This window comes from Nicotiana tomentosiformis, chromosome 2 (genome assembly GCF_000390325.3).
Source record: "Nicotiana tomentosiformis chromosome 2, ASM39032v3, whole genome shotgun sequence".
NCBI classification, from domain to species: Eukaryota; Viridiplantae; Streptophyta; class Magnoliopsida; order Solanales; family Solanaceae; genus Nicotiana; species Nicotiana tomentosiformis.
Genome location: NC_090813.1, coordinates 42,645,532 through 42,789,710, shown reverse-complemented (window position 1 = coordinate 42,789,710; position 144,179 = coordinate 42,645,532). Strand labels below are relative to the sequence as shown.

General features: G+C 38.1%; 2 protein-coding genes and 1 pseudogene across 2 annotated transcripts; 1 reads left to right on the top strand and 2 right to left on the bottom strand.

Moving 5' to 3' along the window:
- The first annotated feature begins 56,208 nt into the window (after positions 1–56,208).
- LOC138904685 (lipid phosphate phosphatase epsilon 2, chloroplastic-like) lies at positions 56,209–124,808 on the top strand (annotated as a pseudogene).
- Positions 124,809–127,292: 2,484 nt separating this feature from the next.
- On the bottom strand, positions 127,293–128,902 carry LOC104111494 (galactinol synthase 2). The gene is made up of 3 exons (XM_009621203.3): positions 128,412–128,902; positions 128,006–128,326; positions 127,293–127,886 (listed from the first exon to the last, which is right to left on the bottom strand). Exons 1-3 carry the CDS (start codon positions 128,742–128,744, stop codon positions 127,536–127,538), a joined length of 1,005 nt encoding a protein of 334 aa, XP_009619498.1. The 5' UTR covers positions 128,745–128,902; the 3' UTR covers positions 127,293–127,535.
- Positions 128,903–138,285: 9,383 nt separating this feature from the next.
- On the bottom strand, positions 138,286–141,823 carry LOC104111493 (mannan endo-1,4-beta-mannosidase 7). The gene is made up of 5 exons (XM_009621202.4): positions 141,261–141,823; positions 140,948–141,142; positions 140,743–140,865; positions 139,362–139,564; positions 138,286–139,030 (listed from the first exon to the last, which is right to left on the bottom strand). Exons 1-5 carry the CDS (start codon positions 141,585–141,587, stop codon positions 138,574–138,576), a joined length of 1,305 nt encoding a protein of 434 aa, XP_009619497.1. The 5' UTR covers positions 141,588–141,823; the 3' UTR covers positions 138,286–138,573.
- Positions 141,824–144,179: the final 2,356 nt, after the last annotated feature.

Sequence of the window (144,179 nt, the reverse complement as noted above, 5' to 3'; positions counted from 1 at the left end):
ATTCACGGATTCGTAATATAAATGAGTATGAAATCATGAAATATAATTAATATAGGATAAAGAACACTTACTCCAATATTTTTTCGTAAAAATCGCCCAAAAATCGCCTTACCCGAGCTCAAAAATGAAAAAGGGTTGAAAATAAGACGAATCCCATTTTCCAGAACTTAAGTTCTATTTCTGGGGCTTTTATCCTTCGCGAACGCGGTCAGTGCCTCGCGTTCGCGAAGCACAAATTCCTACTGCCCAATTTTACTCTTCGCGAATACGAGGGCTATTTCGCGAACGCGAAGCTTGCCTGACTTTGCCTTCACGAACGCGAGATGCCCTTCGCGAACGCGAAGGCAAATGTCCTGGCCAGTCCCTTTCCCTTCGCGAACGCGAGGCTTCAATCGCGAACGCGAAGCTTCGCACCTCAAGCCTTTGCGAACACGAAGCACAAAATGTGCCAGCCCCAATTTGCTCTTCGCGAACGCGAAGAAGGAAACGAGAAGCAGGTTTCTGCAGTTTCCTCAAGTCCAAAAATGATCCGTTAACCACCCGAAACCAACCCGAGCCCTCGGGGCTCCAAATCGAACATGCACCCAAGTCTTAAAACATCATACGAACTTGCTCGCGCGATCAAATCGCCAAAATAACATCAAGAACTACGAATCAGACACCAAATCAAAGGAAATTTCTAAGAAAACTTTAAAACTTATATTTTTACAACCTAACGCCCGAATCATGTCAAATCAACTCCGATTCTCATCAAATTTGGCAGAAAAGTCATAAATATTATAGTGGACCTACAACGGCTCCGGAACCAAAATACGGATACGAGGTCAATAAATTCAATATCAGTAATTTCTTAAAAATCATTAAGCTTTCAAGCTTTTAATTTTTCATCAAAATTCCAGTTCTCGAGCTAGGGACCTCGGAATTTGATTTCGGGCATACGCCCAAGTCCCAAATCACGATATGGACCTATCGGAATTATCAAAACACTGATCCGGGTCCGTTTGCTCAAAATATTGACTAAAGTCAACTCAGTTGAGTTTTTAAAGCTCTATTTCATATTTTAATTTATTTTTCACATGAGAACTTTCCGGAAAAATGTCCGGACTGCACACACAAATCGAGGAATAAAAAAATAGTAGTTTTCAAGGTCTTAGAACACAGAATTACTTATTAAATTTAAAGATGACATTTTGGGTCTTCGCATTCTTCACCTCTAAAACAAACGTTCGTCCTCGAACGAAGTTAGAAAAAGTACCTAAACTGGAGAAAAGGTATGGATATTTACTCCGCATGTACGACTGGGACTCCCAGGTAGATGCCTCTATCGGCTGACCTCTCCATTGCACCCGAACTGAAGGATAACTCTTAGACCTCAACTGTCGGACTTGCCGAGCTAGAATAGCCACTGGCTCCTCCGCGTAAGTCAAATCTTTGTCCAATTGGATTGAGCTGAAATCTAACACATGGGACGGATCATCATGATATTTTCGGAGTATAGACACATGGAACACCGGATGAACCGCTGATAAACTAGGTGGTAATGCAAGCCTGTAGGCTACTTCACCCACCCTTTCAAGAATTTCAAAGGGTCCGATATACCTTGGGCTCAACTTGCCCTTCTTTCCGAACCTCATTACACCTTTCATAGGTGAAACCCGGAGCAATATTATTTCTCCAACCATGAATGCTGATGTTTGGCATATTTCGATATGTGTTGATGTTACTTTGCCCATGCTTTAACCACTTTTTGATGTTATTTAATCTTTAAAACACCCAACATGGTGTAATTATTGGTTTGATGACTAATTAAGTTATGTGTGATGATTTAAGGTGTTCGGAGTGCAAAATATGAAGAAAAGGTGGTTTAGCTAGAGGAAGAAGGGTTGGATGCGTCGCATCCAACCTAGGGAAACATCATCATGCATGCAACCTTAGCAGTGAAGTTGGGCCATCGCGTCTGCCATCGCATGCAAGCTGAGAAATAGAGGACAAGGTGGATGCGTCGCATCCACCTTCGCAGGCAAAAAATTGAAATGGAGGACAAGGTGGATGCGTCGCATCCACCTTAGCATCAACCCCTGAAGCCGATTTGGACTAGGAATAGGAGAGCTTTGGCCCACGACTTTTGTACGCAATATATAAGCTAAAAACGCCTCTTTGAGGTTATCTAACATATTGGGAAGGGGGAAAAAGCCACGAAAAAGCTGTGGAGGCCGGAATTCATCGAGTTTCATCTTTCTCCCACCAAACTTAGTAATTTTTATGTTTCTTTATATGAATTGTTGTTTGGCTACCATGTCTATGTGGAGCTAAACTTCACGTTCTAGGGTTGTGGTTCTTTCATGACTATTGTTATTCGGATATTGATTTTGACTTCTTGATTTATCATGTTAGTTTATTTATTCAATCTTGCGCTTAATTATTTAATTGCTTGATCACCAATTGAATATTATCTACGAATCTAGAATTGAACTCGAAAGTGGGAATTCTATATTGCATATAGGATTGAGTAGGGCAAGTTCTTGAACTCGGGCATCGGGGAACGGATTCGTGGTTAGGATAGACATATACCTAATTGCCTTGCTTGGTTGATTTACAGGAATTATAAATGCGTTCTTGTTGATTCTAACTCCATAGACATATAGGCGTTAGGTTAGCTTGAATAGGCGAGTAAGAACTCGACAGATTCTTATGAGCAATATTAACCCTGTCAACCAATAAGCTAGATAAATTAGTCGGTCAATTCAATTGAAGAATACAATAGGATTGATAGATAGCCCATAACCCTAGATCGTTTTCATTACATTGATATCATAAAAGTCTGCTCTTTCTCTGTTCAAAGTTTATTATTTATATTATTCTTATTTAATTAGTTAGAATAAAATATTTTTAGATTTAATTCTTGTTTAGATAATTAAGATAGGCTAATTTAGTTAATAGTTAATCATAAGTCCTCGTGGGTTCGACATCCGACTTTGAGTCACTTTATTACTTGACGACCGCGTATACTTGCGTGAGTGTGTTTGGTCGCAACACGTTTTTGGCGCCGTTGCCGGGGACTTAGAAATTAGCTACGTGACTAAGTTAAGCTTTTATTAGATATTTGTTTTCAAGTTTTAATTTTCAGTTTGCTTGGTTTGTGTCAACGCAGGGTTTACTCTCGAATGCAGAGGAGTAGAAGTGCAAACAACCTCATTCCTCTTGATCCAGAAATCGAACGAACATTACATAGAGTGAGAAGGGAACACGAAGCTAGAACGAGAATAGAAAGAGATTTGGACATCGCAATCCAACCACAGCCAATAGATATGGCAGGCAATGAAGAGCGTCCGGTAATCGAAGCCGCAAGGCCCAATCTTGCGAATATGACTCAGGCTATTGTGAAGCCTGATATCACTGGGCATTTTGAACTCAAACAGTACATGGTACAGCTGATTCAGTCCACAGGACAATATGTGGGTCTATCTCATGAGGACCCGCAGAGGCATATTCAGAACTTCTTGGAAATCACGGACACTTACAATTATCCGAACGTCTCCAAGGACTATGTCAGGCTGACACTATTCCCTTTTTCACTGTTGGGGGAAGCTAAAGAATGGTTGCAAAAGGAGCCCGCGAACTCTATCCACACTTGGGATGATCTAGCAAGGAAATTCCTGATCAAGTTTTTCCCAACTAAGAAGACAAAGTCGTTGAGGAGCCAAATTCTTGGGTTCCAACAACGGGATGGCGAGACACTTCGTCAAGCTTGGGAAAGATACAAGAAACTACTCAGAGACTGCCCGCATCATTGTCAAACTGATGAGGTATTGGGTCACACTTTTGTTGATGGGTTAGATGAAGCATCAAAGATGAATCTTGACTCAGCTTGTGGGGGTAGTTGCATGGCAAGACCGTATAGTGAAATACAACTCCTGCTAAATAATTTCACTGCTAATGACCATAATTGGCAAGGAGAGGGGGATTCACGAAGGGTAATTAAACAGAAGGCCGCCGGTTTGATTGAGCTTGATGACTTTTCCGCCATGAGAGCCGATATAGCAAAATTGGCAAATCAGATGAATAGAATGACAACACAACAAATGCAACATGTACAGCAGATGTCTATTTGTTGCGAACTATGCGGAGACAGTCATATGATTGACATGTGCCCCACGAATCCTGAATCTATATACTATGTGGGACAACAAAACAGAGGTCCTATGAATCAACATGCGCAATATGGGAACACTTACAACCCAAACTGGAGGAATCATCCTAACTTCTCATGGGGCGGAAGTCAACAGAATCAGTATAGGCCTCAAGGGAATTTTACTCAACCTCAGAAGCCACCCCAACAAATGGAAGAAAGTACGAATGACTTGCTGAAAAAGTTGTTACTAGACAATCAACAGCTCAGGACCGATTTCAGAAATCTTGAGAGGCAAATGGGGCAGTTAGCAGCAAACCAAAATACTAGACCTACAGGCTCACTTCCCAGTGATACAGAGAAGAACCCTCAAATTAATGCAGTTACACTTAGAAACGGGAGGGAACTAGAGGAAGCGCCAAGGAAGATAAAAGAAAAACCTATACCTGGGGGGAGTTGACACCTAAGGCAACACAAGAGTCAAAGGAAGATGATGCAAGTTCAGAGCGAATGGAGGTTACAAGGCCACCACCACCTTTCCCCCAAAGATTGCAGAAAAGGAATGACGATCGCATGTTCAACAAATTTCTCTCCATGTTGAGTCAGGTTCAATTAAATATTCCATTAGTGGATGTACTTCGTGAAATTCCAAAGTACGCTAAGTACATAAAAGACATAGTGGCTCATAAGAGGAAATTGACTGAGTTCGAGACGGTTGCACTTACTGAGGAGTGCACATCAAGGGTCCAAAACAAGCTTCCCCAAAAGCTTAAGGACCCTGGCAGCTTCACTATTCCAGTACAAATCGGTAATATTAACGTGGGACGTGCTCTGTGTGATTTGGGTGCAAGCATAAATCTGATGCCGTTATCCTTGTTTAAGCAATTAGGTCTGGGAGCTCCGAGACCAACCACCGTGATGTTGCAATTAGCTGATAGGTCCATAGCCTACCCCGAAGGAGTGATTGAAGATGTGCTGCTGCAAATTGGAAAATTCATCTTCCCAGCTGACTTCATTATTCTAGACTTCGAGGCTGATGAACAAGTTCCAATCATATTGGGACGACCTCTCTTGGCTACTGGCGATGCAATAATTAAAGTGAGAGAAGGGAAAATGATTATGAGAGTGGACAACGAGGAGGCAGTCTTCAATTTCTACAAAGCAATCCAACTCCCCCGCCACTATGAGGAGCTCTCTATGATATCTGTGGTGGAGGTGGATGAGAAACTTCTTAACACGAGTGTATATCTAGGCGACTGTTTAGAAAAAGCAATCATGCTGTTTGATAGCTTGGATATGGATGATGAGGTTGAGGAGATGAAGGGAATCCTAGATACATCATGTGGTTACATGCAAGGAATAATCCTGAATAGGCCAAGTGGCCCCCCACCAAAGCCGTCAATTGAAAAAGCTCCAAATTTGGAACTTAAACCCCTACCCCCTCACCTTCAATATGCTTATTTGGGAAGTTCTGACACTTTACCTGTTATTATTTCTGCTCACTTGTCTAAATTACAGGAAGAAAAGCTATTAAGGGTGCTACGTGAGCACAAGCGAGCAATTGGGTGGACAATGTCTGACATTAAAGGCATTAGTCCAGCTTTCTGCATGCACAAAATCCTCATGGAGGACGGACACAAGCCGAGTGTAGAACACCAACGCCGACTAAATCCAATCATGAAAGAAGTGGTAAGGAAAGAAGTGATTAAGTGGCTTGATGCAGGTATTGTATTTCCAATCTCTGATAGTAAATGGGTAAGCCCCGTTCAATGTGTGCCGAAGAAAGGGGGGATAACCGTAGTAGTTAATGAAAATAATGACTTAATTCCTACAAGAACTGTAACTGGATGGAGAATTTGCATAGATTACAGAAAACTAAACAATGCCACCCGGAAAGACCACTTTCCCCTGCCTTTTATTGACCAAATGCTTGATAGATTAGCTGGCCAGGAATACTACTGTTTCCTGGACGGTTATTCGGGGTATAATCAGATTGCTATAGCCCCAGAAGACCAAGAGAAAACTACATTTACATGTCCTTATGGCACGTATGCGTTCAAGAGAATGCCCTTCGGTCTTTGTAATGCACCTGCGACTTTTCAAAGGTGTATGATGGCTATTTTCACTGACATGGTTGAAAGATATGTAGAAGTATTCATGGACGATTTTTCTGTGTTTGGATGTTCTTTTGATAGTTGTTTGATGAACCTTGATAAAGTGCTAGCTAGGTGTGAAGAGACGAACTTGGTGCTAAACTGGGAAAAGTGCCATTTCATGGTACGTGAAGGTATAGTTTTGGGGCACAAGGTTTCAAAAGATGGTCTACAGGTGGATAAAGCAAAGGTGGAGACGATCGAAAAATTGCCCCCGCCGACATCCATCAAAGGCATTCGCAGTTTCTTGGGTCATGCAGGTTTTTATCGTCGTTTCATTAAAGATTTTTCGAAAATTTCTTCCCCTTTGTGCAGGCTTCTAGAGAAAGACGTTACCTTCAAGTTTGATAATGCATGTCTGAAAGCATTTGAGGAGCTGAAGGGAAGATTGGTGACTGCACCAATTATCATTGGCCCCGATTGGGCACAACCATTTGAGTTGATGTGCGATGCAAGTGACATAGCAATCGGAGCGGTGTTGGGGCAAAGGAGGGATAAAATCTTTCACTCCATTTATTATGCAAGCAAAACTATGAATCCAGCTCAGATGAATTATACAGTGACTGAAAAGGAGTTGCTTGCAGTGGTGTGGGCGTTTGACAAGTTCAGATCCTATCTAGTGGGAACCAAAGTCATCGTCTACACAGATCATTCAGCTATCAGATACCTATTTGAAAAGAAAGACGCCAAGCCGAGGCTGATTCGTTGGGTCCTCCTCTTGCAAGAATTTGACTTAGAGATCCGAGATCGAAAAGGGACAGAAAATCAAGTGGCCGATCATTTGTCCAGATTAGAGAGCCGGAACCATGTAGCTGAAGGAGGGTCAATTAAAGAAACATTTCCGGATGAGCAAATATTGGCAATCACCTCAGGTGAAGCCCCATGGTATGCAGATTATGTGAATTTTATCGCAAGTGGGGTAACGCCACTAGAATGGACAGCTGACAATAGAAGAAGATTCCTACATGATGTAAGGTTCTACGTGTGGGATGAGCCATTCCTATATAGGCAGTGTGCAGATCAGTTGGTGAGAAGGTGTGTTCCTGAGGAAGAGATGAAGGCTATACTACATGACTGCCATGCGTCACCATATGGAGGTCATCACGGCGGGGATAGAACCGCCCAAAAAGTGCTACAATCAGGTTTTTATTGGCCAAAATTGTTTAAGGATGCACATGCCTTCGTTAAAAATTGTGATAGATGCCAAAGAACTGGAACTATCACGAGGAAGCACGAGATGCCCTTGCAAAATATACTGGCGGTAGAACTTTTTGATGTTTGGGGGATTGATTTTATGGGACCATTCCCATATTCTAACGGACACAGATACATCTTGGTGGCGGTCGACTATGTTTCTAAGTGGGTAGAGGCCATAGCTCTTCCTACTAACGACGCAAAAGTTGTGGTAGGCTTTGTAAAGAAGCACATCTTCACACGTTTTGGGACCCCAAGAGTGTTGATAAGCGACGGGGGAACTCACTTTTGTAACAAACTGCTGAATAATATTCTCGCAAAATACGGAGTCAAGCACAAAGTTTCCACTGCCTATCATCCCCAAACGAGTGGTCAAGTAGAAGTTTCCAACAGAGAGGTCAAGCAGATTTTGGAAAAGACAGTAAGTATGAATAGAAAGGACTGGGCCGGGAAGCTGGATGACGCATTATGGGCATATCGCACTGCGTACAAGACCCCAATAGGCACTTCTCCGTACAGGTTGGTTTATGGGAAGGCCTGCCATCTGCCCGTCGAGCTTGAACACAAAGCATATTGGGCGATTAAAAAGCTAAATATGGAGATGGACTTGGCCGGTGAAAAGAGATTGCTACAACTCAACGAGCTTGATGAGTTTCGATTGCATGCGTATGAAAATGCCAAATTGTATAAAGAGAAGACCAAAAGATGGCATGATAAGCATATCCAACATCGTGAGTTTGAACCAGGTCAACAAATTCTACTGTTTAATTCAAGGCTAAAGCTTTTTCCAGGAAAGCTTAAATCTCGATGGTCGGGTCCGTTTGAAGTGGTTAGTGTGAAACCTCATGGTGCGATAGAATTGTGTGATAAGGGGTCCAATACGACATTCTTGGTAAATGGCCAAAGAGTAAAATACTATTGGGGTGGTGACATTGCACGTCACAAGACCACAATGGATTTAGTGGAGGCATGAAGAACATGTTGCGTCGTGCCGCGACGTTAAATCAGGCGCTTCTTGGGAGGCCACCCAAGTTAGTTAGTTTATTTTTATTTTTAATTTAATTTTTTTTTCTCTCCTTTCTTTTCGTAGGACAGAGATTTTATTCAAGAAAACGAGGCGGATGCGTCGCGTCCCCCTCAAAAAAAAAAAAAAAAAAAAATAAATTTTTTTTTTTTGACGGGCCAATTGCTCAAGGCAGTGAAGTCTGCCTATCGCGCCCGTATCGCGTCCGAAAATTTTTGAAGGAAGACAAGGGGATGCGTCGCGTCAAAACTCGCATGCACAGGTAAGTAATATATATTTTAACACATCTTAAGATAACCTATTCGAACAAAAACGTTTCTTGCGACGCATCCACTAGTCTCGTTTTGGCGACGCCTACGAACGCAGAACAGAATTCTCTCATCGAAATTGTAACGCAATAAGATCAAACGCGACAGGTACGCATCATCCTCTTCGTTCTTCCGTTGGCTTCTCTCCAAATTCGTCTCTCCTCCCTCCTTCAATGGTAGCAACAAGTAGGTTTTGCAATTTCAAGATTTTTAGGGCTGTCGTTCTTGGTAGTTGTAATGGTTGAGAGATGATAAACTATAATTCCCTTCATCTCGTCCAACTTTGGGAGGGTAGTTGCACTGCTCAACTGATAGAATGAACTAGGCACACTTGTTGCATACTACATGTTCGACGAATTGTCCCTGAGAAAAATTTAGGCGTCGGTGAAGTCTGAGTAACCGAGCAACATTGGTGTATGCTTGAGAGTAAGTGTGGGGTCGAGTGAGGGGCTATGTGAAATTGAATTTTTGAAGAAAGTTATCACATACTTGCTGAAAGTCATGAGCTACAATTCCATGAAGAGTGAATGGCATGACTTTACGAATAAATTGAAGTCTGCAAGCTGTTGCAATTGCTTTCAAGCTGAACTTCGCTGTTTCATCTGCTAATTGTTGAATTCTTTGCATTGCAGGTACTTAGATTCGTAAAATGACAGCAGCGAGTAAACCATCCAAGCAACAAGACAAAGATGGTAACAAGCAACCGCCCAAAAAGCCTACCGGAAGGGCAGCGGGCGGTCCAAATCCACAGAAAAAGAGGAAGCGGACGGAGAAGGAAATGGAACTGCTGCCTAGGCAGTTAAGTGATGATTCAGAGCAAGAGGAGGAAACATTGGTCCGGAGGACAGTGAAGAAGGGTATTACACCAAGCAAAGGAATAGAGATACGAGAGCCTGTGACATACCAAAGAAAAGCTTCGAGAATGAGTGCTCCAACTGATAAAGGGAAGGAGAAGATTACTACAGAATCTGAATCCGATTCCGATTCGGACAATGACCACCTACAGATCAACATGAGTGATGAAGACGAAGGTGAACCCATAGACCGAGTTGATTGGGAGAAATACTTTGTTAATGAGAAGGCATTCCGAGCCTATAAGAAGATATTGGTTTCAAAGAAGTACATTCCGGAAAAGCCGATAAACATCGGACCACTTAAGACAAAGTACTCAGAGTTTCTCAAGTCAATTCGAGAGGTGCAAAAATGGGGACCCATTCTGAAAGGTCATGGCAAAGCCAACCTCACCATTGTTAGAGAGCTCTACGCCAATTGGCGTCACGCACGGGGAAACATTGTGCGAGTAAGAGGGGTAGATATTAATGTGTCAGCTGAAGCTCTGAATAACTTCTTAAGGGTGCCACACACACTCACTGACAGGTTTGACGCCATATGCAAAACACCAGATTATGCACACATTAAGTCTGTCCTATGCCCTACCAGGAAGGATGCAGAATGGAAGCATGGGAGTATGGAGTACCACTCTATAGCAAAGGAATTCATGAGTGCGTTAGCACGTGTGGCTCTAAATTTCATTTGTAACCGACTGCTGCCATGCCAACATAAAACTGATGTCCCTCGTTACCGCGCACTCGTATTATATGCTTTATTAGAGGGGATACCACTCAACTTCGGAGCCATCATGCATGATCAAATGCAGCGAACCAGGATGAATTACAAGTGGAGGCTGTTCTTTGCTAATACCCTAACGGCTTTTTTAACAGAGAGGGGAGTACTATGGGACAAGGAGAATGACGACATTGAGGCTAAAGCTCCAGGACCATATGATGTCACTCATGTTCTAGAGCCGAACAAGGGAAGGTCTTCTAAGCTCACCGTCCAACAATTATTTGAGCATATGCAAGCAGATATGCAAGAGAACAGGGCTGAGCTGATAGCGACTCGTGTCGAGTTGAGTGCCACCAGGGATGAGTTGAGACAGACTCGTGCGGATCTAAGCCGAGTTCAGACCGAGCAGGCCACGATGATGAAGGAGATATCATTACTCCTCAGAGCTCTGGTTCAATGTGCAGGTACAGACATCTCCCAGCTGATTGCATCATCCACTGCCGGACCATCCACTCCTGTTCCTCCCATAGTCACCGAGGCTCCACTCAACAGGCCTATTGAGGTCGCTGTAACACCTGATACAGAATCAGCACCAGTTGTTGATGATAGGAATGCTATGGATGCAGATGCTCCTCCACAGACTGCGGATGAGCCCTCCACCTTGACTTAAGGGAGTCCTTCTCACCCTACTTTACCTTGTTTGTGTGCGTTGAATAGCAGCAAATTCATCTATATGGAGTAACTATCAGTTTATCTATTAGTTTATATATAAAAAAAAAAATATATATATATATATATATATATATATATATATATATATATATATAGTATCTTTGTAGATAGTAATAATCCCCTGTGGTTTTTCTTTGTGCCTCGGTTCTTTTCCATGGGATGTAGTTTGAACCGGGTAATTTTGTTTTCTTTTTAGAGTAGAGTAGGAATGTAGGGAATAAAAGGAGGAAGAATGATGAACCTAGGTGACCTTGACTTGGTTGATACTGGCATATTTAAGCTTTTACATATGTAATATCTTCCCTTCTCACTCTGAAATTATTGATGATGCCTTGTTAAAACGGATAGCATGTTTTGTTGCAGCCTATTTCTCATTTTCTTGACTTGTGTTCACTTTGCGCTTAATGCTTAATATCTCGTTGCTCCGTGAATACTTGCATTGTTTGAGAGTCGGAATGTGACCGTCCTTAGCGAGTCATGTGCCATGTGTGGTGAGGTTTTTTGTGTAGTCCATGTAGTGTACTTGTGTCTAGAACTTGCCCGGTATGTGAGTTGAAGCGAAATTTTAGGTGATGCTCGGTTTGAAAAATGATTTTAGGCTTTCTTTGATCTTTTTGAGCTTATTGCTTATCACAAATAAAATCTATCCCTAGTTAAACCTTTTGAGCCTGTAGACCTTTTATTTGGTACCCACATTACAAGCCTATACCCTTTTTATTCTTAATTGACATTGTTTTGATCCTTTTACCTCTTAAAGCACTTTAAGTGTTAGATGAGCGCTAAAAGAAGTAAGAAGGGACTAAGTGTGGGGTGACTTTTGAGTGGAACCAATGAAAGAAAGAAGGGTGCACTTATTTTGTAAAATAATACACCACTAGCGGAAATTGAAAGAAAGAAAAATATAAATGAATAAATTGTTGTCTTGTTCTTGCTAGTGGGTATGAATTAAAGTAGTGCTTAAAGAAAGAGGAAATATTGTTGGGGTGATATTATTTGTGAAATTGAAGTGGTGTTGAAGAATTTGCGCTTAAGTTATTTGATGATGTGTTAAAGTGCTTAGGAGGGTGAATCACTATTCCTTAAATATATCCTACCCGTCCCTTAGCCCACATTACAACCATGAAAAAGTCCTAATTGATTTTAGATCGAGCGAGCTTACATTAGTAGAGATTTACATTAAGGGCAAGCCTATGGTACCAACTGCATGCATGCGACTTCTTTTGTGAGAGTGAGCGATTTTCTTTGTGAGCATGAGATTCGAATGTGTGGATTGATTCTACTCTCTTTGCTTTTGTTGTGAGGGCACATGGTTTCACGAGGGATAGGTAACGTTATTAGACTTCTCTATGATGTTGGGTGTTCAAGCCATGAGTGCATTGTGACCATTGAGTCGGTTTTTGAGGTTAGGATTGTTATGAGCATGTTGTCTTTGTTCGAATATGTTTAAAGAAGGGCCTAAGAAAAGGGAAGTGTGTTGATGCATAGTCTAGAGCCTAATTGTAGCAAATAACCATGGTCATAGGTGCAGTGTGCTTTGAATGATAAGAGTTTAATTTTGTTTCGTCTACTATAGGATGGTTTGTTCGAGGACGAACAAAGGTTTAAGTGTGGGGTAGTGATGTTTGGCATATTTCGATATGTGTTGATGTTACTTTGCCCATGCTTTAACCACTTTTTGATGTTATTTAATCTTTAAAACACCCAACATGGTGTAATTATTGGTTTGATGACTAATTAAGTTATGTGTGACGATTTAAGGTGTTCGGAGTGCAAAATATGAAGAAAAGGTGGTTTAGCTAGAGGAAGAAGGGTTGGATGCGTCGCATCCAACCTAGGAAAACATCATCATGCATGCAACCTTAGCAGTGAAGTTGGGCCATCGCGTCTGCCATCGCATGCAAGCTGAGAAATAGAGGACAAGGTGGATGCGTCGCATCCACCTTCGCAGGCAAAAAATTGAAATGGAGGACAAGGTGGATGCGTCGCATCCACCTTAGCATCAACCCCTGAAGCCGATTTGGACTAGGAATAGGAGAGCTTTGGCCCACGACTTTTGTACGCAATATATAAGCTAAAAACGCCTCTTTGAGGTTATCTAACATATTGGGAAGGGGGAAAAAGCCACGAAAAAGCTGTGGAGGCCGGAATTCATCGAGTTTCATCTTTCTCCCACCAAACTTAGTAATTTTTATGTTTCTTTATATGAATTGTTGTTTGGCTACCATGTCTATGTGGAGCTAAACTTCACGTTCTAGGGTTGTGGTTCTTTCATGACTATTGTTATTCGGATATTGATTTTGACTTCTTGATTTATCATATTAGTTTATTTATTCAATCTTGCGCTTAATTATTTAATTGCTTGATCACCAATTGAATATTATCTACGAATCTAGAATTGAACTCGAAAGTGGGAATTCTATATTGCATATAGGATTGAGTAGGGCAAGTTCTTGAACTCGGGCATCGGGGAACGGATTCGTGGTTAGGATAGACATATACCTAATTGCCTTGCTTGGTTGATTTACAGGAATTATAAATGCGTTCTTGTTGATTCTAACTCCATAGACATATAGGCGTTAGGTTAGCTTGAATAGGCGAGTAAGAACTCGACAGATTCTTATGAGCAATATTAACCCTGTCAACCAATAAGCTAGATAAATTAGTCGGTCAATTCAATTGAAGAATACAATAGGATTGATAGATAGCCCATAACCCTAGATCGTTTTCATTACATTGATATCATAAAAGTCTGCTCTTTCTCTGTTCAAAGTTTATTATTTATATTATTCTTATTTAATTAGTTAGAATAAAATATTTTTAGATTTAATTCTTGTTTAGATAATTAAGATAGGCTAATTTAGTTAATAGTTAATCATAAGTCCTCGTGGGTTCGACATCCGACTTTGAGTCACTTTATTACTTGACGACCGCGTATACTTGCGTGAGTGTGTTTGGTCGCAACAAGCTTAATGGTTAAGGAAACTTTTTTGCCTAGACTGAGCTGTGCGAAGTCGATCCTGAATAATCTTGACCTTATCCAAGGCATCCTGTACCAAATCGGTACCCAACAACCGAGCCTCTCCCGGTTCAAACCAACCAACTGGCGATCGACATCGCCTTCCATATAATGCCTCATATGGAGCCATCTGAATGCTCGACTGGTAGCTATTATTATAAGCAAACTCTGTAAGTGGCAAGAAATGATCCCAAGAACCTCCAAAGTCTATAACACAAGCGCGGAGCATATCTTCCAATATCTGAATAGTGCGCTCTGACTGTCCGTCTGTCTGTGGATGAAATGATGTGCTCAACTCCACCCGCATGCCTAACTCACACTGTACAGCCCTCCAAAAATGTGAGGTAAACTGCGTACCTCGATCTGAAATAATAGACACGGGCACACCGTGAAGGCGGACAATCTCACGAATTTTGAATTTCAGCTAACCTCTCTGAAGAATATGTAACTGCCACTGGAATGAAATGTGCTGACTTGGTCAACCTATCCACAATGACCCAAACTGCGTATTTTCTCAGAGTCCGTGGGAGCCCAACAACAAAATCCATAGTGATACCCTCCCACTTCCACTCAGAAATTTCTAACTTCTGAAGCAAACCACCAAGTCTCTGATGCTCGTACTTAACTTGCTGACAATTCAGGCACCGAGCTACATATGCAACTATATCCTTTTTCATTCTCCTCTACCAATAATGTTGCCGCAAATCTTGATATATTTTGGCGGTACCTAGATGAATAGAATACCTGGAACTGTGTGTTTCTTCAATAATTAATTCACGAAGCCCATCCACATTAGGCACATAAATATGACCCTGCATTTGCAGAACCCCATCTTCCCCTACAGCAACTTGTTTGGCATCACCGTGCTGCACCGTGTCCTTAAGGACAAGTAAGTGAGGATCATTATACTGCCTCTCTATAATGCGATCATATAAAGAAGATCGAGCGACTGTGCAAGCTAGAACCCGACTGGGTTCTGAAACATCTAACCTCACGAATTGATTAGCCAAAGTCTGAACATCTGCAGCTTATGGCCTCTCACCAACTGGAATATACGCAAGACTACCCATACTCACAGCCTTTCTACTCAAAGCATCGGCCACCACATTGGCCTTTCCGAGGTGAAACAAAATGGTGATATCATAGTCTTTCGACAACTCCAACCATCTTCTCTGCCTCAAATTAATATCTTTTTCTTTGAACAGATACTGAAGGCTGCGATGATCAGTAAATACCTCACACGAGACACCGTAGAGGTAATGCCTCCAAATCTTCAGCGCATGAACAATGGCTTCCAATTCTAAGTCATGAACATGATAATTCTTCTCGTGAACTTTCAACTGCCGCGACGCATATGCAATTACCTTGCCATCTTGCATTAATACTGCACCAAGCCCAATGTGAGATACATCACAATATACCGTATACGATCCTGAACCTGTGGGTAATACCAACACTAGCGCCGTAGTCAAAGCGGTCTTGAGCTTCTGAAAGCTCAACTCACACTCGTCTGACTATCTGAATGGGACACCCTTCTAGGTTAGTCTTGTCAGTGTGCTTGCTATAGATGAAAACCCTTCCATGAACCGACGATAATAACCTACTAAATCCAGGAAACTCCGGATCTCTGTAACTAAAGTAGGTCTAGGGTAATTCTGAATAGCCTCAATCTTTTTAGGATTCACTTTTATGCCTTCTGCCGATGCCACATGCCCCAAAAAGGCAACTGAGTCTAACCAAAACTCACATTTTGAAAACTTGGCATGTAACTGATTATTCTTCAAAGTGTGAAGCACACTTTGAAGATGCTGCTCATGCTCCTCTCGACTGCTGGAGAAAATTAAGATATAATCAATGAATACAACCACAAAAGAGTACAAATAAGGCTTGAACACCCGATTCATCAAATCCATAAATGCCGCTGGGGCATTTGTGAACCCAAATGACATCACTAGGAATTCGTAATGCCCATACCGAGTTCGAAAAGCTATTTTAGGGACATCAGATGCCCTAATCTTCAACTGATGGTAACCAAACCTCAAATCGATCTTCGAAAATACCTTGGCACCCTGAAGCTGATCAAATAAATCATCAATTCTTGGCAGCGGATATTTGTTTTTGATAGTGGCTTTGTTCAACTGCCGATAATCTATACACACCCACATAGAGCAATCTTTCTTTTTTACAAATAATACTAGTGCACACCAGGGCGAGACACTGGGTCTAATGAATCCCGATCAAGCAAGTCTTGTAACTGCTCTTTCAATTCTTTCAACTCTGGCGGGGCCATACGGTATGGTGGAATAGAAATAGGCTGATTGCCCGGAGCCAAATCGATACAGAAGTCAATATCTCTGTCGGGTGGTATCCCCGGCAAATCTGCAGGAAATACTTCTGGAAATTCACGCATAACTGGTACTGAGTCCATAGAAGGAGCATCCGCACTGGGATCGCGAATATAAGCCAAATAGGCTAGACACCCTTTTTCTACCATACGCCGAGCTATCATATAAGAAATAACCCTGCTGGCAAAATGACTAGGAGTTCCTTTCCACTCTAACCGAGGTAACCCCGGCATAGCTAGGGTCACTGTCTTGGCATGACAATCCAATATAGCATGATAAAGGGACAGTTAATCCGTATCCAAGATGACATCAAAATCTACCATATCAAGAAGTAGAAGATCCACACTAGTCTCAAGATTACCAATAGTAACCACACACGAATGATATATATGATCTACTACCACAGAGTCTCCCACCGGTTAGATTTACACACAGAAGTACGCAGAGAATCACAAGGCACAACCAAATATGAAGCAAAATAGGAGAAAACATAGGAATAAGTAGATCTTGGATCAAATAGAACTGAATCATCTCTATGGAAAACTGGAATAATACCTGTGATCACAACATCAAATGACTCAGCCTCAGGCCTAGCTAGAAAAGCATAAAATCGGGGTTGGGCCCCACCACTCTGAACTGCGTCTCTGGGACGGCCTCTAACTGGCTGGCCTCCACCTCTAATGGTCTGACCTCCACCTCTAATGGCCTGACCTCCACCTCTAATAGCCTGACCTCCACCTCTAGCTGCTCGACCCCTACCTCCAGCTGGCTGAGCAGGCGGTTAAGCAACCGGTGCCGGTATGATGGCACGAGAATCTTGTCGAGATTTGTTACTCGCTAATCTAGGGCAATACCTCCTGATGTGACCAATGTTCCCATACTCATAACACCCATCCTGATGCCATGGCTGCTGAAGCTAAAGCTGACCCAAATGGGCCGGATAACTGCTGTAGTAACTCTGGAGTGGTGGTGCACTGATAGGAGCTGAATGTGCACTGAGTACTGGCTGCCCAGAGTAAGGCATAAACGGACCGTGACTCCCTGAAGCACCGGGAGATGCATGAAGTGCTGAATGAAATGGTCTGGGAGGATGACCCCTACCAAAATTACCTCTGCCTCCAGACAAGGCACCACTGAAACCACCGAACTGACGAGGCCTCTTATCGGACCTTTGCCCTCTCTTCTGTGTAAGAACCATCTCGATCCTCCTTGCAACATTAGCAGCCGCGTGAAAAGAAATCTCACTTCTGGTCTCCTTGGCCATCTGAAGTCTGATAGGGTGAGTAAATCCCTCAAAAAACCTCCTCACTCTCTCTCCCTCTGTAGGTAGTAAAAGGATAGCATGACGGGACAAATCCATAAAACGGGACTCATACTGAGTAACAGTCATACTGCCCTGCTGTAGACGCTCAAATTGCTTGCGAAATTCCTCTCTCAGTGTGATAGGGAGGAACTTTTCTAGAAATAGCTGAGAGAACTGCTCCCATGTAAGTGCAGGCGATCTGACTGGTCGGTTCAATGTATAATCTCTCCACTATCTCTTGGCGGAATGCGTCATCTGAAATACAGCAAAATCAACCCCATTGGTCTCAACTATACCCATGTTCCGTAGCACCTCATGACAGCATTCAAGATAATCCTGTGGGTCCTCAGAAGGTGTACCACTGAAGTGAACTGGAAAGAGCTTGGTAAACTTATCCAGTCTCAATAAGGCCTCAAAAGACATGGCGGGCCTACCACTGATCTGTGCCGCAATAACTGGATGAACTACCCCAACTGGCAGGCTGTTAGAGCCTAATTCTGGGGAGCCATCTGCTCTGGAGCGGGAGTAGTGGGAGTTTGTGTTCCTCCCCCAGCCTATGAGACGGTTGGTGCCACTGGAAATGTGCCATTCTGGGCCACGCCCTCCATAAGACTTACCAAACGGACTAGAGCATCCTGAAGTACTGGAGTGGCTGTGAATCCTTCCCGGGCCTGAACTGGTCCAACTGGTACATTTTGAACTGAAACCTCCTCCTGAAGGTCCACCTGAGGTTCTTCAATAGGTGCAGCTGCTCGAGCTCTGGACTGAGTTCTACCTCGGCCTCTAGCACGACCTCGACCTCTACCCCTGGTCATAGTTGCCACCGGGGGTGCTGGTCCCTTTCCATCGGTAGAGGTATTATGTGTTCTCACCATCTGCGAGAGAATAAGAGTAGAATGGTTCAATCATTGATGATAGAATAAAATCGCACGACAGAATAAGAAAGAAGTGATATTGTTCCTAAACTTCATAGCCTCTGAGAGATAAGTACAGACGTCTCCGTACTGATCCTTCAGACTCTACTAAGCTTGCTCGTGACTCGTGAGACCTATGTAACCTAGTGCTCTGATACCAACTGTCACGACCCGAAATTCCCACCTTCGGACCATGATGGCGCCTAACATTTCACTTGCTAGGCAAGCCAACATTAGAATAATAGTAACTAATTTTTAAACAATCTTTACATTATTAATAATCGAGGAACCAAAAGCGGAAGCAAAGTTTGAAATATAGTGAAATAATCCATAAAAATAACGGTGTCTAAATACCCTCCCAGAATTGGTGTCACAAGTGCACGAGCTTCTAGAATAAATATAAATAAAGGTCAAAACTATGGATGCCATGCAGTTATACCTCAAGTCTCCTCCGGTAGCTGGAATCCGAGCAAGTCTATGGTACGCCGCTGGGACCAACTCCAAAAACTGCACAAGAAGTGCAGAGTGTAGTATCAGTACAACCAACCCCATGTACTGGTAAGTGTTGAGCCTAACCTCGACGAAGTAGTAACGAGGCTAAGGCGGTTCACTTACATTAACTTGTACGCAATATTAGTAACAACAACAATAATAAAAATAAATTAGGTAACTCATTTATAATAATTGAAGCCAACCCAGCAATCGTAACCAATTATCATTTCCATCAATTTTGTTGCAGCGTGCAACCCACTCTCACAATATATTCACATTCAATTCTGTTGCGGCGTGCAACCCGATCTCCCAATATATATATATATATATATATATATATATATATATATATATATGTCGACTTTTAAATAAGTTTGTTGCGGCGTGCAACCCGATCCTCCAATATGGACTTTTAATAAGTCTGTTGCGGCGTGCAACCCGATCCTCCAAAATAGACTTTTCATAAGTCTGTTGCGGCATGCAACCTGATCCTCCAATATGGACTTTTCATAAGTTTGTTGCGGCGTGCAACCCGATCCTCCAATATGGACTTTCATAAGTCTGTTGCGGCGTGCAACCCGATCCTCCAATATATTCATAATTATTATTTCTGTTGCGGCGTGCAACCCGCTCCTCCAACATATTCATTTACCAATTCTTATAGAAGAAATTTTTTCAATAAATGCAACAATTAATATAAAATTATAAGACAACAAGCATACAATAATTATAACTTAATTATGAAACAAACAATGACAAATAGCAGATTATTATGGAATTCAGGAAAAAAATAGGCAGTTTAATATTTAATATGCTAAATGTCAAATAACAATTAAAATACATAATTCAAATAGCATGTAACAATTAATGCAGGAATTCAAAAATTAATATTTGACAAAGAATAGGAGAGAAATAGTTATTTTAATAATTAATTTATGATTTAAAATAATTTATGATTTTTCAAGTAAGCATGCTAACAATTAATTTGACGACGTATAGACACTCGTCACCTCACCTATACGTCGTTCACATGCAATTCACATAACAATTAAATTAAGGGTTCTATTCCCTCAAGTCAAGGTTAATCACAACACTTACCTCGCTTTGTAAATTATCAACCAATTACTCAACCACATCTTTTTCTTTTAAATTTGACTCTGAAAGCTTCAAATCTATTCACAAACAATTCGATATATTCAATACTAATCATAAGAATTAATTCCATATGAATTTACAAATTTTCCGGATAAAAATCCGAAATACATTAAAATATTTGACAGTGAGACCCACGTCTCAAATCCCGAAAACACTTACGAAATCCGAACATCCATTCCGAGACGAGTCCAACCATATAAAAATTATCCAATTCTGATGTCAAATGGACCTTTAAATTTTAAATTTTTATTTTTGGAAGATTTTATAAAAATCTGATTTTTCTTCCATAAATTCACGGATTCGTGATATAAATGAGTATGAAATCATGAAATATAATCAATATAGGATAAAGAATACTTACCCCAATATTTTTTCGTGAAAATCGCCCAAAACTCATCTTACCCGAGCTCAAAAATGGAAAAGGGTTGAAAATGGGACGAATTCCATTTTTCAGAACTTAAGTTCTATTTCTGGGGCTTTTATCCTTCGCGAACGCGGTCAGTGCCTCGCGTTCGCGAAGCACAAATTCCTACTGCCCAATTTTACTCTTCGCAAATGCGAGGGCTACTTCACGAACGCGAGGGCTACTTCGCGAACGCGAAGCTTGCCTGGCTTTGCCTTCGCGAACGCGAGATGCCCCTCAATGTCCTGGCCAGCCCCTTTCCCTTCGCGAACGCGAGACTTCGATCGCGAACGCGAAGCTTCGCACCTCAAGCCTTCGCGAACGCGTTTTCTCTGTAGCGAACGCGAAGCACAAAATGTGCCAGCCCCAATTTGCTCTTCGCGAACGCGAAGAAGGAAACCAGAAACAGGTTTCTGCAGTTTCCTCAAGTCCAAAAATGATCCGTTAACCACCCGAAACCAACCCGAGCCCTCGGGGATCCAAACCGAACATGCACCCAAGTTCTAAAATATCATACGAACTTGCTCGCGCGATCAAATTACCAAAATAACACCAAGAACTACGAATAAGACACCAAATCAAAGGAAATTTCCAAAAAAAACTTTAAAACTTATATTTTTACAACCCGACGCCCGAATCACGTCAAATCAACTCCGATTCTCACCAAATTTGGCACAAAAGTCATAAATATTATAGTGGACCTACACCGGGCTCCGAAACCAAAATACGGACCCGAGGTCAATAAATCCAAATCAGTAATTTCTTAAAAATTATTAAGCTTTCAAGCTTTAAATTTTTCATCAAAATTCCATATCTCGAGTTAGGGACCTCGAAATTTAATTTCGGGCATATGCCCAAGTCCCAAATCACGATACGGACCTATCGAAATTATCAAAATACTGATCCGAGTCTATTTACTCAAAATAATGACTAAAGTCAACTCAGCTGAGTTTTTTTAAAGCTCTATTTCACATTTTAATTTATTTTTCACATGAGAACTTTCCGGAAAAATATTCAGACTGTGCACGCAAGTCGAGAAATAAAAAATAGTAGTTTTTGAGGTCTTAGAACACATAATTACTTATTAAATTTAAAGATGACATTTTGGGTCATCACAGTGACGAGCAACTTCGTTCGCTAATTCGCTGAATTTTACGAACTCTAATTATTTGAATTTGTCGAAGCAGTTCTCTGCTAATTCATTCAAAATAGAGGTTTACGAATTGTTAGAGAAGTCGACATCTTCGGGCTTATTAGGTTTATACGAACTGTTTAAGTCGACGTCTTAGGGCTTTTTCCTTTTTTTTGGGGGAGGGGGGTTAACGGGGGTGGGGGGAGGGGGAGATTTGGCGGAATCTGGGTTGGGAAAAGAGTGAAAAAAGTTAGCACCACTTTTTCATTAATTAATAATTATTTAATAACCGTCTGTGTTATACTTTAACGGTCGAATATTATTCCCTCGTTAATATTGAGCTAAAAATTAGTTTTAACGACTGAAAAAAAATTTGGTTGCTATAAATACACTTATAATGACCAGTTTTATGTCCCTTCGTTAAGAAATGGTCGTTAAAAATTAAATTTCTTGTAGTGAAATTAGATTTTTAAAAAACTTAAATATGTGAGTTTAAATTTCGAATTTGATTTTGTGAGAAATTTGGAGTGGGTGTTATTTAGACTTGTTAGAAATAGTATAAGGAGATTGTATATAAAATTTGAAGTTATTTAATGGAGATCTGAACTGGTTTTGAATAAGAATTACAACTGAAAATCGTGGAAGAAGTTCGTCTACAGACGCTTGTATAAAGGTGTATAATAGTGTATAAGATATGTTCATACACTCATATACACTATTATACAAGATTATACATAATTATACAAAAAACTGACTTCGTCTTCTTCCTGGCGTATTTTCTGAAATTTAACTCAAATCTTGCTCAAATCTACTCCAAATCACTTCAAATTTATATTTTGAACTCCTTTTGAAATTTTCAATCAATTGGAACAACATCCAACCCAAACAACTAACAAACTCAAAAAATTCTATTTTCGAAAGCAAAGCTTTGAATGGCCTTCAATGGTGGACTTCTACTCTTGAATTTTCTTACATTGCAATCAGGTGACACAGGGGAAGAAGCAGAAAATACACGGGCCCTTGAAGCATATGTAGAAGATGTGAGAATAAGAGAGAGTGAAAGCAATGATTGTGAGAACACATATTTAACTCCATAGCTTTTAGAAGCAATGGTTGTAAGAACACAGATTTTAAATTTGCTAGTGTTTTCAAAATATGTACAGTATAGGCTAGGTCGAATAAAACTTAAAAACATGGGCCATTTTTTATTATGATATGAAGTCACGTGTATTTTCCTATAATTCTTTCTTATTTCAAAGGATGACTAGTTTTATAAAGGACTAAGAAAATATTCCCTTCGTCCCAATCTGTTCAAGAGTCAAACAAAAAAATCTTTAATCGCGATTTATTCGTCTGCCTTTTAAATATTTTAAACTGTTAATTATTGTAATTTATAATAATTTTTATGTAGTTTCTCAATATATAAATTATTTTTCAACAAACATAAAATTGTTTAACATAGAAAAATTTAACTCTCAAAATCAAATTGTGTCAAATAAATTGCGGAGAGAGTGAAACGATAAGAATGAATAGCTTACTAAGACACATACGTTAGTACTCCGAGTGGAGCACCCAAGAAATGATCATTTCCCAAAGCACGTGATAGGCACATGATTTAGTAGCCGTTATAATTATTCCAATATCATGGGACCTAAAATGAAATTTGTGAACAAATAAGCGACCAAGAAAGTAATTTGTAAGTAGAGAAACGGAAAATAAAAGGTCAAAAAGAAGCCTGGAATGTGAAATATATTGTAAAAAAACAATGGGCAATCATGAGCATGGGAATAATAAGGGAGGAAAATATCGAAGAGCAAAACCTTTGTTAGGATAGGAAGTTAGGAACGCAGTGAAACGCAAAGGCTCGCCTATATACAACATGAAACAGAAGGATTTTTTGGTCAAGTAGTAGGAAAATGTTTAAGTAGTAATTGACTCCTAGCACACACTAAAGAGATAGGAGTAATACTTATATCTATGTTGGATATAACCTCTTAATCGCATAAAATATAAATCTATAGCCTCTGAATTTTAATATCTTTATCTTGACATATTATTAACCGCTATACTAGGGGTTGAGGGCAACTTAGCTTGTTTGGTGAGCTTCCTGATGTAATTATTTATTTATTTATTTTGAAGAAAGAAAACCACTATACTAAGTTAGCGTTTGGATATAAATTTGAAATTTGAAAAAATGAATTTTTTCAAAATAGAGACAAATTATAGTTTTAGGAAGTTGAAATTGTGTTTGGATATGCATTTTACTAGAAAAGAAGTTAGAAATTTTGCGAGTAGAAAACTCGAAAAACTTTTCCATACCACTTTTTGAACTTGAAAAATTCATCTTTTTTTTTAAAATAGATTTGGCCCAAATATGAAATGTAGAGAGAGTTGGTCTCGAGCCTGCACATCTCAAACCCAATTGACGTATAATTTGGAATGAGCAAAATTCATTAATAGTCATTCGGGCCAAATTCTTAACATCCGGTAGCCCAAAATTACAATATTCATTTTATAACCCAAAAGTAATTTTAGTGGCTAGCCCAAAAGTACGTAACTAAGAGGCTCAAATATGCAAAGACAGATCGCGGAAAGAGAGGCGACCACGCCATGGCTGCAAGTAAAAACCTTTGAATCGTCGGCCATCCGGTGCTTTACCAGGCCAAGATACAGGTCGGATAATCTCTATGCCCGATCCTTTTAGCCCAGATTCCGGATAAAATATCATCACTGCCTCAATTGCTATGTACCAAAAAAGAGGAACTAAAATCACAGAAATAGATACAAAGAAAGAGAAATCTAGTTGTTGTTTTTGATTGATGCTAAAGAAATGACTGTATAGTAGTACGTATTTTCAGAAATTCAAGGGCTGTTGATTTTGTTTAAAAGTGAAAAAGGAAAAATCATTGGCTAAACAGAGAGGGGCAATCACCCTTTGAATAAAAATCTCAAGCTCTCTGTTATTGCCTTATTTTTTTCTGGGCTAATTTTCTTTGCTGGGGAAATTCTTTGGCTTTCACCAAATAAATTTCCACACATATGTCATTAGTTGATTTTGATGGGAATCATAATTTTTAGCCCACCATTAGTATATATTTACATGGATATTTATGTATTTCTTTCGATGAAAATAGATTTGAATATTGGTATATTACAAAATATATATAAAATAAATTATCACTATATAAAAATTATATAAAATAGGCTGTCACTAAACAATTTATATACAATAGACTGTCACTATAGAAAATTTATATAAAAATAGACTATCATTATACAAAAAATATACTAAAATAGACTGTCACTATACAAAAATATACTAAATAGATTGTCACTATACAAAAATATATTAAATAGACTGTCACTATACAAAATATATAGTACAAAATAGACTATTAATATACAAAATATATACTAAATAGACTGTCACTATCCAAAAAATATACAGAATAGACTGTCACTATATAAAATAGACTGTCACTATACAATAAATATACAAAATATACTGTCACTATATAAAATATATATAAAATAAATATTTCTGGCTATTAGATATAATATGTTTGGACCGGAAGGCCGTTTTGTGTCAATGGACAAAAATATGAGTTATTAAAATTTTGAAGGGTGATAGAGGGTAATTTTCTCATTTGGAATAGAGCCTATCAACCTGAGTTGTATGTAAAGCCTTAAAAGTCTATAGCCCAAACTTAGCTCAAAATCGAAGGCAACGAGCAAAAATATTGAGGTAAAATTATATATAGCCATACATATTATAGCTCAAACTAATTATAACAGCTAGTAACTGAAATTATAAAACTCAGTGCTTCAAACAGAAACCAGCAGGCCATATCATTGACCCAACACCTTGTAGAAAAAAAAAAAATACCAGCGATGTTCTTCCCAGCTAACAACCACACCACATGAGAATTCCAAATAATTTAAACTTTCCAGAATCACCAAAGGGTACGAACCAAAAATATCATCGATGATTTAAAGTTAAAATAAAATAAAAAACATTTCACAAAATCAAAACACTTGAATTTGAAACTTATCTTTTATTTGATATATATTCTTTTTGAAAGTTTTATTTAAAAAATAATAGAACAAAAAGGATAAAACAGTATAAGCACATGCCACAAAAAAATAAGAAGAAATAGAAAAATACGAATAATAAGAAGAAAAAACAAAAGGCAATATATATACAGTTTTAATACATTATACTAACAGACTATACACCATGATATATAAATACAATTGGGATACACTCAATATTTTGGATACACAAACACACTCGAGATAAACTCATTATACACTAAGGATACACTGGGATACAATGTATATTCACCCTTTATACATGGTATAACATTATATATACAACTTTTATACAGGACTATAATATAATTATCGTGTATATACAACTTTCTATACATGAATATACGCTGCCAAACTTAGAATACAATGTATATATAACTGTATATATAATTTTTATGCATTCTATAACTGCGTATATACAATATTTATACAAAATTACAAATATAAATACCGTCTAGCCACCGCTATGAAACCCAAACCCACCCACTAATAAAGAAGAGGAATGCTACTAATACTAGTTTTTTCTTCTTCTTCTTAGCTCCTTTTATTCATTCAAATGCATTTTTTCCAAACTTATACTTGATTAACACTATAGATAGTCAATTTTCTTATTTTATTCAAACGTCATTCATGGAATGGCATCTATCTGTGTTATGCAGGAAATGGGTTTCGACCAAAAATTCTTAAAAATTTGAAATCCTCTTTTCAAAATCCAAATCGTAGACATTTATTTCTTGCATTACTGACAGTCAAGGAAATATTAAAGTAACAATTCAAAAGTTAGCTTGATAGCACGACGATATGTTATAAAATTTAGTACTTAAAATAAATTTTAATATCTGAAAATTATAACATCTTCGATAAATAATGTTATTGAAGCTTGCGAAAAATTGGAATGAAAGGAATCAGAGGAAATAATTAGAATTGTCCCTTAAATGTAAGGATTAAACCACTGTCGTCCCTCAGTTATATATTCCACTTAACAGAAAGCTTGTTAGAAGGCTTAATGGCGACTTATTCAGACGTGAAAATTGCAAGAGCACTTCATTATTGAAATGATCGTGACTTTCCAATTTTGCATCGTCTGTAAACATATGGTACACTTGGTATATGTTTTTTTCTTTTTCACTTATTCGGACCTGAGTTTGGTGAATTTGCAGTATTGAGTTGGAAAAGGCAGGGGCGGATGTAGAGCACCTGTACCTTCATCTGAATCCAATACTTTCGGCATAGAGTAGAAATTTATGAGTCAAAATCCACTAAAATTGTAATAAATAGTAGATATGAACACATAACTTTTAAAAAATAATAGGTTCAATATGTAGAGATATAAATTGTAGTTGAGACATTTTGTACATTGTGTTATTTAATATGTACTCTTCTAGATACATCTATTAGTTGGCTAGTTAGGATAACTTTGTAAATATTAGACACAATTTGTACACTATAGACATAAGAAAAGAAATATAGATTACAGTTTCTCTCTCCACGATCTTCTGTCTCTCACTCTATAGTTCCTCTCTTCTTCTCACTAGACCTTGCTTCCATTTTTATGGCAGATCTAGGTTAGTTTTGACATGGTATCAGAGCGGGTCGAGTACGATTTGTAATCTAAATCTTTTAGTTACTCTCAATTAGGGGTGGACATATTTCGGACAGAACCGAAGAAACTAGGGGTGGGCATATTTTTGTCAGAATCGAAGAAACTGACCGAGCCAAAAAAAAATTTTATTTCGATTTCGGTTATTCGATATTTTCGGTCAGTTTTAGTTTAAAATTTTAAAATTTCAGTTTTTCGGTTCGGTTATCGGTTATTAACTTATTTATTTCGGTTAACCGAAAAATCGAATTATTAGCGGATGGATTCTTTAAGTTATATATAGGCTAAGCCCATAAATAATAATATATGCCCAATTTTGAAGTCCATTAAAGACCCAACCCAAATAAATAACCCAATCGGCTATTCCTAATTTCCCATTCCTTAAGACTTTTAACTCCAACAAAACTTACTATTTTATTCTAAGTTGCCGCTAGGGTTCTTCAAGCTTCAATTGTATCTTTCTATCGCCATTGATACGCTTGTGCAAGTAGTGCTCCATCAATTTTCGTTATTGTCGGATTTCTTGTTGCTGTCCATGTAAGCTTATTTTTTGTAATTTCTCTCATTCTTGAACAATAGTATGGGCAAATCAAATTTATAAAAATAACAAACCAGATTTATGATTTATCACATTCAAGCAACACCGAAAATTTGAAAAAACAACAACAAATTCATCAGTCCAATTATCACATAGAAGGAGCCCAATATGATAATATTCCAACCGAAAAGCAATTTGAAATAAACCAAACTGAAATTAGAAAACCGAACTGAACCGAACTTATTTTAGTTCGGTTTCGGTTACTAATTTTACAAAATCGAAAACCAAATAACCAAACCGAATTTCTTCAAACCGAACTGAACCAACCGAATGCCCACCCCTACTCTCAATATCTCCAAATCAAGTTCTCTCTTCTTCGATTTTCATCCTAACCCTAATTTCTGACTAATAACGAATTCTACTACAATGACGAGTGATTCTCCCCAAATTGGAGTCGGAACTTCACATGCAAGCGCTCAATTGCTCGATTGCAATGACCCACTGTTTATTCATCCCTCAGACACTCCAGGGATTGCATTGGTTCCTCAATTGTTGGTCAGAATAGAAAACTACTCGTAATGGAGTCGCTTTATGAAAATGTCACTTTTGGTGAAGAACAAAATAGGTTTCATTGACGGAACCTGTACTAGGGAGAAGTATGGAACATATTCGTTCAGGTTGCACCAGTGGGATCAACGTAATGCCAATTGTACAGTCGTGGATCATGAGTTCAACGGCGCATGAGCTTAGGAAAGGAATTGTTTACTCCTCGAATGCACCAAAGGTTTGGGAAGCATTTAGAGAAAGGTTTGACAAAGTAAACGCGACTAAGGTGTATCACATGAACAGAAAGATTAGCAGTTTGACTCAAGGAATATCGAGTGTCTCAATCTATTACCCAAAGTTAAATGATCTATGGGCTGAGTTTGAGTCGATTATACCATTTCCTGGGTGCGATTGTGTAAAATCTAGAGGATTTGTTGAGTTTTTACGCTAATAAAAATTGATGAAGTTTCTAATGGGAATGACACATATGCTCCACAAAGAGGCCAAATCCTGATTATGAATCCTACGCCTATAATTGATCAAGCTTATTCGATGTTAATCCAGGAAGAAAGCCAGAGACTGAATAGCAACTTAGGAGTGCAAAGTGGAATTCTAGGGAGTGCACCTATGGATGGAGAATCCAGTGCTATGATATCTATCAACACCTCCAATGCAAGGCCTAGGAGGAATAGAAACCTGCAGTATGGCAATTTCCACATGAAGGGACACAAAAAAAAAATTGCTACAAGCTGATTGGTTATCCAACAGGGCCCAAATTTATCGACAACAATAGGAAAAGAGGAGGTTACAATGGTGCTCCAGCAGTGGCACATAATGCAAATGTAAAGGCACAAAAGGAAATGTATACTACTGGGATAACAAGCACTGGACATACAAGAGGTCTAGCATCTGCACCTATTTTTACTCATTAGCAATATCAACAGATACTTATGTTACCGGACAAGAATAAAAGATCATCTCCAATGGAGATGACAAATATGGCAGAGCAACTACAAATGAGACAGCTAACATGGCAGGTAAATCTGTTACTAACTATGATTGTTGGATAATTGATTCTGGAGCCTCAAATTATATGGCTTCGTACTTGCATCTATTTTCTCACTCACACCTATACCTTCTAATTCTAATTCTAATTCTGTGCACTTACCTAATGGGGATAGTACTAAGATTACTCATTTAGGGTCTTGTTCTCTGCCCAATTCACAAGTCTTACACGATATAATATATGTTCCATAGTTTAAATACAACATATTGTCTGTCTCCAAATACACTAAGAATTTAAAGTGTTTAGTAGCTTTTTATCCCGATTTATGCCTGTTTCAGGACCTCTTCAGTGACAAGGTGAAGGGGACTGGTAATGAAAAGAATGGGCTGTACATTCTCAATCCTTGCACACTTGTTGCGGCTCCTGCCTCCAAGTGTTTGTCCTCTTCTCTCCAGAATAACTCAAATGTTTTGTGGCATCAAAGATTTGGTCATATACCTCAAACTATTCTACTGAAAATTCATGCAATTAGAAATCACTTGTCAAAGTCCAATAACTGTAGTTGTTCAATTTGTCCTTAAGTTAAACAAACTAGGTTACCATTTCCTATTAGTACTTCTAAGTCTACTTCTGCATTTGAATTGGTGCATATGGATGTTTGGGGTCCATATAGAGTCTGTACTCATTATGGCTTCAGATACTTTCTTACACTTGTTGATGATTACTCTAGAATGACTTGGACCTTCTTATTAAGAGTCAAAAGTGATATGTTTGTTGTTCTAAATGATTTCCTTCAACTTATTGAAAGCCAATTTTCTTCCAGTGTTAAGACCTTTCGATCAGACAATGATTATGAATTCTTTAATACACTTTGTTCAACTCTTTTTAAATCCAAAGTAATTATACATCAAAGTAGTTGTGTCCACACCCTTCAACCGAATGAGGTAGTGGAAAGGAAATATAGATACCTTTTTGACATTAGTAGAGTCTTGAGATTTCAAGCCCACATTCCTTTAAAATACTGGGGTGAGTGTATTCTTGCAGCCACCTACATCATTAATAGATTACCTAGTAGTGTTTTGAATGGAAAGGCTCCTTATGAGTTGTTCCATGGTCATCCTCCTAGACTACATCATATGAGAAATTTAGGATATTTGTGTTATACCACAAGACCCCACTATAGTGATAAGTTCTCCGCTAAGTCTTGTCCTGCTATCTTCATGGGTTATTCCTTAAATCAAAAGGGCTACAGACTCTATGACATTGAGTCTGGGAAATTCTTTGTCAAGAGGGATGTTGTGTTCAAAGAACACATTTTTCCTTTCAAATTCCCCATATCTCATATAACGACCCGATCGGTCGTTTTGAATTTCGTATGGTCGGAATTGAATTTTGAAAAATTCGGGATTGATTTGGAAAGAAAATTCTAATTTCGAAAGTTTTAAGTTGAAGAATTGACTAAGGTTTGACTTTTGAGTAAATGACCTCGGAATCGGAATTTGAAAGTTCCAACGGGTTCGTATGATGATTTTGATCTTAGGAGCGTGTCCAGATGTTGATTTGGAGGTCCGTAGACTATTTTGGCATCAATTGGCAGAAGTTAAAAATTTGGATGATTTTTGGGAAGTTTGACCGGGGCTGTACTTTTTGATATCGGGGTCGTATTTTGATTCCGGAAGTGGGAATAGGTCCAGAATGTCAATTATGACCTGTGTGCAAAATTTGAGGTCAATCGGACTTGATTTGATAGGTTTCGGCGTCGAATGCTCAATTTTGAAGTTCTAAAGTTAATTAAGCTTGAATTGGGGTGCGATTCATGGTTTTAGCGTTGTTTGATGTGATTTGAAGGATCGACTAAGTTCGTAATATATTTTGGAATGTGTTGGTATATTTAGTTAAGGTCCTGAGGGCCTCGGGTGGATTTTGGATGGTTAAAGGATTCATTTTGGACTTAGGAGATGCTGAAGATGGGCAGCAGCTGCTGTAACTGCTTCTGCGGAAGTTTGGTCGCAGAAGTGAGTTGAGGTCCGCAGAAGCGGCTTGGGCAGCCTGAAGGTTTGGTCGCAGAAGTGGAGGCGGGCAGCACACCTGCGAGTGCGCAGAAGCGAGGGCAGGGCCGCAAATATGGAAATTTTGCAGATGCGCTAGAGTGTGTCGAACCTGTGATTGCACATGAGCGGAAGAATATCCATAAGTGCGATGGTCCGCTGGCAGTGGTCTTCCATAGAAGTGAGGAAGCTTCCGCAGAAGCGGAACCACAGAAGGGGTCAAATGACCGCATATGCAAAAAGTCGTCTGGGCAGTGGGGTTTTTATAAAAATGGGAGTTTGGCCCATTTTTATTTCATTTTGTCCATGAGAGCCGATTTCGGAGCACTTTTGGAGTGCCATCTTCATCAACTATAATGGGGTAAGTGATTTCTTCACATTGGGAGTTAAATACATGATTTTATATGGATTCAAGCATGAAAATTGGTAGAAATTGTGAGATTTTGAAAGAAACCTAAAAAATTGGTATTTTTGGATTTTTACCACGAAATTGGACATGGAATTTGGAATAAATCATATATTTGAGTTCGTGGTGTTATGGGTAAAGTTATCTTCGATGGCACCATTCCAGTATTCAAGGGTAGCTAGGATGATCATCTGTCGCTTATTGAGTTCGCATATAATAATAGCTACCATTCCAGTATTCAGATGGCACCATACGAAGCTCTTTACGGACGGAAGTGTAGGTCGCCTATAGGGTGGTTTGATATTGGGAAAATTACGTTAGTAGGACCAGAATTGGTACAATAGGCAATCGAGAAAATTAATCTTATACAGGAAAGGCTATTAGCAGCTCAAAGCCGTTAGAAGTCTTATGTGGATAATCGACGGCGAGACTTGGAGTTTCAGATTGATGACTGGGTATTCCTAAAGGTATCACCGATGAAAGGTGTCATGAGGTTCGGCAAGAAAGGAAAACTTAGCCCTCGGTACATTGGACCATATAGAGTCACACGCAAGGTAGGCCAGGTAGCATATGAGTTGGACTTGCCTTCGGACTTGGAATATGTACATCCGGTCTTTCATGTATCTATGCTCCATAAATGTATCAGAGATCCTTCCAGAATCATGTCAGTTGATGACGTTCAGGTCACAGAGCAGCTATCATATGAAGAAACTCCCATTGCTGTATTAGACAAACATGTTCGGAGATTGAGAACCAAAGACATAGCTTCGGTAAAATTACTTTGGAGAAACAACAATGTGGAAGAAATGACTTGGGAGGCCGAGGAAGACATGAAGTCTAGATATCCCTACTTATTTCCTCCTCCAGAGAAGGGTCCGACTGAGACATCACAACCTTAAGGTACGTGTATAGATTCTTGTGTTAGTTATTGTCATTGGTCGTGTAAGGCCATTGCCGTTATTGATGATTGCGGTCCCATGTGGCGTTGAATTATTGAGTTCTACAGGAAGCATTGTTAGTAATATTGTTACGAAGGAGACTCTGCCAAAGTTATATAGATCCCGGGAAGTTGAACATTCGAGGACGAATATTTCTAAGGGGGGAAGGATGTTACATCTCGCGTTTTCGTATGTTAAAGTTCCGCCTTCAATTAATCGACATAGACTCGGAGATGAGATTTTCTTGAGGTTAACGTATTTATGCTATTTATAACAAGCGATAAGTAAGTGCCATGAAGGATAAAGGATATATGAATTAAAGAAAATGAGTTTCGTTGAAGGTTGTCGATTTGGGATAAAATATGATCCGAGCTATAATACCCGATATTTACGGACTAGTACCATACAAGGTACCATATGACAGCGATAGTATGATGTATTAGGTATATTAAAAAAAAGTAAAATTTTTAAGTAATTTGAGACAATTCTTAATTATGCGGGTAATTGATAAATTATCGGATAGCGGGATATTACCTAATTAATTAATAAATTAGTGGATAAAGATTTAAAATTCCCACCCCACCCCCACGTGGCAGCAAGCCACTTCCTAAGAATATGACTCTTATTCATTTGTAATTAGGTGGCAAGATAACGTGTTAGTAACAAGACACCTCCTTTCTAATATTTTCTTAGTTAGCTCCGTTAGTAACCAAAACACATCATTCTAACAAGACACCTCACTTCTAATATTTTCTTAGTTAGTAACGTTAATAACCAAAATACATCATTTTAACAAGACACTTCCCTTTTGCAAAGTTAGCAACAAAATTTCGTACAAAATTCCTACAATCAGAATGTTATCAATTCCTACAAGTTTTCAAAACTTCTTGCAACCAAACAATTCAAACAGGAATTATTAGCACCATAGTAACGTGAAATTTTACGATTCTAAAGAAGTACGATGCAACCGGTTCCAAGAATATCATACGGATTTTCCCTACTCCAGGTATGTTAAGGCTATCCCTTCTTTCTTTTTGGCATGATCCAAATTATACAGAAGAAACGAGCAAATGCACAATTTTCATAAACGACTCTATTCATAGAAATACTAGGGGTCTCTGTGTTCTTGATTCCCCATGTGACATATTATTATATCTTCTGTTCATGGGTCTCAGAATAATACGCAGTTGATAAAGTTTATCCGAAAGGAATATTGAGATTATTAACATATTTTCATGCATTTCATTCATTTATACATGTACATTGACCCATGACCAGATGGCGTTATATATATATATATATATATATATATATATATATATATGTATATGGGATATGAAAAAACGGTTACGGCGTTATATACGCACCACCACCTGATCAGTTGGTATATGTTGATGATGTTGCCCACAATGGCCGAGACGATATAATGGAATGCCTTTAGAGGCTTGATGATGTTATGTACACCTATACCTATGCATGACACGACATTTATACGCACGTGCATGACACTATAAATGTTGCAGAATTTACAAAGTTATTCAGACTTACAGGTGAATTTCTTTATTCCATGTTTCATCTATGTCTTTTATGTACTGATTGTCATGCCTTACATACTCAGTACATTATTCGTACTGATGCCCTATTTCTCGGGGCCTACGTTTCATGCCCGCAGGTGCAGGTAGGCAAGATGACGGTCCCCCTTCTTAGGATCCTTGATCAGCGAGAGTTGGCGTGCTCCGCTTGATCTGGAGCTGCTTTTGATTTTGGTACGATATGCTTGTATACATATATGGGTATGACGTGGCTCAGTCCCGTCTTTGTACAGTTGTATTTCTATTAGAGGTCTGTAGACAGTTATGTATAGTTGTATAGTATGTGGCCTTGTCGGCTTCTAATTTTGGATATATAGTTGTCTATAGCAGCCTTGTCGGCTCGCCCTACGTATTCCGCATGTATATATATATATATATATATATATATATATATATATATATATATCTTTTGGACAGGTTTTCCTCACGCATGTTATTCTCGTAATCCAGCAGATGTTATTCATGCTTATATCTTAGTCACATGCTTAAGGGTGTTCGACAGGTAGGACTAGGGCACTCGTCGTGGCCCATCGGTTTGGGTTGTGACACAAAGGTCCGATATACCTAGGGCTCAACTTGCCCTTCTTTTCGAATCTCATTACACCCTTCATTGGTGAAACCTAGAGCAACACTCTCTCCCTGACCATGAATGCAACATTACGAACTCTACGGTCGGCATAACTCTTTTGCCTGGACTGAGCTGTGCGAAGTCTATCCTGAATAATCTTGACCTTATCCAAGGCATCCTATACCAAATTTGTATCAAATAACCGAGCCTCCCCCGACTCAAACCATCCAACCGGCGATCGACACCGTCTACCATATAATGCCTCATAGGGAGCCATCTGAATACTTGACTGGTAGTTGTTGTTGTAGGAGAACTCTGCAAGGGGAAAGAGCTGATCCCACGATCCTCCGAAGTCTATAACACATGCGTGTAGCATATCCTCCAATATCTGAATAGTGCGCTCGGACTGTCCGTCCGTCTAAGGATGAAACACTGTGTTCGACTCAACTCGCGTGCCCAACTCACGCTGTACCGCCCTCCAGAAGTGCGAGGTGAATTGCGTACCTCGATCAGAAATGATAGACACGGGCACACCGTGAAGACGGATGATCTCGCGGATATAAATCTCTGCCGACCGCTTCGAAGAATAGGTAACAACCACATGAATGAAATGCGCTGACTTAGTCAGCCTGTCCACAATGACCCAAATGGCATTGAACTTCCTTTGAGTCCACGGGAGTCCAACAACGAAATCCATAGTGATACGCTCCCACTTCCACTCAGGAATCTCTATCTGCTGAAGTAAACCACCGGGTCTCTGATGCTCATACTTTCCTTGCTGACAATTTAGACACTAAGCTACATAAGCAACTATTTCCTTCTTCATCCTCTTCCACCAATAATGTTGCCGCAAGTCCTGATACATCTTGTTGGCGCCCGGGTGAATAGAATACCGGGAACTGTGGGCCTCCTCAAGAATCAACTCACGAAGTCCATCCATATTAGGCACACAAACACGACCATGCATCCTCAAGACTCCTTCAACTCCAACAGTAACCTGTTCAGCACTACCGTGCCGCATTGTGTCCCTAAGGACCAACAAATGAGGGTTGTCATACTGCCAATCTCTGATACGCTCAAACAAGGAAGACCGAGCGACTGTACAAGCTAGAACACAGTTGGGCTCTGAAATATCTAATCTCACAAACTGGTTGGCCAATGTCTGAACATCTGATTCAAGAAGTCTCTCACCCACTGGAATGAACGCAAGGCTGCCCATACTCGCTACCTTTCTACTCAAGGCATCAGCCACCACATTGGCCTTCCCGGGGTGGTACAAAATAGTGATATCATAGTCTTTCAATAGCTCGAATCACCTCCTTTGCCTCAAATTGATATCCTTTTGTTTAAACAAATACTGAAGGCTCCGATGATCCGTGAAGACCTCATACGACACGCCGTAAAGATAGTGCCTCCAAATCTTCAACGCATGAACAGTGGCTGCCAACTCTAAGTCATGGACAAGGTAATTCTTCTCATGAACCTTCAACTGTCGTGATGCATATGCTATCCCCCTACCCTCCTGCATCAATACTGCACCGAGCCCAACACGGTACGCATCACAATATACTGTATAAGATCCTGAACCTGTGGTCAACACCAACACCGGTACTGTAGTCAAAGTTGTCTTGAGCTTCTGAAAGCTCGCCTCACACTCGTTTTACCATCTAAACGGGGAACTCTTCTGGGTCAACCTGGTCAACGGGGCTGCTATAGATGAAAACTCCACCACAAATCGACGGTAATAGCCCGCCAAACCCAAGAAACTCCCGATCTCCGTAGTTGAAGTTGGTCTAGGCCAGTTCTGAACTGCCTCAATCTACTTAGGATCTACCTGAATTCCCTATGCTGATACAACGTGCCCCAAGAAAGCGCCTGAACCCAACCAAAACTCGCACTTTGAGAATTGAGCATACAACTGGCTGGCTCTCAGAGTCTGAAGTATAATCCTGAGATGCTGCTCATGCTCCTCTCGACTGCGGGAGTAGATCAAGATATCATCAATAAAAACGATCACAAAGGAGTCCAGATAAGGCTTAAACACTCGGTTCACCAAATCCATGAATGCTGCTGGGGCATTTGTCAACCCAAAGGACATCACCTCATAATCCCCGTACCGAGTCCGAAAAGCTGTCTTAGGGACATCGGATGCCCTAATCCTCAATTGATGGTAGCCAGATCTAAAATCAATCTTCGAAAACACCTTGGAACCCTGAAGCTGATCAAATAAATCATCAATCCTTGGCAATGGATACTTGTTCTTGACGGTGACTTTGTTCAACTGCCGATAATCTATACACATCCTCATCGATCCATCTTTCTTCTTCACAAACAACACAGGTATACCCCAGGGCGAGACACTAGGTCTAATGAAGCCCTTATCAAGCAAATCTTGAATTGTTCCTTCAATTCTTTCAACTCTGGCGGGTCCATACGGTATGGCGGAATAGAAATGGGCTGGGTGCCCGGGGCCAAGTCAATACAGAAATTGATATCCCTGTCGGGTGGCATCCCCGATAGGTCTACAGGAAAAACCTCTGGAAACTCACAAACAACCGACACTGAATCTATGGAAGGAACCTCCGCACTGGAATCGTGGACATAAGCCAAATACGCTAGACACCCCTTTTCGACCATACGCCGAGCCTTCATTTAAGAGATAACCTTGCTGGTAGAATGGCCAGGAGTCCCTTTCCACTCTAATCGAGGCAACCCCGGCAAGGCTAAGGTTACCATCTTGGCGTGACAATCCAATATAGCATGATAAGATGACAGCCAATCCATACCCAAAATGACATCAAAATCGACCATATCGAGAAGTAGAAGATCTACACGAGTCTCACGACCATGGCACGAGAACCCTGATGCTATGGCGGGACGCCCAATAATCTCGGATAGGTCTTCCTGATATACCCATAACCACCACACTCGAAACATCCATCCTGGTACTGTGACTGTGGAAACTGAGACTGACCCGAACGGGCCGGATGACCATGGTAATAACTCTGAATAGGAGGTGCAGTGATAGGAACTAGTGGTGCACTGTAGGCTGGCTGCCCAGAATGAGGCACATAAGGACCACGACTCCCTGAAGCATTGTGGGACGCCTGAAGTGCTGAATGAAATGGCATGGGAGGATGACCCCTACCAAAAGTACCCCTGCCTCCAGATGAGGCACCGCTAAACCCACTGGAATGACGAGGTCTCTTGTTAGACCCCTGACCTCCCTGTGCAAGAACCATCTCGACTCGCCTTGCGACATTGGCAGCCGCCTGAAAAGAAATATGACTCCCAGTCCCCTTAGCCATTTGCAATCTGATGGGCTGAGTAAGTCTGTCAATAAACCTCCTCACCCTCTCTCTCTCTCGGTAGGAAGCAGAAGAAGAGCATGACGGGTTAAATCTACAAAACGGGTCTTATACTGGGTAACAGTCATACTGCCCTGCTGGAGCCGCTCGAACTGACGACGGTGCTCCTCTCTCAATGTGATAGGGAGAAACTTCTCTAGAAAGAGCTGAGAGAACTGGTCGCAAGTAAGAGCAGGCGACCCAGTTGGTCTGGTCAACAAATAATCCCTCTACCATTTCTTGGCGGAACCAGTCATCTGGAATGCAGTAAAGTTGACCCCATTGGTCTCCACTATACCCATGTTCCGTAGCACCTCATGATAGCTGTCAAGATACTTCTGGGGATCCTCTGAAGGAGAACAACTAAAGTGAACTGGGAAGACCTTGGTAAACCTGTCCAATCTCCACAAAGCCTCAGAAGACATAGCTGACCCATCACCGGTCAATGCCGCAACAACCGGCTGAACTACTCCGACTGGATGAGCGGCTGGAGTCTGATACTAGGGAGCCATCTGCTCCGGAGTGTGAGTAGTAGGAGTCTGTGCTCCTCCTCCAGCCTGAGAGACGGCTGGTGCCATGGGAAATGCACCAGTCTGGGCCACACTCTCCATAAGGCCCACCAAACGGAGCAAAGCATCTCAAAGCACTGGGGTGGCAATGAACCCCTCCGGAACCTGAGCTGGTCCGACAGGCACAACCTGGGTTGGAACCTCCTCATCAAACTCTACCTGAGGCTCCACCGCTGGTGCTGCTGCTCGAGCTCTGGGCTGAGCTCTGCCCCTACCTTGGCCTCTGGCACGACCTTGGCCTCGACCTCTGCCCCTCGTAGGAGCTGCCACTAGGGGCTCTGGCTGCTGCTCAGCTGAAGATGCGGTACGCCTTGCCATATGTGAGAGAACAGAATAGAAGGGTCCAATTAGCAATGATAGAATAAAATTGCACGACAAATAAGAATAGAAGTGAAACTGTTCCTAACTCTATAGCCTCTGGAAGATAAGTACAGACGTCTCCGTACCAATCCTCCAGACTCTACTAAGCTTGCTCGTGACTCGTGAGACCTATGTAACCTAGTGCTCTAATACCAACTTGTCACGACCCGAAGTTCCTACCGTCGGGACCGTGATGGCGCCTAACATTTCACTTGCTAGGCAAGCCAACATTAGAATAATTTATCCTTTTTATCAATTTAAACTTAATTAATGAAGAAGAACCGATTTAACTACAATAATCCAAATATAAATGCGGAAGCTAAAACCGTGAAAACATCTACTACAAATCCCTGAACCCGGTGTCACAAGTGCACGAGCTTCTAGAGTAATACATACAAGGGTCTGAAATAAAAACAAAGTTGTCTGAATGAAAATACATAGCTAAATAAAAATAGAGACGGGGACTTCAGGAGATGTGGGCGCTGAGCAGCAGTACCTCAAGTCTCCACAGGATGTCCAATCTGAGCTCTCTAGTAGCCGCCACTGGGACCGTCTCCAAAATCTGCACAGTGTGCAGAGTGTAGTATCAGTACAACCGACCCCATGTACAGGTAAGTGCCGATCCTAACCTTGACGAAGTAGTGACGAGGCTAAGGGGGGTCACCTACACTACAACCTGAACGCAATATATAATGATAGAAAAATGGGAATACTGAATCGAATTAAACAGCTAACTGAAATAATAACCACAGACTCAAGAATAAACCAGTGTCGTCCAGAATCACCAATCTTTAATAATTCAGATACAAATACCAAAGAGAAAACCAACACAGCTCACGAAATGGAAACATATAGGTTGTTGCGGCGCGCAACCCGATCCCACCAGACAACACAAATTCCTCCCTTATTTCACCGTAACGATATCACCAACAATGAATAATATATATATGTTGTGTCGCACAACCCGATCCCACCATATGTCAATATCAGTATCATAATTCACCCTTATTTCACCATGTCAATCCACCCTTATTCCACCTATTACGGCGTGCAACCCGATCCCACCATATAGTACAAATTCACCCTTATTCCTCCTCAACATATTACCTTTATTTCACCTGTTGCAGCGTGCAACCCGATCCCACCATATCAATATCAAATACTTAATAAGCACAGTACAACTCACAATTCAAATCATAGAAAAACCCTTTACAATTCTATGACACCAAACTGAACAAATAGGAAACCTTGTACAATATGATAATCCGAATGAGTAGTACTACATAACGAGACCAATCCAGAATTTACAACTACAAGGTACAGATAAACCAACTTGAGCAAATAGTAGGAGAGTATGAAACTATGGAAAGAACTTATATCATGAACAGGAGGAAACAATGACTACAAGTAGCAATTAGTCATGGAAACACAATTAGAGCAAGTAACAGTTAAGACAGGGAAAGAGATAATATGAGAAAAATGGGAAAACAGAAAATTTGGCGGCGCATAAGTACTCGTCACCTCACATATATGCCGCTCACATGAAATTCACATAGCAATTAGTCCGAGGGTTCCTAATTTCCTCAAGTCAAGGTTAGACACAACACTTACCTCGCTCCAAAGGCTACTCAATGCTTAATCACAACTTTTCCTTTCAAACAAGCCTCCGAACCAACAATATCTAGAAAATTACCAACCAAATGATTCAAAATAAGCCTTAGGAATCACTCACGATTGCAAAAGATTCAATTTAAGTAATTATTGAAAAAGTCAACAAAAGTCAACTCCCGAGCCCGCTTGATCCAAACCCAAAATTCAGACCAAATCCCGATTACCCATTCACCCTCGAGACCGGTTATGTAATTTATTTTGGAATCCGAACTCAATTTGAGGTCTAAATCTCTAATTTACCAAATCCCTAGTTTCTACCCAAAAATCCCCAATTCCACCATGGAAACCCTAGATTTTAGGTTGAAATCTTATAGAAAGTAGTGAAAGATTGAAAGAAAATAGGTTAGAATCACTTACCAGCGATTTGGGGAAGAAGAAGTCTTGGAAAAATTGCCTCTAATGTTTTAGGTTTTGAAAATTTGAGAAATGAACCAAAAATCCCGTCTAAGTCATAGTTGTTTAGCTGCAGATGTCGCATTTGCGACCAATTGCGAAGCCCCCAAATGCGAATATTTCATCATAAATGCGAGAAACATCACACCTCTGCATTCTTCGCAAATGCGAAGAATAGTTCGCAAATGCGAACTCAGGCTTGATCCCAAATGCGACCCAGTGATCGGAAATGCGAAGAATGGCTATGCCTGCTGCCTTCGCAAATGCGGACTGCCAGGATCGCAAATGCGATCAAAACTTCGCAATTGCGAAGGTCTTCTCCCCAGCCCACTGCTCGCAAATGCGATGGTCTCTTCGCAAATGCGAGGCTCGCATTTGCGAGCAAGACCTCGCAAATGCGAAGTCTGCAGATCAGTTGCAGCAGTTGTTATGTTTTCTAAGTTCAAAACACTCTGTAGCCTATCCGAAACTCACCCGAGCCCTCGGGGCTCCAAAATAAATATGCACACAAGTCCTTAAACATCATACGAACTTGCTCGCGTGATCAAATCGCCAAAATAACACCTAGAACTACGAGTTGAACACCAAATCAAATGAAATTTTCAAGAAAACTTTAAAACTTCTATTTTCACAACTGAACGTCCGAATCACGTCAAACTAACTTCGTTTCTCACCAAATTTCACAGACAAGTCATAAATATAATAATGGACTTGTACCGGGATCTGAAACCAAAATACGGGCCTGGTATCAATAAATCCAAATATCAGTTAATTTTTAAAAACCATTAAACTTTCAGATTTTTAATTTTCAACAAAAATTCATAACTCGAGCTTTGGACCTCCGAATTCGATTCCGGGCAAATGCCCAGGTCCCATATTTTGATACGGACCCACCGGGACCGTCAAAATATGAATCCGGATCCATTTACTCAAAATGTTGACCGAAGTTAAGTTAAATAAATTTTTAAGGTAAAAATTCTTATTTTTCTCTGTTTTTAACATATAAGCCTTCCGGAAGAACACCCGGACTGTGCACGTAAATCGAGAAAGGCTAAAATGAGATTTTTGAGACCTCAAAACACAGAATTAGGTTCTAAAATATAAGATGACCTATCGGGTCATCACAAGCTGTTTTGTGACAACAAAGCTGCATTACAAATTGCAGCAAATCCTTTGTATCATGAGAGAACAAAACACATAAAAATAGATTGCCACTTCATAAGAGACAAGATACAAGAGTGGTTGATTGAGACTTCTCACATATCAAGCTAGCAACAACCAACAGACATTTTTACAAAGCCACTTGGGCATCAACTGTTGGGATATATACTATTAACCATGAGTTTGATTTAGATATAGTATTTATTATGAAATAATTACTTATTCAGTTTTAATAAAGTTTTAAATAGATCATATATTAGTCTGTGTCCTTTGCTTATATAGTAGATGATTTAGTGTATAGAGTTTAACTTATACACGGAAGATTAAATCATCGGTTCTTATAAGTATAAAGATTGAGTTCATAATCTAATGATGGAGTTGGACAAACCATCATGGATGATTGTAGCACAAGATTGAATATAATTTATCTTGATTAGAGGAATGGTTTAATTCCAACTTCTTATGCTAGTACATTTTATATGTATTGAACGGACGAAGTAGAGATAAGTATTTTATACTGACTTAATAAAATAAACTCTCTAGCCATTAAATGTACTTATACTCTTAATCTTAATATAATTATTATTATCTGTGTATATTATTATTGTTTTGATTTATTAAAAAGCGAGATTCTTTTGTGGGTCAATATGCCTGGTAAATTGGATAATAATAATGTACATTGACGAAGTAATAGTTAGTTGATGGAATCTATGTCTCGATTTTGAGATTAATGATACACCTTTATGAAAGCTTAAAAGATTTCATGTGTAAACCCGACCGGTAGATTTTGTATCTGACATATGAAATAAGTTAAGCGGAAGTCTAAAGAAAATAATCAATAAATTAAATTGCCAGTAATTTAATTTAATTGATTAGTATCTGAATCTTAACATGAGGAATTAAATAAGATTTAATGGATGAACTTCGAAATTGAATAAGAAGTGCAATTATGAATTTTGAGTAGAATAATTCGTAACTAATTCTGGTGGATATTAATTTTAAAAATTAGAAATCAATTTCATAATTGGAAGCCTTGTTAATTAAATTTTGTGGTCCCTGCTGTGCCTAAATAATAGGAAATAAAGGAATCATTTTTCTGGTGGAAAGGAAAACATAACAGGTTTTGGAAAAGGGTTTTAACCCTTATAACTTGTGCTATAAATACATAGGGGTTTTCACCTAGAGGGATAGAACAAGGTGGCCGAAATTTTCAGCTTATTTTCCTAGAAAATTTCGCCCACACAAAATTACTATTTTTCGGATATTATTTGGGTAACACAGTAAAAGACCGTAGAACATTCGGAGATCGTGATCGTGCGGGTGGTGGAGATTTAATTGAGTTGTTGTGGAATTGGAGGCTCACGTGATAGAGGAACCTTGTTTACACTTCAAGAAGTTACCCGTGAAATCCCGTTTATACTATTTGTCTAGATTACATGTGATTTTGATACTGGGATTACTTTCGTTGCTTATAATAATCCATCAATTGGTATCAGAGCCCACTCACATCTAATTAGATAACTAGATTTTTCATGAAACAAGAATATCATGTTTATGTGCATTTTTTGAATTACATGTATATGTTGTTTTCTGAAAAACTACACTGTTGTTTTGTGAATTAACTGTGCAAAATTATGGATTATTTTTGTAATCATGAGATATCTATTTTTTATTTATATTTGATTGGGATGGTTTGGATTTTTTTGGGTAAACCCTAGAAAAATGCAAAACTCGATTTTAACCGAATTGTCGGTGTTTTCGGAGGTCAACGAACTTGACGGACTCCGAGACATATGGTGGATCCATCGGAAACGACGTAGTGAGTAAAACTCACTGCAAAGCAGTGAATCATGTTGTCATTCGGCGTTTTGAGGTCGTTTGGATTGTGTTTTGGACGTTTTTCTATTTTCTGGAAATTATTTCTTAATAATTTTAATTTATTTTTAATTCAATGGTGGTGGGGGTGACTCCACATGGTCTTCATGATTAAATACTACTGATATAATGGGTTTACATGTTGTCTATTAGTAAATAGACATGTAGTAGTATTGAATTCAATAATAGAGGTGCATGATTTTATTAATTAGGTCTTACAAAGTATACTTGATATTGTATGATGATATAATCTAAGAAAGTGAAATCATCTATTTGATATCCTGGATGACTAATGATTAGTGCGTTTGGCATATTTGTACATAAAAAATTTCTCAAATTTTGGTTTATGTTTTCATGCCCTACGTGATTACTAGTCTTGGATTTTCGATAAAAAATTTTGTTCTCTGGTTGGAGGTTGTAATTAAGTGAAATATGACTTATTTTTGTATGCGTTTTATACTATTAATATGGCTTTTAAGTTGTGGTCCATATTCTTCAGTTAAATAATATTTATGAGCTACATGTCACCCGTAAATTGAGAATTTTGTGAGTAAGAAATAGTTGCCACTAAGTGCTTTGTTTATTTGAACTCATGAAAAATTCTTAATAAATTTATACATGTGTAATTATGTCGATTCATGGATTGAGCATGATGATTAATAAGTTGGATCCACAAAAATGGTCTATTTATTTGAGTCATTGAATATGTTTAATGGAACATGTGAAAGTTGTCCTTGATAAATCTACACTAATGGTGGAGGTTTTAACTAGACAAAGAGTTTTATCATTGGGTACTAGTAATACCAACTCCATCCATGAGAAGAGATATTGGGTTAATATCTTGGGTTCTTGTGTGTTTAATAAAAGGATAATTTATTGCAAAAGGAGGTATTATTTATCCTAAAAATGGGAAGAACATAATATATGCCTTGAGCTCATAGTATAAATATAAGGAGAATGGAAATTAATATCATATTTATTTTAATTCATGAAACTACTTAAAACAATTATTCTCTGAGTTTGGTTACAAGCTGGTGGTCATGAATTTGACGAACTCCGATTGACCTGAAACTTGGTAGGTTCATCGGAAATGATCTAGTGAGTAGCAATCACTGTTATGCAGTGAATCATGATGTGTTTAGGCATTTTGAGGTCGTTTAGATGAGTTTTCAAGCAGTTTATTAAATTGAATTTGTTATAAATATGAAAAATTATTCTTTATATATCGGCTATATTTGTGTTAAATCTGGAACATGATGACACATGATGATTTAAATTGATATGATATATAGCAAAAATGCAAGTCACGTGGATTTAATCCGAAATACGCCAAAAATAATTTATTTGAATTGGTCTAGTTTTTTGGCGATCGTGAATTTTACGATCTCCGAATGACCTAAAATTTGGTAGGATCATCAGGAACGATCAGTTAAGAAGAACTCATTGCTATGCAGTGATCACATCGTATTTTGACGATTCGGGATCGTTTAGATGAGTTGTTTTGGAGATTTAGCGGATTAAAATATGATTTACATACGAAACGTCATTCTTTATATCATTTTATTTATGTCTAATCTGGAATATGATAACACATGTTGATTTGACATGAATTGGTATATGATAAGAATGTAGGTCATATTATAAATTCTTAAAAATTGCTTAAAATGGCAATTTCTCAAATTTGGTCGCAGTTTTGGAGATTGTGATTTTAACAGTATACTCTCCATCTGAGTTGGGTTTGTTTTAAATTATTTAAGTGAATAATTTGGCATTACATATGTATGTTGCATGAGTAGTTCTTTTCCCATCGAAATTTGCTATTCAAGATGCATGAATACATATATGTATAGTGTGTTTAAATTTTTTGTATTAAATGGTTATATACAATTGACTGAAAATAATAGTATACTCTCCATCTGAGTTGGTTCTATTTATTTTTGGATTGTACTATTGTTGCATTATATAATATACTTTGCATGAATATGTAACGACCCGGTCGGTCATTTTGAGTATTACAGCCCCATTCCCCCCATTTACTGCTTATCTTGTGTTCAATAATAATTATGTGACTCGTCGGAGAGGGTTCACAATGAATTGGAACACTTAATTCCAAGATTTAAAGCTTAAGTTGAAATAGTTGATGTAACGACCTGGCCGATTGTTTTGAGAATTTAAGTCACGTTCGGCGGCGTAAGATCCTGAGCAGCTCCGTATTATGAGTATTGACTTGCGTGCGTGGTCAAATTCAGTTACCGGATGATTCGGAGTCAAATCGGAAGAAGGATTCAAGCTTTGGAAGCGTAAGCGGTAAGAGTTGATCGGAATTTGACTTTTGAGTAAACGGCTCCGAAATGGATTTTGGATGATTTCAACAGCTTCGTATGGTAATTTTGGCCTTAGGCGTGCGTCCGAATTTGGATTTGGAGGTCCATAGGGGGGATTTGGAGCATTTCGGCGAAAGTTGGAAAAGTTAAAGTCTTGAAGGTTGAGAGGTTTGACCAATAATTGACTTTGGCGATATCGGGGTCGGAATGCGATTCCGAGTGTTGGAACAGCTCCTTTATGTTATTTGGGACTTGCCTGCAAAATTTGATGTCATTCCGGGTTGGTTTGATTGGTTTCGTCACGAGTTTTCGAAGTTGGAAGTTTTGGAAGTTCATAAGTTCGATTCGTGGTGCGATTTGTATTTTTGGCATTGTTTGATGTTATTTGAGGCCCCAAGCGAGTCCGTGTTAGGTTATAGAACTTGTTTATGGGTTTAGACAAGGTCCCGAGGGCCTCGGGTGTGTTCCGGGTGGGCTACGGGTCCTTTTCCCCTATTTTTGAACTGTTGTTCCTATTTTCTGGTGTCCTTCTTCGCGATCGCGAAGCGCCTTTAGCGTTCGCGAAGTGTTATTGCTGACCACCTCGAGATCCTTCTTCACGTTCAACCTCTCGCATTCGCAAAGGTTTGCTTTTCCCCTTCATCGTGTTCGCGATTAGCCACCCACATTCGCGAAGCTCTTCCTAGCAGCCTCATATTTCTTCTTCACGTCCGCGTTCACGTACGCGTTCCGTCCCTTGTTCTTCGCGTTTGCACTCCTACCCTCGCGTTCGCGAAGGGTTTTTCTGGACAGCCTTCATTTCCTTCTTCGCGAACGCGAGCCTTTCTCCGCGTTCGTGATGCTTTCAGACTTGGGCAGAATATAAGTTTTTCAAATCGAGGGTTAGGCCATGTTTCATCATATTTTGACTTGTAGAGCTCGGTTTTGAGCGATTCTTTGTGGGTTTTTTAAGAAAATCAATTGGATAAGTGTTCTTCACCTAGAATTTATTATATTCTATGATTTTATCTTTATTTTTATAATAAAATTTGTATTTTGAGTTGAGGAAAATGGTGGTTTTTGAAGAAAGTTTTCAAAATAAAAAATTATGATTTGAGGGACGAATTGGTATCGGAATTTGATAATTTTAGTATGGTTGAACTCGTATCGGAATGACTGTTTGGGTTTTGTGAAATTTATCGGGTTTCGAGATGCGGGCCCGGGGGTCGACTTTTGGGTTGATTTTTAGATTTTGATAAAGGTTGAGTCTTTATGATCCGGAATAGTCTTTTATGAGTTTTATTTGTGATTTGAAGTTATTTTGATTAGATTTGAGCCGTCCGGAGGCCATTTCACCGAGAAGTTCATTCTTGAGTATCGGTCTATTTTCTTTGAGGTAAGTATCTTGCCTAACCTTGTGTGGGAAACTTCCCCTTAGGATTTGAGTCTTCTATGTTGATTGTAGTCCGTGCACGCGAGGTGACGAGGACGTGCTCAGACTTATTTGTTGAAGTTGGCCTTTTAGGGCTCCTAGGTCCTTGTATTCATTGAATATGCAGTTGTACTTATTATGATTACGTTCCTTAATTACTAGTTTCACCTTTACCTGCTTAATTAGAATCAATTTCTTCATGATCCACTCTTACTGTTTACTTGATTCATATGTGCCGTAATTGAAATTGTTATCTCTTCCATTACCATGTTATATTTTCCCTAACTGCGTATCTTTATTTGAAGTTGTAGTTGTCCCTTTTTGTAAATGTTCACCCTTAGTTGAGGTTATGGTAATTTTCTCGCTGCCCACTTTTATTTGAATTGGTTGTATCTCTTCCGTAATTGTTCAAACTTAAAAGAAGCTTAGATATCATATGCCTTAGTGGACTTGCCCTTATTTGGAATTATTTGACTCATGTTAGTTTCTTGTTGTTGAACCGTATATTGTGGGATCAATGTTACATATTATTTTCTTCCATGGTGAGTTGTTCTTATTACGCCTAGTATTCTTTATTATGGCTATTCTATGCGAACTAGTTTTACCGTTTCTTGCGATCGAAGGTTCTTGAGTTGATTTACTTGTCGTACCTTGTTTTATTGTCATTGTTGTTGTTGTACTTGTTGTTGTGATGCACGAGGTTTCTGCCGTGCGATTGTTGTTGTGATGCACGAGGTTTATGCCGTGCGGTTATTATTGTGATGCACGAGGTTTCTGTCGTGTGGTGTTATCGGGTTGCACGAGGTTTCTGCCATGCTATTGTTACTATTGATAATTGCACATGCGGCGTGACAAGGAGGGATATATATATATGGGTTATGCATGTGGCGAGACAAGGTGGGAACATTATTATGCACGTGTGGCGAGACAAGGCATGCATTTATTTTACTATTGCACACGTGGCGAGACAAAGTGGGCTGTGTCAGGGATTGATCTGTGATGACTTGTGATGGCCTGGTGGCATTCTTGATGTTGATATTTGTGTAGTGGTACACTTACCTGTGTGAGTTTTATCTTGTGGAAAGTTGTGAGAAAACATTCTACGTGTTGTCCATTTCCTTTCCTATACTTATTAGTTGGCATGAACCATGTTAGGACACTTGCACAAGCATACACGTAGTTGAGCGCTCTTATCGGTTAAGAGGTTTTCTTGATATTGCTGAGTATAGATGCACACCCTTGTTACTTGCCTTCTATGTGAGAATGGCTCTATTTGGCACGTGAGTCGTCAGTGCGGTTATGAAGTGTAATGAGGGCACAAGATGCCCAATATTAGGGTTCAGGTATTGGGACCCGTGAGTTGTGAATAGTATGAGGTTCAGTACCTCGTGGAGTTTATTGACTAAAACATGGTGTGAAAGTGGTTATTTTCATCTAGCTTCTACCTGCCCTTCTTTTAATTGTGTTCATCAGATTTAGGCTGTGTTTCCGTTCGTTCTTCTATGTCATTACTATGGTGTTCCGCTGATAGTTGTTGTTTTCCTTTCTTACTGAAATTACCATATTATTTGCCATTTCGCGTCAGGTTATTTAGTCCAGTAGGTGTCTTGACTGTTCCTCACCACTACTCCACTGAGATTAGTCTTGATACTTGTTGGGTACCACCGTGGTGTACTCATACTATACTTTTGCACATTTTTGTGCAGATCTAGGTATTGCGGAGTCAGTCGATCGTTAGCTAGCTGTTCAGATCTTGCGGTGGAGACTCAAGGTAAACCTGCTGCTGCATTCGCAGGCTTCGAAGTCACCTTCTACTTTTTTTTGTATTTACACTAATTACTCCTATTTCGGAAAAAGATGTATTTAGAGGTTTTCTAGCAAACTCTGTAGAGTTTATGACTTGTACCACCGGTTTTGGGATTGTAATACTTGTATAGAGAATTCTAAATTTGGAATTGCTAATCTTTATTTATTTTATTATTATTTCCCGAAGTTGTTAGGCTTACCTAGTCCCTAAGTCTAGGTGCCATCACGACACCCAACAGAAGGAAATTTGGGTCGTGACAGTTGACCGGATATTAACTTATGTGTAAATGACCCAGGAATAGAGTTTTGATGATTTCAATAGCTCCGTATGGTGATTTCGGACTTAGGAGTGTGTTTGGATATTTATTTTAAAGTCCGTAGTTGAATCTGGCTTGAAATGGCGAAATTAGAAAATTTAAGTTTGGAAGTTTGACCGGAGAGTTGACTTTTTGATATCGGGGTCGGAATCCAATTCTGAAATTTTTTATAGATACGCTATGTCATTTATGACTTGTGTGTAAAATTTGAGGTCAATCGATCTTGATTAGATAGATCTCAACATCTAATATAGAAGTTGAAAGTTCTTAGTTTCATTAAGCTTGAATTGGGTATGATACGTGGTTTTAGTGTTGTTTGATGTTATTTGAGGCATCGACTAGCGATTTCTGAGGCGCAGAAGCGGAGGCAGTGAAGGCCTTGTCAAACCGCAGAAGCGGTTGGTTTCTCGCACCTGCAAAACCGCAGAAGCGGCTAAGTGAGTCGCAGGTGCGGAACCCCTGGGCGATTATCATAAAGAACTCACGGGAAAACTTGAGGTAAGTCACTTGTGATCATTGCTAGTCAATAATATTGGATTATCCTTGAGTATTTCAACTAGATTACGTGTTTTTGAGGTGAAATTAGAGGATTTGGGCCTAGGGATTTGAAAATGAGATTTGGGGATTTGAAGGTCGAGTTGTTGTCGGAATTTGGTAAATTTGGTACAGTTGGACTCGTGGTTGAATGGGCGTTTATATTTTATAACTTTTGTTAGGTTCCGATACGTGAACCCCACTGGCGATTTTTGAGTGTAATTTCAGATTTTGTGAAAAAATTAGTATTTTGATATGGAGTTGATTCCTATAATTTGTGTTGACTGAATCGAATTAATTGTGACTAAATTCGAGCCGTTCTGATGTTGATACACGCAGAATAGAATTTCTGGAGCATTATATAGCTTGCTCGATATTAGACTCGACTTGTTCGAGATAAGTAACTCTTCTAATCTTGGAGCTGAAAGTATGAACCCTGATTATACGTGTTATGTATTTGGTGTTGAGGTGACACACATGCTAGGTGATGGGTGTATGGACGTGCACTGTGTGAACTGTGACTCCGTTATTTCTGTGGTACTATGTAGTTACTTGAACTTATCTGTAATCATAAAATCTTTACGTACTAAAGTTATCGAGTTGTGATTCATGTTAGAAACCATGTCTAGACTATATACGTATCCTGTTGGGACCCACTGTGGTCATTATTGTTGTTGAGTTATTTGCTTATATTGAAATTTCATACTCAGTCATGTTCATTCATTGCATATCATATCTCGGTCTCTGATGTTATTTATTGATACATCATATCATCATTTTGGGATAGTTTCATAACATTGTGAGCTCGAGAGACTGGAGATATTGATGACTGAGTGAGGCCGAGGGCCTGATTTTTGAGAAATTGATACTATAGCATGTGAGTTGTCCGTGCAGTACGTGAGTTGTTCGTGCGGATTCAGATATTGATATTATAGCACGTGAGTTGTCTGTGCTGATCCAGATATTGATACTATAGCATGTGAGTTGTCCGTGCGGATCCATATATTGATACTATAGCACGTGAGTTGTTCGTGCAGCACATGAGTTGTCCGTGTGAATTATAGCGCTTTGGCTGAAGGAGCCCCTCCGGAGTCTGCACACACCCCCAGTGAGCGCAGGTACCTATTGAGTGCGAGTGCCTAGTGATTGGGAGGACCGAGTGGATTGATACTTTGAGAGTATGTATATGGTTGTTCACTATGTTACATTGCATTAACATGCACACTTAACATACAATCACAAAGATGCATTTTCCTCATGTTATACGATATTGCATCATTCATGACATCACATTCACATTGACATGTAGGCATAGAGATGTACTTTTTCTCATGCCATTTGATAATGAAACACTTACTTGTTGAACAACTTTGGAAGGAAAAATCACGATTTTGCAAACTTACTCATATTTAGGTGCTTTCGGTAAAGGATTTGAGTTTTCACTGATATACTTGAAAAGCATGCCTATTTCCTTTTTGAATTGTGGACGAGCTGAACATTATATGTTTTAGTTATTTCTTGTACCACTTTTTATTATATTGTTATGAGCCGTTGTTGGAAATTGTTGTTGGGCTTTGACTTGTGTACCCGTTCGTCACTACTTTTAACCTAAGGTTAGGTTTGTTACTTATTAGGTACATAGGGTCGGTTGTACTCATACTACACTTCTACACCTTGCGTGCAGATGTTGGATGTTGATGATGCAAATCCATTTTGAGGCTCAACTTGAGTTGCCATTTCTCTGTTATTTTGTATTTTCCTCAAAATAAATTTGTATTGTTCTTTAATTTTTATTGTCAAATGTTGGAATTTACTTCTAATATTTTTTAAATTTTTTTAATGAGAATGTAAGAAGATTTTGTAGAAGTGAAAAATAATTAACTCATGGAAAGAAAACTACTACATGAAAGAGAGAAGGAATGTTAGATAATGTGTAGCTATAATTATGGGATTGTAAAAGATATTATTTAGGAATGAATAAAGAAGGAAATAAATACTTTTGCAGGATTTGAAGACGTACCTGAGTTTCGGTTGTAACTGCCTCTTGTTCATGGTAGCCTTAGATTTATAAAATTATGTTTATGTACATTTATAATAGAGGATGTATTTATTTCATACCAGCTTTGTAAATTATAATTTTAGAAGCTCATGATTTGTACTACCAGTCCTTGAGAATTCTTGAATAAAAGAAGTTTTATTATCCTTTCTTTTCTTAATAAATCTCATCTAAATTAGATAGTTGTTAATTGGCTTACTTGACGGGTTGGGTTAGGTGCCATCATGACCAGGTGTATTTTGGGTCGTGATAAGGTGGTATAAGAGCTCTAGGTTAATAGGTTCTACAAGTCATGAGCAAGTGTCTAGTAGAGTCTTGCGGATCGGTATGATGACGTCCATACTTATCTTCGAGAGGCTACAGGGCATTCAGGATAATTTCCCATCTTTCTTTCCTTATCGTGTAGAATTGATTCAGTTTGAAAAATAAATCTTTGAATTTCTTCCACGCATTCGTGTGCGTATGTGAGCGTTATGTATCAGTTGTGTGTCGCCGGCTTGTGATTCTATGAACGAGCTTCGAGATGTGTATTTTGTATTTTGGTGATGGGCCAGTATGGAGGACTTGAGTCCAGGTTTAAACCGCACCTTAGGCTCGGTAGCTTCAGTTGTGTGAACTTGTACGTTTGGACTCATATGTCCGGTAATGTCCCTATGAATGGAATTTGTGGCTCGATGAGCGGTTGAATGGCTATATGATAAGTATAATGTAACTGCAGGATGTGTTAAGATGGTTTGAATGTGACGAGAAGTGTTTCCTTGGAATGTAAAGAGGGCTATTGGGTGCTTGATTTTCGTTTTGATGTGACGTACGGTCCGAGTTGTGAGTGTGTTGAAGGATATTTTATACAGTTTAATTGTGGATCGAATTAGATTTTCATGTCGTATTGATGAGTTCAAACTCAGAAAGATTAAGTGACTGCATAGTAATGGTGGCTGCGAAAGGGTATATCAAGATGCCAATTTGTGGCTAAACAGGTTGGTTATCTCCTGCGGAGTGATGTATGTATGTGTGTTCCTTATAGTGTTGAGTGGAGAGTTTCTTATCTACCAGCGGGGTATGTGTTGAGATTTGAATTTGAATCTAGTTGAGAAAGTTGACTTGACTGTCAAGAGAATAAATGCGAGTTTAGCGGATGATTGAGGTATCATATGGTTGGTGTTGCATGGGCTTAAGAATAATTTTCATTGAACTGACTGCGGTATTAAGGCAGCAATAGAGTATGGGTATTGTGGGTTATGGAACGTTTTATTTTATCGCTTTGAGCCAAGCAAGGGAGCCTACTGCGGACGGCGTAATTTCATAGTTATATATTAAATTTTAGTTCTGGTTTGGGACATACTTGTGGATCAGTTATGACTGCAAAGTTTGAAATCGATGATGACTCGAGCAAGGAAATTTCCTGAATACGGGTAGCATTGCACTTTATGAAAATATGAAAATCATGGAATGATTAAGTTGTTATTTGAAGGATGTAGCGCGCACGGAGTATGAATTTGATTTGTAGTGCTAAGGCAGAGTTATTTCTTTCGATGTTGTTATGCTAATGGGGCATGTGTCTTTCGGCCCATTTGGGTGGTGCAATTTAGATCTGAACAAAGTGGGTGACTCTCGAGAAGGTGCTAATGTATTCAAAAATGTATAAGTGGCAATTAAATTTTTCGGATTCGTATATTGCTAGAATCGATTATTTACATTGGATGGTGTCGGGACTTGCGGTAATTCTGTATGACTATGGATTCTACATTTCAGTATAAGAAAGGGAAGAGGAATAATTTTAAATTCACATAAGGTCTTTCAGAGTGGATGTCTCGGTTGTGGTATTTATGGGGTGCTTAAGAAGAATATAACGGCTTATGGGCCTTAGGGCAGTGTGGTTTTATGTTAGGGTGTCTTATAATGAGATTTGGGTAAGGATCATAGTATTCTGACAAGGAGAAGTGTCAACTTGAGGGTAATTCAGAAGAAACTCAAAAAAAATAGGACAACTGGGTAGTAGGCTAGACCAGTATGGTAATGGTATGCTCGGTTCTTTTGGGCGATTAATATGTGGTGAGGCTCTACAAATGTTTTGGTGGCAATATTCTTGGGTTTGGTGACCTGCGTGGCTTGGTCGAGTTAGAGAAATTCAGTTCTGATAGCTTGGTTATGTGCAAATAGATTTCAAAGTGTTTTTGATGGTTTCTACCATGGTTTGAACCGGATATTTTCTACCGGTGTAGGGAACGTGTTGTGTATTGTGATTTCCTCCTAGAAGGAAGAAGGATGAAGGATTCTAACTGACCGGGTATGTAATTTGTTGGTGACTCAGAGTGTTAATGAGGTTCTTGTGTTTTCATATAATGGCCTAATAGAGGCGGCGCGTGGAGTGAGACTGAGATTTGCATGTGCAAGTATACGGTTTAGTTTTGAAGGGATGGTCATGAATTCTTAGACAACATGGGCGGTTCCAAATGACTAGATGAATACTCTTACTACTTGGTATTGCATGAGAAGGGTGCGTATTTCAGAAGGCGCATTGTGTTTTGACTTACGGATGTTTTATTAGTATTGTGGTACTCACTTGGTTGATAAACTGTTGGTATTCAAATTTTTGCTATGTGGCACAGAAAAGATTTGGAAGAATTCCTCATGGGTTAATTGTGCATGAAAGATATGTTAGTCATTCGAGTGTTGGAGTTGGGACCAGTTACGGTGATTCATGTGTCCTGTGAATTTGGAGACTGGGAGTTCTTAGAAGCATATTGTTTCAGGGTTGCGACCTATTTGAGGTGAGTATTTTATTTAAACTCAGTTGAGGCACTAGTTGCGTTAATTATTTGTGACAGCTACGCGCTATGAGTGTGCATATATGTGAGGTTTGAGCCCATGTACGGGCACCTGGGCAATTATGCGTACAGTTGATGTTAATGTAAGCTCTAGGAGAGCTAGTTACCGTTATTAGATTCGTGTGTCTTGGTTATACTATATATGATGAGCTCATGGCATTGAGTTTATGGTGGTGCTTGTTGAACTTGCAATACAGTTCTCTTCTTTGAGACATTTTCCAGTTTTGGGTACACGAATTACACAGTTGTGGCTTGAGTTATATTGGTGAGTTAGGCAGTGAGATGCCTTACTTGTCTTGCGCTAAATAAGACCGCCACTAAAGTCAAAATAATATAGTACAACAGTGAAAGTGAATTTTAAACTTCGTTGCTCGCTTCTTACACCTCGTTCTTCAAATTATATATCTCTGCTCAACATGAAGATAAGAGTCTTGTCTCCTTAATTAAAAACCAGAGAAACATAGAAGCGCAGCTACCAAAATGTCTGCTCCTACGAACCTTGTATGTCGACCTTTACAAGTTTCCCAACGTCAATTTCCCAGACTCAATAGATTTTCCAATTTCAAATTGGATTTCTCATCACTCAATAGCCTGGTTAGTCAACCTTTGACATGCTCATGTTTATGTAACGACCCAACCGGTCGTTTTGTCTTCTAGAACCCCGTTAGCCTAAATAAGACTCCTCTTATATGATTTTACTGTTTTATGACTTGCGAGGATGGTTAGTTCAGGAATTTGAAGGGTTTGGGTTGAAAACGGAACACTTGGTTCCTTAGTTTGGCTTTAAAAGGGTAAGTTTGACTTCATTCAATATTTTGAGTAAACGACTCAGGAATTGAGATTTGACGGTTCCAATAGGTTTGTATGATGATTTTGGACTTTGGCGTATGCTCGAATCGAGTTTTGGACAACCCGGGAGCGTTTTGGCGCTTAATAGTGAAAGTTAGCTATTTGAAGGTTTAAAGTTCTTCAAATTTGATTTGGACTAGGTTTTGGAGTAATCGATGCCCCTTTGGAATTTCGAGTCTAGGAATAGTTCTGTATGGTGATTTAATATTTGCATGCAAAATTTGGTGTCATTCCGAGTAGTTTAAGTACGTTTAGGAGCGTTCGGAGTAAGTTTGAAGAACTTGAAAATTCTTAAGTTGAATCAATTTGGTTTGGGGTATGATTCTTAGTTTTGATGTTGTTTAAAGCATTCCGAGGGATCGAGCGAATCCATTTCATGATTTCAAACTTGTTTGTATGTTCGGGCGGGGCCCGGGGGCCTCGGGTGTTAATCGGACGAGGCTCGGACCAAGTTTGGATTTAGGAGCAATGGCTGAAGCTTCCAGCTTCTGGTGTAACCGCACCTGCGCATGGACAGCCGCAAGTGCGAGCTCGCAGAAGCGATCCACAAGTCGCAGAAGCAGCCCAGAGGGGGGCTGCTAGTGACCGTAGAAGCGGGAAAGTGGACCGCACCTGCAAATGTGCAGGTGCGAAGAAGGCATCGCAGGAGCGGACGAAAGTTGCAGGTGCGACGCACACACCGCAGAAGTGATCTCGCAGAAGCGAGCCGCTGGTCACAGAAGCAAAGGAGCCGGCTAAGGGGAAGGACCGCATCTGCGAGGCCCTTTCCGCAGATGCAGTTGTCGAGCCATAGAAGCGAAAAATTGCCGGGTTGAATGTCTTAAAACGTGGCTCAGCTATTTTTGAGCACATTTTCTCCTTTCTTGGACGATTTTGGAGCTTCTTAAGAGAAGTATTCACCTAGCAACTTGGAGGTAAGTTAATTCTACTTATTGTGAGTTAAATACATAGATTAGGGGTAGATTATAACATCTAAACTGTGAAAATCAAGGGTTTAGATGAAAAATCTAGGTTTTGATAAAAATGAGATTTTAACCACGAAAATTGTTATGGAATGGGATGAAAATTGTATAATTGAGTTCTTAAGGTTATGGGTGACGATTTTCTCTGAAAATTTCTGAAATCCGGACACGTTGACTCGGGGTAAATTTTAGAAATTTTTTCGATTTGGGTTGGGTAATAAATCTAATAACTTAATTTCGAATTGTAGAGTAAGTATTGATTAAATTATATAACATTTGGTTAGTTTCGGATTTTTCGGCACCAATTGAGGCTTTAACGCAAAACTGTGACCGGAAAGTGAGTTTCGGGACGAGGTAAGTCTTTTGTCTAACCTTGTAAGAGAGAATTTACCCCATAGGTGATTTAAATTAAATGATGCTACAATTTGTGGGAGGCTACGTACGTACGTACGAGGTGATGAGAGTCAGTGCGTAGATACTAATTATGCTTATGTCCGGGTAGGTTTAGAACCCAATGCATGAACTAGTTGAAATTTTTGCACCATACTTGTTAATTTAAAATGCCTAAATTATATTGGAATTTGTTAGAAAAATTGTGAAAGATCGCTAATGAAATACGTATTGTTTTAGTATAAATCCTTAATAATGTTTAAGTCAAATACTTATAAAGTATCCTTCTCTTCTTGTGGAGCGGGCCGAATGCCTCGGCAGTAGATAGATGCATCTATGGTTCGTGACGCTCGACCCTCGGCAGTGTACACATTATTCCGGATCGAGCAGTACGAGCTCAGCATAAATCATGCTTAATAATAATACTTGGTGTCTGGATATTTTGTTGTGGCTCGTAAGATTACAGCCTTTAAAAAGGAATAACTTATTTGGAAATTATATAATTGTGAAAGAATTATTTGCTCCTGCTTGTTGAGAAGATTTGAATTTATTTATACATCTAATAATTATATTAAGATTTTGTCTGAATAATTATTGATCCATAGTGAGTGTCGAAGTCGACCTCTCGTCACTACTTCTTCGAGATTAGACTTGATACTTATTGGGTACACGTTGTTTACGTACTCATGCTACACTTGATGCACTTTTTATGCAAGTTCTGAGACAGGTGCATCAGGAGGTCCTACCAGTGTGCATCCCCGAAATCTCGAGGCCTAGTGGTGAGTTGTTTTTCCTGAGCCGTTCCGCAGTACCTAGTGTCTCTCTTTGTATTCGTATTCTATCTATTTCACGTTCAGACGGTATTTAGAATTTTTGTATAATCTACTAGATGCTCATACACTTGTGACATCACGTCTTGGCACACACATTAGTAGAATTGTGGTATTGAATTATTACTTTGGTTTTATTCTTTTATTTTCTTGAATCTTGCAAATAAGGAAAGTTTAATTGCTCGAAAACTCATTAAAAGAGAAATAATATGTCTAATTCACTAGTTGGCTTGCCTAGCGGTGATGTTGGGCGTCATCACGACCTATAGATGAAATTAGGTCGTGACAGTTTATGTATCATTCGTTTGACATTTTATAAAGATTTCGCCAATTTCTGTCCAATTTTCCATAAAAGAGAGAGGATGTCTGAATTTTCTATGTGCAACTGTGTGCTAGAATGGTTGTCATATATATATATATATATATATATATATATATATATATATATATATGTATAAATATATGTATAAATAAGATAAAACCAAAAGAAGCACAGAGGAATTGTTGGAGCGGAAAGCTGATTTGCTAGAGGAATAACTTGCTAATCTATTGGCTGTACGGGAATAATTACGGTGAAAAATTTATATATTATGTAAAACTTGATTTAATAGCTAACACCAAGCTCCACGTTTACTTTACAGATTGTTTGTTGTAATTTTTCATTTTTATGTCCTTGTTTAGTTGGAACTGATAAAGTCTTGCATTGGCAGAAATCCTGTTATTCATTTTCACTGCATGTCCCTGGTTCTCAAAAGAGAGCTAGTTATACTGATTTCTAAAGTCCATCATACAATTTAATTTAATTAATCCACACATTGTTCTGAAGATACATAATGAAATGTTTGAATTTCCATCTGCGAGTGCTCCGGTTAAACTCATTTTTTCATGTTATCTTCCTCTCTGTTTCGGTTTAAACAAAAAATATTAGCTTCCACAAGTATTGTAATTTTGTTGTATAACTATTTATCAAAATTGAAAAGTTTGAATAGTGCTATTTCTATTCAACACCCTTCTTCTTTTCTTTTTTTTTTTTTCAATCTGATTAGTTGAGGAAATACTCCCTCACAATATCATGTTGGTCCAGCAGACCTAAATGTTTTGCGACTTGCGTTGTACATTATTTGATCAAATTTCTTAGCAAAGTGGCTGTCTAGCTATATATGTCCAGCTCTTAAATTGTTGCTTTGAATTCTTGGTGTTGTTATGATTTCTTATGATTAGTAGTCCTAAAGTACAGAGTAGGGATGGCAAACAGGGTTGTGCGGGCGTGGGGCGGTGCGGTTTTAAACTTACGCGGGGCGGGATGGGTTTAAGCTTCCGCAGTGTGGGGCAGGTTCAAGAATGTTTTAAAAATTGCGGGGCGGTTGTGGGGCAGTTGCCGCGGGGCATTGCGGGTTAAGACTTTCTCATGATTATAAGAATATCGATGCCAGCTCAGTTTTAAAAAGATATATTTAATACAGATTAATATAATTAACTCTATAATTAAACTACTATTTTTATGGAGTACTAGTATCCATACACGCGCGCGATGCGCGGATCGTATCAAAGAATATAAATTGTGATCAGATTTATTTGAACATATTGAATTGTATTGTTTTAATAAATTTCCACGATCATTTATCAATAATCAATAAAAAAATTGTGTTATTTACTTCATCTTATTTTAAAAATTAAAGTATAACATCACCATTATTTCTATCTCCTGCTTTGTGCATTTTTCCTATTTATTTTATGGACGATTATTGTTTTCAGTTAGTTACCTATAATTTAAATAATATCATATTTTAAATCTAATTGAGACTTTGAATTCTATAATAATGAGATAACAATCCTAGTTCTTTTGACAAAACCCTCGGTGAAATACGAAATTGAATTGATCCATGCTTAATGTTAAAATTTTTGGTAACCAACTCTATGAAGAAATCATAAAGTGAAAGCTAATCAGTTGTGGCAAAAAGAATAATTAAACCAATTCATACACCATCACATTTGTTTTCCTCCGTAAGTTTATTAAGTAGATAAACTTTTTGAATTTGATGTATTTGATGAGCCATATGAAATGACACATAAATTAATTCAAAAACATATAGTCATTACATGTTACCTTTCTGCACATGACAACTTGAAAATTACACAATGTACCTCTAATGTGAAGAACTTGAACACGTCTTTCTGACATAAATTGCATAATTTTAAACTCTAGGTCCTTGAAAGACCCATCTTTCACAAATCTTTACAAAAGTTAAACTTTCATATATTAAATAATAGAAATTAGGATTAACATATTCTAAAAGAAACTAAACGAAAGACATCTAGGAAAAGATGAGAGTCTTGTTGAAGATCTGATCTCCATTCATACTCATAAAGGCTTTGTTTTTGCAGAGTCCGTTGGAGTTTCCTGAACCAAAAAATTATGAATGGATAGTATCTTTAACAAAGTAAAAGCCTAGACGATACACAAAGAAAGAAGAAAATATAAAAAATCATATCGAAACCACTCTAATTTTGTCATCTTTGCAAATTTCACGACACATCACTTCCATCATGAATTGCTAAAACTACTAACCCATAAGGACAAAACCTACAAAAAATATTTTCATTTTGTTCTTAAATTTGTTGGCTCGGGAAAGCAGTCATCTACTAGAACTCTTATTTCAAATTTAGAACTTCTATTAACAAGACGAACTTCAAAATTTTAAGACAGAAGAATTTCTCATTTCATGTTGAACGAATTCAACTGTAATCAAAATCTGTTTCTTTATCTATTTTCACCGCAAAATCTTCTCATCCATCTCTTTACCCCATCTCCTTAATTAATATATCCCGACAAAAACTTTGAAAAAGAATGAACTATTATTGGCGTTGAATTTTTAAACAAATCAAAGAAAAAAGAAAGAGAGTTTACCTTTGCATAAAAGCCACTAAAGTCAAAATAATATAGTCACTGTAACCACTCTGCATGTATACAATATAGTTCTGTACATTTCAAAGTATTTAAGATAAAACCCAATTAAAAAAGATTGTGTACGTTCTTCACGTGAGAAGGGCAGCCGAGATAACTTACTTGGTCGTAAGCATATCGCCAAGCAAGTGTTCAATCGGATTAAAAAAATACATATTGTATGAACTTTTATTCTATTATGGTTAATGCCGCCACTAAATTTGTTCAACTAATAGCAGAAAAATATAAAAGGAGAATGAAACCTTCTTGATGACCTTTGCATTTTCTGCATTTCAAAAGCTTCTTTTGCAAGCTAATGCATTATAAAGCCACCGACCCGGAATTCCCCACCAACGGGACCGTGATGGCGCCTAATATTTCACTTGCTAGGCAAGCCAACGTTAGAGAATTATTAAACCAATTCCTCATCTGCATTCAGTAATTAACAATAATTAACTAAGATAAAATATAATAAGTGCGGAATATCATAAAAACTGTATTAATTACTACCACCCTGATCTGGAGTCACAATTCACGAGCATTCTAGAATTTACTACAAGTAATAGTCTAAAAGAAATACAACTGTCTGAATGAAAGAAAACAGTATGACATAAAAGATAGACGGGGACTTCAAGGTCTGTGAACGCCGACAGATCTACCTTGAGTCTCCGGACAGCGGACCAGTAGCAAATCTCGATCAACCTGAGCCAGTATCAAAATCTGCACAGAAAGTGCAGAGTGCGGCATCAGTACAACCGACCCCATGTACTGGTAAATGTCGAGTTTAACCTCGACGAAGTAGTGACGAGGCTTAAAGCAAGGCACTTACGAATCAACCTGTACAATTTAACAGTGTATATGCAAATAACAGAAATGAATAACTAAATAGAAAATGTCGGGAGGAGAACATACTGAGGGAACTACAAGATAAAGAACTACAATAGAGTGATCACCGGAGCAGTCAATATACCATGAATCAACATGAATAGTGAATACAGTAAGGAAAAATGCACGGTATCAACCTTCGTGCTTTTACTCTCAATCTCACCATAAAATAAATAGAAACGGCACGGCATCACCCTTCGTGCATTAACTCTCATATCATGGCACGGCATCACCCTTCGTGCATTAACACTCACAATATGGCACGGCATCACCCTTCGTGCATTATCACTCTCCCTTACCATAATGCAATACATAAATATCAACAGGGAGGTAGAATAACATATACAAATCTTACCTCAATATTTGGTTCCATAACATCAATCTCAACTTTGAAATAAAAACTTAATTATCACCAGAAAATCCGTAAACATGACAAGAACGATAAATTGAACAACACTAGTGTAACACATCGCAATTAGGCATAGGAATGAGACAATATAAGAAAAACTGAGAAACATGGAAAAACAGGTAAATTTGGCGGCGAATAAGTACTCGTCACCTCACATATATGCCGCTCACATGAATTTTACTTAGCAAGTAATCTAAGGTTCCTAATTCCCTCAAGTCAGGGTTAGACACAACACTTACCTCGCTCCGAAGGCCACTTAATTCTCAATCACAGCTTTTTCTTTCGAATTTACCTCCAAACCACTCGTATCCATTCAAAAATGACTCAATAATATCAAATATTGCTAAAGGAATCAATTATATTGCATAAATTAAATTTTCCAAATTTTCCTTCAAAAAGTCAAAAAAATGACCCCGGTCCCCCTTGGTCAAAACCCGAGGTTCGGACCAAAATTCTTTTACCCATTCATCCCCGAGCCCGAATATATAATTAGTTTTGGAATCACACCTCAAATTGAGGTCTAAATCTCCAAATTCCCGAAATTCCTAGTTTCTACCCTAACCCCTAATTCTACCATGAAAACTCTAGATTTTAGGTTGAAATTTTAAGAAATGTAATGGGTAATTGAAATAAAATGGTTTAGAATCAATTACCAACAATTTGGGGAAGAAATGACTCTTGAAAAATCGCCTTTCACCGTTTGATTTTTGAGAAAAATGAGTTTTTGGCTAAAATCCTGTTTTTGGTTTCTATTAAGTGCTAGGCGACAAGTGTTCATCACGTTCGCGAGAGCACTGTCGCGTTCGCGAAGAGTAATGGCTGCCAAGCCTTCGTGTTCACGAGAACCAGCTCGCGTTCGCGATGATTACTTCCCCTGACCTTCGCGTTCGCGAGACATGGCTCGCTTTTGCGATGAAGCAACGACCCCCCCCCTCCCAGGTCCCCACATGCTTCGCATTCGCGTTGAGCCAGTCGCGTTCGCGAAGGGTAAGTCCCCCATCACTTCACGTTCGTGAGCAGGCCTTCGTGTTCGCGAAGAAGAAAACTTTAGCTACCCAGTTTACTCTTCGCGTTCGCGAGAGTACCTTCGCGAACGCGAAGAAGGACATGCCAGAACACAGAGTCTGCAGAAAAACTAGGTTTCCAAAGTCCAAAACATCTCGTGGCCTATCCGAAACTCACCCGAGCCCTCGGGGCTCCAAACCAAACATGCACACAATTCTAAAAACATCATACAGACCTACTCGCGCGATCAAATCGCCAAAATAACACCTACAACTACGAATTTAGCACCAAATCAAATGAAATTCTCAAGAACACTTTAAAAAAAAAAAATTCTCAACTGGACGTCTGAATCACGTCAAATCAACTCCGTTTCTCACCAAATTTCACAGACAGGTCTTAAATATCATAACAAACCTGTACCGGGCTCCGGAACCAAAATACGGACCGATACTAACAATGCCAAATATCAATCAATTCTTAAAAAGAATTAATTTCTAAACTTTTAATTTTCATCAAAAATTCATAACTTGAGCTAAGGACCTTCGAATTCGATTCTGGGCATACGCCTAGGTCCCATAATTCGATACGGATCCATCGGGACCTTCAAAATACAGATCCGGGCCCGTTTACCAAAAATGTTGACCGAAGTCAACTAAAATCAACTTTTAAAGAAAAAATTCTTATTTTTATTAGTTTTAAACATAAAAGCTTTCCGGAAACCTACCCGAACTGTGCACGCAAATCGAGGAGGGTAAAATGAGATTTTTAATGCTTAAGAGCGCAGATTCGAGTTCTAAAACATAAGATGACCTTTTGGGTCATCACAATCTCCACCTCTAAAATAATCGTTCGTCCTCGAACGGACATAGAATAGTACCTGGGCTGGTGAACAAGTGTGGATATCTACTCCGTATATCGGACTCGGACTCCCAAGTAGCTGCCTCAATAGGCTGACCTCCCCACTGCACTCGAATTGAAGGGTAACTCTTTCATCTCAACTGGTGAACTTGCCGGGCTAGAATTGCCACCAGTTCCTCCTCGTAAGTCAAATCCTTGTCCAACTGGACAGAGCTGAAATCTAACACATGGGACGGATCGTCGTGATACTTTCGAAGCATGGACACATGGAATACCGGATAAACAACTGCTAAACTAGGTGGTAACGCAAGCCTATAAGCCACCTCTCCCACTCTCTCTAGAATCTCAAAAGGTCCGATATATCTAGGGCTCAACTTGCCCTTCTTTCCGAACCTCATTACACCCTTCATGGGTGATACCCAAAGTAACACTCTTTCTCCGACCATAAATGCAATATCACGAACTCTTCGGTCAGCATAACTCTTCTGCCTGGACTGAGCTGTGCGAAGTCGATCCTGAATAATCTTAACCTTGTCCAAGGTATCCTGTACTAAATCTGTGCCCAACAACCAAGCCTCTCCCGGCTCCAACCACCCAACTAGCGACCGACATCGCCTACCATATAATGCCTCATAGGGAGCCATCTAGATGCTCGACTGGTAGCTATTATTGTTGGCGAACTCTGCTAGGGGCAAGAATTGATCCCACGATCCTCCAAAGTCTATAACACAAGCATGGATCATATCCTCCAAGATCTGAATAGTACGCTCGGACTGCCCGTCCGTCTGAGGATGGAATATTGTGCTCAACTCAACCCACGTACCCAACTCACGCTAAACTGCCCTCCAAAAGTGTGAGGTAAACTGCGTACCTCGATCAGAAATGATAGACATAGGCACAACGTGAAGACGGATGATCTCACGAATATAAATCTCTGCTAACCCCTCCGAGGAATAGGTAACTGCCATAGGAATGAAGTGCGCTGACTTAGTCAGCCTGTCCACAATAACCCAAACTGCATCAAACTTCCTCTGAGTCCGTGGGAGTCCAACAACAAAATCCATAGTGATACGCTCTCACTTCCACTCAGGAATATCTAACCTCTGAAGTAAACCACCAGGTCTCTGATGCTCACACTTTACCTACTAGCAATTTAGGCACCGAGCTACATAGGCAACTATGTCCTTCTTCATTCGCCTCCACTAATAATATTGTCTCAAATATTGATACATCTTGGTGACGTCCGGATGAATAGAATACCGGGAACTGTGGGACTCCTCAAGGATCAACTCACGAAGTCCATCCACATTAGGCACACAAATATGACCCTGCATTCTCAAAACTAGGTCATCTCCAACAGTAACCTGTTTGGCACCATTGTGCCGCACTGTGTCTCTAAGGAAAAGTAATGAGGATCGTCATCTTGCCGATCTCTGATGCATTCAAACAAAGAAGACCGAGTAACTGTACAAGCTAGAACATGGCTGGGCTCAGAAACATCTAACCTCATAAGCTGGTTAGCCAAGGCCTGAACATCCAATGCAAGCGATCTCTCACCAACTGGAATATATGCAAGGCTACCCATGCTGACTAACTTTCTACTCAAAGTATCGGCCACCACATTGGCCTTCCCATGATGATACAATATGGTGATATCATAGTCTTTCAATAGCTCCATCTACCTTCTCTCCCTCAAATTTAGTTCCTTCTGCTTTCACAAATACTGCAAGCTCCGATGATCAGTGAATACCTCACATGGCACGCCGTAAAGATAGTGCCTCCAAATCTTCAGTGCGTGAACAATGGCTGCCAGCTCTAGATCATGAATAGGGTAATCTTCTCGTGAACCTTCAGCTGCCGTAAAGCATATGCAATAACCTTGCCACCCTGCATCAATACCGCACCCAGACCAATACGAGATGCATCACAATATACTGTATAAGATCCTGAACCTGTGGGTAACACCAATATCAGTGCTGTGGTCAAAGCAGTCTTGAGCTTCTGAAAGTTCGCTTCACACTCGTCTGACCACCTGAACGGGGCACCCTTTTGGGTCAATCTGGTCAACGGGGCTGCTATGGATGAAAACTCCTCCACAAATCGACGGTAATAGCCAGCCAAACCCAGGAAACTATGGGTCTCTGTAGCTGATGTGGGTCTAGGCTAGTTCTAAATTGCCTCAATCTTCTTAGGATCGACCTGAATACCCTCTGCTGACACAACGTGACCCAAGAAAGTAACTGAACTCAACCAAAACTCGTATTTTGAGAACTTAGCATATAACTGGCTATCTTTCAGAGTCTGAAGAACGATCCGAAGGTGCTGCTTATGCTCCTCTCGACTATGGGAGTAGATCAAGATATCATCAATAAACACAACCACGAAGAAATCAAAGTAGGGTTTGAACACCCGGTTCATCAAATCCATGAATGATGTTGGGGCATTTGTCAGCCCAAATGACATCACTAGCAACTCATAATGCCCATACCGAGTCCGAAAAGCTGTCTTAGGAACATCGGATGCCCTAATCCTCAATTGATGGTAGCCAGATCTCAAATCAATATTCGAAAACACCTTGGCACCCTGAAGTTGATCAAATAAATCATTAATCCTCGGCAATGGATATTTGTTCTTGATGGTGACTTTGTTCAACTACCGATAATCTATACACATCCTCATCGATCCATCTTTCTTATTCACAAACAACACAGGTGCACCCCAGGGCGAGACACTAGGTCTAATGAAGCCCTTATCAAGAAAATCTTGCAACTGCTCCTTCAATTCTTTCAACTCTGGCGGGGCCATACGAAATGGTGGAATGGAAATAGGCTGAGTGCCCGGAGCCAAATCAATGTAGAAATTAATATCCCTGTCGGGTGGCATCCCCGGCAGGTCTGCAGGAAACACCTCTAGAAACTCACGAACAACTGGCACCGAATCTATAGAAGGAACCTCCGCACTAGAATCGCGGGCATAAGCAAAATAAGTTAGACACCCTTTCTCGACCATATGCCGAGCCTTCACATAAGAGATAACCCTGTTAAAAGAATGGCCAAGATTCCCTCTCCACTCTAATCGAGGCAACTTCTGCAAGGCTAAGGTCACCGTCTTGGCGTGACAATCTAACATAGCATGATAAGGTGACAGCTAATCCATACCCAGTATGACATCAAAATCAACCAAAGTAGAAGATCTACACGAGTCTCAAGACTCCCAATGGTGACCACACACGAACGATAAACACGATCTACAAAAATAGCATCTCCCACTGGTGTGGACACATACACAGGAGCACTCAAAGAATCAAGGGGCACAACCAAATAGGAAGAAAAATAGGATGACACATAGGAGTAAGTAGATCCCGGATCAAATAGAACTGAAGCATCTCTACAGCAAACTGAAACAGTACATGTGATAACAGCGTCAGATGACTCAGCCTCAGGCCTGGATGGGAAAGCATAACACCAGGGCTAGGCCCCACCACCCTGAACTACGTCCCTAGGATGGCCTCTAGCTGGTTGGTCTCCACCTTTAACGGCCTGACCTCCACCTCTAACAGTCTGGCCTCTACCTCTGGCTGTCTGACCCCTGCCTCTGGCTGGCTGAGCAGGTGGTGCAGCAACTGGTGCCGGAACTATGGCACGGGAACTTTGCTACTGTGAGCTTCCCATTGCCCAAGGGCAAAATCTAGCAATGTGCCTCGGATCACCACAAGTATAACATAACCTCGGCTGTTGTGACTGCTGAACCTGAAACTGACCTTGTCAACCCGAATAACCATATTGATAACTCTGGAGTGGAGGTGCACTAATAGGAGCTGGTGGTGCACCGTAGGCTAACTGGTCGAAATAATGCATCTGAGGGCCACAACCACCTAAGGCACCGTGGGATGCCTAGAGCACTGAATGAAACGGCCTGGGAGGATGGCCTCTACCAAAAGTACTCCGGCCTCTAGATGAGGCACCGCTGAACTCACAGGAATGACGAGGCCTCTTGTTAGACCCCTGACCTCCCTGAGTAAGAACCATTTCGACTTGTCTGGCAACATTAGCAGCCGCCTGAAAAGAAATCTCACTCCCAGTCTCCTTAGCCATCTGCAATCTGATAGGCTGAGCAAGTCCATCAATAAACCTCCTCACCCTCTCTCTCTCTCGGTAGGAAGTAGAAGAATAACATGACGGGCCAAATCCACAAAACGGGTCTCGTACTAAGTAACAGTCATACTGCCCTGTTGAAGATGCTCAAACTGATGGCGACGCTCCTCTCTCAATGTGATAGGCAGAAACTTCTCTATGAAGAGATGAGAGAACTGGTCCCAAGTAAGTGCAGGCGACCCAGCTGGTCTGGTGAATAAGTAATCTCTCCACCATTTCTTGGCGGAACTAGTCATCTGAAATGCAGCAAAATCAACCCTATTGGTCTCCACTATACCCATGTTTCGTAGAACCTCATGACAGCTATCAAGATACTCCTGGGGATCCTCTGAAGGAGCATTACTGAAGTGAACAGGAAAGAGCTCGGTAAACCTGTCCAACCTCCATAAAGCCTCAGAAGACATAGCTGGCCCATCTCCGACCTGTGCCGCAATAACTGGCTGAGCTGCTGGAGCCTGATACTGGGGAGCTATCTGCTCCGGAGCGGGAGTGGTGGGAGTCCGGGCTCCTCCTCCAGCCTGAGAGACTGCTGGTGCCATGGGAAATGCGCCAGTCTGGGCCACACTCTCCATAAGGCCCACCAAACGGATCAAAGCATCCTGAAGTACTGGAGTAGCAATGAACCCCTCTGGAACCTGAGCTGGTCCGGCAGGAACAGTCTGGGTTGGAACCTCCTCGTCAAGCTCTATCTGAGGCTCCACTGCTGGGGCTGCTGCTCTGGCCATAGGCTGAGCCCTGCCCCTGCCTCGACCTCGACCTCTGCCCAGCGTAAGAACTGTCACTGGAGGCTCTGGCTGCTGCTCAGCTGAGGAAGCGGTACGTGTTCTCGCCATCTGCGAGAGAATAAGAGTAAAAGAGTTCAATCAGTATTGAGAAAGCAAAATCGCACGATAGAGAAGAAAAGAAGTGAAACTTGTTCCTAACTTCATAGCCTCTGGAAGATAAGCACAGACGTCTCCGTACCGATCCTCCAGACTCTACTAAGCTTGCTCGTGAATCGTGAGACCTAGGCAACCTAGTGCTCTGATACCAACTGTCACGACCCGGAATTCCCTACCGACGGGACCGTGATGGCGCCTAACATTTCACTTGCTAGGCAAGCCAATGTTAGAGAATTATTAAATCAATTCCTTATTTCCATTCAGTTATTAACAATAATTAACTAAGATAAAATATAATAAGTGCGAAAAATCATAAAAACTGTATTAATTACTACCACCTGGATCTGGAGTCACAATTCACGAGCATTCTAGAATTTACTATAAGTAATAGTCTGAAAAAAATACAACTGTCTGAATGAAAGAAAACAGTAGGACATAAAAGATAGGCGGGGACTTCAAGGTCTGTGCACGCCGACAGATCTACCTTGAGTCTCCGGATAGCGGACCAGTAGCAAATCTCGATCAACCTGAGCCGATATCAAAATCTGCACAGAAAGTGTAGAATGCTGCATCAGTACAACCGACCTCATGTACTAGTAAATGTCGAGCCTAAATTCGATGAAGTAGTGACGAGGCTAAGGTAAGGCACCTGCAAATCAACCTGTACAATTTAACAGTGTATATGCAAATAACAGAAATGAAGAACTAAACAGAAATGTCGGGAGGGGAACATACTGAGGGGAATACAAGATAAAAAACTACAACAGAGTGGTCACCGGAGCAGTCAATATACCATGAATCAACAGGAATAGTAAATACAGTAAGGGAAAATGCACGGCATCACCCTTCGTGCTTTTACTCTCAATCTCACCATAAAATAAATAGAAACGGCACGGCATCACCCTTCGTGCATTAACTCTCATATCATGGCACGGCATCACACTTCATGCATTAACACTCACAATATGGTACGGCATCGCCCTTCGTGCATTAACACTCACAATATGGTACGGCATCACCCTTCGTGCATTAACACTCACAATATGGCACAACATTACCTTTCGTGCATTAACACTCACAATATGGCACGACATCACTTTTCGTGCATTATCACTCTCCCTTACTATAATGCAATGCATAGATATCAACAGGGAGATAGAATAACAAGTACAAATCTTACCTCAACATTTGGTTCCATAACATCAATCTCAACTTTGAAATAAAAACTCAATTATCACCAGAAAATCCGTAAACATGATAAGAACGATAAATTGAACAACACTAGTATAACACATCGCAATTAGACATAGGAATGAGACAATATAAGAAAAACTGAGAAACATGGAAAAACAGGTAAATTTAGCGGCGCATAAGTACTCGTCACCTCACATATACGCCGCTAACATGAATTTTACTTAGCAAGTAATCTAAGGTTCCTAATTCCCTCAAGTCAGGGTTAGGCACAACACTTACCTTGCTCCGAAGGCCACTTAATTCTCAATCACAGCTTTTTCTTTAGAATTTACTTCCAAACCACTCGTATCTATTCAAAAATGACTCAATAATATCAAATATTGCTAAAGGAATCAATTATATTGCATAAATTAAATTTTCCAAATTTTCCTCCAAAAAGTCAAAAAATTGACCCCGGGCCCCCTTGGTCAAAACCCGAGGTTCGGACCAAAATTCTTTTACCCATTCATCCCCGAGCCCGAATATATAATTGGTTTTGGAATCCGACCTCAAATTGAGGTCTAAATTTCCGAATTCCCTAGTTTCTACCCTAACTCCTAATTCTACCATGAAAACTCTAGATTTTAGGTTGAAATTTCAAGAAATGTAATGGTTAATTGAAAGAAAATGGTTTAGAATCACTTACCAACAATTTGGGGAAGAAATAACTCTTGTAAAATTGCCTCTCACCGTTTGGTTTTTGAGAAAAATGAGTTTTTGGCTAAACTTCCGTTTTTGGATTCTGTTAAGTGCTGGGCGACAGTGTTCATCGCGTTCGCGAAGGGTAATGGCTGCCAAGCCTTCGCGTTCGCGATACCCAGCTTGTGTTCGCGATGAAGCAACGACCAACCCCCCCTCCCCCCCCCAGGTCCCCACATACTTCGCGTTCGCGAAGGATAAGTCCCCCATCACTTCGCGTTCGCAACCAGGCCTTCGCGTTCGCGAAGAAGAAAACTTCAGCTGCCCAGTTTACTCTACGCGTTCGCGAGAGTACCTTCGCGAACGCAAAGAAGGACATGCCAGAACACAGACTCTACAGAAAAACTAGATTTCCAAAGTCCAAAACATCCCGTGGCTTATCCGAAATTCACCCGAGCCTTCGGGGCTCCAAACCAAACATGCACACAAGTCTAAAAATATCATACGGACCTGCTTGTGCGATCAAATCGCCAAAATAATACCTAAAACTACGAATTTAGCACCAAATCAAATGAAATTCTCAAGAACACTTTAAAATTTCTATTTTCTCAACTGGACGTCCGAATCACGTCAAATCAACTCCGTTTCTCACCAAATTTCACAGACAAGTCTTAAATATCATAACGAACCTGTACCGGGCTCCGAAACTAAAATATGGACCCGATACTAAAAATGCCAAATATCAATCAATTCTTAAAAACAAATAATTTTCAAACTTTTAATTTTCATCAAAAATTCATAACTTGAGCTAGAGACCTCCGAATTTGATTCTGGGCATACGTCCAGGTCCCATAATTTGATACGGACCCACCGAGATCGTCAAAATACGGATCCGGGCCCGTTTACCAAAAATATTGACCGAAGTCAACTAAAATTAACTTTTAAGCCAAAAATTCTTATTTTCATTAGTTTTCAACATAAAAGCTTTCCGAAAACCTGCCCGAACTGCGCACGTAAATCAAGGAGGGTAAAAATGAGATTTTTTAAGGCTTAAGAGTGCAAATTCGAGTTCTAAAATATAAGATGACCTTTTGGGTCATCACACCACCGCTATCCATCATCTTACTATAAATAAAAATAACTCCAATCACACAAATTAAAAACTGATCATACTAATTAAAAAGCTAACTATAACAACACTCAAATCTAATATTGTTTTAGGAAGGTAACAATATATTACTATTTACCAATAACTTAAACATCATAATACTAAAACAATAACAACAATAGCAAGGCCAATGTAATCCTACAAATGGAGTCTGAAGAAAGTAAGATGTACGCAAATCTTACCCCTACCTCTGTAGGATAGAGAAATTATTTCTGATAGATTATTTTGTCTGACACTAATGCACCTAAATAACCCGAAAAAATACATTGAATTTATGCACGTTTCCTTGTATGTTTCCTTCAATAAAACACAATCCCTTTTGCTATAACAAAGAGATTCCTCCATATATGTATATTTTAAATAGTATCAAGAAGAAAAATAAAGTCCTAATGGAAATACTTCTATATTTGAAATTGTTTGTATGTAAATAGCATACGTACCTCACCTAATAATCTAAAAGGAACAATCTATATAGGTTACCAACTTACCACGGATATCTTTTAGTTGTAAGTTTATTTTTCCTGCAGCCAAAAATTAAATATCATGGTGCTAAGCATACTGGACAATATTTTCAAATTAAATTATAAAATTATACCTGATGCTAGAAGAATAAAAAAGATTAATTGAGAGATTCTTTTAGAGATGAACATCTAACCTTATGTAGCTAAAAATCCTTGATAAATGGTCTTATCTAGCAACATAAGAAAGAAGCCTATAATTTTCTTCAACTACAGAAAATTGTGGTGTTTGTTGATCTTTGGTACGTAAGATCATCTGCAAAAATAAAGTTTGTATGATTCAAATGTCATAAATTAAAAATACAAAATCTGTAGACTGCAAAAACAAAGTCCATATGTTCCAATAGACTGCAACTTATTTCACCCTGAATCTACTTAAACACCGAAGCATTAACAAAGGAACTGGGCAAAAGTATCCAGAAGCTGAAGTGTCGTCTTCCCAAACAACCGACAAAATTACACGAGTTTTAAAACTTCTAATTCAATACATAAAATAAACAACTCAATACATATAAGTAAAAATTACTTACGTGTAAAGGTAAAAAGCATGTTTTCGCATTTTCAGGCATCTTTCTTTTCTTTTAGATAGTTGAGGAACGAAGATAATTAGATAAATACAATAGCGGTTAACTTTGAGTTTAGGTTGGATAATATATTGGATAATCCTAAAACGTGAATAGAAGTTGTAATTGTCTTTAATTTAAAAAGTATAACTAAAATTTATTTATAAATTTAAAAAGTTAATGTAAAAAATCTGTAATATCTTTTAGAATGATAGTTAGTTAATGTATTAAGGAATTTTAGGTATTAAAAAAAAAGAGGGGAAGCAGATCACATTTCGGGGGATGGGAGTTCATGGGATGTGCTCCTTAATTTTAGGTTCTTATGCAGCCACGGGAAGTTTTATATTTCTAATGGTAGCTTCCTAATTATTAATTAGTTATTTGAATTGAGCACATAACTTCCCCTACTTCAAATAATAAATATTTTAATATTTTAATTTAAAATTTAAAACTAATAACTAATTATTAACTAATTAACTGTTTTTTCCTAAAAACTAACACATGACATTCTCCTACGCTACCACTTGTCATCATCCTAGGCTAGACTTCCTTCCTTTTAATAATACTAGTAGTCGTACCCGCGCGATGCGCGGTTAATATTAATTAAATTAAATTATAATCGGACTTGTTTGAACATATTAGATCGTATTGCTTTAATAAATTTTAATTTCATCTTATTTATCAATATGATATATATTTTATTAATGTTGAAATATTTTTTATTTTAAATTTTATTCTATTATTTTCAATAATATTATCTGAATTTTAATGAATAAAATCTCTATTAAATTAAAGGGACTTATATAGTCAATTATTTATTTTTTGTTATGTATTTTTCTTTATTATATTATCCAATATTTAATATAATTGTATTGTTAAAAGAAATTTTTATTAGCATATTACTTTGTTTAATATTTTTGTCTACTACTTCTTTTTGTAATATAATAGAAGATATATATTTTATTACTCTTGAAATACTTTTTTTATTTTAATTTTATTCCAATGTTCTCAATAATATTGTCTGAATTTTAATGAATAAAAGCTCTATTAAATTAAAGAGACTTGTATAGTCATTGAATAACTTTTTTGTTCTATATTTTTTTTTATTATACTTATCCAATATTTAGTATTTTTACATTGGTAATAGAAATTTTTATTAGCATATTACTTTATTTAATATTTTTATCTACTATACTTTCTTTTTGTAATATAATAGAAGATAAATATTTTAGTACTCTTTAAATATTTTTTATTTTAAATTTTATCCTAGTGTTCTAAATAATATTATCTGAACTATAACGAATAAACTCTCTATTAAATTAAAGAGACTTATATAGTCATCGAATAACTTTCTTGTTTTGTATTTTTCTTTATATTATTCTACATATTTAGTATTATTTCATTGTTAATAGAAACTTTTATTAGCATATTACTTTATTTAATTTTTTGAATGCTACTTTTTGTCACGACCCGAAATTTCCACTTTCGGACCGTGATGGCGCCTAACATTTCACTTGCTAGGCAAGCCAACGTTAGAATAATATAAACTAATTTTTAAATAATTTTTAAATTATTAATAATTCAAGAACAAATACGGAAGCAAGTTTGAAATATAATGAATAATCCATAAAAATAACGGTGTCTAAATACCATCCCATAATTGGTGTCACAAGTGCACGAGCTTCTAGAATAAATACAAATAAGGTCTGAATAAAATAAAGCTGTCTGGAAATAATCACACAGGTAAAGTAAAATAGATGGGGACTCCAGAACTGCGGACGCCATGCAGCTATACCTCAAGTCTCCTCTGGTAGCTGAAATTCGAGCAAGTCTACGGTACGTCGCTGGAACCAACTCCAAAATCTGCACAAGAACTGCAGAGTGTAGTATCAGTACAACCGGCCTCATGTACTGGTAAGTGCTGAGCCTAACCTCGACGAAGTAGTGACGAGGCTAAGGCGGGTCACTTACATTACCTGTACGCAATATTAGTAATAGCAGCAATAATAGAAATAAATCAGGTAACTCATTTATAATAATTGAAGCCAACACAGCAGTCATAACCAATTATCACTTCCATCAATTCTGTTGCAGCGTGCAACCCGCTCTCACAATATATTCACATTCAATTCTGTTGCAGCGTGCAACCCGCTCTCACAATATATATTCATTTTTAATCAAGTCTGTTGCGGCGTGCAACCCGATCCTCCAATATATATATATATATATATATATATATATATATATATATATATATATATATATATATATATATATATATATATATATATATATATATGTCAAATTTTAAATAAATTTATTGCGACGTGCAACCCGATCCTCCAATATGGACTTTTAATAAGTCTGTTGCGGCGTGCAACCCGATCATCCAATATAGACTTTTAATAAGTCTGTTGCGGCGTGCAACCCGATCCTCCAATATATTCATTATAATCAATCCTGTTGCGGCGTGCAACCCGCTCCTCCAACATATTCATTTATCAATTCTTATAGAAGAAATTTTTTCAATAAATGTAACAATTAATATAAAATTATAAGATAACAAGCATACAATAATTATGGTTTAATTATGAAGCAAACAATGATAAATAGCAAATTATTATGGAAATCAGGGAGCAAATAGGCAGTTTAATATTTAATATACTAAATGTCAAATAACAATTAAGGCACATAGTTCAAATAGCATGTAACAATTAATGCAGGAATTCAAGAATTAATATTTGACAAAGAATAAGAGAGAAACAATTATTATAATAATTAATTTATGATTACAAACAATTTATGATTTTTCAAGTAAGCAGGCAAACAATTACTTTGACGACGTATAGACACTCGTCACCTCGCTTATACGTCATTCATATGCAATTCACATAACAAATAATTTAAGTGTTCTATTCCCTCAAGTCAAGGTTAACCACGACACTTACCTCCTTTGCAAATTTCAATCAATTATTCAACCACAACTTTTTCTTTTAAATTTGCCTCTGAAAGTTTCAAATCTATTCACAAACAATTCAATATATTCAATACTAATCATAGGAATTAATTCCATATGAATTTACAAATTTTCCGAATAAAAATCTAAAATTCATTAAAATATTCGGCAGTGGGACCCACGTCTCAAATCCTGAAAAACTAACAAAATCCGAACACCTGTTTCGATACGAGTTCAACCATACCAAATTTGTCCAATTCCGATATCAAATGGACCTTCAAATCTTAATTTTTCATTTTTGGAAAGTTTTACAAAAATTTTAATTTCTTCCATCTAAATCCAAGATAAATGATGAATATAGACATGGATTTGTGAAATACAATCACTATATAATAAAGAACACTTACCCAGTTCAAAGTCGTAAAAATTCCCCTTGAAATCGCCCAAATCCGAGACTTAAAACTCAAAAATGAGTAAAAATGGCTAAGACCCGATACTATGTATTCTGCCTAGCATTTTCGCATTTACGGGCTATATTTTCGCACCTGCAGTCTCGCATTTGCGAGACAAAGCTTGCATTTGCGAAGTAGGGCTGCCAGGCGAGATTCCGCACCTGCGGACAAAATGTCGCACCTGCGACGTCCGCTTCTGCGCAAAAGGGCCGTACCTGCGAAGACCGCATCTGCGATGGAAGTCTCGCTTCTGGGAGCTCGCACCTGCGGTCAAAATTACACCAGAACTCAAAATTTCAGATTTTGCTTAAGTCCAATTCTTGTTCCGATTTCGATCTGTTTCACTCTCGGGGTACTCGGGACCTCGCTCGAATATACCAACAAGTCCTGTAACATAAGACGAACTGACTCGAGGTCTAAAATCACGTCAAACAACACTGAAATTATAATTCACCCCCCCCCCCTCCCGATTCGAACTTTGAGTTTTAAACTTTCAATTTCCAAATCTCGTGCCAAAATATATTAAATAAATCCGGAATGACTTCAACTTTGGCACACAAGTCATAAATGATATAACAGAGCTGTTCAAATTTCCAGAATCGGATTCCGGCTCCGATATCAAAAAGTCAACCCCGTGGCAAACTTGGCATATTTAGCCTTTAAATTGCTAGTTCCGTTAAATGGTCATAACTTGAGCTAGGGACCTCCAAATTAAATTTCGGGCATACGCCCAAGTCCCAAATCACGATACGGAGTTACCATAAAAGACAAAACATCGATCTCGGTCCGTTTGCTAAAAATATTGACTAAGGTCAACTCACTTGAATTTTAAAGCTCTATTTCTCATTTTAATCCATTTTTCACATAAAAACTTTCCGAAAAATTGTACGGACTGTGCAAGTAAGTCGATGAATGATAAATGGTACTTTTTGAGGTCTTAGAATACAAAATTATTTATTAAATTTAAAGATGATATTTTGGGTCATCACATTCTCCACCTCTAAAACAAACGTTCGTCCTCGAACGAAGTTAGAAAAAGTACCTGAGCTGGAGAAAAGGTGTGGATATTTACTCCGCATATCTGACTCGGACTCCCAGGTAGATGCCTCTACCGGCTGACCTCTCCATTGCAGCCGAACTGAAGGATAACTCTTTGACCTCAACTGTCGGACCTGCCGGGCTAGAATAGCCACCGGCTCCTCCTCGTAAGTCAAATCTTTGTCCAATTGGACTGAGTTGAAATCTAACACATGGGATGGATCACCATGATATTTTTGGAGCATAGACACATGGAACATCGGATGAACCGCTGATAAACTAGGTGGTAATACAAGCCTGTAGGCTACTTCACCCACCCTTTCAAGAATTTCAAAGGGTCTGATAAACCTAGGGCTCAACTTGCCCTTCTTTTCGAACCTCATTACACCTTTCATAAGTGAAACCCGGAGCAATATTCGTTCTTCAACCATGAATCCAATATCACGAACTTTACGGTCGGCATAACTCTTTTTCCTAGACTGAGTTGTGCGAAGTCGATCCTGAATAATCTTGACCTTATCCAAGGTATCCTGTACCAAATCGGTACCCAACAACTGAGCCTCTCCCGGTTCAAACCAACCAATTGGCGATCGGCATTGCCTTCCGTATAATGCCTCATATGGAGCCATCTGAATGCTCGACTGGTAGCTATTATTATAAGCAAACTCCACAAGTGTCAAGAAATGATCCTTAGAACCTCCAAAGTCTATAACACAAGTGCGGAGCATATCTTCCAATATCTGAATAGTGCGCTCTGACTATCCGTCTGTCTGTGGATGAAATGATGTACTCAACTCCACCCGCATGCCTAACTCACGTTGTACAGCCCTCCAAAAATGTGAGGTAAACTGCGTACCTCGATCTGAAATAATAGACACGGGCACACCGTGAAGGCGGACAATCTCACGAATGTAAATTTCAGCTAACCTCTCTGAAGAATAGGCAACTGCCACTGGAATGAAATGTGCTGACTTGGTCAACCTGTCCACAATGACCCAATCTTCGTCAAATGTTCTCTGAGTCAGTGGGAGCCCAACAACAAAATCCATAGTGATACGCTCCCAATTCCACTCAGGAATTTCTAATTTCTGAAGCAAACCACCAAGTCTCTAATGCTCGTACTTAACTTGCTGACAATTCAGACACCGAGCTACATGTGCAACTATATCCTTTTTCATTCTCCTCCACCAATATTGTTGCCGCAAATCTTGATACATTTTAGCGGTACCTAGATGAGTAGCATACCTGGAACTGTGTGCTTCTTCAAGAATTAATTCACGAAGCCCATCCACATTAGGCACACAAATACGACCCTGCATTCGCTGAACCACATCTTCCCACATAGCAACCTGTTTGGCATCACCGTGCCGCACCGTGTCCTTAAGGACAAGTAAGTGAGGATCATCATACTGCCTCTCTCTGATGCGCTCATATAAAGAAGACCGAGCGACTGTACAAGCTAGAACCCGACTGGGTTCTGAAACATCTAACCTCACGAACTGATTAGCCAAAGTCTGAACATCTGCAGCTAATAGCCTCTCACATACCGGAATATACGCAAGACTGCTCATACTCACAGCCTTTCTACTCAAAGCATCGGCCACCACATTGGCCTTTCCGGGATAATACAAAATGGTGATATCATAGTCTTTTAACAACTCCAACCATCTTCTCTGCCTCAAATTAAGATCTTTTTGTTTGAAAAGATACTGAAGGCTATGATGATCAGTAAATACCTCACACGAGACACCGTAGAGGTAATGCCTCCAAATCTTCAGCGCATGAACAATGGCTGCCAATTCTAGGTCATGAACAGGATAATTCTTCTCTTGAACTTTTAACTGACATGACGCATATGCAATTACCTTGCCATCTTGCATTAATACTGCACCAAGCCCAATGTGAGATGCGTCACAATATACCGTATACAAACCTGTACCTGTGGGTAATACCAATACTGGCGCCGTAGTCAAAGCGGTCTTGAGCTTCTGAAAGCTCGACTCACACTCGTCTGACCATCTGAATGGAACACCCTTCTGGGTTAGCCTGGTCAATGTGCTTGATATAGATGAAAACCCTTCCACTAACCGACGATAATAACCTGCCAAACCCAGGAAACTCCGGATCTCTGTAACCAAAATAGGTCTAGGCTAATTCTGAACAGCCTCAATCTTCTTAGGATCTAACTTTATGCCTTCTGCCGATACAACATGTCCCAAAAGGGCAACTGAGTCTAACCAAAACTCACATTTTGAAAATTTGGCATATAACTGATTATTCTTCAAGGTGTGAAGCACACTTCGAAGATGCTGCTCATGCTCCTCTCGACTGTTGGAGTAAATCAAGATATCATCAATGAATACAACCACAAAAGAATCAAAATAAGGCTTGAACACCCGATTCATCAAATCCATAAATGTTGCTGGAGCATTTGTCAACCCAAATGACATCACTAGGAACTCGTAATGCCCATACCGAGTCCGAAAAGCTGTCTTAGGGACATCAGATGCCCTAATCTTCAACTGATGGTAACCAGATCTCAAATCAATCTTCGAAAATACCTTGTCACCCTGCAACTGATCAAATAAGTCATCAATGCTTGGCAGCGGATATTTGTTTTTGATAGTGGCCTTGTTCAACTGCCGATAGTCTATACATATCCGCATCGAGCAATTTTTGCACCCCAGGGCGAGACACTGGGTCTAATGAATCCCGGATCAAGCAAGGCTTATAACTGCTCTTTCAATTCCTTCAGCTCTGGCGGGGCCATACGGTATGGTGGAATAGAAATGGGCTGAGTGGCCGGAGCCAAATCAATACAGAAGTCAATATCTCTGTCGGGTGGCATCCCCGACAGATCTGCAGGAAATACTTTCGAAAATTCACGAACAACTGGTACTGAGTTCATAGAAGGGACATCCGCACTGGGATCACGAATATAAGCCAAATAGGCTAGACACCCTTTCTCTACCATATGCCGAGCTTTCATATAAGAAATAACCATGCTGGAAGAATGGTCGAGAGTTCCTTTCCACTCTAACCGAGGTAACCCCGGCATAGCTAGGGTCACTGTCTTGGCATGACAGTCCAATATAGCATGATAAGGAGACAGCCAATCCATACCCAACATGACATCGAAATCTATCATATCAAGAAGTAGAAGATCCACACTAGTTTCAAGATTACCAATAGTAACGACACACGAACAGTAGACATGATCTACTACAACAGAGTATCCCACCGGTGTCGATACACACACAGAATCACTCAAAGAATCACAAGGCACAACCAAATATGAAGCAAAATAGGAGGACACATAGGAATAAGTAGATCCTGGATCAAATAGAACCGAAGCATCTCTATGGAAAACTGGAATAATACCTGTGATCACAGCATCAGATGACTCGGCCTCAGGCCTAGCTGGAAAGGTATAAAATCGGGGCTGGGCCCCACCACTCTGAACTGCATCTCTGGGACGGCCTCTAACTGGCTGGCCTTCACCTCTAACGGTCTGACCTCCACCTCTAATGGCCGGACCTCCATCTCTAACTGCCTGACCCCTACCTCTAGCTGGCTGGGCATGCGGTGAAGCAACTGGTGCCGGTATGATGGCACGAGAATCTTGCCGAGATCTGTTACTCGCCAATCTAGGGCAATACCTCCTGATGTGACCAATGTTTTCACACTCATAACACATATCCTGATGCCGTGGCTGCTGAAGCTGAAGCTGACCCAGATGGGCCGGATAACCACTGTAGTAACTCTGGAGTGGTGGTGCACTGATAGGAGCTGAATGTGCACTGAATACTGGCTGCCCAAAGTAAGGCATAATAGGACCGTGACTCCTTGAAGCACCGGGAGCTACATGAAATGCTGAATGAAACGGTCTGGGAGGATGAACCCTACCAAAATTACCCTTGCCTCCAGACGAGGCACCACTGTAACCACCGAACTGACGATGCCTCTTATCGGACCTCTGCCCTCTTTCCTGTGCAAGAACCATCTCGATCCTCCATGCGACATTAGCAGCCGCCTGAAAAGAAATCTCACTTCCGGTCTCCTTGGCCATCTAAAGTCTGATAGGGTGAGTGAGTCCCATAATGAACCTCCTCACTCTCTCTCCCTCCATAGGTAGTAAAAGGAGAGCATGGCAGGCCAAATCTACAAAACGGGACTCATACTAAGTAACAGTCATACTGCCCTATTGTAGACGCTCGAATTGCTTGCGAAATTCCTCTCTCAGTGTGATAGGGAGGAACTTCTCCAGAAATAGCTGAGAGAAATGCTCCCAGGTAAGTGCAGGCGATCCGACTGGTCGGGTCAATATGTAATCTCTCCACCACCTCTTGGCGGAACCCGTTATCTAGAATACAGCAAAATTAACTCCATTGATCTCAACTATACCCATGATTCGCAGCACCTCATGGCTGCATTCAAGATAATCCTATGGGTCCTCAGAAGGTGTACCACTGAATTGAACTGGAAAGAGCTTAGTGAACTTATCCAATTTCAATAAGGCCTAAAAAGACATGGCAGGCTTATCACCGGTATGTGCCGCAACAACTGGCTGAACTACCCCAACTGGCGGGGCTGCTGGAGCCTGATTCTGGGGAGCCATCTGCTCCGGAGCGGGAGTAGTGGGAGTTTGTGCTCCTCCCCCAGCCTGTGAGATGGCTGGTGCCACTGGAAATGTACCATTCTGGGCCACACCCTCCATAAGACTCACCAATCGGACTAGAGCGTCCTAAAGCACTGGAGTAGCTATGAATCCTTCCGGGACCTGAACTGGTCCAACTGGTACATTCTGAACTAGGACCTCCTCCTAAAGGTCTATCTGAGGTTCTTCAACAGGTGCAACTGCTCGAGCTCTGTACTGAGCTCTACCTCGGCTTCTAGCACGACCTCGGCCTCGACCTCTACCCTTGGCCATAGTTGCCACTGGGGGTTTTGGTCCCTGTCCATCGATAGAGGTATTACGCTTTCTCACCATCTGCGAGAGAATAAGAGTAGAATGGTTCAATCATCGATGATAGAATAAAATCGCATGACAGAATAAGAAAGAAGTGATATTGTTCCTAAACTTCATAGCCTCTGAAAGATAAGTACAGACGTCTCCGTACCGATCGTTCAGACTCTACTAAGCTTGCTAGTGACTCATGAGACCTATGTAACCTAGTGCTCTGATACCATTTGTCACGACCTGAAATTCCCACTTTCGGACCGTGATGGCGCCTAACATTTCACTTGCTAGGCAAGCCAACATTAGAATAATATTAACTAATTTTTAAACAATTTTTAAATTATTAATAATCCAAGAACAAATGCGGAATCAAGTTTAAAATATAGTGAATAATTCATAAAAATAACGGTGTCTAAATACCATCCCAGAATTGGTGTCACAAGTGTACGAGCTTCTAGAATAAATACAAATAAGGTCTGAATAAAATAAAGTTGTCTGAAAATAATCACACAGCTAAAGTAAAATAGACGGGGACTCCAGAACTGCGGACGCCATGCAGCTATACCTCAAGTCTCCTCTGGTAGCTGAAATTCGAGCAAGTCTACGGTACGCCGCTGGAACCAACTCCAAAATCTGCACAAGAACTGCAGAGTGTAGTATCAGTACAACCGACCCCATGTACTGGTAAGTGTTGAGCCTAACCTCGACGAAGTAGTGACGAGGCTAAGGCGGGTCACTTACATTACATGTACGCAATATTAGTAATAGCAACAATAATAGAAATAAATCAGGTAACTCATTTATAATAATTGAAACCAACACATCATTCATAACCAATTATCACTTCCATCAATTCTGTTGCAGCGTGCAACCCGCTCTCACAATATATTCACATTCAATTTTGTTGCAGCGTGCAATCCGCTCTCACAATATATATTCATTTTTAATCAAGTCTGTTGCGGCGTACAACCCGATCCCCCAATATATATATATATATATATATATATATATATATATATATATATATGTATGTCGACTTTTAAATAAGTCAGTTGCGGCGTGCAACCCGATCCTCCAATATGGACTTTTAATAATTCTGTTGCGGCGTGCAACCCGATCCTCCAATATAGACTTTTAATAAGTCTGTTGCGGCGTGCAACCCAATCCTCTAATATATTCATTATAATCAATCATGTTGCGGCATGCAACCCGCTCCTCCAACATATTCATTTACCAATTCTTATAGAAGAAATTTTTCCAATAAATATAAAATTATAAGACAACAAGCATACAATAATTATGGTTTAATTATGAAGCAAACAATGACAAATAGCAAATCATTATGTAAATCAGGGAGCAAATAGGCAGTTTAATATTTAATATGCTAAATGTCAAATAACAATTAAGGCACATAATTCAAATAGCATGTAACAATTAATGCAGGAATTCAAGAATTAATATTTGACAAAGAATTAGAGAGAAATAATTATTATAATAATTAATTTATGATTACAAACAATTTATGATTTTTCAAGTAAGCAGGCAAATAATTAATTTGACGACGTATAGACACTCGTCACCTCGCCTATACGTCATTCACATGCAATTTACATAACAAATAATTTAAGTGTTCTATTCCCTCAAGTCAAGGTTAACCACGACACTTACCTCGCTTTGTAAATTCCAATCAATTATTCAACCACAGCTTTTCCTTTTAAATTTGCCTCTGAAAGTTTCAAATCTATTCACAAACAATTCAATATATTCAATACTAATCATAGGAATTAATTCCATATGAATATACAAATTTTTCGGATAAAAATCCGAAATTCATTAAAATATTCGGCAGTGGGACCCACGTCTCAAATTCCGAAAAAACTCGCAAAATCCGAACACCCATTCCGATACGAGTTCAACCATACCAAATTTGTCCAATTCCGATATCAAATGGACCTTCAAATCTTAATCTTTCTTTTTTGGAAAGTTTTACAAAAATTCCAATTTCTTCCATCTAAATCCGAGATAAATGATGAATATAGACATGGATTTGTAAAATACAATCACTATATGATAAAGAATACTTACCCAGTTCAAAGTCGTGAAAATCCCCCTTGAAATCGCCCAAATCCGAGACTTAAAACTCAAAAATGAATAAAAATGGCTAAGACCCGATTTTATGTATTCTGCCCAGCATTTTCGCATTTGAGGGCTATATTTTCACACCTGCGGTTTTGCATTTGCGAAGTAGGGCTGCCAGGCGAGGTTCCGCACCTGCGACGTCCGCTTCTGCGCAAAAGGGCCGCACATGCGAAGACCGTATCTGCGATGGAAGTTTCGCTTCTGCGAGCTCGCACCTGCGATTACACCAGAACTCAAAATTTTAGATTTTGCTTAAGTCCAATTCTTGTTCCGATTTCGATCCGTTTCACTCTCAGGGTACTCGGGACCCCGCTCGAATATGCCAACAAGTCCCGTAACATAAGACGAACTGACTCGAGGTCTAAAATCACATCAAACAACACCGAAATTATAATTCACCCCCCGATTCGATCTTTGAGTTTTAAACTTTTAATTTACAAATCTCGTGCCAAAATATATTAAATGAATCCGGAATGATTTCAAATTGGGCACACAAGTCATAAATGACATAACGGAGCTGTTCAAATTTCCAGAATCAGATTCCGGTTCCGATATCAAAAAGTCAACCCCGTGGTCAAACTTGAAATATTTAGCCTTTAAATTGCTAGTTCCGTTAAATGGTCATAACTTGAGTTAGGGACCTCCAAATTAAATTCCGGACATACACCCAAGTCCGAAATCACGATACGGAGTTACCGAAAAAGAAAAAATACTGATCCGTGTCCGTTTGCTAAAAACGTTGACTAAGGTCAACTCACTTGAATTTTAAAGCTCTATTTCCCATTTTAATCCATTTTTCACATAAAAACTTTCCGAAATATTGTACGGACTGTGCACGCAAGTCGATGAATGATAAATGGTATTTTTTGAGATCTTAGAACACAAAATTACTTATTAAATTTAAAGAAGCCATTTTGGGTCATCACACTATTTTTTGTAATATAATAGAAGATATATATTTTATTACTCTTGAAATACTGTTTTTATTTTAATTTTATTCCAATGTTCTCAATAATATTGTTTGAATTTTAATGAATAAAAGCTCTATTAAATTAAAGAGACTTGTATAGTCATTGAATAACTTTTTTGTTCTATATTTTGTTTTATTATACTTATCCAATATTTAGTATTTTTACATTGGTAATAGAAATTTTTATTAGTATATTACTTTATTTAATATTTTTATCTACTATACTTTCTTTTTGTAATATAATAGAAGATATATATTTTAGTACTCTTTAAATATTTTTTATTTTAAATTTTATCCTATTGTTCTAAATAATATTATCTGAACTTTAATGAATAAAATCTCTATTAAATTAAAGAGACTTATATAGTCATCGAATAACTTTTTTGTTTTGTATTTTTCTTTATTATATTATCCATATTTAGTATTATTTCATTGTTAATAGAAACTTTTATTAGCATATTACTTTATTTAAATTTTTGTATGTTACTTTCTTTAAATAATATAATAGAAGATATATATATTTATATTTTATATTTTATTCTATTATTATCAATAATATTTTCTGAATAAATAAACTTTGTAGTTTTAAAAAGAAAAACAAAAATTATTAAGGAAAACAAAGAAATTTTGAATTGGCATTAATTTTTGTAATTTTAGCTTTTTATTTTAAAATAATTTAAAAACTCCAACTTGAAACTACCCTCCAATTTGAATGGACAGTTATTTTTATTAATTTTTGTTTTTTATTATAAAATATTTTATTTTATTATTTTATAAATTTTTAAATACAAAAATAATAATCAATAACTAATTATTAACTACTTGTGCCATGTGCCTTTTTTCTAGGCTACCACTTGGCTTAAGGAGAGGATGACCCAAAGGGTCATCTTGTGAATTAAGACTCTATTCCGGGCCCGTTAGCCTTAAAAACCATATTTTTACTTACCTCAATTTGCGTGCACAGTCCGGGCATAAATCCGAAAAGCCTTTATGTGGAAATTTATGAAGTAATAATTTTTGGAATTTAAAATAGATTTTTAGTTGACTTTGGTCAACGTTTTGAGTAAACGAACTCGGATCCGTCTTACGACGTTCACGGAAGGTCCCTAAGCTCGAGAAATGAATTTTTGATGAAAATTGTAAGACTGAAATTCTATGGATTTAAAGAAATTGATTAATGTTTGATCTCGTTGGTAGCGGGCCCTTATTTTGATTTCGGAGCTCGGTACAAATTTAATATAATATATAACTCATATCTGTGAAATTTGGTAGAAATCAGAGTTGATTTGACGTGATTCGGACGTCCGGTTGAGAAGATAGTAGTTTTGAAATGTTCTTGAGGAATTCATGAGTTTTGGTGCTAAATCCATAGTTTTAGGTGTTATTTTTATGATTTGATCTCACGAGCAAATTCGTATGATATTTTTAGACTTGCGTGCATGTTTGGTTTGGAGCCCCGAGGGCTCGGGTGAGTTTCGGATAAGCCACAGGATGTTTTGAACTTAGAAAATTTTGCTGGTATAACTGAACCTGTTGCAGGCCTCTGATCTCGCAATTGCGAGATCAGGCATCGCAAATGCGAACCAAGCAGATATGGCAATTGCGAGGTTTTTATCGCAATTGCGAAGAAAGCCTAGGCCAGCAATTCTCGCAATGCGAGTTTATCTTCGCAATTGTGAAGGGCCAATTGTCGCAAATGCGACATAATCTTCGCATTTGCGAAGGCAGAGGAAATGTGAAGGTTCTCGCAATTGCGATGAACCCTTCGCAATTGCGAAGCTCAGGTCGCAAATGCGACATCTGCAGCTGATAACTTTGGACTTAGACGGGATTTTTCATTCATTCTTCAATTTTTCGAACCCTAAACCTAAAGAGGCGATTTTTGGGTGATTTTCACGGGAAAACATTGGGGTAAGTGTTCCTTATCCTATATTGATTATATTTCATGATTTCATACTCATTTATATCATGAATCCGTGAATTTATGGAAGAAAAATCAGATTTTTATAAATTCTTCCAAAAATAAAAATTTAAGATTTGTAGGTCCATTTGATATCGGAATTGGATAATTTTTATATGGTTGGACTCGTTACGGAATGGGTGTTCGAATTTCGTAAGTTTTTCCGAGATTTGAGACGTGGGTCCCACTGCCGAATATTTTAATAAATTTCGGATTTTATCCGAAAAATTAGTAAATTCATATGGAATTAATTCTTATGATTCGTATTGAGTATATTGAATTGTTTGTGAATAGATTTGAAGTTTTTGGAGACAAATTTAAAAGAAAAAGTTGTGGTTGAGTAATTGATTGGAATTTGCAAAGAGAGGTAAGTGTCGTGGTTAACCTTGACTTGAGGGAATAGAACCCTTAAATTAATTGTTATGTGAATTGCATGTGAACGACGTATAGGCGAGGTGACGAGTATCTATACGTCATCAAACTAATTGTTTGCCTGATTACTTGAAAAATCATAAATTGTTTTAAATCATGAATTAATTATTATAATAATTGTTTCTCTCCTATTCTTTGTCAAATATTAATTCTTGAATTCTTGCATTAATTGTTACATGCTATTTGAATTATATGCTTTAATTGTTATTTGATATTTAGCATATTAAATATTCCCTCCGTTTCAATTTATGTGAACCCATTTGACTGGGCACGGAGTTTAAGAAAAGAGAGAAGACTTTTGAACTTGTGGTGTAAAATAAAGCACATATATTTTGTGTAGTTATAAATCATTACATAAAGGTAAATTGTTTCCAAATAAGGAAAGAGGTCATTCTTTTTCGCACGGACTAAAAAGAAAATAGGTTCACATAAATTTAAACGGAGGGAGTATTAAACTGCATATTTTCTCTCTGATTTTCATAATAATTTGCTATTTGCCTTGTTTGTTTCATAATTAAATCATAATTATTGTATGATTGTTGTGTTATAATTTTATATTAATTATTACATTTATTGGAGAAATTTCTTCTATAAGAATTTATTATAATGAATATATTGGAGGATCGGGTTGCACGCAGCAACAGAATTAATTATAATAAATATATTAGAGGATCGGGTTGCACACTGCAACAGACTTATTAAAAAGTCCATATTGGAGGATCGGGTTGCACGCCGCAACATATTTATTAAAAGTCCATATTGGAGGATCGGGTTGTACTCCGCAACAGACTTATTTAAAAGTCGACATATATATATATATATTGGGAAATCGGGTTGCACGCCGCAACAGACTTGATATATATATATATATATATATATATATATATATATATATATATATATATATATATATATATATATATATATATATATATATATATATATATATTTGGGGGATCGGGTTGCACACCGCAACAGACTTGATTAAAATGAATATATTGGAGGAGCGGGTTGCACGCCGCAATAGAACTGAATGTGTATATATTGTGAGAGCGGGTTGCACGCTGCAACAGAATTGAATGTGAATATATTGTGAGAGCGGGTTGCACGCTGCAACAGAATTGATGGAAATGATAATTGGTTATGACTGCTGAGTTGGCTTCAATTATTATAAACGAGTTACCTGATTTATTTCTATTATTGTTGTTGTTACTAATATTGCGTACAGGTAATGTAAGTGACCCGTCTTAGCCTCGTCACTACTTCATCGAGGTTAGGCTCAGCACTTACCAGTACATGGGGTCGGTTATACTGATACTACACTCTGCACTTCTTGTGCAGATTTTGGAGTTGGTCTCAGCGACGTACCATAGACTTGCTCGGATTTCAGCTACTCAGAGGAGACTTGAGGTATAATTGCATGGCGTTCGTAGTTCTGAAGTCCCCGTCTACTTTACTTTAGCTGTGTGTTTGTTTCCAGATAGCTTTATTTTATTCAGACCTTTATTTGTATTTATTCTAGAAGCTCGTGCACTTGTGACACCAATTCTGGGATGGTATTTAGACACCGTCGTTTTTATGGATTAATCACTATATTTCAGACCTTACTTTCGCGTTTATTTCTTTGTTATTAATAAATCTAATGATTGTTTAAAAATTGATTAATATCATTCTAACGTTGGCTTGCCTAGCAAGTGAAATGTTAGGCGCCATCACGATTCGAAAGTGGAAATTTCGGGTCGTGACAATTTTTTTCTCTCCTTTTGATAATATATAGATATAGACATAGATTATGCTAAAAAATATTTTCTAACAATATAATTAGTAGTAGACCATGATCCAACAGCACAACAGGAACGGCCAAGAAAAAGAGATAAGAAACTCTAGGCCATTGGCCATTTTTTCTTTTTTAAAAAAATGAAAAAGGAAAATTTTTGCTTAGCGGGGCGGGACGGGTTGATAAAAGAAAATTTTGCTATACGGAACGGGGCGGGTTGAAGTCTTTGCGGGTTAAGGCTAAACCCGCCCCGCCCCGCCCCATTGCCATCTCTAAGTCTAGAGAGTAAGTGGCTGATGGCTGCAGTTTTCGGTATTATCTTCCTTTGGAGGCATGATATGGAAGCACTATGGGCTACTTCAGGTGGAATTATCAATACTTGTCTCTCAATTGTACTGAAGAGGATACTTAACCATGAACGCCCTGTTTCAACATTAAGATCAGACCCTGGAATGCCTTCTTCACATGCCCAGTAGATCTTTTACACGCTCACATTCTGTATACTCTTAAGTAAGCTTCTCAAAGTAATTGATCAAATACAAAAATTTACTTGGTTTTAGATGATTCTACATGATCCATAAATACTAATTGTCTACATACGATGTGACTTAAACGATATTAATTTAATTTAAGAAAACAAAATAGCCCTATCATCTCTTCAGATAAACTATAAAACTAACATTAAGGATGATGTTTGTTATATTGTTATCAGGGGCGGAAGGGGTTCATCGGACCCCATTCGCTGAAAAATTACACTGTATATATAAAGCAAAATCTATTTTTTACCTCTATATATTAAGTTTTGAATTTCCTCGACATAGCCCAAAAGTGTAGCTTAGTGGTCAAGGGGGTTCAAAACCTTTGTAAGGTCATAAGTTCAATTCTCACTAACTATAAATTTTTTAAGTTTTTTCTTTTTGAACCCCCTTCACGGATATCCTGCCTCCGCCACTGATTGTTATTTAGTTATGTATACTTTTCCTTCTTTGAGCAGCTGCTATTGCATACTCTTTACCATAAATGGATAAGATTCTACATTATCAGTTTGCAAACGAGGAGAAATACCTTTCTCAGCAAATCAAGGAATTTTTACCTTTTATATAATTGTACTTAAAGTAAGACTTCTCTATTATATAAAGGGGGGTCTGATAATTCATTTAACACATTGTAACACGCATTCTAAAGCAATGCATCATTATTCTCTTTAAGCTCTTATTCTTCTGTGTCTTGATATCGATCGAAGTACATTCTGCTCGAGGGTGGCAAACCTTCCAAGGCTGAAGTTACCCAATTCGTGTGGTTTGCATTTACTTTACCATCATTTATTTCAATCGCAATCTAATTTATTATTTTGTGTTAAGTTAATCAATGTATCCTTAAAACCACTTACAAATTCAATTGTTATCCGATTTTGAGGGTAAACAGCTTGGCACCCACCGTGGGACTAAGGATAATAGTGGTTATTTGATACAAATCTCCATAACACATACTACTTTACACTTGTTCTTTGAAGTGCCTCTAATTGCAGGTTAAAACTCAAAATGTCAAACTCTCAATCAACACCCCTACATGTTGACAATGAGTCTGGTCATCACGGTGAAAATAACAACATTGCGCCCGGTGACGAGGTACCGCTCGTTGACCCCATAGGAATTCTAGTCGCGGACCTGATTGACGCTAATTCACATGTGGCTATCAACACAAACCTACCTACCGACCCCGAGAATATCGTTCGTGCTGGAGCCCGATCGGCACCTCAAAATACACAAAAAATTGGAGGAGACGGGATCAACTTACGGATGATTTTCGAAATGTTGCAGGCTCAACAGGCGGCGATGGCTCAATTATAGAACCAAAGTTGTGCACCGAGCATAGTTGAACCCGATCCATCCCGGGAAGTCACCCTCAGGGATAAACCAGTCGTAGAAAGGTCAAATGAAAATGAATCAGGGGCTAACCTCGAGATCATAAATAGGCTCGAAGAACTGACAAAACGGGTAGAACCAGGGGAGAAGAAAATCGAATCTAATGACAAAAAGGTGAAAACCTACAATTCCAGGGTAGACCAAATCCCAGGAGCACCGCCGATATTTAAAGGCCTAGATTCCAAGAAGTTCGTGCAAAAATCTTTTCCTCCGAGCACGGCTCCAAAGCCGATCCCTAAGAAACTCCACATGTCCAAGATTGCTAAGTATAACAGAACGACTGACCCAAGTGAGCATGTAGCCTCTTACACATGTGCCATCAACGGGAATAACTTGGAGGATGATGAGATCGAGTATGTCCTGTTGAAGAAGTTCGAAGAGACCCTGTCAAAAGAAGCTATGATATGGTATCACAACATACCTCCTAATAGGATGTTCGAGGCCAGAGAAGAACGAATGCAAAGGTACATGGATAAGTTGCAGGTAACATTACATCGATTCAAAGAATGGACTTTGCAACACGTACCTCTAAATCAAAACAGTGAGGCCGATGCCTTTGCTAACTTAGGATCATCAGTCGAGGACGACGAGTTTAACTCGAGGGCAGTCATATAACTTGTGAGATCTGTAGTGGAAGAAGGCCATGCCGATATTAACTCAACAAGCCTAACTTAGGACAGGAGAAATAAATATATAGAATATCTGAAGACCGAAAAACTGCCCTCGGATCCGAAAGAATCGAGGGCCCTGCGTATGAAGGCAAAACCGGTTACTTTGTCCGAAGACGGAACCTTGTTCAGAAGAAAATTCGATGGCCCGCTTGCAATATGTCTAGGACCAGGAGACACCAAGTACGTTCTGAGGGAAATCCACAAAGGCACCTGTGGAAATCATTCAGGCGCCAAATTATTGGTTCGAAAAAGTAACCAGAGCCGACTACTACTGGATCGATATGGAAAAAGACGCGAAGGAGTTTGTATGAAAATGTGATGAATGTCAAAGACATGCTCCGATGATTCATCAACTCGGGTAGCCGTTGCATTTAGTTTTGTCACCATGGCCGTTCATGAAGTGGGGAATAGATAGCACCCGGTAAGGCTCAATTTATATTATTTATGACTGACTATTTTTCTAAGTGGGTGGAAACCCATGCATACGAAAAGGTCAGGAAGAAAGAAGACATCGATTTCATTTAGGACCACATCATATGCTAGTTTGGGATACCGGCCGAGATCATATGTGACAACGGGAAATAATTCATCGGTAGCAAAGTAAGAAAGTTTCTCGAAGATCATTAGATCAAAAGGATCATATCGACACCCTACCACCCTAGTGGGAACGGACAAGCAGAATCGACCAACAAAACCATACTCCAAAACCTTAAAAAGAGGTTGACCGACGCCAAAGAAAAATGGAAGGAAATCCTGCCCGAAGTTTTATGGGCATACCGTACGACATCGAAGTCCAGTACCGGGGCCACCCCGTTCTCACTGGTTTACGGTGCCGAAGCTCTGATACCGGTAGAAGTCGGAGAACCAAGTCTCAGGTTTCGATATGCAACCGAGGAATCAAACGACGAGGCTATGAATATGAGCCTAGATCTATTAGACAAAAGACGCGAAGAAGCCCTTGTTTGGTTGGCCGCCCAAAAATAGCGGATCGAGAGATATTACAATCGAATGGCCAACCTTCGACATTTCAATATCGGGGACTAAGTTTTAAGAAAGGTCACGCTAAATACCTGAAACCAGAAAGAAGGGAAGTTGGGACCAAACTGGGAAGACCCTTATCAATTATCGAGATCACCGATAAAGGATCGTACAAACTCGGAACAATGAACGGTGAGCAACTACCAAACAACTGGAACATATCTCACTTGAAGCAATACTATTGTTAAGGTACGACCTCATTCATTTCCTTTTATTTATTTACATTCTGAACTAACACTTGCAGGCAATCATCAAAGTACGATACAATCTTTAGGCCTGAAAGCACGCGTTGCACTCTTTTCCCCTTTAACTGGTTTTGTCCCAAATGGGTATTCCGGTAAGGTTTTTAATGAGGCAATAGTAAATTATGCTAATTTAGAATTGAAGGCCGGTTACGAACTGGTATCGAAGATCACGACAATAGTATTCGAGGCCTATCTACGGTCGGACCCAAACACTGGGGGATTTACCCTCGGATAACGATTAAAGAAACTTTATGATTGATGATCTCGGCATGATCGTTAGGATTTACTGTAAAGGCCAAGCGGTTAAATGAACTGTGCCCGCATAGACGCTCGAGCCCTGGCAAAAATCTTGTACACATATGTATCTATTACGCACAAGAATAAAAAAAATTACCTTGCGGATAAATATCTTGTCCTTTACAAATTTCTCTTCTTTCTTAAGGAATTTCCTACATACGATCCCCTAAAGGTATCGAGCCCAAGGGCCGCCTTATCCAGGTTCAAACGATCACTTCCAATTGGGGAATGCAGTCCAAAAACAAAATCGGACAGCTCGGACTATCGGAGCCCGGGGGCACAAGACCTATTAGGCAGCGCCCGAACCTTAAAGGCTACGACCATCTCCATTCGGGGACTGTTATCTTAGGCAAGCTTGGACAACTCGAGGTGACAAGCCCACTGGGCAACACCCGAACTAAGAAGTCTATGGCCATATTAAAACGGCTTGAAAAATTTTAAAGACGGTTCTAACTACCCTCGGCAAACTATAATCTAAAATTTATAAGTACTTTTGTCACGACCCGAAATTTCCACCTTCGGACCGTGATGGAGCCTAACATTTCACTTGCTAGGCAAGCCAACGTTAGAATAATATTAACTAATTTTTAAACAATCTTTAAATTATTAATAATCTAAGAACAAATGCGGAAGCAAGTTTGAAATATAGTGAATAATCCATAAAAACAACGGTGTCTAAATACCATCCCAGAATTGGTGTCACAAGTGCACGAGCTTCTACAATAAATACAAATAAGGTCTGAATAAAATTAAGCAGTTTGGAAATAAACACACAGCTAAAGTAAAATACACGGGGACTCCAGAACTGCGGACGCCACGCAGTTATACCTCAAGTCTCCTCTAGTAGCTGAAATCCGAGCAAGTCTACGGTACGCCACTGGGACCAACTCCAAAATCTACACAAGAAGTGCAGAGTGTAGTATCAGTACAACCGACCCCATGTACTGGTAAGTGCTGAGCCTAACCTCGACGAAGTAGTAACGAGGCTAAGGCGGGTCACTTACATTACCTGTACGCAATATTAGTAATAGCAACAATAATAGAAATAAATCAGGTAACTCTTGTATAATAATTGAAGCCAACACGGCAGTCATAACCAATTATCACTTCCATCAATTTTGTTGCAGCGTGCAACCCGCTCTTACAATATATTCATATTCGATTCTGTTGCAGCGAGCAACCCACTCTCACATTATATTCATTTTTAATCAAGTCTGTTGCGGCGTGCAACCCGATCCCCCAATATATATATATATATATATATATATATATATATATATATATATCTATATATATATATGTATGTATATGTATGTATATGTATGTATGTATGTCGACTTTTAAATAAGTCTGTTGCGGCGTGCAACCCGATCCTCCAATATGGACTTTTAATAAGTCTGTTACGGCGTGCAACCCGATCCTCCAATAGACTTTTAATAAGTATGTTGCGGCGTGCAACCCGATCCTTCAATATAGACTTTTAATAAGTCTGTTGCAGCATGCAACCCGATCCTCCAATATATTCATTATAATCAATCCTATTGCGGCGTGCAACCCGCTCCTCCAACATATTCATTTACCAATTCTTATAGAAGAAATTTTCTTAATAATTATAACAATTAATATAAAATTATAAGACAACAAGCATACAATAATTATGGTTTAAATAACACTGAAATTACAATTTACACCCCGATTCAAACTTTGAGTTTTAAACTTTCAATTTGCAAATCTTGTGCCAAAACATATTAAATGAACCCGAAATGACTTTAAATTTGGCACACAAGTCATAAATGACATAACAGAGCTGCTCAAATTTCTAGAATCGGATTCCGGCTCCGATATCAAAAAGTCAACCCCGTGGTCAAACTTGGAAATCTTTAGCCTTTAAATTGCTAGTTTCGTTAAATGGCCATAACTTGAGCTAGGGACCTCCAAATTAAATTTTGGGCATACGCCCAAGTCCCTAATCACGATACGGAGCTACAGGAACTGTCAAAACACTAATCTGGGTCCGTTTTCTCAAAATGTTGACCAAAGTCAACTCATTTGAGTTTTAAGGCTCTATTTCACATTTTAATCCATTTTTCACATGAAAACTTTCCGGAAAATTGTACGGACTACACACGTAAGTCGAGGAATGATAAATTATGCTTTTCGAGGTCTTAGAACACAGAATTACTTATTAAATTTAAAAATAATATTTTGGATCATCACATTCTCCACCTCTAAAACAAACGTTCGTCCTCGAACGGAGTTAGAAAAAGGTGTGGATATTTACTCCGCATGTCCGACTCGGACTCCCAGGTAGATGCCTCTCCATTGCACCCAAACTAAAGGATAACTCTTAGACCTCAACTGTCAGACCTGCCGGGCTAGAATAGCCACCGGCTCCTCCTCGTAAGTCAAATCTTTGTCCAATTGGACTAAGCTGAAATCTAAACACATGGGATGGATCACCATGATATTTCCGGAGCATAGACACACGGAACACCGGATGAACCGCTGATAAAATAGGTGGTAATGCAAGCCTGTAGGCTACTTCACCCACCCGTTCAAGAATTTCAAAGGGTCCGATATACCTAGGGCTCAACTTGCCCTTCTTTCCGAACCTCATTACACCTTTCATAGGTGAAACCCGGAGCAATATTCGTTCTCCAACCATGAATGCAATATCCTGAAATTTACGGTCGGCATAACTATTTTTCCTAGAGTGAGCTGTGCGAAGTCGATCCTGAATAATCTTGACCTTATCCAAGGCATCCTGTACCAAATCGGTACCCAACAACCGAGCCTCTCCCGGTTTAAACCAACCAACTGGCGATCGGCATCGCCTTCCGTATAATGCCTCATATGGAGCCATCTGAATGCTCGTCTGGTAGCTATTATTATAAGCAAACTCCACAAGTGGCAAGAAATGATCCCAAGAACCTCCAAAGTCTATAACACAAGCGCGGAGCATATCTTCCAATATCTGAATAGTGCGCTCTGACTGTCCGTCTGTCTGTGGATGAAATGCTGTACTCAACTCCACCCGCGTGCCTAACTCACGCTGTACAGCCCTCCAAAAATGTGAGGTAAACTGCGTACCTCGATTTGAAATAATAGACACAGGCACATCGTGAAGACGGACAATCTCACGAATGTAAATTTCAGCTAACCTCTCTGAAGAATAGGTAACCCCCACTGGAATGAAATGTGCTGACTTGGTCAACCTGTCCACAATGACCCAAACTGCGTCAAATTTTCTCTGAGTCTGTGGGAGCCCAACAACAAAATCCATAGTAATACGCTCCCACTTCCACTCAGGAATTTCTAACTTCTGAAGCAAACCAACCATCTCCTCTACCTCAAATTAAAATCTTTTTGTTTGAACAGATACTAAAGGCTACGATGATCAGTAAATACCTCACACGAGACACCGTAGAGGTAATGCCTCCAAATCTTCAGCGCATGAATAATGGCTGCCAATTCTAAATCATGAACAGGATAATTCTTCTCGTGAACTTTCAACTGCCACGACGCATATGCAATTACCTTGCCATCTTGCATTAATACTGCACCAAGCCCAATGTAAGATGTGTCACAATATACCGTATACAATCCTAAACCTGTGGGTAATACCAACACTGGCGCCGTAGTCAAAGCGGTCTTGAGCTTCTGAAAGCTCAACTCACATTCGTCTGACTATCTGAATGGGACACCTTTCTGGGTCAATCTGGTCAATGGGCTTGCTATAGATGAAAACCCTTCCACGAACTAACGATAATAATATGCTAAACCCAGGAAACTCTGGATCTCTATAACAGAAGTAGGTCTAGGCCAATTCTGAACAGTCTCAATCTTCTTAGGATCCACCTTTATGCCTTATGTCGATACAACATGTCCCAAAAATGCAAGTGAGTCTAACCAAAACTCACATTTTGAAAACTTGGCATATAACTGATTATTCTTCAAAGTGTGAAGCACACTTCGAAGATGCTGCTCATGCTCCTCTCGACTGCTGGAGTAAATTAAGATATCATCAATGAATACAACCACAAAAGAGTCCAAATAAGGCTTGAACACCTGATTCATCAAATCCATAAATACTGTTGGGGCATTTGTCAACCCAAATGACATCACTAGGAATTCGTAATGCCCATACCGCATTCGAAAAGCCGTTTTAGCGACATCAGATACCCTGATCTTCAACTGATGGTAACCAGACCTCAAATCGATCTTCAAAAATACCTTAGCACCCTGAAGCTGATCAAATAAGTCATCAATTCTTGGCAGCGGATATTATTTTTTGATAGTGCCTTGTTTAATTGCCGATAGTCTATACACATCCACATAGAGCCATCTTTCTTCTTTACAAATAATACTGGTGCACCCCAGGGCGAGACACTGGGTATAATGAATCCCTGATCAAGCAATTATTGTAACTGCTCTTTCAATTCTTTCAACTCTGGCGGGGCCATACGGTATGGTGGAATAGAAATGGGCTGAGTGCCTGGAGCCAAATCAATACAGAAATCAATATCTTTGTCGGGTGGCATCCCCGACAGATCTGCAGGAAATACTTCTGGAAATTTATGAACAACTGGTACTGAGTCCATAGAAGGAACATTCGCACAGGGATCACGAATATAAGCTAAATAGGCTAGACACCCTTTCTCTACCATACGTCGAGCTTTCATATAAGAAATAACCCTGCTGGCAGAATGACCAGGAGTTCCTTTCCACTCTAACCGAGGTAACCCCGGCATAGCTAGGGTCACTGTCTTGGCATGACAATCCAATATAGTAGGATAAGGGGACAGCCAATCTATACCCAAGATGACAGCAAAATCTACCATATCAAGAAGTAGAAGATCCACACTAGTCTCAAGATTAACAATAGTAACCACACACGAATGATAGACATGATCTATTACAACAGAGTCTTCCACCGGTGTAGATACACATACAGAAGCACTCATAGAATCACAAGGCACAACCAAATATGAAGCAAAGTAGGAGGACACATAGCAATAAGTAGATCCTGGATCAAATAGAACTGAAGCATCTCTATGGCAAACTGGAATAATACCTGTGATCACAGCATCAGATGACTCAGCCTCGGGCCTAGCTGGAAAAGCATAAAATCGGGGCTGGGCCCCACCATTCTGCACTGTATCTCTGGAACAGCCTCTAACTGGCTGGCCTCCACCTCTAACGGCCTGACCTCCACCTCTAATGGCCTGACCTCAACCTCTAATAGCCTGACCTCCACCTCTAGCTGCCTGACCCCTACCTCTAGCTGGCTAAGCAGACGGTGAAGCAACCGGTGCCGGTATGATAGCACGAGAATCTTGCCGAGATCTGTTACTCGCCAATCTAGGGCAATACCTACTGATGTGACCAATAGTCTCACACTCATTACACCCATCCTGACGCCGTGGCTGTTGAAGCTGAAGCTGACCCAGATGGGCCGAATAACTACTGTAGTAACTCTGGAGTGGTGGTGCACTGATAGGAGCTGAATGTGCACTAAATACTGGCTACCCAGAGTAAGGCATAATAGGACCGTGACTCCCTGAAGCACCGGGAGATACATGAAGTGTTGAATGAAATGGTCTAGGAGGATGACCCCTACCAAAATTACCCCTGCCTCCAGACGAGGCACCACTGAAACCACCGAACTGACGAGGCTTCTTATCAGACCTCTGCCCTCTCTCATGTGCAAGAACCATCTCGATCCTCCTGGCGACATTAGCAGCCGCCTAAAATGAAATTTCACTTACGGTCTCTTTGGCCATTTGAAGCTTGATAGGGTGAGTGAGTCCCTTAATAAACCTCCTCACTCTCTCTCCCTCAGTAGGTAGTAAAAGAAGAGCATGACGGGCCAAATCCATAAAACGGGACTCATACTGAGTAACAATCATACTGCCCTACTGTAAACGCTCAAATTGCTTGCGGAATTCCTCTCTCAGTGTGATAGGGAGGAACTTCTCCAGAAATAGCTGAGAGAACTGCTCCCAGGTAAGTGCAGGTGATCCGACTGGTCGGGTCAATGTATAATCTCTCCACCACTTCTTGGCGAAACCCGTCATCTTAAACACAGCAAAATCAACCCCATTGGTCTCAACTATACCCATATTTTGCAGCACCTCATGGCAGCGTTCAAGATAATCTTGTGGGTCCTCAGAAGGTGTACCACTGAAGTGAACTGGAAAGAGCTTGGTAAACTTATCCAGTCTCAATAAGGCCTCAAAAGACATGGCGGGCCTATCACCGGTCTGTGCCACAACAACTGGCTGAATTACCCCAATTGGCGGGGCTGCTAGAGCCTGAGTCTAGGGAGCCATCTGCTTCGGAGAGGGAGTAGTGGGAGTTTGTCCTCCTCCCACATCCTACGAGACGGCTGGTGCCACTGGAAATGTACAATTCTGGGCCACACCCTCCATAAGACTCACCAATCGGACTAGAGCGTCCTGAAGAACTGGAGTGGCTATGAATCCTTCCAGGACCTGAACTGGTCCAACTGGTACATTCTGAACTGGAACTTCCTCATTAAGATCCACCTGAGGTTCTATAATAGGTGCAGTTGCTAGAGCTCTGGATTGAGCTCTACCTCGGCCTCTCCTCGGCCTGTAGCACGACCTCGGCCTCGACCTCTACTCCTGGCCATAGTTGCCACCGGGGGTTCTGGTCCCTGTCCAATGGTAGAGGTATTACGTGTTCTCACCATCTGCGAGAGAAAAAGAGTAGAATGGTTCAATCATCGATGATAGAATAAAATCGCACGACAGAATAAGAAAGAAGTGATATTGTTCCTAAACTTCATAGCCTCTAAGAGATAAGTACAGACGTCTCTGTACCGATCCTTCAGACTCTACTAAGCTTGCTCGTGACTTGTGAGACCTATGTAACCTAGTGCTCTGATACCAACTGTCACGACCCAAAATTCCCACCTTCGGACCGTGATGGCGCCTAACATTTCACTTGCTAGGAAAGCCAACATTAGAATAATATTAACCAATTTTTAAATAATCTTTAAATTAATAATAATCCAAGAACAAATGCGGAAGCAAGTTTGAAATATAGTGAATAATCCATAAAAATAACGGTGTCTAAATACCATCCCAGAATTAGTGTAATGAGTGCACGAGCTTCTAGAATAAATATAAATAAGGTCTGAATAAAATAAAGCTGTCTGGAAATAAACACACAGCTAAAGTAAAATAGATGGGGACTCCAAAACTGCGGACGCCATACAGTTATACCTCAAGTCTCCTCTGGTAGCTGAAATCCGAGCAAGTCTACGGTACGCCGCTGGGACCAACTCCCAAATCTGCACAAGAAGTGCAGAGTGTAGTATCAGTACAACCGACCCCATGTACTGGTAAGTGCTGAGCCTAACCTCGACGAAGTAGTGACGAGGATAAGCTGGGTCACTTACATTAATTGTACGCAATATTAGTAATAGCAACAATAATAGAAATAAATCAGGTAACTCATTTATAATAATTGAAGCCAGCACAGCAGTCATAACCAATTATCACTTCTATCAATTCTATTGCAGCGTGCAACCCGCTCTCACAATATATTCACATTCGATTCTGTTGCAACGTGCAACCCTCTCTCACATTATATTCATTTTTAATCAAGTCTGTTGCGGTGTGCAACCCGATCCCTCAATATATATATATGTATGTCGACTTTTAAATAAGTCTGTTGCAGCGTGCAACCCGATCCTCCAATATGGACTTTTAATAAGTCTGTTACGGCGTGCAACCCGATCCTCCAATATAGACTTTTAATAAGTTTGTTGCGGTGTGTAACCCGATCCTCCAATATATACTTTTAATAAGTCTATTACGGCGTGCAACCCGATCCTCCAATATAGACTTTTAATAAGTCTGTTGCGGCTTGCAACCCGATCCTCCAATATATTTATTATAATCAATCATGTTGCGACGTGCAACCCGATCCTCCAATATATTCATTATAATCAATCCTGTTGCGGCGTGCAACCTGCTCCTCCTACATATTCATTAACCAATTCTTATAGAAGAAATTTTCCCAATAATTGCAATAATTAATATAAAATTATAAGACAACAAACATACAATAATTATAGTTTAATTATGAATCAAACAATGACAAATAACAAATTATTATGGAAATCAGGGAGCAAATAGGCAGGTTAATATTTAATATGCTAAATGTCAAATAACAATTAAGGCACATAATTCAAATAGCATGTAACAATTAATGCAGGAATTCAAGAATTAATATTTGACAAAGAATTAGAGAGAAACAATGATTATAATAAATAATTTATGAATTAAAAAAATTATGATTTTTCAAGTAACCAGGCAAACAATTAATTTGATGACGTATAGACACTCGTCACCTCGCCTATACGTCGTTCATATGCAATTCACATAACAAATAATTTAAGGATTCTATTTCCTCAAGTCAAGATTAACCGCGACACTTACCTCGCTTTAAATATTCCAATCAATTATTCAACCACAGCTTTTCCTTTTAAATTTGCCTCCGAAAGCTTCAAATCTATTCACAAACAATTCAATATATTCAATACTAATCATAGGAATTAATTTCATATGAATTTATAAATTTTCTTGATAAAAATCCGAAATTCATTAAAATATTCGACAGTGGGATCCACGTCTCAAATCCCAAAAAATAACTCGCGAAAATCGAACACCCGTTCCGATACGAGTTCAACCATACAAAATTTGTCCAATTCCGATATCAAATGGACCTTCAAATCTTAATTTTTTATTTTTGGAAAGTTTTACAAAAATTCCAATTTCTTCCATCTAAATCTGAAATGAATGATGAATATTGACATGGATTTATGAAATATAATCACTTTTGGTTAAAGAACACTTACCCGACTCAAAGTTGTGAAAATCCCCCTTGAAATCGCCCAAATCCGAGACTTAAAACTCAAAAATAAGTAAAAATGGCGACTTCCGAATTTATGGGTTCTGCCCAGTCATTTTCGCATCTGCGGACAAAAGTTTCGCATTTGCGGACTCACATTTGCGAGACAAAGCTCGCATTTGCGATGCCAAGCTGCCCTATCGCACCTGCGACATCCGCTTCTGCGCAAAAAGGCTGCACCTGTGAAGAACCCAGGCCATCCCAATCCCATATCTGCGATGGAAGGCTCGCTTCTGCGAGCTCGCACCTGCGGTCAAAAATCCGCAGGTGCGATTACACTAGAACCCAAAATTTCAGATTTTGCTCAAGTCTAATTCTTGTTCCGATTTCGATTCGTATCACACTCAGGGTACTCGGGACCCCGTCCGAATATACCAACAAGTCCCGTAACATAATACGGACTGACTCGGGGTCTAAAATCATGTCAAACAATACTGAAATTACAATTCACACCCCGATTCGAACTTTGAGTTTTAAACTTTCAATTTGTAAATCTCGTGTCAAAACATATTAAATGAACCCGGAATGACTTCAAATTTGGCATACAAGTCATAAATGACATAATGGAGCTGCTCAAATTTCCAGAATAGGATTCCGGCTCCGATATCAAAAAGTCAACCCGTGGTCAAACTTGAAAATCTTTAACCTTTAAATTGCTAGTTCCGTTAAATGGTCATAACTTGAGCTAGGGACCTCCAAATTAAATTCCGGGCATACGCTCAAGTCCCAAATCACGATACGGAGCTACTGAAACTGTCAAAATACTGATCCAGGTCCGGTTGCTCAAAATGTTGACCAAAGTCAACTCAGTTGAGTTTTAAGACTCTATTTCACATTTTAATCCATTTTTCACATGAAAACTTTCGGAAAAATTGTACTGACTGTGCACACAAGTCGAGGAATAATAAATGGCGCTTTTCGAGGTCTTAGAACATAGAATTACTTATTAAATTTAAAAATGACATTTTAGGTCATCACAACTTTGGGGAAACATTTTCGGTCATACCAAACCCCCACGATGCCTTAAACAAAATAATGTCGAAGATAAGGCCTGATCGAACCTCCGAACATGACCTAACTATCTCATGCTAAGGCCTTTCGATCTTTGCAAATATAAATAATAAAGCAAAGTACACAACAAAACTCAAAGATTGCTGAAGTTAAAAATAATCTTTATATTATATATACGCAAAATCTTTACAAAGGCCAAAAGGCCTTGACAAAAAGTACAAAAGTACACAAGTACAAAAATACAAAACATGTACAAGACACTTAAATAGTCTGGTCTTCACCGGAGCCCGCCTCGTCACCAGGGTCTTCGAAGTCACTCTCGGATTTGCTCTGTCACGACACAAACTGATGGGCCGCGACGGGCACCCGGTACCTTACTCAACCGAGTACCAACATAACGTATCTTTTCATATCATGCTATCATAGGTAAATGATACGGAAAGACTATCGTGGAATAACTAGAATAAAACACGTAATACCAACTTATACATAAGACACACGGGCCTATAAGATCAAAATGATCACTCGTACACTGAATATAGGCCGACAAGGCCATATCATCTTTTACGTACATGAGATATGTCTACAAGCCTCTAAGAGTACATAAGTATCATAAAGGTCGGGTCAGGGCCCACGATACTAAACAATGCACGTCCAAATCATACTGACCAAATAAGCAACTCCGGAGCAAATGGGGCGCACCAACATCTTTTGTTGAGTTGATAGCCTACTTGGAGGACTCTCGACCTGTATATCGGGACCTGCAGGCATGAAACGCAGCGTCCCCAGGAAAAAGGGACGTCAGTACAAATAATGTACCGAGCATGTAAGGAATGAAAATCAGTAAATAATAGACATGAGAGAAACATGGAGTAAAAGACTCAACATGTATATCTGAATAGCTCTATGAATCATTTAATATTATAATATCATGCATATGCATATAAATGTCATACCATGCATGGGTATATGCGTTCAAAATATCATCAAGCCTCTGAGGGCATCCCATCATATCATCTCGGCCACTGTGGGCAAATTATCAACGTATACCAGCTGATCAGGTGGTGGTGCGTATATAATGCCGTAACCTTTTTTCATATCCCATATACATATAAATACATATATATACGCGTATATAATGTCGTCTAGTCATGGGTCAATGTACATGTATAAATGAATGCAATGCATGAGAAGTACGTTAATAACATCTTTCGGAGTGTCATAAGACCATTATTCCGTTGAGCAATATCATGAAGTAAACTTTTTTTCAACTTACGTATTTTCTTAGACCCATGAACAGATGATAGAACATAGGCACCTGTAATACTTCTATGAATAGAATCATTTATGGAAGTTGTGCATTTGCTCGTTTTATTTGTGTCGTATAGATCATGCCAAAAAGAAAGAAGGGGTAGCCTTAACATACCTGAGTCGATTCTCTTGACAATCCCTCTAACATACGTCAATTGTGACAACATGTGACGGCGGATCGAATTAGGGAAAATCCGTATGATATTCTTGAGAAAGATTGCACTGTACTCCCTTAGAATCGCAAAATCTCGTTGCTATTACGCAGTATAATTTCGTATGGATTCCTTTGCTAATCCAAGAATTCCCGTAGCTCTCTGGTGAATTAATCCTAATCTTATGTGACTTATTGAGTTTGAGAAATCTTCTATGGCTTTTGCTAAAGCACGTTGCCCTTTCCATATATTTTGTGAATTTTAGAGCTTTTTATGACTTAGCCAAGAATCCTTTCCAAAGTGCCACCTAGCAAAGTGATCTAAGAGTCACTTAATGACCCATTATGTTGCTGCCATGTTTTGTTTGGGGGGGGGGGGGTTGGCTAATCAAATAAGTCCTTTATTGTATTGTCCTGAATTTTGCAATAAAAAAAGTTTTCACGGGCGAATATTGACTCTTTCAATCCCTATTTCATTTATAGGGTTAACTCGTGACTTCTCAGATCTCCAAATACATGAATTAATCTCTGGTTCGTTCCGCCATCCCGACCAGTGAATCATTAAAATTTCTTTTTTAATAGAATCTTTTGCATTCACAAGTTCCGTCGTTCCCATCACTTCTTACTTAATGGTTAGGTCTGAATTCTACAATGGAGCTCAGAATGAAATTGGTTCTTGAGTCAATCTTCTCAGTCTTTGTTGGCTCGAAGCTCTTGATTTTTTGTTCTATTTCTATAAGAAGATTCATTTTATTATGGTATGAATGCATATTGATGCTTTATTACACTGCCTTTTATGAGATTACTCATAGACCTTACATATTGGAATTTTATATCATTGGTATTCTTTTTCTCTCTTTCTCTCATCTTTTCATTTATCCACATCTTTTTTGTCTATTTTGCTTTACAACTTAGAATCAGATTTTCTTTTTTGTTTATGCAAAAGATTTCAGTTGCTACAAAAATATGACCTATATATCATATCTTGACTGGTTCTTTAGATCCAGATAATGCGAAATGATGGGTTGGTTATTAGTTCTATAGTTTTTAGTTCATACTATGTGGGCTGGTCTTTTTTAATCCTAACCCTAAAAAACTAACGAGTCACACACTAAGCATAGCAATTATATCAAATGGTCAATCGAATTTTTATTCAACCTTATAGAATTAAGAATTATAAATGTTCCCCTTGATTGATTAGAAAAAGAATGAATTTGTCTTTTTTTGTTCAATCATTGGATAGAAGGGAAAGACAAGTAGTAAAATTATTCCTGGTCTAGAAATATCCAAATTTTGATGCCCAATACTCCATAGATAGTTCGAACTGTATAAGAGCAATAATCAATTTTCGCTCGAATCGTTTGTAGGGGAACCCTACCTTCTCTGATCCATTCAACACGTGCAATTTCTTTTCCGTCGATACGTCCCGCAATTTGTATTTGAATTCCTTTTATATCTGCTTGTTCTGTTAATTCAATAGCCTTTTTCATTGCTTTTCGAAAGGAAACTCTATTCTTTAATTGTCCAGCTATAAATTCTGCAAGAATATTAGGGTTTCCATAAGGTTTTGCAATTTTTGTGACAGCAATGTTCAGTTTTCGGTTTACACAATTAAATTCTTTTTGTAAGGTCATTTGTAATTCTTCAATTCCGTGCGGGCGACTTTCTATTAATAATTTTGGGAATCCCATAAAGATTATGACCTGGATTAGGGTAAAATTGTATCCCTTAGGAACCGTACATGCGCCTTTTGATGCATACGGTTCAAAAAAATTGTGAATCAATATATAGATTCCAGTCCTCTTTCTTTTTTTCTAGAAAGGTTCTTTCTTACTTCTAACGAAAGGGCTTTTCTTCGATTTTTCAATAAAGACGAGTTTTGACTCCTTTTTTATATTTTCGATTTTCCATTCTAAAATTTTAAGGTCTGATTTAAACGACCAGGTACAGCATCACATTTGACACCTAAGGAAGGTACAGCCCAACTATGAGGTACATCAGCAGATGTTACAATAAAACATCGTTAAGCCCTTTTACTCCTTTTTTATATTTTCGATTTTCTATTATAAAATTTTAAGTTATAAGAAAGGGTCATTAAACTTATCGAATTAACTTCTCATTGATGTATTCTTTCATCGAGATTTAATCCAAACCGCGATGGTATTTTCTTGTTCCTGAATGGGTCTGTTTCATCTTTTTAGGTTTATGCTCTACTCCGGGTAAAGATCTGCCCGATTTGGATTTGTACATATAGGACAAATGCTCCCATTACCATTTCTTTTTGTATTTCTTTTTTTTTTCAATTCATTTTATACAAGTATTTCTTAGAGTTGAGATAACTTTGCTTGACAATTAGGATCTCTTTACAAAGAAAAAATATGAATAGCAATCATAGATATCTTACCAATCCTATTGGGTTTTTTCTAAACGGAGCCTGGATACTTCATTTTTTTAGTCCAACCAAGCCAACCATAAATTATTCTAATTGATAATAGTAATATGAATCCCCTCAAAAATGGATCTAATTGCACTTCACGCTCCAAATTTTGGATGATTAAATTTATATTTCTTGGGTGAAACGGGGGATATCTCGATCGGGGGAGAGAACGGGTAAATACCATATGACCCAATATATCTGACAAGCCGCACTATACGTCAACCCAAGATGCATCTTCCTCTCCAGGACTTCGGAAAGGAACTTTTGGAACACCAATAGGCATTAAATGAAAGAAAGAACTAAATACTATATTTCACTTTGAGGTGGAAACGTAACAATTTTTTTTATTGTCTTTATAATATTCATATTGGTTTTTATCGTATTTATTTTATCCATAGATTATAAAAATTCATAAAGAAAGACAGAATGAATAAACTCAAATTATTACGAATAGGTCTTTCTAATGATAAATAAGTATGGACTCATTCGCTCATAGAAAATGGGATCAACTCCCCCATTGCGTATTGGTACTTATCGAGTATAGAATAAATCTGCTTCTCTTTGTTCCTACGAACAGAATTGTTCCATTATTACCAACAGAATAGAACACCCTTGTTCGGAAATAATCGACTGAACAAGAGTGGTCCATAGGATAGTCATATTATAGTCTTTTCCAATGCAATAAAGTTACGTAGTGTCTATTTATCTTTGATATAAGGGGTATTTCCATGGGTTTGCCTTGGTATCGTGTTCATACCGTTGTATTGAATGATCCCGGTCGGTTACTTTCTGTTCATATAATGCATACAGCTCTGGTTGCTGGTTGGGCCGGTTCGATGGCTCTGTATGAATTAGCGGTTTTTGATCCTTCTGATCCTGTTCTTGATCCAATGTGGAGACAGGGTATGTTCGTTATACCCTTCATGACTCGTTTAGGAATAACCAATTCATGGGGCGGTTGGAGTATCACAGGGGGGACTGTAACGAATCCGGGTATTTGGAGTTACGAAGGTGTAGCTGGAGCACATATTGTGTTTTCTGGCTTATGCTTTTTGGCAGCTATCTGGCATTGGGTGTATTGGGATCTAGAAATATTTTGTGATGAACGTACAGGAAAACCCTCTTTGGATTTGCCAAAAATCTTTGGAATTCATTTATTTCTCTCAGGGGTGGCTTGTTTTGGTTTTGGTGCATTTCATGTAACAGGCTTGTATGGTCCCGGAATATGGGTGTCCGACCCTTATGGACTAACGGGAAAAGTACAACCTGTAAATCCAGCGTGGGGCGTGGAAGGTTTTGATCCTTTTGTTCCAGGAGGAATAGCCTCTCATCATATTGCAGCAGGAACATTGGGCATATTAGCGGGCCTATTCCATCTTAGCGTCCGGCCGCCACAACGTCTATACAAAGGATTGCGTATGGGAAATATTGAAACCGTCCTTTCCAGTAGTATCGCTGCTGTCTTTTTTGCAGCTTTTGTTGTTGCCGGAACTATGTGGTATGGTTCGGCAACTACCCCGATTGAATTATTTGGGCCCACTCGTTACCAATGGGATCAGGGGTACTTCCAGCAAGAAATATATCGAAGAGTTAGTGCTGGGCTAGCAGAAAATCAAAGTTTATCAGAAGCCTGGTCTAAAATTCCTGAAAAATTAGCTTTTTATGATTACATCGGCAATAATCCGGCAAAAGGGGGATTATTCAGAGCGGGCTCAATGGATAACGGGGATGGAATAGCGGTTGGATGGTTAGGACACCCTATCTTTAGAGATAAAGAAGGGCGTGAACTTTTTGTACGTCGTATGCCTACTTTTTTTGAAACATTTCCGGTCGTTTTGGTAGATGGCGATGGAATTGTTAGAGCCGATGTTCCTTTTAGAAGGGCAGAATCGAAGTATAGTGTTGAACAAGTAGGTGTAACTGTTGAGTTCTACGGCGGTGAACTCAACGGCGTCAGTTATAGTGATCCTGCTACTGTGAAAAAATATGCTAGACGTGCTCAATTGGGTGAAATTTTTGAATTAGATCGTGCTACTTTGAAATCCGATGGTGTTTTTCGTAGCAGTCCAAGGGGTTGGTTTACTTTTGGGCATGCTTCGTTTGCTTTGCTCTTCTTCTTCGGACACATTTGGCATGGTGCTAGAACCTTGTTCAGAGATGTTTTTGCTGGTATTGACCCAGATTTAGATGCTCAAGTCGAATTTGGAGCATTCCAAAAACTTGGAGATCCAACTACAAAAAGACAGGCAGCCTGATACTTTTATTGATATAGGGTACCAGAGAAATCTTTATTTGAATCAACTTCGTTTTTACTCTTGTTCGTTCTTTATCCGGAAGATGATAAAAAAAAGAAAATAAAAAGAAACAAACAGGTATGAAAGCTATAATTGTAAACCACGATCGAATCTATGGAAGCATTGGTTTATACATTCCTCTTAGTCTCGACTCTAGGGATAATTTTTTCGCTATCTTTTTTCGAGAACCGCCTAAAGTTCCAACAAAAAAGAACTAAAAAGGTGAAATAATTTTTCATTATCTCAGTTGAAGAACTGAGCCTCCCGGTATCGGGAGGCTCAGTACTTCAACTAGTCTCCATGTTCCTCGAATGGATCTCTTAGTTGTTGAGAAGGTTGCCCAAAAGCGGTATATAAGGCGTACCCAGTAAAACTTACAAGTAAACCAGATATAAAGATGGCGACTAGGGTTGCTGTTTCCATTCTTATCATATTTATATAATTTCAAGACCCCAATGGATCTATGATAGGATCGTTTATTTACAACGGAATGGTCTACAAAGTCAACAGATCTCAATAAATACAATAGGATTTATGGCTACACAAACTGTTGAAAACAGTTCTAGATCTGGTCCAAGACGAACTGCGGTAGGAGATTTATTAAAACCATTGAATTCGGAATATGGTAAAGTAGCTCCTGGGTGGGGAACTACTCCTTTGATGGGTGTCGCAATGGCCTTATTTGCGGTATTTCTATCTATTATTTTGGAGATTTATAATTCTTCCGTTTTATTGGATGGAATTTCAATGAATTAGATCTATAAGAACCGCAAAGTTCTTGCTTTTGAGTCCAAAATGAATCATTTAGAGCTCCGATTTCTAGTCTATTCTATTTTCTTTTGGTAGTTCGATCGTGGAATTTCTTTGTTTCTGTATTTCCGGAGTATGAGTGTGTGACTTGTTATAATTGATCCTATTGATAGTACAGAGAATGGGTCTGTCATCTTGATAGAGATGGTTCTACTTCGTCAGATATTTATTCTAATATTTGGAACACGAAATCGATTAAGAAATATTTGAACTATGATTCATACTTAATATTCAGACCTCGTGTCCGGGCTCCAAAAAATTTTCAAACAAAAAATTCTAATTTCTAAATCGAAAGATTCTTTTCTTTCAACCCCTATTTATATTTTGACCAAAAGTAAAACCTTTCTTTGAATTTTTAGTCATTCTATTTATTCAGGGAATAAGTGATGATCCGAGGATTCTTACTCAGGGAATCCTTGATTTGATTTAGGTTAGGTTTTTTTATTGAATCATCGTGGTTCTAGTATGAATCTGAGGTTTTAATCGATTCATAGGGTCTTAACAAGAGAATTCCTATCAATAATAAAGAAAACAAATAATAAAAGCCATATTCCACAAAAACAAATTCTAGAAAGAAATAGGGAAAAAGAGAATTCAAGAGGCCCATAAGTATCAAAATAAAGATAAAGACGACTGCGCCAACTTGATATTTTGGTATTATCGCCACAAAGAAGAGCTTTCGGATTTTCCAGAGAAGATGGGATCAGAACTTAATAAATTTAAAACTTTCTATTCCATATCCGTTGCAACTAGTATTTGGGTATTTTTGCTTGAGCTGTACGAGATGAAAGTCTCATATACGGTTCTCAGAGGGGGAGTTCCGCCTATCTCAATAAAGTATATGATTGGTTCGAAGAACGTCTCGAGATTCAAGCAATTGCGGATGATATAACTAGTAAATACGTTCCTCCCCACGTCAATATATTTTATTGTTTAGGGGGAATTACGCTTACTTGTTTTTTAGTACAAGTAGCTACTGGGTTTGCTATGACTTTTTACTATCGTCCGACCGTTACTGAGGCTTTTGCTTCTGTTCAATACATAATGACTGAAGCCAACTTTGGTTGGTTAATCCGATCAGTTCATCGATGGTCGGCAAGTATGATGGTCCTAATGATGATCCTGCATGTATTTCGTGTATATCTCACCGGCGGATTTAAAAAACCTCGCGAATTGACTTGGGTTACAGGTGTGGTTCTGGCTGTATTAACCGCATCTTTTGGCGTAACTGGTTATTCCTTACCTTGGGACCAAGTTGGTTATTGGGCAGTGAAAATAGTAACAGGTGTCCCTGACGCTATTCCTGTAATAGGATCACCCTTGGTCGAATTATTGCGCGGAAGCGCTAGTGTGGGACAATCTACTTTGACTCGTTTTTATAGTTTACACACTTTTGTATTGCCGCTTCTTACTGCCGTATTTATGTTAATGCACTTTCCAATGATACGTAAACAAGGTATTTCTGGGCCTTTATAGAGAAAATAAAAATGGATCCTAAATATTTGTAATCAATCATTTATCACTTGGTGGAGGAATATATAGTATTTCATTGCTCCAAGTATGGATTATTGAAAATAATAAGACATGGATTTGGATATTTCCCTTTAACTATTCATGTCAACTAAACGGGGGGATTGAAGGGAATTTTGTGAAGAGAAAATGGATTATGGGAATGTGTGACTTGAACTATTGATTGGTCTGTGTAGATATATGCCTGCCACATGGGATCTATTGTATATCATCCCTAAATATTATTAATTACCCAATCACTTTCTTAATTAACTAGGTAATCTTTCATTATCCAATAATCCACATAATTAGAAATTATCTCAAATTACTTAAAATACTACTCACTTTTAACACACTTTATACACCTTACTAACATGGTCATGTGGTACCTTGTATGGTACTAGTCCATAAATACCGGGTATTATAGCTCGGATCGTATTTTTTTCCTCAAAATGACAACTTACGACGAAACTCATTTTCTTCGATTTACTTACCCTTTCACCTTCACGAATTTACTTATCCCTTATTTGAAATAGCATAATACTTATAATCTCAAAATAATCTCATTCTCGAGCTTACGTTGATTAACTTATGACGAAACTTTAACGTACAAAAATATGGGATGTAACATCCTCATTTTCGAGCTTTAATCAATTTATTTATGGCGTACTTTCACGTACGAAAATATGGGGTGTAACATCATTCCCCCTTTTGGAACATTCGTTCTCGAATGTTGACTGATGCACTTATCATTCTCATAACCCATAGCTCTTGTGAATACTTTGGTACTCCTCTTGCCATCTAGGCAACTGTTCTGTGAATGAATCCCAAAGGCCAAGGAATTTCCCCCTTTAGGCCTCTTTCTCATACCATGACTTATAGTCGAAATCCTTCCAATCTCGTAACTGTTGCTACATTCTATCATTCAGCTTGTACGACTCTAACCTTGTAAGTACGCCTATGCGATCTTCTCTCCTTTTTCCACCAGCTTTTAGCTAATTTTTAGGCCTCACTTTGTGGACATATACATAGCTTGATAAGATGTCCCTCTGGGCATCTATAAGTATACTGAAGTTCTTTGCTAGGTACTTTGTCGAACTTAGGAATATTGCTTTATCTTATTTCATAGACCTGGCTATCTATCCACATGATTTTACTGCATCTAGGTATGTCATACTGTACCATAACTCTTACTTTAATTTATCGTTGCTGAGGTCTACTACCAAACTTCAGGTTACTTTCGTTGCTTATCCCATATGTATAAATCTAAGTCCTTTAATGCTTCCTCATACTGTTCATCTTAAGAATGACGGCCTAATATCACTACATACTTTGTGACTTTTGTCCATCCATTATTGATTCACCTCAATATTGATCTACCATATACCACTGATAACTTGAAACCGCTTACATAATCACTAGGGCGCACGTTGCATCGTGGAACATTTGAAGTGATTTTCCTGATCCACTTGGGGTGATACGATACTATACTTCCATAACCGTATTTCATAACATCCCAATGTAGTTTACCTTACGTGAGTATTTTAATCTGTACACTTCATGAAATCATTACTCAATCGAAGGCCCAAACGGCATCCTTCATTTATCACAATTACACCCTTATTCTATTCCCAGGGCAGCATTCCATCTCTTTTAAATGCTGCTAGTCTTAGACTCCTTTGCGTTTATTCAGGCTATCCCGAGCTTTCTATAACTTAGAGAAGCCATCAGCTCTCTTATTTTCATGGGCTTAATCCTGAGGACTTATCTATTCTCATCACCTTCTTACTTTCCTTTTCTTATCCTTACTCCTGTCTTTCTAAAACCTTGTCGCTCTACCATACTTTAACTTGCGACCTATACATATCCATTTATACTACCCGCAACCTCCCTTCAACTTACTTGCACCATAATTTTCCTTATGTTATTCTGGAACGTCAAGCAAGACATCACATCATTTCTAACTCTTCTTTACTCTCTTAACTAGGCCTCCCGATACGTAGAAACCATAGGTTGGAAGATATGCCACTGACGATGCCGCTATCATTGTTGGATACCGAATCCCCGTGCTTCTAGCCTTTTATCCAAAGTATGGACTATTCACAACCTTCTACATTTGAGTATTTCGTACGTTGTTCACCTTTACCTTACTACCTTAAAATCTTGCATCGTATCTTCTATTTCTTTCATGACCTCCCTTCCATATGGGTATAATTCCCGTCCATAACTTGAAGCTATGTTATAATACTTGCACCTCTAGTGCATACACAATCCGGTGGGAGCTTCGTACTGACTTCTTATGAGGCTGGTACTTTTCTAACTGGCTTCATCGTAGGGCCGTTATAAAATATGGTTGTTGTACTTTCTCTCTTGTACCTCTAATATTAAGAGTGATCCTGCAATGCTCTCAATCACGATTCCCATAATTTTCTGGGTCCAATAATCAGACTCCTGATTTACTTGGTTGGTGCAATTATTTAGTTTCCTCTTCCTTCTGATCAACCTTTATGTAGGCTTAAGCTATCTTCCGATCTATAGCTCCTGGTATTAGTTATTACTTTAGCTTTTCCTAGGCGTTATGGAATATTCTTGATACAATCTTCTAACAACTCAATCCTTTGTCTATCCCCTGGGCTCAATTCTTTCTTTTAACTTATACCGGAGTTTTCTATGTCTGTATAATTGTCAACATATATGCTGCATGTATAAAACATTTGAACTCTTAAGTGCGTTCATAACGTACTCTGGGTCATTAATCGAATAATTATTTTCGTTCCTTCTCAGTCTTTTTTTTTAACGCAAGCTATTACTTTTCCGGATCTTTCTGCCCCCTTGTTGCGTGCATACTTAGCTTATCTTAGTTTCCACGCACGTTGGAATTCCATACCACTCATATAATCTTGAATATTACTTCTGATTTTTACTTCCCGTTTATTAGCCACGGTAGGTGCCACTTTCTTAGGGAGTACATACAATGTTGTTGTGAGACTGCTGTTATTAGACCATTTCCTCCTTAGGTTACTGAGCTTAGGTTGAAGCCTTCTTCCTTACTTCCACAGCAAGTCTTCCATTGTAGTATTTAGGGAGGACCATCTGACTCTTATAAAGCTGTGAGCTTATTACATCGTATACTCGACGAAATTTTTAATGTCCTTCCTCGACTATAATTATCTGTGGTGACTTACCTCCACGCCCTTGTGCTTGTAGGGTTGCTTCTGAACTTGATATTTTGACCATCTTCCCATTGGCACTCTCTTTTATTTTCGTAACACTCATATGGTACCTTTAATTACCCTGATTCCTATCTGAATATTTCTCAAGTATTACAATGTCATAACTGCGGGCTGAATTCACTATACTGGGTTTTCCTATATTTATCTTGCACGACCTGTTGATTTGTCTGTATCCTCTTGGCTAGCCATAACTAAGCTCTTCCTGAATCAACTACTAACTACTCGTTAACCCACTCTCATATTAATATTCCATGTAATCTTTCTTAGGTTATTTCCTTTGTCTTAACTTACGTCTTGCACTGGCTCCTTATCTATCAATAACATCTCGGGTAGGAACCCTTACTTTCTTTCCTTGACTTCATGTTTGCCTAATGTTCTGGAATCGTAGCATATCTGTAAGATTTGGATAAGTGCAATCTCATTCCTTTCTCATTTTTATCGCATTCTTCCTTTACCATTCCATAGTTACTAGAACCACTTAATTCTGATTTAACGCCATATCACTCCATATTCCCCCCTTAAGGGGATCACTAAGATTTAGCGCTACGACGATCTACCTATAGATGTTTTACCTCTTCATCTTTGGCGTCCTTGTCTATCATCGATGACCCTTACTCGCCTTGCGGTAATCCTTCTGTATCAAGGATAACAAAATTCCTTACTCACGAGGGTGACACTTATTATAACTGGCACATACAGTCCCTTAAGCTTAACTTTGCTCACATTGCTTGCTTTAGGGAAGCGTCTTCCTGAATGACCATTCTCTGAATTTCTTATGAATCTTCTTTTGTTGTTCATTCTATTATCGCCGGAACGAAATCTAAAATTCTCATGATACCGACTATTATCAACTCACTCAGTCCATGTTTCGTGTTTAGTTTATCTTGTTCCCCAGCCCATACTAATTTCTATTACTCTAGAGTCTAACATTTCCTTCTAGTAATCGCATTGGAGTCACGAGCTTATTTCTCGAAATGAGGATATGACTTTATGGCCTATATTCTTTTGTTGTCTCAAGGCCTGTCACCTCTCATCTTTTCCTTCACTTGACTATAGACTCTGTAATACTGTCATCTTTTTAATCTACCGTTGTCATCCATGTATCATATCTTACTCATAATTCTTCATTGACTCTCTTCTTATTTCCCGCTAACATTTTTTTAGCTCCCCTTTGCTCTATCCAGTGGCTCTTCGAATTTCTTAACGTTCTCGCTCTACTAGGGACGGAAGCCACACTAAGGTAATATTTATCCCTTCAATGTTTCCAGTGCCTATATTTGTAGTACTCATATCTAGCTGTACTATTTTAGAGTACACCATCTGGGTGTCTCAGAATCCATCTATTAGCACAGTTGCAACATCTTTTGGAAAGGTCAACTAACGCAAACAATCCATCCATCATTTTGGGTTACTCTAACCCCAGTCGCATCCTGATATCCCATCCTTTTCTTAAACTACACATGTTAGCCCCCATAGGGCATAACTGAGATGGGTGTGGCCAATTATACACACCTTTGTTACTGTTGATGGTAACTCACAATGCTTATATATTTTTTTGCCGATAATCTTCATTAACCGGTTACCTCGTACCCTTCTCATCTTGCTCCTTTTTCTTATTGAAGCTTGTATCTACCTTCTGAATCTCTCGTTGCTTTTTATCATATGGGTGGATAAATATTCATTCCTTAGGGCTCCTTTTCTAGAAGCTCACACGTCTTAGTACACACATGATCTATTGGAGACCCTACATTTACTCATCATAAGCATGATGCAAATTCGAGTTCCTCCAACTCAACTCTTCCACAACCGCATTCAATCCCTTACCAACTATCCTTCTGGATGTAGGTATCGTTGTATTACGAATAAAATAGAATTTAGGAATGTGAATTCTTATAAGTGAGCTCTACCACACGATCTAAAGCAAGAAGAAAGAGTGATAGTCCTAAATGCCCTGTAGCCTCCTGCTTATAAGTGTGGTGCACAACACACCCATAAACAAGACTCTACTAGACACGACTTGTAGACTCCCTAGGAAAGAACTGCTCTGATACCACTTTTGTCACGACCCAAACCGATGGGCCGCGACGGGCACCCGGTACCTTACTCAACCGAGTACCAACATAACGTATCTTTTCGTATTATGATATCATAGGTAAATGAGACGGAAAGACTACCGTGGAATAACTAGAATAAAACATATAATACCAACTTATACATAAGACATACGGGCCTAAAAGATCAAAATGATCACTCGTACATTGAATATAGGCCGACAAGGCCATACCATCTTTTACGTACAAGACATATGTCTACAAGCCTCTAAGAGTACATAAGTATCATAAAGGTCGGGTCAGGGCCCGCCATACTAAACAATGCATGCCCAAATCATACTGACCAAATAAGCAACTCCTGAGCAAATGGAGTGCACCAACATCTTCTGCTAAGACGATAGCCTACTTGGAGGACTCTCGACCTGTCTATCGGGACCTGCAGACATGAAACGCAGCATCCCCAGGCAAAAGGGACGTCATTACAAATAACGTATCGAGTATGTAAGGAATGAAAATCAGTAAACAATGGACATGAGAGAAACATGGAGTAAAAGACTCAACATGTATATCTGAATAGCTCTGTGAATCATTTAATATTATAATGTCATGCATATGCGTATAAATGTCATACCATGCATGGGTATATGCGTTCATAACATCATCAAGCCTCTGAGAGCATCCCATCATATCATCTCGGCCACTGTGGGCAAATCATCAACGTATACCAGCTGATCAGGTGGTGGTGCGTATATAATGCCGTAATATTTTTCCATATCCCATATACATATAAATACATATATATATACGCATATATAATGTCGTCTGGTCATGGGTCAATATACATGTATAAATGAATGCAATGCATAAGAAGTACGATAATAACATCTTTCGGAGTGTCATAAGACCATTATGCCTTTGAGCAATATTATGAAGTAAATTATTTTTCAACTTACGTATTTTCTTAGACCCATGAACAGACGATAGAATAATAAGACATATGGGAATTCAAGAACATAGGCACCTGTAATACTTCTATGAATAGAATCATTTATGGAAGTTGTGCATTTGCTCGTTTCGTTTGTGTCGTATAGATCATGCCAAAAAGAAAGAAGAGGTAGCCTTAACATACCTGAGCCGATTCTCTTGACAATCCCTCTAACATACGTCAATTGCGGCAACACGTGACGGCAGACCGAAGTAGGAAAAATCCATATGATATTCTTGAGAAAGATTGCACCGTACTCACTTAGAATCGTAAAATCCCGTTGCTATTACGCAGTATAATTTCGTATGGATTCCTTTGCTAATCCAAGAATTCCCGTAGCTCTCTAGTGAATTAATCCTAATCTTATGTGACTTATTGAGTTTGAGAAATCTTCTATGGCTTTTGCTAAAGCACGTTGCCCTTTCCATATATTTTGTGAATTTTAGAGCTTTTTATGGCTTAGCCAAGAATCTTTCCAAAGTGTCACCTAGAAAAGTGATCTAAGAGTCACTAAATGACTCATTATGTTGCTGCCACGTTTAGGCTAATCAAAAATGTCCTAATTACTTAGGTAATCTTTCCCTAAATATTATTAGTTACCCAATCACTTCCTTAATTAACTAGGTAATCTTCCAATACCCAATAATTCACATAATTAGAAATTATCTCAAATTACTTAAAATACTACTCACTTTTAACACACTTTATATACCTTACAATCATGGTCATGTGGTACCTTGTATGGTACTAGTCCATAAATACCGGGTATTATAGCTCGTATCGTATTTTTTTCTCAAAATGATAACTTTCGACGAAACTCATTTTCTTCGATTTGCTAACCCTTTCACCTTCACGAATTTACTCATTCCTTGTTTGAAATAGCATAATACTTATAATCTCAAAATAATCTCATTCCCGAGCTTACGTCGATTAACTTACGACGAAATTTTAACGTACAAAAATACGGGATATAACATCTCATTTTCGAGCTTTTATCAATTTATTTATGGCGTACTTTCACGTACGAAAATATGAGGTGTAACACGCTCGAACCCTCGAAGTCTTCCTCGGGATAAGCCAACCTCTTGGCCTCGGCTTCAAGTCCCTTAGCACTCTCGATTTCGGCCGACAAGTCGAAACCCCGAGCAAGAATCTCCTCAAGAGCCTCCCTTCGGGATTGCCGCTTCGCATGCTCGACGATATATTTCGTTCGGACCTGGGCCGCCTAGGTATCGGCCTTATATTGGGCCACCATTTCATCGGCATCGGCTTTAACAACAACGACCACCGACTTGGCCGTTTCCAGCTCCTTGGCAAGATTTCCTTGATCGGAGATGGCTACACTTAGCTTAGAATGGAGCTCCTCAACCCTTTTGGCCTGTACCTCGGCCTTTCTTTTTTGCCGCTAAAAGCTGGGCCTCAGCTAAAGCCAGCTGCTCCTGAGCAGTCTCATTTTCTGAGGCCATGCAGTCCATCCTGCCCCTCCATTCGTCGGTCTCGGACTTGACAGCGTCCATCTCAGCTCGCAGTTGATCGATCCGATCGATTTTTTGTTGGACCTGCGGATTCCGACTGTTAGTCATCGAGCCTAGCTCATCGTCACTAACCTAAAATATTTTTATCTGCTCGACCAAATCAGCATGCTCCTTCTAAGCTACCTCCAGCTCAGCTCGGAGGCTCTTAGCCTCCCCCTCACGCCGCTCGCTGAGAAGTTTGTAAGAATCTCTATTCTCAGTGAGCTCTCGGACCTCGACCTCAAGCTGGATTAGCTCATCCCAATATCAGAGAAAGGTCTCATGTTGAAGCACCGAGACCTACAGACACAAAGAAAAATGTTAAGATTATCTACAAATTAGTCTAAGTATGAATTTCAAATCATCAAGGAATCTTTGAAGTTACCTGGTTTAGCGCTTGTTGTGCTTCATTGAACAGGCAGGGCATGTTTACCTCATTAATCTTAGCTTAGTCCCCCTTGGTCACCCCTATGGGGGCGAAAAGGATCCGGGCATCCTCCGGAACTTAGATGACGATCGACCACTTCCGGTCGGGATCCACACTCGGAGCAGGAAATTGGTTGACCAGCTTCGAGCTTGAAGAAGGCTCACTTGTTCCTAAAGATGAACTTTTCTTTGGCACCTCTAAGTCACCCAACCCGGTGATGTCCTCCGTGGCGGTAGAATCCACTACATCAAAAATGTCGTGAAAGGGGTCGTCCACGCTGAGGACCCCCTCGTTGGGACGTTCCTTCACCGTCTGAGCCTTGTTGTACATGGACTCAGTGAACGAAGGCGAGTCGGTGATGTCGATCACACCGTGTTCTTTCTTTGGGGTGTCTCCAACATCCCGAGAAGCTTCGGCCACTACCTCTTCGTCGGCCTCCCTAACTTGAGGAAGATTGTCCTCATCTCTCTCCGGTTCGGATGCCCCTTGCCCTTCGAGTCGTGATGACACTCGGGCCACCAGATTGAAGGATTCTTCTTCTTGTTCTTCTTTGGATACATCCATCAGCCGATAGAGAGAATCCAAAGATGGTGCTCGAGCGTTGGTGCTTTCGTTGGATTTATGCACCAGCCTTCTCCTTGGCTTCTTCTTCTCCGAGCTTAGAGAACTCGGAGCCCTTTTTATTTTATTCTCTTCACCATGTCTCGGAGCAGGGGACTCGGTGGGGAAATCATCGCTACCGGACGGGGGCCTCATTTTGACATCCTTGGATAAACCTGCAAAAGGAAATAAAACAAGTGAGGACTTAATGATGCAAAAGGGAAACCAAATATTACTCATGAAAGAGATCTCACCGTGCGAACGGGTCTCCTATCGGCCCTATGAAATCTTGCGCCACAAATGCTCGGAATAAGGCCTTTGTAATACGATTCCCTCAACCTACGAACTGTATTTGGGACCTGAGCAACAGCTGCACCACCACAGAACACCGATAAGAAGGAAGGAAAAAAGCGATAAATTAAATTTTGGGAGCAAAATTATACTTACGTGACATGTTCCACTTCTTAGGGAACGATATTTGCTCGGCCGGGATCAAGCCCGAGGTCCTCACTCGGACCAAACGGCCTAGCCAACCTCGATCCATATATTCATCGATACTCAAAAACGGGCTTTACTGGCCCGACGGGCGAGCTTGATCAATCCCCCCCGGTAGAGTCGAGGACTGTATAAATGCATGAGGTGGTCGATAGTGAAAGGGCACCCTTCGATCTTGCTTACAAAGAAACAGAGGAGGATTACGATCCTCCAGAAATAAGGGTGAATTTGACGGAGAGTTACCTCGTATCTTTTGCAAAAGTCAATGATAACCGGGTCCAAGGGGCCCAACGTGAAGGGATAAGTGTAAACACTTAAAAATCTCTCGACGTGGGTGGTGATGGCTTCGTCAGGTTTGGGAACCACCACATGTTTGTCAACCCAGTTACAATCCTTTTTTACTTCGGAAAGAATATCTTCGGTGATCGAGCAAATATACCTCGAGACCTCCTCGCACCGGCCTGGTACGGAGGAGGGTTTTTCGACCCTAAAATCAGCATTGACCAGGCACCCCCCTGGGATGAACATTTTCAAAGGAGGTTCCGGTACTGATTCCTCGACAGCAGTACGCGAAACGATCTCTTCGGTAGCCAGCCGTGAGGTAGAAGGAGTTTCTTTTTGGGGGAACGATTTTTGAAGTCTTCGCTATTTCTTTGAAAATGAAGGAAAATGGAGGAAAAAGAAGAAGTTAAAAGAGTACACTTGATGGTTTGGGATGAAGACGAACAGAAAGTTTTTATAAAAAGATCTCAAATAACTGAAATATAAGTGCCTGAAAATATTAAGATTGTTAAGGTACAAGGGCAGAAGGTTTGAATGTAAAAGTTTGAATGAGCAAATGAGGGGGTATTTATAGTTTTTAGCGACGGTTCGCATCCAGAAGTGGCCGACCAGCAACTGACAAACATTTAATGCCATTAAGATTTGACTGACGAGACGTTTCGACTGTTTTATCGTTTCTGTCGTGTGGTGTCGAAGAAAGAATCGGAAGCTCATGTCGTTTCTCATCTTCTACTCTCCGAAAAACGAGGAGACTATCTGTATACGGTCGAGATCATGTTCGCCTACGATATTAAAGGACATGCTCGGAACATGATAATGCAAGACTGAAGATCGGCCCCAAGTCATACCGGGCTAGAACCCGGGGTCAGAACACCTGCCTTCGAGAACATTTAGTCTGAGACTCCGGAGTCGACCCTAGCCCCGAACGAGCTCGAAAAAACATTGTTAGAATAACCAACAGAAGACCGAAATATCCGTAACCGGGTAGATTTTGCGGCAGAAATCTCGGCGCGTATCAATAAGGAACCGACAATCAGCAAATCAAGAGGTACCTTTTATAGAATTGTACCTAAAGTAGGACTTCTCTACTATATAAAAGGGGGTCTGATAATTCATTGAACACATTTTAACACGCATTCTAAAGCAATACATCATTATTCTCTTTAAGCTCTTATTCTTTTGTGTTTTGATATCGATCGAAGTACATTCTGCTCAAAGGTGGCTAACCTTCCAAGGCTGAAGTTACCCAATTCATGTGGTTTGCATTTACTTTACCGTCATTTATTTCAATCGCAATCTAATTTATCGTTTTGTGTCAAGTTAATCTACGTATCCTTAAAATCACTTACAAATTCAATTGTTATCCGATTTTGCGGGTAAACAAAAAGAGAACGTGCATAGGTAATCTAGGCCTTGTTCTACTTTGAGTTTTGTTGTCATCTCTTTTTGGATTTCCTGTGGAATTACGGTTTTGAGCTTACGAGATAATCCATTTTTTATTCTCATTTTTCTTGTTGTTTGACACAGTGATTCAATATTTCGGATTGAATGGAATACCAGCAGTCATTAGTGCGCTTATCTTAGCAATGGGCTCGTACTTTGTAAGCGTAGATCGAGTTGCACCTTTTAATGATTTTTCTGCATATATAGAGAATAACAGAAGTTTCCTTGTCTTTCACTTTACAGTCGTGGCTACGGGTTTCACAACAACTTCACACATTAAACCAAGTAGCAGTCGGTGCTCCATACAAGTGATGTCGCATGAAACGAGGAGTAGATATATGTTAAGTAAAACTTATATCTAATTATTAAGACGACGCAGGACGGTTTTTAGATATTTTATCATGTGAAATTATTAGTCTTTTTCCGGGAAATTGAAATAAGACCATGTAAATGTCATATCTAAGTTTATTTATGAGCAAAATTGAAGAATGATTCCTGAAAATTTTCAATAAAAAAAATTCACATCCACTTTAATAAGTTTAGGCGTAGAAACATTCCCCAAATTGATGACAGAAACATCGTTTCAATTTTCAATTCGATTTTAAGGTATATTCTCACAAATAATTCTTGTCTCATACTTAAGTTTGACTTCTATTGTCATGTACTTTAAATTTGGCTAAATTATTGTCCCTGTATACACAAATATGAATTTGACTTTGATAATTCAACTATTTGATGGACGACAGAACACAGTTAGCATGAAATCTTAAAAGTCCTTTTTCAACCGTTGTTTACTATGAAAGTTATTGAATTGAGGGTGTGTTTGGTATAACTGAAAATGTTTTTCGTGAAAAATGTTTTCCAAGAAAATATTTTTTTGGAAAACAAGTAGTAATTTTATTCATTTTTCGGTGTTTGGTACGCAAATTAAGGAAAATAACTTCTCAAATAATTTAGATACAATAAACATGAAATCATAAACTTTCGAACCAACAACCTTTCGAACCCACAAATTTCATAAACTTCTGAACCGCTAAACTTTCGAAACCGTGAAATTTCGAACCCGTAAATTTTATAATTTCTAAACTCATAAACTTCCAAACACATAAATCTCCAAACTCATAACTTTGGAACTTGTAAAATTTCGAACCTGTAAACTGGAAGATGAAAAAACTAAAACTGAAAATATATTAAAAAAAAATATTTTTTCCCGGGGGAGAGGGGTAGGGGAGGCGGGGTGCAGAAAAACGAAAAAATAGAAATTTAAAATAACAAAACTTTTTTTTTGTGCGGGATGGGGGCAGTGGGGTGGGGTGGGTGGTGCAGAAAAAAACAGAAATTTAAAAATTACAAAAAAACAAATTTAAAAAAAAACTTTTGTGTGGGGTGGGGGGCAGTGGAGTGTGGGTGGGTGGTACAGAAAAACGAAAAAACAGAATTTGAAATTACAAAAAAAAAAGTAATTTTTTTTTTTTTTGCGTGCAGGATGGGGGAGGGGGGGAATGTAGGGTGAGTGGTGACGAAAAAAACTGAAATTTGAAAAAAAAAAAAAAAAAAAAAAAAAACCTTTTTGAAGAGAGGGTGTGGGGTTAGGTGGGTGGGTGTGAGGGTGTGGGGTGGGTGGGTGAGGGTGGGGAAGATTGAGAAAGGAGTTTTGGAAAATATTTTCCCTTCTCTTGATAAGGAAAATATTTTCCTCCAATTGGAGGAAAATGAGTTCATAAGGAAAATGTTTTCCAAAATATTTAAGTCAACCAAACATGAAAAAATTGCAAAATATTTTTCGAAAAATATTTTCCTTCGTACCAAACACATCCTAAGTTGCATTCCGTTTAGAGTAAAGGTTAAAGTATTTGATGAGATCATCACTCCAATTCACATGGAGAGAAACACCCTTCTTACATAAACAGTTTAGAAAAGAATGAAAATAATCAAAAGATAAAAAGGATAGACCCATCTAGATGACCATTAAGATCATCATGAATATGCATAAGCATGGAAAGTTGCGCCTTTCAGGTTGCAAAGTTTTGAATGCTATGTAATTTTATTGGCAATTGTGATGTTGGATTAAATTGGACAACCATCGCACAAATATTATTATAGCATTAACAACTCTAGTAGTGTTGGCCATTTGTGGAGAGTGGGTAGAAAAGAAAAAAAGATAGGATATTACTCGCTAGAGTTTGTTGAGGCTCTGATACCATATAAGAACAAGAGTAAAGGACCAAAGCTAATTTGTTTATTGAATCAATGCAGCCTTTAAATACAAGAGTGAAATACCATTTCCTTAAACTAATTCCTCTGGAGGAGGAGGACAAAACTACTTGCCGAACAAATTCTTTGAATAAGAGATTTATTTGAGAAAATAAAGTACTAATAAAATCATAACTATTGGCTAAAAAAGTGGTCAAAGCATTAAAACCATAACTTGTGCTCTAATAAACAACAACACCGCCTTAAGTAAGTATTTTGGATAAATGCATAACAACAATTACCACATACAAGTTAAAATGAAAATGAATCCATAAATCTGCAAGGAAAGATATCTAGTACGAGAGAACAAGATTTCTGTGCAAAGTCGATAGCATAGTAAAGAAAAATCTTTTCCAAGTTTAGTAAAGGAGTAATTATCCACCAGCACGGAGATGTTCCAAATACACTAGTAGTATTAATTACCCCAAAGGAATCAAGTCGTCAACCATTTCTTTTACTACTCTTTCATCAAGTCACATGAGCGTACTGATATCATATCAAAACAACGTTGTTTCGAGGCCATTACTGAAACCGGTACCAAAATAAGTATAAATGTAAATATGTATTTCATTTATGTACTTTTCCAACATCCACGAAAACAAAAGAATAAAAAAAGACACTCAAAACCCGCAAGTTGTAGAAGAACTTCACAAAATTCCCAGTTCTCCTATTCTGCAGACAACCTTTGTCTGTTGCAGGCGAAGAAAAGCACTCTGTAAAGCTAAAACCCTTTTATATATCTCTATAACTTTCAATATATCCTAAGACAACTTTCAAAGCAATATACTAAGCAGCCGATGGAGCAGTTATATAGTGCACAACACCCGCCTTAGTAAGCGCTGCCTTAAATTTGTCAGCTTCAGCATCCACTGCAGTAACATTAGCATTCTTGTAATTCAATGACTCGTCATTGTATATATCCCACCATTTCTTCACCAGCATCTTAATGTCTTCTCTGTCCATGTTCTCTTCCTCGCCGGTGTACCTCCATGGCTTTGACCCCGCCGCACAGTAGTGAACAACTTTCACCTTATCAAGATCCACATTCTCTGGGTGACGCCACAACATAGCTAATACCAAGTTGTACTTGTTTGGAATTGGCTTGTATACGACTCTAAAGAACATATTCAGCAAATCCTACAAAATAAATCCAACTATGTAAACATACAAAAAGTATTAAATATTTATACCGAATTCACTGTCTCTACATCCTGACCAGTTCCTTTTGACCGTGAAATTATTAAAAGTATAATTACCTGTTCGGCAAAAGGAGTAGGAGGGGTAACTTTGAGGGTGGTCAAGAGATCATCGTAAATGGATAGACTTGGCTCAAAGACAAACATGCCAGCATTAAAATAGAGTGGTGGCTTGGGACCCAATTCTTCAGTCCACTGGACCTTATCTGGGCACTGTTGGCAGTACCCAACCTTATACTGTGGGGTGTGACTCCAAGTTTTCTCACAGAAACAATCCATCACCCCATAGAAATAGTCATCTGGCAAGTCAAAGAGGTGGTCTATGTTATCAAACACCTGGATATCCCCATCCAAGTATATCATCTTGCTATACTCCACAAACTGCATTTATTCATTTAACAAAAAAACATTTTAGCACCAAATCAAATAAAAATAGACTATAAGATAGGGAATATTAATCTGGTACCTCCCAAATACGGAGTTTGGAATAGTTGATGACATAATAAGCCATAGCAAACTGAGTTTGGTTCTCTGGAGGATAAACTGGCTCGATCTCTCGTACTATACAACCTTGGTTAATGAGTATACGTCTATGTTCCTCTGGGACATCAGGCAAAATAGCCACTACAAGTGGGTAAGCAGATTTTGCCTTTCTTAATCCCTTGGCCAAACCAACCACGCCTTTCACATAGTCACCGTTACCTGCCAAGAACGTCACATAGGCACGGCTTGACAAACTTGCTGCCTTGACCAAACCAGTACTAGCCTTGGTTGCAAGACCAACAACATTAGGTGCCATTTTTCTAACTTAGAAATGAGGATTCTTTGAGTGATTTGAGATGAGAAAAAAAGAAGCTAGCTCTTGAAAGTTTTGAATAAAGAGTGTTTTTTAGTATGTTATCAAGTGAAGATTTCTGATGTTTTGTTGATGACTTTGATGTGTTTGAGTGTTTCCTGATTTAGCTGGGGTTGTTTATATAGGCGTTGGATGGAATATTAAAATATGTGAAAAATGAATTGTTACAGTAGGATGTCGTATGATGTTTAACATGGAAACGACGTCGTGCTTCCGGTGTAGTTGTCCGCTTCCTTGAAGTAGCGCATTTGGGGCCCGTAAATCTCGAAAATCATAGTAGTATTTCACTCCACACAGATCGGACTGTACGTTCTGCTTAAGATCAACGGTTCAGTATTTTTGTTGCACAAATAGTGACGGTTACTTGTTGCTCGAGAGAAATCTCTCGAAAATGGGCGGTGCTTTCAGTAATTAATTAAAGTTTCTTTTTTTATAGTAATCAATTAAAGTAGAAAACACTAGAATAATCTTTCTTTTAGGCCCACCGTTTATCTCGTCCCTTAAATTACCCACAAAAATAGAAACCTGGATCTCGCTTTCGATTGTGTCATTTACTTCGTATAAAGTTAATTAATCACTTCACACACCATAAAATATGTACTCAATTTCATATACATCTATATGTTCCGAATCAAAAACCTAAATCCCATAAAACAAATATTTTTATATATATAGCGATATCTATAATGCATCAAAATCAAAAACGTAAACCTGCTGTATATAGTGAAATCTTACACAAAATTAATTCGACTCGATTGTGGATACGGATTTCCTATATGATGAAGACCATACACAAATATAACGTATTACCCTTATAATTCCATATCAAACACTTGTACTGTAATTTTTCTCACTAACATTTTGTAATTTACTGTTCAAAATATTTAACTACTCACCGTAATCGATATGTATATATATTATGTATTGACTCCCCTTAATTTTCTATATGTTTACTTTTATATATTTTGACACCCTTTAACGAAAATTTTGGCTCCGCCACTGAACAAACGGCATAGTAGAATAACATTTTTCTCCAAATTAGATAGTCTTGAAAAGCAGCAGGATTCAATCATAAAAACAATTAGTTTTTAACGAAAATGTTGCACAATAATGTCTTTCTATATTAATGAAGATTAAAGGGTGAAAATCATTTACATCTCCCAAGTTTACTTTAAAAATCAAGCTCATCCTCTAATTTTGAACAATTATCATTTTCATCCTTTCGTCCTACACAATATCTTTTTTACCCTTGACATTTTCAACTCTCCATATAGGTAATACCTTTTTTTATATTATTTAGATATTTTTTAATGCAAGTATTTATTCATAAGTTAAAAATACTATATCTTCTTTATATAATTTAATCTAAGTTCACTAACATTATAAATAAAATAATAATATTATGAATTTATTACAAAATTTATTGCTAGTTTATTATTATTATTATTATTATTATTATTTTAATATTATATATATATTAAAATGCATATAATGTATGTTGGTGTGTGCTGTGAGTTTAAGTTCCACTATTTATTATTATCTATGGTGTATATAAATTTTTGAGTTTTGATTGTTATTACTAGAACTTTTTAAAATTATAATTAAATTTCATGTAAAGTTTAAATAAATATTTTTTGCAAATTTTATTATAAAATTACCTCTATTTTACGGCCATTATTTTCTTATTACCTGCATTGCATAATTTATAAAATTTTCATTCTCTTTTACTCTTAATTTTGTAAATAAATTTTTGATTGCTATTAATAAAACTACTGATACGAGTAAATTATTTATTATAATTTTTTTATTTTTCTCATTTATTTCACTATTGAACATCATTAACTTATATGCTTGATTACTACTTCTAACTCTTTTCTGTTACGATTTTTTTTTTTAATTTGTCTATAGGTAAGTCGATAATAGAAATTAAAATAAAAATATAATTATATTAAAGAATAAAAATAAGAGATAAAAATTGTAGAGGGTAGAATAGGTATTTTAAGAAGTCATCTTTAATATGAGGAGTAGAATGATAATTGTTCAAAGTTGGAGGATGAGTTTATGATTTTTAAAGCAAACTTGGGGGATGTAAATGATTTTCACCCAAGATTAAATATAAACAAAAAAAAAAAAGAAACAACTATAGAAAATTATCTATAGATATTTTATCTTTAGCATAAGATAATATGTCCGCTGCTACAAATTTTGTTATTCTCTCCTTTTATATAATTTGATTGTGCCATTACCTTTCAAGAAATGATTATTGTTATTTCAGAACTCCATTCAACGCCGGCTCTAACATTATAATGTAAAAATTATATGGGGCGCCCTATTTGGTCGTCCATTTTTAACTTATACCCGTTTTGTTTTTCCGTTTGCATCCGTATCTATTTTTTTTGTTAAAAGCGTTTTAAAATGATGATTTTGCCCTTCTTTAATAAAATACTATTGACAAACTGCAGGACAAAAACTTAAGCATGCTTAGGCTGAAGTTTTAACAAATAAACTAAAAATCTTCAGCTTGTTTAGACTGAAATTTCGGATAAAACTCAGGACAAAACTGTAGACTGCGTTACAAAACTTCAGCATGTTTTGGTATGAAATTTTAGCAAATGAACTAAATAACTTCAGCATGCATTAGCAAAAACTTTTTATAAAATTACATACTCCAAGACAAAAACTTAAGCATGTTTAGTCTGAAATTTTAGCAAATGAACTAAAAAACTTCAGCATGTTTAGTCTGAAATTTTAGCAAATGAACTAAATAACTTCAGCATGTTTTGTCTGAAAGTTTAGCAAATGAATTAAATAACTTCAGCATGCATTAGCAAAAACTCATTAGAAAATTACATACTACAAGACAAAAACTTAAGCATGTTTAGTTTGAAATTTTAGCAAATGAACTAAATAACTTAAGTATGCTTAGTCTGAAATTTTAGCAAATGAACTAAATAACTTAAGCATGTTTAGTCTGAAGTTTTAGCAAATGAACTAAATTACTTAAGCATATTTAGACTGAAGTTTCGGATAAAATTTATGACAAAACTGTAGACTGCATGATAAATAACTTCAACATGCATTAGCATGAAGTTTTAGCTTCAACATGAAACAACTTCATGCTACATTAGCATGAAGTTTTAGCTTCAAGGTGAAACAACTTCATGCAAGTGTGATTCTGAAGATGAATCTGGACAAGTTTCTGATTTTTTTATAAAGTTGCTGAGAGGAGAGGAGGATATCGTTTAATTTCTTTTATCAAGGGTGTAATTGTCATATTATTATGAATTTTTGTGAGATGGCTACCAAATCAATAATTTAAAAAAATATGGCACATATTAAAAAGTTGCACAAATATAGGGTACGACTGTAAATCCCCACATTATAACAGGTAAGGCTTATGCCTTAGGCCCCCAAATTTGGGGGAGCCCATTTTTTTAAAAATAATAAGTTTATATGTATTTAAAAAATAATATTTAGTATTTTTAATACAAATATAGAGTTTTTAATATAAAAGGAAAAAACTCTTTGTATATATAAATAAAGCAAAAATTTGACTTACTTAAAATGGGTAGATGAATAGTTTTCCCAATGTTCTAATTTTTTACTTTTACTCCTTCATTAGATAACATGTAAAATTTTACTCTCCCTTTCTTAATTTGTTCAAGTCAATCTTTCTTTTTCCCAATCTCTTCATATTTCAAAAACCCTGCATATTATTTTTCTTTCTCTTTAATATTCTTGCTCACATTCTTTCTCCAAGATTTTATTAGTTTAAATGTTCAACAATACATTTAAGCTTTCAATAGTTCTATACTTCTATTACTCTATAATATCTTATCTAAAATCAACAATATCTCAAGAAAGACTAAATGAGTTGGCTATAATATCAATTGAAAAAGAATTATTAGAAAAAATCAATTATAAAAAAGGTTATTAATAACTTTATATCTCAAAAATCCAGAAGAATAGATTTCAAATAAAAATATATCTTATAACTTCGTTTTAAAAATTTTAGGCATCATATTATATTTTGTCTTTAGGCCCCGCATATGGAGAGACCATGGAAGAGAAATGCATGGGTGGCTCGACTATAAGGACAGTAAAGCAACTGATTGGGGCCCAATTTTTGGGGGCCTCGTTTTTTCCTTAAAGATGTATTGTATATGTATTATTAAAACAAAGTGTGTACATCTAAATTTAAAAAGAATTAGTTAGGGTAATTAATTTTTTTCCCTCATTTATATAACAACTAATACTGGCCCATATTATTATTTATATATTTACCTTTTTCATTCTCTCTTTTACTATTCTTATTCTCAATATTGAAAATTCTCTCAATCGGCAACCTACCGCGGCTTACAAGTTGTCTTGTTCAAAATATCAAATATTACAACAAGCAATCATTCGATTGAAGCAATGCAATATTTTTCGATATCAATGTATCAACTTCTTGCTCTATAGTTTCCTACCCTTTGATTTCTGCTACTATCTATAGTTTCCTACGCTTTCGTTACTTTCATTTTCATACTGCATTGAATTGATTGTCCTTATTTGACCTTTTTTGCCATACTTTCTCGTGAGCCGAGGATCTTTCGGAAACAGCCTCTCTACCTTCCAAGGTATAGGTAAGGTATGCGTACAATCTACCTCCCCAGACCCCATTTTATGGGTTTTCACTGGGTATGCTATTGTATTTCAACTTATCAAATTTTTGAGGCGATTTTATTATTCTACCTTTATTTTATACTTTTTCATTGAAAATTTATCGTTGATATTCTTATTTAGGGTCTCTGAAATTTGGCGTTAGGCCCCAATCTTGTTGAGACGTCCCCGGAGAAAAGGGGGAGGAGATAGTGTGGATTTAATCTACATGTATTATGTGGGAGACTCTCATTATTACCGTTAGATTGTAAATTTTGGTGATGTTAAACTTCTCGTATTGATTAGTGTATAAAAGGGTAAGCAAAAACATTTTATTTTTCTTAAAATGTTTCTAAAAACAATGTGCAAATGATAGGGATCGAAACAGTATGATACAACCATTGCATGTTTTGAACTAGATAGATTGCAGAAAATTCTGCTCTTCTTCTGTATAAAATTGTTGGTCCACTGTTCTTTACCTAGGAGTAATTAATGGGGCCTGTCAGCTTAGTTATTTTAGATTATTTAATCAATTTTTCATTAAATATATTTTAATGAATAAATCAGTGTTTGAGTATGCTCGTGCAAATCAATATTTAATTCCAAAATTAGAGGTAATGAAATTTAATTTAATTTTATTGACAGATAATTTTTAAAAAGTCAATTGTTTAATTCAAACAAATTGACGCTAGATTGTTTTTCTTTTTCTGAAAAAGAAAGAATAATCCTACATCTTGAGAAAATATTGGTATAAAAATAGCAATAACCACGTAATGACGTCAAGACCTTGTAGTAAAACAAGCATTAAGTGAAAATGTTTTAAAATATATAGAAGATTTTATTTCGAACAGTTCATATTACGTTACTTTATATAATATGCTTGCGTGAATTTTACTTTTCTTTTATACAGATATATTTCCTTTTTTTGCTTACGTACAATAACTACAAAATCTTTTACCCACAACAAGCGTTTTTTGACTTTTGACAAAGTTGCAACCGTCGCCGACCACAATCCATTTTAAGCCATCAAATATGCTGCCACGTGGCTACTTCAAGCCGCGTGGCACCCCTCATAGCTCGTCGGTGTGGGCTATCCATTGAAATGTCCTTCAATGAGGTAGGACCCATAGCAGTTTTGGGAAGTTAGATATGGCCCCACAAGCGGCCCAGATTGTAAAGCGCGTTAACCACGGGCTGTGAAATGTCGCCACGTAGTATAAATTAAAGACGAAGATTTGCCACGTTGGCTTTGAGCTACTTTTCCTGACTTTGTACTATTTATTTTTGTCCTTTTTTATATTGTGCAGTAGTTATGTTAGTTGGTCATAACACTAAAAACGAATTGACAAGTGGGGTTAATTTTGATTAGGAGCGTCTAAGGATAAAGAGATAGGAGTAATTATTATATTTTTAGTAACGTAAACCGACTAAAACATTATACTAATGGATAATAGAGTAGTTAAGGATGCGCAATTGACTGCCGACTAACGAGTAATTTAAGTTAGATGGCGTGATTAATTTAAGTTAGATGGCGTGATTTTTCTGCTGTAATGAAGTCTTGTGAGGAGGAGTGGGTCATGGTTCTCAAAATTTCTAGGCCGTGTGTTGCCTTCTAAGCGGCAGTATTGACTATTGAATCCTAAAACTTTTAGGAATTTCACCAAGTATTCACCTACATACATCTATTTAGATTTCAGATTTGATAGCTTTATTAAGATTAGAGATGAGAGTAATTATATTGATAAGAACTCGGGGCTGAATTAATTAGCAAGTTCCAGTCAAATTAAACAATCTTATCTCAAGTAGCTAACAAGATTACTGAACCGCCAACTATATTATTTCCCAAAACTGTGGAATTAAGTTACTAGTGAAAAACATGTATGGGGTCTATCTCTCGTTACTTTGATGGTTCAAAGTAATCATGTTCTACCATTAGATTAGAAATATTAAAGAAATATTGAGAAGTAATAATATTATATTGCAAAAAGAGCTGACTGTTCTAATAATAAGTTGATGAATCATCTGATTGAAAAGTAGTTTCCGGACAACTGAATTTGACCCAGCAAACACAAGATAAACCACAACCATATACTCATCTCAACTAATCAGACTAGTTCGTCGAGTGATGCCAGAAGATGTTTGGATTCGGAAAATTCTTGGCATATAAATTTACCAATCAATGGCTGTCACATTGCGCAAGGAAAATTGGGAAACTGCAAGTGAATTGCATAATTTGTTTCGACGTAAAGCATTTCCTCTTCAATCTTAATTATTTGAATAAAGTTTAGTAGGGTGGTCCGATTTTGGCACTCTCCTTTCTCTTTGCTTAATGTTAGGTCCTTTTCTTTCCTTTTTCTTTTGTTTGCTTAATTCACACAATTAAAGATGAATTAGGTGAATTTTTTTTATATGAAGCAGATGTTCATTCTTAACTTAACTTGACATATTTTTGCCTAATAATATTGTTGCTAACAAATTTGAGCTTCTCATTTATCGTTGAAATTAATTATTAACTTGACAAACTTTTCATTTTTGAGGATATCAATTGTTATTGAGCAAAAAGAAAAAAACATAGATAATTGTAATGTCATGAAGGGGCGAAGGAGTTGTGGTGTTGGGCCTGGGGGCTTGAAGGGTGGGTCATGGTTCTCAAGATTTTAGCGTTTGTAATTTTCAACATAAAAGCAGTATTGACTCCTGCAAAATCAACTATTGATCTATACACCTTCACTTAACACTTCTGAACGGGTTTAATTATTCAGATTAGAGATGACAGTAATTGATAAAATTTCTGTGATTTAGCAAGTTACCACTCAAATTACTCCATTCTAATTAATACTACAAACTTATCTCTCCTACAAGATCGTAGCTACCAGAGCTTGCTAATCTTCTAACTGTTACACATAAAAATATGTGCAAATTACTGGTAGTAGAACTATAAGCATTGTGGATAGAGAGTTGAAAAAATATGCACTAATAAGACAGATCACCTATTCATGCCCTTTTATGAATTTCTAGGCTGAGAAGAAGGCTTCCCTCCCTGGTTATGGGCCTGGAACTTCTAATCAAGAAGCCTTGGCAACATGATTATGGGCCTCCAAAATGAAGCCCATTATTGGGATCTTGAGATTTGGGCCTTACATATGCCAGGCCGGGTATGGGTCTGGACTCTGGACCAGACCCTTTTGTGGACTTGCAAACATTGGATTCTTGGTTATCATTTCATGAACAGGTCTATATGCTTGATCAGTGTGTAAAATTAGTCTAGATTTTCATCAATCCAAATAATTTTACATGGCTTAGGGATTTCCAACCTTTACCCCATTTTGGTCCCCAAAATGGGAAAATGGGGATAACTTACTCCAACAATTCCCCTATTTTTTTTCCCAAAAGAGAATATTTTTTTTTGTATTCTTCTCTCTTCTATATTATATTATTATCTTTCATTTCAATTTTATTTTTTAATTTCCATTAAACAAATTCCATCTTTTATTTTTATTAATTTATAATTTTCATTAAAACAATTCCATAAAATTTTAAATAATATAATTTATAAGCAATTAATATAGATTAACTAATAATTCAAATAAAAGTGAAGTCATTGCGATACAAGATTAATTAAATACATATTACATAACGATAAAATTCATTCGAAATACTACATAAATATTCAATTTCAACCTCTAGTATTCTCCCATAAATGATCTATTAATGCATTACGAAGTGCAAAATGAGCATTTTTGTCCTTAATTATTCTATGTCGAGCTAAAAAATTCTTGAAATCGTTGATTTTCATCTACTTTCATTTCTACTGTTGGAGGTGAACCTTCCAAATCATCTTGAATTGATGCATTAAGATCACACTCATTCTCGATTATCATGTTGTGCAGTATAATACATGTAGTCATTATATCATGTAGCACTTCTTTTTGCCAAAAACGTGACGGTCCTGCAACAATTGCAAAACGTTGTTGTAAAACTCCGAATGCACGTTCAACATCTTTTCGACATGATTCTTGTTTCATCGCAAAAATATTTCTTCTTTGCCGCACGTGGCTCACGAATAGTTTGCACAAGGGTTGAACATGTCTCGCTACTAAATTATTATGTTATTTAACGTAGTTTCAATTTTAATGTATTTTAATTTAATATATTTTTAATTTTAATATATTTCTAATTTTAATGTATTTTAATTTAATGTATTTTCAATTTTAATGTATTTCAATTTTAGCAACATCAAATATTTTATATTTGCACCTTTCATTTTTTTTGATGGTTATATCTTTTTCATACAATTATAACTCATAATAAAATTAACTACTAATTTTATATAAAAAAAAATAGATGCACGATAATTAATTTTTTAAAATTATACGTCAAAGTTAAGATGAAAAATTAATTAGGTAAATATATTATATAAACATAATTAAGTATATATAAAAAGATAAATTAAAAGATTAAATAATTAAAATAATAATATTTTAATGGAGAATAGTAAATGGGGAGATGAATAGTGTGTCCCCAAATTTGGGGAGATACTATTCACTCCCCATTTTGGGGACAAAAATGGGGAGGGTTGGAGTGAAATTTCCCCATTCCGGGGACAATGTTGGAGTTGCTCTTACTCTTGAGAGTCATCTAACAAAGTTGATTACACAGACATACCGAAACCTCCTATGATTCTTTTTCTTTCTGAAGTATAACCAGATAAGCCCAGAGTCATTGTGTGCTTATTTTTGTTTAGAAAGTCCATGCCATCAAACTTGTAACACAAATGTTACTTTGGGTATCAGATAGTTTAATTTCTGAATATATATTAAGTAGTGTAACTAATAATAGGGAATAACTCAAAAATTGAAAGTTGAGACTATATATAAGTGGCAAATTACAAACAAGTAAATAATAACACAAGTAGCAAAGTACTTAACACTTAAAAAAAACTACTACTAAGTAATCTATTAACCCACCTGGATGAACCATAATCATCTCTAAGAAGGACTTTTGCAAACAGTTAAGAGAATGTTCTATACCATACAAAATCGTTTAGGACAGTTTTTCTCTGTCACACATGCTTACTTCATTAAAAACACAAGTTATAGCTTCAAACTGAAACATAGCAAGCTTATCATTATCAGTTTCCAATTCGCCTTCCTCTGTTGCTACCTGTCCAATCACCCCTTCTAGCAGCCTTTGCTCTCTTCCACCTCTGAATATTTCTCATTCTTGAAAATATTTTCCGAATCTGGTACAACTTATGAGATTGTTGAGCTATCAAATTTGCAGTTGAAGGGTTCTGGTTTAAGACTATCTCATATCCATCACGAAATGAGTCCATTCCTTCACTTAAAAGTTGCCAGAAGAGTCCCCCAGCTGCTGCTCCCCCGCGCTTGGCTGATGAATATATCTTGTAATACACTGTGTTGTAAAGAAGGTCCCTCTGGTAGGAGCTGAAACCTGAATCTTTCCAAGATTTCCCGAATTCTGTGATCAGTAATGGCTTCCGGAGAATATATTGAGCATCTTGAATGTGGGAGTTCAGCCAATGGTTGAGAAATGATAGCTGGGCTTGATCATTTGAGTTTGTTATCCTGTCATAATATAGCTTTACAATTAAGAAACTCTTAAAACTTTGTACCCTTCTCATCTAAAAGTTTATCTATTAGAGATGAGACATTTTGTAACATGTCTCTTACTTGACACCTGATTCTTTTTCCTATGTCAAGCACATCAAATATTTTTGTTTTTGCACGGGTGAGACTTGAACTCAAAATTGCCAATTTGATATCGTACTAAACTGTATCACTCTATCTAATAATTTAAACTTTTAGTTTACACTTACATATACAAGACAACTAAAGAAAGTGATGCAGTCTCTTAAGGATATTATTCTAACGTGCAATGTGTTTCTGAAAAGTTTACCATTGATCAGGATAGGCATGAGCAGTGGCAAAATCAATGCCAGGTATGCGATTGTTGGCGATGAAGTCAGTTCCTATGTCAAAACTAGGATTCAGATTCCTCCTCTGAGGAGTTGATTGCCCATAGAATCCTTCTAAGCCAACTTCTAATAAATGGTTTCTGTCAATAGATTTAACATAAGAAGCCATCTCTGTTGCCCAACTCTGCACACAAAGAAATGAAAAATGGGTAAATCCTTTTCATGTTGAATTCTTGCATTAGGATGTAGTGACAACAGAAGTAATAAATGAGGTGGACTTGGAAACGGCAGGGAAAGCAGATGACATTAATTTCTAGTCAATTATGTGAACTAACCTAGGAGCTACCCTGGATGATAATTAATGGAGAACTTACTCGCAAGCCGGATCAAGGATTTAAATCCTATGGGTTTAATTTTAAGATTTTTAACATTGAACTCATTATATTTTTAAAGTTATGGGTTCATATCTACTATTTTTGTAATTTTAATTAATTTTTACATACAAATTTTTACTCAGCGTCGAAAGTATGGGTTCAGTTGAACCCGTAACTAGTACGCTACATTCGCCTCTGCTTTCTCGGTTCTCTAATAATTAACCATGCCACACCCTCATTAAATTCATGGGGATGTATTTGCAGAGGCGGAATCTAATGCTTTGTGAGTTATTGAATTTATTGTTTTCGGCTTGAATTTAAAATGTGCATATCTAATAAAGTGACACTTGACTATAGATATTGTATTTTAAGTACGGCTATACGGTGTCAATTTTCCTTACTTATATGTATTCATATTAGGCATCATAAAAATTTTATTATTAAATACCCCGGCTTTTGGTGTTCATATAAGGGTCTGTGGTGTTAATGATATGCACCAACATCCGTACTATACATTACTAAGAAGGGGGTATTTTTGAAAATATACGCATCCATTACATAATGCCCTCAAATGCCGAACACTTGAAGGATTGAAATTCAAAGTTAAAATTGAAATTAAAAAAAATTGCAAAACCAAATACTATAGCTTTATGCTAAGTCACATATCCCATATTTTAGTAGGACAAACCAAACACAAGATTATAGTTTATGTATCATATAATCTCACTTTATAATTCATGATTTTTTAAAACTTATCTTATATCACAATTTATCACCGTATTTCAAGGCTTAGTTTGCATCTGACTTGCAGCAAAATGTAAAAACAACCACAGCAGAAAAGGAATCCCGACCCCAATTTTATTTAAAATTCAGAAGAAGAAAAAAAAAAGATCTTAAAAGTTGAGCCATTGATTTAAATTCTTTGTTTTAAAAAATTAGATAAATGCATAGATAATGGAGATGATGAAAACAATCAAAGCACAAGAACCTGAATGGTTCTTCCAGAAGAATCTGATGTGCATCTTGGCTCATTCATAAGCTCCCACGCCATGATTGTTGGGTCATTCTTGTAAACAACTCCAGTGAAGGTGTTGTATCTGTTGAGAACAGTCTGCAATAGTAAAGAACAAATAACTAATAAATTAAAATGACCAATTAGAAACAGGATAGAAGTGATGTAGTTTTCAGGTTACCCTAATATGATTCTTGTAATATCCCTTAACAACAGGGTTGCGAAAGAAATCATCATCCGAATTGAGGTACTGCCCATGACTTCTAGCCCAGTTCACATACTGTTTCTTTCCCCCAAAGCTCTCATAATTATTTGCCAAGCTTAATACAACCTTAATTCCATACCTTCTTGCTTCAGATATCACAAAATCCAACCCCTTCAAATTACAATTAGTTACACAAAAGTTAAGACTTCGGAAGTATACAAAAGAACATTAATTAGGTCATAACAAATAAAAGAATAAAACAAAATTTGTACAGTTAGTAAAAAAAGACCTTAAACATGTCCTCATTGTAAGAGCCAGGAGCATATTGTAGTGGCTTGTATCCACCATCACTAAAAGCCCAAGTTCTGGCAACAGTAAGGCCATGGCTTGAAGCTTCTCTAAATGCAGCTGAAACTTTGGATCTTTGAGAAGGGTCAGAAGCTACATACATTAACCAGTAGGCATTAAACCCATTGGCATAAAAAAGATCACCATTTAACATGAAATGTATCCCTCTAGTCCTGATAAAGCCATCCCCTGCTTCAACTTCAACAAAGAAACAGATATTCTGCACCAAGAAAATCAGAAAAACTGCGGAAGCCAAATGCTTCTTCATCTCTTTTTTTGGTTTGAGAATTATGAGTTTAGAATGCCAATGAAGGCTAGAAAAAGCATTTTATTAGCAGCTCAGAGTAGTGTGGGGCTCTGTAATAGTTTGTCCAAAATGTGTCCCTACCACTATCATTAACTATCAGAGGAAAGTAACAGTGACTGCCATTTAGGTTGTTTTGGGAGGTGGATAATAAGAAAACAAAAAAAGAGAAGAATGGCTAGTATCTTTGAAGACAGGAACCATTCATTTTCAAACAAAAAGGTAAATTGTATAGTATGCTTTACAAAAAAGAGGGAATCTAACTTTAACTTTTTTATTTTATTTAAAAGAATGTCATGTAATTTTAACCAAGAGAAGCTGAGAGTGCCGACACCTTTGTAAAAATAGTTAGGGCCATTTTGGAAAGACTAATGTCTGGGACCATATGGGGAGTAGCTTTTCCTTTTACCTGTCTTACACAAGAATCCATTAGTATATTATGCAGGTAAGTGACAGAGTGATCAACCAACGAGTCCAGAACTAAAGTGGTTTTGGACATAAGAGATCGAAATACGTGGAAAACAAAACTAACCTTTCGCTATACTTTAACGTCAGTTTTGTCCGTTAAGATATAGTGCGGTAAATAACTGTGCTATATCCAATATTTACATTTTATTGCATAGCGCTCTAAACAAAAGCTCTATATATGTTTGCATTTTTTCAGTAAGACCTGCTATGTAGCTCTCTCTCCATTGATGGCACTAATTTTCTTTTTCTTTTTTCTTTTTTGGTTTTTTTAATTCATTTTTTCCACTATGGCTACCCAAATCTATTTTTTTTAATTCATTTCTACCATGCCCCCACCTATGAGGAAATAATATTCCTTTTATTTCAAGTTGTATTGGAGATTTATTTCTTTTTAGTTTTCAAAACCTTTTTATACGAGTTATCCCTCTTTTAAATTCAAATTTAAAAAATATAATTAACTTTGAAAGATTTGAATTTTAGAAATCTCACCCACAACAGGTTCAAATTATAATCTAAAAAGAGCTGCATCTTTCTATTTTTGAAATTATTTAATCTTATATTCCATCTACTATCAATGACATACATTGTTGGACTTTTTCTTTTTAAACATAAAATGAAAAGATACGTAAAACTCTTTTTTTGTTGTGGAAGTACTACTTTAGACTTAAAGTGGCATTTTTGTTATCTCTTTTATAGCTTTTATTTATTTATAAAAGTCTAATATGATGTGATCTGTTTAAGCGATACGGTTAATCTGATAAAATGAACTAAAAAGACAATCTTTGGAGTGTTTATAAAATCAAACCAATTAAGTCAATTTATTAAATATATAAACCAAATCAAAGCAATTGAGTCGATTTTCATCGATTTGCTTTTTGTCGGATTTATTGGGTTTTCGGTGTTTAAAATTTTTGTTAAATTTTCTTAAAGTATATTAAACACATTGTCAAACACATATTCAACTGACTATAATCTAGCATAATACTACCATGCCAATTACTCTTTAAGAAAATCTATCATTTATCAAGATATATTGATTAGAATTTTGAATTAAAAACTAATGAATAATTTATGGATCCAATTAAAGATAAATTATTTTTAATATGAAATATATTCTTGAACTTATCAAAACAAAGACTACAAATCCAACTAGAAAGTAAGAGCAAATATCTAAATTACTATTAAGACAAAGGACTAGATTACAAATCAATTGTACAAAAAAATAATATATGTACTGTAAAAAAATTTATGATTTACACAAAAATATACATATACATATATATATATATATATATATATATATATATATATATATATATAATTATTATTTTTAGATATGTATTTATATAGTCAATTTAGTTTATTTTTCAATTATTTTTTACTTAAAACCAAATCAAATCAAAATTTATCGATTTTTAAAATTAAAAATCATAACAAAATCAGTTTTCTTCTTTAGTTTGAGTTGATCTTCGGTTTGATTTGATTTTTTCATATTACCTGAACGCCTCAACTCAACAAGGAGATTAAAATTTTCATGGTATTAGATCTACATTTTAAAAATTACTATAATAATGGAGTAAATTATTCCTACAATGTTCAAATACTACTATATAATGTTCAATAAACTACAATTTCCTCATAGGTGGGGGCATGGTAAAAATGAATTAAAAAATAGGTTTGGGTAGCCATAGTGGAGAAAATGAATTACAAAAACCAGAAAAGAAAAAAGAAAAAGAAAATTAGTACCATCAATGGAGAGAGAGGGGGCACATAGCAGGTCTTATTGAAAATACAAACAGATGTAGCGCTTTTGTTTAGAGCGCTATGCATTAAAATGCAAACACTGTCTTAACGGACAAAAATGATGTTAAAGTATAACGCTTTTTAAAATGGCGTTATATATAGAAAGGTTATCAATTTTTTTTTCACCTATTTCGGTCTCTTGTGTCCAAAAGATTCACACTTTGGTTCTGGACTCTCAACCAACCATTATTACCATCTGTTTTATGGGAAAAAAACAGTGAATTGTGACATTAACCAGAGGGAGCAATATATCCTCTCCAACCACAAAATTAAATAGAATGGAAA

What these genes read in the sequence shown, in the direction of transcription:
- LOC104111494 (XM_009621203.3), bottom strand. Translation starts at nt 128,744, where the DNA reads ATGGCACCTAATGTTGTTGGTCTTGCAACCAAGGCTAGTACTGGTTTG. An exon ending in CCAAACTCCGTATTTGGGAG is followed by an intron (nt 128,327 to 128,411) that starts GTACCAGATTAA and finishes GAATAAATGCAG; the next exon opens with TTTGTGGAGTATAGCAAGAT. An exon ending in CTACTCCTTTTGCCGAACAG is followed by an intron (nt 127,887 to 128,005) that starts GTAATTATACTT and finishes TTTATTTTGTAG; the next exon opens with GATTTGCTGAATATGTTCTT.
- LOC104111493 (XM_009621202.4), bottom strand. Translation starts at nt 141,587, where the DNA reads ATGAAGAAGCATTTGGCTTCCGCAGTTTTTCTGATTTTCTTGGTGCAG. An exon ending in ATTACAAGAATCATATTAGG is followed by an intron (nt 140,866 to 140,947) that starts GTAACCTGAAAA and finishes TTACTATTGCAG; the next exon opens with ACTGTTCTCAACAGATACAA. An exon ending in CTTCTGGAAGAACCATTCAG is followed by an intron (nt 139,565 to 140,742) that starts GTTCTTGTGCTT and finishes CTTTGTGTGCAG; the next exon opens with AGTTGGGCAACAGAGATGGC.